We start from the raw sequence: 133,833 nt of genomic DNA on the forward strand, positions 1-133,833 counted from the left end.
GTAAGATGCTGTAGGAAAAAAAGATAGTCTCTCTCACACCCTATTAGAATTTAGGAACTGGAAGCTTGACACATTTTGATTTGCACTAAGAAAAGTAACAGCAAGATAACATCTAGCATGTTTGAGCAGTTTGGGAAGATGCAGTAAATACATAGATTTTTAGACTTTGGTCAGACATGACAATTTGGAACCATAAGTACTGTTCAGGTTTTTGAAGCTGAAGGTTTTGACTTTCATGTCCCATTGTTGGTAAGATACTGCTTTATGACAGACAATGTGTTAGAAAAGGCAACACTGAGATACATGTGGGGACTACAGGGACACAGAGAGAAGCATAATCAGGCCAAGTGTGAGAACTTGTCTCTCTTTCTGGAGTGATGAATGGGATCACAGCCCTTGTTACAGGATAGGCTCAAGGTTCTGAAGTCAATGTCCCAAAAGTTATCACAATTCAGCCTGAGAAAAAGTTGAGAGACATCACTCAGGTGCTCCTACCCTGGCCCAACAGACGAAGCAGACCAATGTAGTTAGTTCCTTTGTCTGCTGTTACCATTTCTAGCACTTTCCAAGAAAAGAACATGTCCCACTGGTGCTCATTTACAGAAACAATAGAAATCACTATAGATTACAATGACAGGATGACCCAGACTACCAAAGAACATAAATACATAGATAAGTAAAACCTAATATCCTCTACCTAATGCTCGCCTTTTGTCAAAACACACATTGCCATATTTTTTCTGAGCTTGCAGCCTCATCCAAGACACTGACTGGGCAAATACAGAATAACATTTAAACTAATAATTTCCTTCAAAGTCATAAATTCTATTAACACTCATGTAAAACGACCAGTAGACAACCAAAATCAGAGCACAGTGTATATCATGGGCTTCCTTGGATAAGCCTGTAAGAATGAGGGCAACATTACAGACAAGATCATTAAAAGCAGAATGCTTTTAATGGTGAACAGCACAACTTGAGTTGCCTATTTGGAAATAAGTTGAGCATGCTGTGATTTACAGAGATCCCAAAATTTGCCTGTTTAGGATTTGTTTTGGTGGTTTGTTATCAGATTTTTTTTTTTTTAATCTAGTAAGAATTTTATTTGATTAGTTATGATAAAATAAAATTTTGGGCTTTTTTAAACTCTGATACTATGTGACTGGGTTTTTTTGTTTGATTATTTCTTTGATTAAGTTTATTCTTTCCTCCAAAATGACAACATCCATACCTTATACTTTACACAGCCTCTCTTGCAACTTAATATTTATAACATTTATATCTTAACCCTTTATGCCAGCAACTGTTGAGCTATCTGTCTACCTTTTACTTGACTGTGTAACGTGCAGCAAGAACAAAGCAGATCCCTGAGGTATTATATGCCCAGGAAAGCAAACAAACAAACAAACAAACAAAATAGTCACAGCCTTTTTGTCAAAGAATTTTCTTTTCCGTAGGTTTCAAGATGCAGAGACTCAGGCATGGATTCCAGAAATGCTTTTATTTGTCACGGGTCTCATTTCACATCTCATGTCATGTGCAATGATTTGTACATTTATTATTTTTTGATTCAAAACTGCCTAAACTCAATCCACTGATGTTCCTCCCTACCACCATATAATTATAGTTTAATACAGATACACAGAGCACATCTGCTGAGCACATTGATGTTCTTCACAGGGACAAAAATGGTTTCTGTGAAGTTAGTGCTCTGCCAGTTTAGTTCTCGGAGCAGAACACCACTGCACATTTAGGACAGGATATCCCCTGGGGACAAGAAGGAGGGAAGAATCAGGTAGTTATTCTGTAGACCAGGTGTGTCATCAAGCTGCATCTCTCACAACAGTTTTACTAGAGACACAAGGTTTCAGAAGACTGCACTGCACCTCCTGAAGGGACCTGGTCCCTGACACTATAACTTTGCACTGTTGAGGCTCAGAACACCACCTTCTTTCTGCTTGATGTGTCACAGTCATCATAGGGAAGACGGCAAAGTTGTGAAAGAGACTCTGAAAAGTACAAATACTTTGGTGGTATGACCTTGCTTATCAGCAGAACTTAGCAGACCGACTGTAACTACCTGATTCTAAATGCCACTTAGATTGCAGTCATTTCCCATTCCTGCTGGTACAACAGTCATGTAAGATTACATTTGCACATAAGGCCTGACATAAGAGAGAACTCCTTGGGGTTTTCTGTCTAAACTACATATGAACTTTGATTAAGCAGGTAAGAATCTTAAATCTAAGCTTCTCTTAAGAGCATACTGGGAAATGGTTGACACAAGGAGACACCAGTAGTGTTACTGTTGCTAATTCATTAGCAAAGCACCAGTGTCTGAGAGTGTCACCGTAAAGCACTTCCTAAAGGCATTTGCACAATGAAAGCACTAGATAGTGTTTTAGAGAGTTTGATTTTCTCCCTGCTCTCAGGAGCTGCTGAATGGCTGCCACTTCAGGAAACTATTCCAAAATAGCTTACTCTTCCATGTAAAGCCAGGCTACCACCAGGACAATTTTCTTCTTTCTGTATTTCTCTTTACTCCTCTTCTTCCTTTTCACTCATCGCTTTACATCTCATATGAAAATCATATTTTGTGTTTTTTTATTATAGACATTACCTTGGAAAACTGCTAGATGGTGCTAGAATATATACATATGCAATACTGTGCCTCTGCAGTGGTTTAGGCTACAATCCTCACGCCTAGATTTAGTCTTCCAATGCAATTGCCTTGTGATTGCTTATTTTGTAAGCCAGAAAGTTGTGTCCCAGGATAGAAGAGTCTTATTGCCTCATACTTGGGACAGGGAGGGGATGGGGAAGTTCACACAAAGACTGAGCTGTAGTCACATCATGACGCAGGTCAAGGAGACAAACAAACCAATATGCTACTCAGTAGGAGTGTGCAGGTCACAATTCTACACACACATAGAGCAACCATGCAGCAGCATGAATTCTGTATTCACAAGTGCAAGCCATCCTGCATAAAAAGAGCATCTTCCAGACACTGTTGTGTTATTTACGAATGCAAATATTCTTGGAAGAAAAAAAAAAAAAAGAGAAGGATACATGAGAAGGGTAAAAAACTGTCCTGGTTTTGTTAAAAACAAGACCGGTTCTCTTTTAGTGATTTTTCTTTCAGTTAAGTTCTTCTAGGTGGCTGTACTTTTCTGAGTTTTAGCCTGCATATTTTTCCTAGGATGCTGTGCTCGGTGCGGATACGAAACCAACGGAATGCTGAAGAAGTTCGTGTTTAGATTTATTACTATGGTAGCTAAGAAAGACTGATAAGTTTTCCCACAGTCTGTTGTGAGAGGGGTGTGTTTGAGGAGGGGTGGATGGAACAGGTGACTAGAACTGACCAACAGAAGTATTCCATCCCATAATCATCATACTCCCTATATAAGAGGGTGATCACGTGGGTCATGCTCTCTTTGACAGTGACCGGCATCTAGAGATAGACCGTGACAAAAACCGTGAAACCGTGACAAAAAAACAAACAAGAAAACAAACCAGAAAAACATCTGCTCCAAAGCAGGTCTACAGAGAAAGATAATTTCTTCAATAGATACCAAATTTGTCTGCGACACATGTTATCACTCTGCTGTTAGTGACTTGGGATTGGTTGTGTGGGGAAGTTTAAACACTATATATCATAAATGTATCTCTTTATAAATGAGAGATGCAGTTAAAAAGAAGGACCATAACATACAGAGGAACACACAGAGTCACTCTGGAGCAATTGAGATTACACAGTACAGAGTTTGTTCATAATCCACTAGAGCTTTTATATTAAAAAACCCAACCAACCAACCAAACAAAAAAAAATAAATCAAAACATTTTAAAATGGCATTAATATACTTGATTCTTAGCACTAACAGTAAGCATGTGGACACTGAGCAAAAAGAAAGCCCAAGCAGACTAAGCCAGCTTTAATTACTGTTAATTGGCAGAGACATTCACATCAGAAATATCACCCTGGCATTTTCCTGTTTACCAGTTGCATATCAAGCTCTGTAACATTTAATCTTCGTAAGTACCTGCCCTTTGCAAACCTTGCTTTCCCTCAACAAATCACCTCCTCCGCTCCCACTGCACAGCAGTTCCTAGTGGCTCCTGCCTGACTAGTCCTCCCCAAAGAAAGAGCTGGGGAGCTCTTCCTGACCCCTATTCCCCTTTCCAGCTTTCCCTTCCTGGGGTCCCATACCAGTGTTGGGGACACCAGCTTCACCCTGACAAACCAGAGCCCTGGGATGCCAGGGCAGCCATGGCCACGTTCCTAGTGCTGGGCACAGTTTCTGGAAAAGCAAGAACATGCCCAGCAGAATTGTGTAACTGTAATTAAAGTGTCCAAGGAGCTGCTGAGACCAAAACAACACATGGACCATCCCAGGAACACACAAGCCACTTCAGGAGATTTAGAGCTACTCTGTTCATAGATAAAGGCAAAATTAGACAAAGTTAGCACCACCCCACTTCAATAAAACTACACTCAATCAGAGCATCAATGACCACATGGTAACTACATTTATCTTTTAGTCTAGCAGCATCTGAGAAGGCTAGTACCTCTTGGTATTCAATTTTGCCAAGCTGCTGTATCCAATAAGTTTTAAGATAAATTGATTTGTCTCCAGCTTCTTATATATGGGAGAATCACACAAATGTAAGATGGTTGTTCAACAGAAAATTTCAGAGCATCAGGTGCCCCTTAAATCTTTCAGAACAAAAATAGGAACAAAAAAGATAAAACTAATTCACTTCTCAGAAATAAGAGTCTTGGTTAGTTGTGCAAGATTAATTCTTTTTCTTCAGAAAAGCCCGTCATCACAGACACCCTACTTCTTCTGCTCTTTCAGACCCATAGGTAATTGGACCTACCCCTAGAAGACTACTAGAAGTCTTAGTTACTCTTCATGCTTCCCAAGACCAAAATCACATGGAACTACCTTCCCTTGTTCTCTCCTTTTCCAACATGCTATTTCTCCACTTCTGAAGAAACCATGTACAATCATGATAAAAAAAAAAAAGCTATTAATAGCTATTTATAGAGGTATTTCAACTTGAGATTTTTAGTAAGGCTGTGTGACATTTCCAAGGAAGATATTCACTGGCATTGGATTTATTTATTTTTTTGTACCTTCAAGATGAAGTAGAAGACAAGATTTTAATTTCCTGGGAGAAACAAATAAAAATTATTGTTGCCCTGGTGCTACTTAGACTGAGATAAGCATTTCTTCTTCACATTAAACATAAAAAAACTGAAAAGGGAGAAAAAGCCTGTAAGATTAGTGCATTTTTTTTCAAAAACACAACTGACACTATGACAATTATTCTGTGTGAAACACCAAATATTTTAATGTTTTTCCTCTGGAAAAAAAAATAAATAAAAATTAAAAATGCTTCTGTTCTAAGAAGTCAAATTGAGGACTCAGGTCTTTATTTTGCAGAACATTCAAGCACATTTGCAGCTACTACTCTTTACCTATAATTGGTTTTGCAGTGATGCTGTGTCAGCCCATACCAAAAAATGTCTATTTCCCATAGCTACTTTTTAGATAAATGGCCGTACCCTGAGAGAGAAGTTCCTTTTAAGCACAGCTGAGAGCACCTAAATACCAATAAAATGTCCAAATTTGGAGAACTACAACCTCTGGACAGTCAACAGAACTTTCCAGAGATGATGAATCCCAGGTCACACAGCCAATGAAATCAGCACTTCATTGTCTTCATATAAGGTTAATTCAGCATTAATGTCAACACGTTCATATTCCACTCTTTTCAGTCAGTTCTGCGTGATACATCACAGAATGTTAGGGATTGGAAGGGACCTCGAAAGATCATCTAGTCCAATATATATATATATATATATATATACCGTTACCTCAACATCAGCTAATCACAACTTTTCTTGCTCCCACACATCTGCACATCCTGTGGCTACTTTTAAAGACCTGGAAAAAAGCGTAAAGTGAAAAATTCATCTTGCCACAGCTGAGTCTCTCTGTCCTGCTCCAGTTTACTCCACCTTTCAGTTACTCTTAGTAAAAGTGTACCACGGGTTAAACTGCAGTACTGGGCTGTAAACACTATGCTTTGCTAGGCTCTACCTTTATGCTCAGGCTCTGCTGGCTCAGAAGGCTACTGCCTTACAGAAGACAAAGTACTTGCTTCATTGCACAGAGCAGCTCTCTCCACAAAGTTCTTCAGAACCCCATCACGAGTTGGGAGATGCTGACTTGCAGGGAGCAGAGAACCAGGTATATGATGTGGCACCAGGAGTCAGTGCTTAAATGGAGCTGCCTTCAAGACTGCTTCTCCCAGAAGTTCTGAAGCTCATCAGAGGCTGGCACAGCACCTACAAAGCAGTAGTTTCCTTGTCTGAACACACACATCAAGAGTCCTGCTGAGTTTGGAACCTTCCTCTTCCCCCATCCCATTTTAAACACCAACTTCCCACTCCCTTTAATGACCATGCAAAGAAACTTTTTTCTCAGGTCACCACCCTCTAAAGCACTAACTTACCACAATGATCCCCTCTCACACACACCACTATTTCCTCTCATGTGAGAAAGGTAAGAGAACTCTTCAATACATAAATTAATTTGACAGTAACCTAGAGAGAGTTTCTTTGCTTGCCTAATGACTATAAAGGGACCTTTTGCACTGGGATTTCACATAATCTAGCTGTTTGCTATTTAAACAAAAAATAAGCCTACAGAGCCTGCCACTACCTCAGACTTTGAGACCCCTTGCAATTAGCCAAGTGATTGTGTTTGAATAGGTGGCTTTCTCCTTCACTGCACTGCTTCTCTCCACTTGGGCACCTTCTACAGGAAAATCATCTTTTGGACATCATGGTTAATGTTCCAGGAATCACTGGATTCTCAAAAACTCAGTATATCAGCCTTACTGCTACTTATACTAAGGGGAGAAGAGAAACAGGCTGTTGCAAAAAAGGGCACTTGTTTAGATACCATTGAGAGCCCTTATGCACGCTGGACAATCTCACATCAGCACTCGTAAGTAAGAGTCAGTTAACCTTTGACTGCTTTAAGGAATCACATTGCATGATTTACTGGATTGCCACTGTAGAAATAATTAATGAAGACAGTGTAGGAAATAATAATTTACACTTGCATGTCTGCAAACCCAAGTTCTCAATATGTTCTACAACTGTTAATGAAAAAATATGCAAAAGACAATGAGTTATGTGTTTAAATATGATTAATGTTGAAGTCCTTCCCAGTACAGAAATGTCATGGGGGAGGATGACACCATCAAAATCAAAGAGAGAAGGGGGAATGTCTGGGGTAACAGAATGCACTCCTCTTGTTTTACAGACATTACCTGCTCAGTTTCACTTTAAACAGGAGCAAAAGGTACTGGGCTGTTATAATTTCATGCAAGCTTGCAAACTTGAGTGTCCTTATAAAAAGAGCAATTATACACACACTTTAAGCACGAAGCAGCACAATAATTAAATGAGTAATTACCTTCTCACTTTTAAGCTGTCATGCAATTAAACTTAATTAAACATTCTCTATACTTCACTAATCTTATACAAACAGAAGGTAAGAAGGGTGTGGTAAAGAAAGGGCATTTGGCATAAGGTTGAGCCTATTATCCTGCCTATGATAAAAAATAACACTGAACAGTCAGCACTAGATTCTCATGTAATTGTCTTCTTCCTAGTCAGAAAATAACCTGGCCTGGGCTAAAGACAAACAATAGACTGAAACAATACCATTTAATTTCATGCAGCATTCTTAAATGTAACTTGGCAAAATGTTCTTCAAAAGAGACAATTTCAAGGAGAGGAAAATACTGGCACTTTAGAGCAGAGGGAATAAAGAATTCCATACAGAAAGGCCATTGCAAACACGAAACAAAACCTTTCACATGAACACAAGTCTGAGGTTTCTTTTTTTTCCCCAGCAGAGGAATATTTGAAGAGACACAGCAGAGAGAAGAGTCAAACTAAGACACAAGCATTTTGTCGACAGAGAGGCAGACAGCTGTGGTCCAAGAACAATCATGAACTTGCTCCTGATCTGGTCTGAAATTCAAATGAGCTTTGCAAGGGTACAGCCCACATACTGCTGCTGATTATTTATTCATTCATCCACAGTCAGTATCATATATACTGTCTCTAGCTGTATGTCATTCTTACACTAAGTGATAAAATTAAGACAAAAATAAATCCTCTCAACAATCAAGAATTCTGTCTTCCATCACTCCCTGAGGCAAAGGTAACAAATAGGTGTATCTAGAACAAAAGCTTGAGCACACTCGGTCTGCAAATAAAATGCTTGTTAATTCCAGGTGTTCTTAGATACTGGCCCATCCTCATAACTACATGTATGTACATGCCTTTTTTTCCCCTTTTTATCTTTCCCAAGTCTTTTCTCTTCTACTGTGTCCTGGTTCCAAGTGCTACAGACACAATTTGAGCACATCTCAGCAAAATGTAGCTGGGAACATCAATTTTGCTGTTTCCCATCCTCATTTCTTCCAGCATCCAAAGCAGTCCCACAGAACTGAAATTTCTAATTAACATTAGCAGAGGGGACTTAAACGTGGTTTAAGCCTATCAGCACAATGATGGGACAAAAGCAGGATGCTCGAAGACAAATACTGTTACCAAACAATGTCAGGTGTCATCATGAAAATGGTAGGGGAAAAAACAACAATACTGAGCAGCATTCCGAAACACTGAGTGTGACTGAGTGTTGAGAGGCTCAAAAAAATGCATGAAAAATTCTGCACTGCACACTCACCCCAGGTCCCCCATGCAAAGATAATTCTTTATTTATTTACCATTGCCTGTCGATAAATCACAAGTGTGGTTAAAATATACCAAGCAAAATTTAAAATTATTCTTTGTTCTCATTCCACCTCGTAGAGCAAATAAAAAAATTATAGTTTGATAAAGTCTAACATACAAATGGTCATCCACATTTGGACAAGAAAAAGCTCATGGAGAACATGAAGCAAATGGTACTACAGTGTGTGCCTCCATCATGAAAATCTAAATAAATATGCAATAGTGAAAGATTTTCATCTGATCCTTATAGGAGCAACTTCAGTTCACAACACAAGGGTATTTTCAAGATATCTGACAGCCAGAGTCTGTTCACAGCATCCCAGTGCAACACAAATACACAAAACCACGAGCATTGCCTGTGCATTTCACAGGTACAACACATTCAAAAAGAGCACTACTAAACCAGACAAGTTACGTTGGGGCAGCAGAGCCCAGAACATCTTTAAAACAACTCCTAACCACACAGGACATATCTCATTTCCAAAGCACCAAATTATTTCCGAATAACACATCCTAACACTGCCACTAAGAAAATCACAAATTTAAAGCAACTGGCAGAAAATGGTTTCTGATCTACCAACCAATAGAACCTTCTGTGGTGTGTTTCTCTCTGGAAGACAGTACTGTTTCTTATCCACTGTAGGACAAAATAAATAAACAAACACCCAGAAAATTGTTGGGGAGCAGCGTTTAGGAAAAGACTGTTACAGCTAGGCTGTGCTTGCTTGCAAACAAGAATGACAGCTCAGGAAACACTGGTTTTGGCTGCTCTGACCCTGCTGTTGTTCCTCTGTGCAGTCAGATGTAGGCAGGGAGCTGACAGGGCCATTCCTGCAGCCCCTTCGCTGCACGGCTGATTTAGAGGCTGAGGACACTGGGTCCAGCCCCAGCTGCTGCACAGCTGCACGGAGCCTGCAGTACCCGCCAGCCTTTGCGGTTTAACCCAACCTGACAAGTTCCAAAGGAAATTTTATTTCTGGTGTGTGACATTGTATCATTTTTGTTAATGGACCAGAGGGCAACAGTCCTCTGTAGCAGACAACGGTTAAGTGCCGTGTGATTTAAATCCAGAATCAGTGACACAGAAGTTGTGATTTCTGCCTTATGATCCACAGCCCCTTTCATACCAACATGTTGAAAAAGAAATCCTTGCAGACCAGAACTCATCCACAACTAATATGCTCTTTGTTATACACGATTTAAGTTCTAGTTTCTAATTACTGGTTTTCACTTTTTTCCCCTTGTTTTGTTTCCACATTTTCTGTTAAATTCAATAATATTACCTTACCTCCTACTGCTGCTTTTTGACACAGATCAGACACAGCTCCTTCCAGCCCCATGAACATGACTATCACCTGCTACTGAGGAACTTTGTTCAGATGGACAGCTTCCATGGAACCTCATCTGCAAGAGCAAAGGAAACAGTCATATTAAACTAACTCACAAATAGGAACCTGAAGACCACACACCTCTGCTCTGCCTCAAGGCAGTGCTGTGGGAAAGCAGGGTCACCTAACCCACTCCATTCTGCACTGCTTCTCAAACCCAGCCCAACTCATTTAAACTTTCTTTCAGCATATTCAGAAAGGAGGTGAGGGACATGGTTTCCACATCTCAATTTCCTTTTTGCAGGGTTTCCGTGATGGTCCTGACATATTTTAAGTAATATTTTAAAGACTAAGATTTTAAGTATTTTAAATAAATTTTAAATATATTAAATACTAAAAAAAATACTAAAAAATACTAAATACTAAACAAAAAAACAAAAAACATCCTTGTTCTAGACTTACAGTATGAAATGAGATGCATGCACAGGCAACATAGGGTTGTGTTTGACGCTCTGGAGGCTGCCACAGGGATGTGTTTAACTCTACTGAGGGTGGCTGCTTTTTGCTGGTAGGGGCTAAAGAAATGCTGAAGAGTCAGCTCAAGGCAAGGAAAAATAATGTTTTGGGAAGCTTCCAACAAAGCTGTAGACAAGCAAGACTCCCTCGTGTCTCTGCGGCCACTGGGATGTTAAGTGACTGTTCTCTCCACCTGCTGTAGGAGTGTGGGCATCTGTGGATGGTGAGTACTCATTAACATCAATTCATTAACTTAGAATTAAGGACATTGTTCATCACAGCAGCATCAAGAATGAGAGAAATCACGAATTAGGCAGCATTTGCACTGATCAAAAAGGCAGGTTTAAGCTGCAAAGAACTGTCCATGGAAGGATTGGCACAGGTCATAGGTCAAAACAGCAGATGGACCCAGGTCTCACACAGCAAAGCAGATTCATTACTGAACCAGGCTCAGTTCTTAATCACTTACAAGAGTAATCTAAAGGTGGTAAGTTTAGTGTATCACAGTCCTAATCCTCTAAGGCAGCCACTCCACAGTTAAGAATTAAATTCAAGGGAATGATCCAAAATGCTGTTAAGGCTTTTATTCAGTTGGCAGCTTTTCACAACCTAAAACTAATCAGCAAGCCTGGATCCCTGAACGTAATTTGGTCAGTTTAGTTTACAGAAACACAACCCAGGGAAAACACAGAGCATTAGTCGAGGACTAGTAAAACCACCTCTGGAAAAGGGAAAGCAGACCCATGCATCTGAAACCATTTCAGGGATGTGTCTGACAATGCCCAGATATGCTGTCAGCCCAGACACGCGGTTCAGCCACGACAATGGTGGCAGCAGCTAAAAGTGTGGTGACAGGTACCTCCTACACTGGAGAATAGCTAAGTTATCCTATAGTCAGTATCTTGCACCACATTCAGGACTAAATAGCAGAGGCAAAGAAGCATATGCATGCAGCTCACATGGAAATCTAGTTATACCTTGTTGTTCCACAGGGTGATGCAGTGATAACAGCCAAACTGTAAAGCCCTGCCCTTGGGTTTGCTTGGATGCTCAGCTCTAAGTCCCTCAACTCCCTCTCATGTAGACTGAATTACAATTTGTTCTTGTGAATGGCACAGCATATATCAGTAGTTTGCTGCTAAGGGGTGATTAGTTGAATACTAAAAACAAACATTTCCTGCTTCAACATTTTAACCTTGTTCAGGCATATTAAGTTGACACAGTGTTAAATCTCTATCTTGCTTGATTGTATCCACAAGTCAAGCTATGCGGAATCTAAGAACAGCAACACCAGGTTATTTCTTTCAAGAAATGGGCATGATTGATAGACTGAAAAAAGCCACTATCTCCAGTCTTAGCATTCTTTATAAAAGTCCTCCTCATGATTTCAGGATGGCAACAAATATACCATGTACTCCACTGGTAATAAATCTGAAAAGGTCTGAGCAGTTGTCCAGAAATACTGCTAGCTTTATACATGGTAGTAACTAAAGTGTTTCAACATCTCCTCCCCTAATTGTCCCCATCTTTGAGATGACATAACATCTTAAGTCCATCGAGTTCTGTGAAGTCCATGAACAGAATGAAATATATACACAAAAAATATACCATCCAGTAAGCTAGAATAAGCTTCTAGCACTTGTTTTCACTCCAGGACTGAGAACAATAACAAAATCAAATGCAGACATCACTGGAAGTACCCAAGTATTCAAAATTCACAGGGAAATCAGTGAGTAGCTTTCAGAGATGGGGAGGTCATACAGTGTCAATCTCAAGATTTGAGCTGCTGAAATGGAACTGACCACTGATGGATCACACAAAAATATGAAAAGATTCATAATATCAAACACATGGAAAATACTGTAAACATTTACTAACACTTTGCAGACTGCTTTAATTACCTTATGTTGATAAGTACACCTCACACCGGTTTAACTTAGATTGCAATCAAGATGTTGAAACCAGCCTCTGAAATGGACATCTATTAACTCTTTCTGTAGTCTAATTAGGATTGCAAAACAAAGCATACATCACAATGTAATGTAAGTCTCAGTCAGCTAAAAGAAATAGTTGGCTCAAAATGAGATGGCATTACTTTTTTTTGACCAACTAGGAGAAAAACCCAACAGGAAGCATTTCAAACTAGAATTTTAAGGTAACTCTTTTAAAAACACTTAGCAAATTAAAATATTTAGAGAGACAAATTCTTCAGTGAAGTCATCTGTCTTACTTGACCCTTCCACATAAAATCCTAGTGGATCTATTCAAGTGCTGCTGCAATCAAGTTACCCCATTCTAGTGAGGTACCGAGTTAGCCTGTAAATGTCCTTCCCCTAGAAAACTTATTTTCCAAGACAGAGTCTCTTTTCCATTTGTCCAGTAGCTGGAGTCTCTCTGATTTGTGTTTGGCTAAGACAATTTTCAGTTAGAAAACCAAGCTGAAAGCAAATCCATATTCATTTGTTTTCAAAAGTGGAGATCAAAGCCCAACAAGTAGTTGCTGCAACTACATCTACCCGAATAAAACTTGTGTCACACTATCTCTTCCCACACCAACTGCACCGATGCTGGCCCTTTCAAATTTGCTGCTTTCAGCAGCACAATGACTGATGGCCATGCTAATACTTTAGTGCCACAGAGGTGCTTAAGGAAAAGCTCAGTAGACAGGCAGTTTTTGTACTAAACACAGTCACAGCTGTACCTACTGCGCACAGGGACAATCCTGGAACACCACATACCTGGAATTTAACTTCCCTTGACCTTTCCAGGTTTTCAAGTTCAGGATTTAGCTGCTTGGCTCCATTAGGAACAGCAGGAAGTGAGCAGTTAAACTCTCTAAAGAGGCTTTGAAAGCTACTTGTGAAATGTTCCAGTGTCTCTACAATTCAGTGACTGGTGGGAGGGGAGGCTGGGGAATGGGGGAGCAGTTGGAGCAGGGAAAGGGACAGGAGGAATGCATGAGGTCTGGCTGATGACACAAATATAGAAACACAAAAAAGACCTTGAGGAAGAGTCTGGCAGCTCCCCTTCACGCTTCACTACACAGAGCCCTATTTTTCTGCTCAGCTTCCCAGATGTGGGAAAAGGTACTGAAACTTCCAGAACTGCAGTTTATTCTGTTCTTCAAAGACAGACTAATTCGGGTTTTCTGCCAGCCCTGTTCCCGCTGCACCATGCATCTTTATGCTTGGCCTGTGAAACTGCCTAAGCATCTGCCAAAGCAGAGTGTATCCTCCAAACATCTCTGGCAGCAAAACAGCAGCTGGAAGTCCTGCATTTGTGTCTTGGCTAAGACCATTCTGGGATCTTCCTCCACAGGGTCAGTTAAGAGCAGGGAGGAATGTCTTCCAACACAACACCTCTTAAATCCCAGTGAGGTGACACGCCATTTTAACAGCGTTATAATCTCAGATACAAATCAGCCTGTACACTCTTGGACAATGCCTGTGCTCTTCCTCTACTGTCTTGGAGCATCATTTGTCTTTGGTTGGTACAGCTCAATTATTTTCTTAACCTGTTTATAGATCAATTCCCCTGATTGATGGTGACTTTTGGATGCTGGTAATGAACTTTGAAAATTCACATGGAAAGACAGATTCAGGTCCATTGTTACAGAAGCAGGTTCCCAGAAAGATCCTAACAGAGACCCCACCATGGCCACTCTTGCAAGGATGGTCAGTTACTCCTGCAGTTGTTCAAGGACCTGCTGGTGGGGCCAGTAATGTTTCCAAACAACACAGTAACAATTTGAATGAGCAAGCTACAGGTCCTACAGACATGAGAATGTGTTTGTCTCTGTTGCAAGAAGGGAAGAAAATCACCAAAATATACAAAATGTGACACAATTTTCACTGTCTTTCATAGCAAAAAAAAAAAAAAAAAAAAAAATCTTAAGAGTTTTTTTACAGTGATTTCTAGTTCAGCCATGAGCGGAAGGAAACAGACATCTCTTCAATGGAAGAGAAGTTCTGGAATAAGGACTCCACACAGTTTTTCTGCCAAATTTGCCAGCAGGACTGTAGCAGGTGTTTGAAAGCAAATAAACACTCCGAGGCACCACAGACACTATAGACCTGTAGAGGCAATTTAATCAGGGCAGCAACAGCTTAAAATACATCTGCATTTCTGAATCAAATGGCAAGATTTCTGTCTAAATGAAGGTCAGTGGGACAGGGATCAACACAAACTGCTAACGGCGACAAGTCTGGCCTCCTCTGAATTAACTAGTTCAAAGTAATCCAGTCCAGCTGAAGAAGACAGAAGAGACTTTCCAGATCACAGACAGAAAGAGGCCTGATGGAACACATTCTCCAACAGAGAATGCCTGTCTGTAAAAGACATACATAGATCATTAATAGTAACCTTAAAAACCATTTTCACTTCAATGCTTTTATCACAAAAAAGAAAACACTTGTGTGTGTGTTTTGTTTGGTTTGTTGTTGTTGTTGTGGTTTTTATTTAGAGATCTAAGCCCTAAGCAGCATTGCCTCAATAAATACACAAAACACCAATTTGGCCCTAATAGTGCTGGTACAGATGTTGCTGATCAGAACCTATTTATACAAGTTTTTATTAAATTCAACCTGTGCAACTAAAAGCAAATCCCTGTTTCAACAGTAATAAACAGAAATCACATCCCGCTGCCACACAATTACCAGCCAGCACAACACGTGCAGTGACAGACCAAGCCTGTTTACGGGGCAGTCTGAGGATTTGCTGCTGTACCTCAACAAGTGCACCTGGCTCAGTTGTAGATACAGGGTGATTCCCCCCATCACTTCCCCAGGTATCAGACAACAGTAATTTCCCTTCTTGGTGCAGTGGGCTACTCATAAAGAAATGGAAGGTGTAGGGCACTTGTAAGCTACATTTGATCTCTCTCCAGAATTATTATCGCACAGCCTTTTCTGCAAAAGTCAACGAGGAGCAGGATCTGGAATTTCTGTCCCCAGAGCTGACTGGTCACAGCAGCTGTTCCTCCCAGTTCACAGCTCTTACAGATATTACGAAACAAGGAACAACACAATGACTACACGGGCAACAAACTGTGGCAGCTTCCTAATTCTGAGTGCTTTGCGCTGCAGTCTTAACAGGGGGAGGAAGCTTCTGGGTGTATTTTAAGCATTATTTTAGAAGGCTTTTCTCACCGCCTAGGAAATACATATGTGTATTTAAATGAAGGATTCCCTCCCCTCCACAAACACATAGGTCCTTGCATCACTGGAGGAACAACCTCAGATATTTACAGGTGTAAATTAAAGATATAGTATCATTCAACATACTTAATGAGTTCAGGTTTATCTCCCTCTGGGTTAGACACGGAGAGTATGTCTAACACAGCTGCAAAGCCTCACTGGCCTTTCCTAGGGTCATGTAAAGCTCTGACCTATGTAAGCTGTAAAAGGAAACTGGCTGCTTCGCTGTGTAAAGCTTCACCATCCAAACAGAGTTAAATTGACAGGTTCCAGTTGACTTCCCCCCACAGTCTAAATTAATTACAAGGTCTTTTAATTACTACATGCACATGAGGGGCGGAAACAACTTAGCTGCTCCTCCAAGATTTAATTACTGAGCTCACACCAACAGTGACCCAGCTTGGCCCAGTGCAGCAGGAGCTACTTGATCTCACTCATTTTGTTGATGAGAAGGAAAATCTTTGCAACCTTCTGGATGAGCAATGTCCGTACTGATTCTCTCTGCCCCACTTTTCAGATTCTTTCCTTGTAAGTCCCGCAAAAGGTAGGGTACAATGCTCAAAAGACTCTCAAATGACTCATGTAGAAGCCTGACTTCCAACAGCACACTTTTGCCCTCCTGAAATACACCCATGGATGGTGTCCCAAGTGGACTCGGGCATGAACAGAGACAAGGATGGCAGCTCAGCACCTTCAAACTGCTTCTAGGTGGGAGGGTGGCAGGCAGGAACCCCTGCCATGTCCACATCGCCAGCTACAGGTGGTCAGGCCCAGAGCCCTGGGGTAGAATTAGTAGCCCTGGTGGGTCCAGCTGCCCTGACTCAACACACAGCCTGCAGAACTGCTAAACAATGGAGAAGGGGCACCAACTCAGTCCATATCAAACATAGCAGGGCAGCCAGAAACAATGCAAATAATTTAATTTTCATCTTTACAGCATGTTCTTGCACACCCTGCTCTCAGCAAGACCAGACAGCAGTAACAACCCCCAGACAAATAGCAGACAATGATAGGGATTGAAAAAGTAAGCCAAGGCTGCTCAGCCCCTCTGAGCACTGCACCAAGTCCAGCTGCAGTTCTGTTGAGAAACGACTGCTCTGCAAACATTCCAAATGAGCTGCAGGTAGCAGCTTTATGGGTCTCAAACTGCAACACGATAAACAGCATGTACAGAAGCCACTACAGTCTGTCAGGAAAGATATTAAGACCTTCTCATAGACGAACTTCAGCAAACACTTCGTCAGCCTGAATTTACAATCTGATCCTTCACTTCTGTGCTCCAGAAGTGACCAGCCCTGGGCTTCTTCATACCAGCTGTGCTCATTCCTGAATGTGGCTTTCAGAAAAGGCAGGAGGGAACTCACCTGAACACCAGCTCAAAACTCTTGGTTGCTGTTTTTCTTACTGTTTTCTATTAATTGTTTCAAAAACAAACAAACAAACAAAAAATGTTAGCCTCCTCCATAGGAGAGGTGAAGAACCAGCAATAAAGGTTGTTAAAAGAATAATTTGGAGCTGTGAGCAGAGATCAATAAATAAATTGGAAATCTGTTCAGTCACCACCTCCCAGAGCTGAGGAGAATTAAAAACCAATTAAAAAACACACATCTGTCTCCCAGTCATTCAAATGGGAAGCGAAGGAAAATCATAGGGCAAAATTTGTCAAGAGAAAGCAGATCTTCCTGGACCACCTTTTGTTGCTGATCATACAGCAATTATCTGAGAAATAAAATAACCCAAAAGTCACTATATTATAAACCATTGGTTCTGTTTTAAAAAAGCTAGAGACCCCCCTTCTTCATTGATCATCTCAGCACAGTTTAGCATTTGATTCATGAAGCTGTGTCTCAGGTTGCCAAGAACAGAGCTGCTCCTTAATTAATAATAATGAGCACAAGCTCAGGAGCCTCACATTTCTCAGACCCCAAAGGAGCACCAGCTGCAGCAGGAATCTCAGGGGGCAATTTTTATTCAGCCAGAAGAACAAAGAGATTAGTAAGAGATAGTGTTTACAGAAGATGCATTAATCATCTTTCCTATTCATCCACAATATCACCAGCTTCCTCAAAAATATCACGTTTTTGGGTTTTAGCAAAGCATTTGGTACCACAGCCCATGAAACTACCTGAAAATGATTGCATCTGTAAGTTTAACCACCACAACTTGGTAATACATGATCAGACAGTAGTGAGCAAGTTCACTGTAGCTGAGAAATAACACGCATTTGTTTTTCTGCAGCAGAATCTTCTGGAAAGAAAGGAAAAATGAGGCAATTGCATGAACAAACAATGTGATAAAAAACATTTACACAAAAGAAGTGAAAGTCCATTGAACACATTAGGCAGGAATCATTCCATCTTAGGACACTCAACACCAACTATGTTGCATACACCAGATCACTTGTTCGCAGAATTAAATACACTAAAGAGCAGGTGGCTGATGCTGGGTCAGGATTTTGTCTCCAGCTCCATGCACCATACACCAGCAAAAACTGCAAGTCTGTCACTGAGTCGGACATATGGAAGTCTGCTTGGCTCGAAGTGCTGGCATCCAAGCAGGGACAAGTAGCATCTTTCGATCAGGACACTCATGTTGGTGAGCTGTTCAAGACTCCAAAAGGTCCTATATTTAGTTGGTGGTGAAATAAATGCAAATGTCACCTGAACAATCAATGTTGTTAAAAGTGAAAGGAAACTGAAGTGGCTTCCATGGAGTATCTGAGGCACCAGGACAAGAAAGTGAGAACCATTTTCTTTTTCAAAACTGAGCAACTTTTTTTTTAATTGGGAAAGTAACAGCCATTTTAAAGTGCCAAGAAACTTTTTGTATGTTTCAAACCCCACATGAATGACACCCACATACAGTAATACACACTGCTAATCCTTTCAAGAACTTGGTTGTCTTAGCCTGCTTCCACTCCAGGTGCTTTACTTCAAAAAACCTCTGTGCAAAGTGCCACACACCTTGAAACCATGGACCTGCAGCAGCTCACCCAGGAGTGCCCAGAACAACCAGCAGCCATTTGTTTACAGCCCTTTTGAGGTGTATTTTTCCCCTCCCTTCTCCTGAGAGCCCCGAGACCTCTGACTCTTGGCCTCAGAGGTGCCCCAGTGTACTGCCAGGTTGGCTCACACACAAGATGTCACCAGCCCAGCACAAGGGAAGAAGCACAAGTTCTACTGACCCACCAGGAAGCCCGGGAGGTAAAACCCCAGGGATCACTGACATCTCCGGATTGCCTTGGGCAAAGCCACCACCTCTGCAAAGCATCAGCCCACAGACCACAAAAAAAAAAAGAAGTCATAGAAGCATAAAATTAAGAGAGATCCCTGGGTTGTGCGTGTTCCTGTAATCCCTGGCACAGGCATTGCTGGTCACACTCAGCATCATCAGGTCAGTCATGGCAGGTGGCTGTTGCAACCAACAGAAAGCCAAAACACTAGCATACATCCAACCTAAACTTAACAGCTGCTGAAGAGGCAAATAAGAAAGTCTGTAGGATATTCAACACCTCAGCAAATGGCCAGAGATTTCCACATATCTTCCGTGATGGTAGGAAGGAATCTTAGCTTTGTGCAGGAAAAACCCCACAACAACAAAAGAACCCAATGATACCATAAAACTAAACAAACAAAACATGTGTGAATAAACAGTCCATTCTTGGAAATGATCTTTTTGACCCATGGTGATTACCTTCCAAAAAAAAAAAAAAAAAAAAGGGAGGAAAAGGGGAGAGGGGAGAGGGGAGAGGGGAGAGGGGAGAGGGGAGAGGGGAGAGGGGAGAGGAGCACAGCTCTACACACAGGTGTCAACAGGTGTCTATCAGCTGCTGTTGGGTTCGGGGCTGTGTGTTTCCAACCTGGCTCACTCAGGGTTCCCACCATGGCAGCAGGTGCAGCTGCTCAGAACACAGGCAAGAGCCAGGGGTGTGAGGAGAGATCACATCTCTAATAGAGCAAATTAAAGGAAGAAAACAGAGGTGGAATCCTTTAAAAAAGCTGCAGCTTTGAAGAGACTTCTAAACAGGTGACTTAAAATGAATTCAGACAGGTGTGTGTTTGTCCACAAAACAACCCAAACCCCAAAGCTGAGGAGAATTAATTATTCCCATACCTTCAATAGCACAGAGGTCAACAATATGCCTTTAGACAGCAAGAAAACATCTCTGAGGAGCAGACTTGGGACTGGAAAGTGATTTCCTTTGTTCCACTAGCAGGAGGTTAATTCATTGTCAGTCTGCACTCTGCGGCTGAAAGGCTTGTGTCCTCTGTAGTTACGTGATGAAAAGACAAGCTCAGTAATGCCCATGGGTCACTATGGAAGAGGTGAACAAGGAAGTAGTTACCAATAATCAAACAAATAAGTGCCAAGAACAAATGTCATCTAGGACTGACAGAAAAAGCAGGTAAAACGATGTGGAGATCAAAAGTTGAGTTAAGAAAATTGTCTGTAGATAGCTTTAAAAAAAAGAGGAAGGTAAAAGATTCAGAATGCTTCAAGTTACTGGGCTGATATACATAATTAAAAATAAAATGAATCCACATAAGTAAACAGCTAGGGAGACTGTGGAGATGCATGGCAGGCGAGAGCTTAAGTATGTGTATGAAAACATCCTAGAGGAAAAAATAGACAAAGGATTAAATGGGTATGGTCACATTTTCAGGCCTACAGAATCCCAGCTGTTTCACTGCTCTGTTCTCCCAACTTGGACAGGGCAGATCAGGCCTGTAGTGGAACTGGAGATGTCAGAGGAGAAGCAACAACCTTCTGGAAATGGGGTCAAGATACTTCAGCAGATAGAACTGAATCTTTTTTTCCAGACCCTACACTAGTACCACTTTGAGTACGACTCAGCTGGCAAGAGAAAAAAATATTCAAATGCATCTTCCAGTGTCCCATTTTCTCTTTTGTTAAAAAATACACACGTATACACATATAGTGATGTTCCATCTTGGCTAGGTACCATCTGTATCCACATACCTCCTTTAGAACTTCAAAATGAATTGCCATTGCTAGCTCTGCTCTGTTGTCCGTGATTTGCTTTGCAAGAGCAGAAGAGGAAAACAGAGCAAAACAAGAGGAACATACATGCTGGAACATCAAGTGATTAACAGGTGCCTAAACTAGCACCAACCTGAGCTGATTTATTTTTTCAGCCACCGCGCGTTGCCATTTAGATGGGACAGGCATAGTTATTAGCATAATTGTTCTGCTTCTGGTCTCAAAGTTCCTGCAGGCTCAGGCAGGTCTGCGCTGGGTGCTGCTGTGTGGCAAATGTGCTGATTGTACAGCCGGTCCTTCCTCCCTGAGATGTTACCAGATGTGACGTTCCAGCTTTCTCACACAGCTTCAGTGATGCAGCTTCCTCCAGCCTGCAACAGCTCCTGCCACACCTTCTGTGATGGCATCAGCCACCACGACCTGCCTGGTCTTCATACTGAAGTGGTACATACCAACAATGACTCCTGGCGTCTGTGGAACAGAGAAAAAAAGCCTGCGTTACTCAAAAGAAAGACCAAAAAACTCCCTCTGCTGGCTTCAGCCTGAAAAAAATGCATTATTCTTCAGTAATGGTGCAAAGCACTGTTATCACTACTATTCTGAGATCACACAGACCTAGCAGTTGAAATCATGTTTGCTGAGTACCACGTTGTATTTCTACAGAGTTTACACACAAAGTATAACACCCCGATTGCTTACTGTTAAAATGAACGTAAATTGTCATTTAAGAGTGATCCATTTACTATCAGTCAAAATATGAATACCCGTCCAGGAAAAATTTTCTGAATAAGCACTAAAAAGCAAAAGTTGTATGAGAATGTGGTGACGGGCAAACATAGACTCAATTTACTTGAAGTTTCAAAGGGAAATTTTCGCACAGTTGTATTTCAGGAGTCACCAAGCATCTTTTCCCTTGTGTACCACAACAGAATTGCTAGAAAAAGTGGTTGAGTCCAAAGTTTCCCTGAGCTACAAATCAAACAAGCAAGTCACAACACAAAGCCCCAGGCCTAATACATAACTAATTTAATTACCTGAAAAATTGCTTGCTTGTATCTACACTAATTCAGGGCAGTAATGTGTAATTCATATATTCTTCTAACTTTAATTCATACTCGTTCTACTTGTAGAAATGTTATCTTTAAACTAATATGATCACAACAGGCCTAATGTTTCATAAAAATAAAACCTGAATAACAAATTTTTGTCACCAAGTTTGTTCCACATTAAATATACAGGATGTAAGTGCATTCTCAGTGCAAAGCAAATTAAACCAAGTTCTCAAATACATTCAAATATAAAATCCACCGCCTCCCCTGCAGAATGGCAGGTTTACTGCAGCAGGGCTGCTCATTGCTATCACCTCCACATATCGAAGTGTAGATCCTAACAAATCAACAGGCGAGCAACACTGCTGGGAAATGAAATATGGTACCGTAAGCACGTAACACAAGCAATAGTTTCCACTGCTGAAGGTCTGAGGAGGAAATGTTACCTATTGGATACTAAATTCAAGGAACCTTAGGAGTAACAAGATATAACAAAAGTATGCTCAAGAAACCAGGCTTATTTAACATGCACTGGAAACTGAGAACCCAATAACAATAGTTATTTCTGATTATTTCATCTACGCTATACACCGTAAAGTTTATGTACAATTGGACAGGAAAAAAAATAACACAAAACAAAAACCACACCCCTGAAAACAAGCAAACAAAAACCTCCAACAAACAAAATCCCCACAAACAAAACCAAGACAAACAATACACATCTGTTCTCCCTGAGTAGTTTTCCAAGTGACCACCAGCCCAGCAAACCCTTGCAGCACAGTGAACACCTCTGCCCAGGCAGGGAGCATGTTCTCTGCAGGGTATGTTTGTGCACTGGAAGAGCACTTAAACATTTCTACAAGGGCCTGGAGTTGCAAACACATTTGCACATTTAGTCTTTATCTCCTATATCCCTTGTGGATTTCCAACCCAAGCAGTCTGTGAGCTAAGTGATAAACACAGCTGGAACAAGACAAGCCCATCACAGAGTCCAAGCAGGGGAAGCAACTATATTATCCCAGTTCAAGCCATACAGATGCTTCATCTGTATGGTTATCATGTCTGTTTTACTTCCCCCACCCCCAAACAGATGATTGCTTCTTCCAACTAAGCAAGGTTGCTCCTGCTCACTGTAAAGAATAAATCAGTATTGCTTAGTTTGGGGCCAGCACACGAAAGTAAGCAGGACAGGCTGAAGAGACGGATAGTCTGTGTGCTAGTCGAAAAGACACAGCCCCACCTATGCCTAAGAAGGTGTTTGAACATGTACAGAAACGATATATACAGAAATATGAGCGTGCAGCTTGCGGCTGCTTGCATTGCAGCGCCCTCTGCTGCACACACAGCGACAGCCCGGCCGTGTGCGGTGAGAACACGAGTTCTCGTATTGAGACAGGTAAAAATGAGTTCTTTTTTAAACTGATCTAAAAAGGGAAAGGGAATGGAAGTATTTTCCCATGGGATTTTACCCAGAAAAATCATGTCATCTTGCTTGCTTTTATCCACCTGCTTTCTCTGCATTTACAATTAAAATAACACTTAATTCTTGTCCTTTTCTGTCAGTAGAGCTCTAAGTGCTTTCCCAAGAAAGCACATACTATTAGACCTTGTTATTTGCTCTGCAGACACTGACTAAAACACGTTCCCTAAGGCCTGTGCAACTGGTCTTCAATTTAAAGCAGTAAGCACTATGTAGAGGCACATGTTGTTATTGCAACAGCTGGAAAGCCCATCTATAACATTTATCCTGTGACCATTAGCACATTTCTAATGTCCTTCCCCCCCCAATTTCTCTGTTTAGTTTGTACCCCCACTAGTCACATTCCAGGATAAGGCTGTGTTCTGTATCAGCAGTGTAAGAGATGCAACACTGTACTATGAAATAACCCCCATGACCCTTTTTCTCCTTTAAAATAAATAAATTTGCATGAAGTCAAAAAATATTATATAACAGAATAACAACTATCAAGGATAATCCCTTGAGAAAATTAACACCTTCAAAGCAGCTCAAAAATAAATGTTATTAGAAGTCTCTTTAAAGGATATACCTATTTTGCATATATAAATACAAAATACAAATGCGCAGTATTTTTTCAGTACCCTGCATGTCCCAGAAATGCCACACACAGGGCTTTCAACAGCCAGTAATATAATGTACACACACAGGTTATAACTAACTCTTTTGAAGTAAGAAATTCAATGCCAGCATAAAACGCACAGGAGTATCATTAGCAGAGAGCTTGTGTATCATTAAGCTTCCCCACGTGGTAATATCAAATCTGCAACAGCTTATAAACATATGGTTTGAACATCATAGACTTTCTAGAAACATAAGTTCGGATCCTGGCAGGATCAACTCAGCTTGACAACCGTCTGCTGCGTGTCTTACAGCAATAGCTGCTTCAGTGCTCCTGTTTGATGCGACATCTCATGCAAAGGGCTCTCGCCTGTGACCAGGAGCTTCTAGGTTGCTACTGGAGTACAAAAAAATAGCACAGCAACAACCTACAGAAATTACAGAGCAGAACTTGAGAGGGTTTATAAACCAGGACTCAGCCCAGAGCTGCCTGTAGTGGTCTGAGAAACACAGAGGCCGGTTGCTCAAATCACTTCGCTGAAGATGAGTGGGATTAAAAGAAAGTATCCTACAGACTGCCAACTTTTTGTACAAGCATAACGTACACCTCTGGGATCCTCCAGGAAGACCAGGACACAGTTCCTACTGCACCATGATACTGCCAGTGTTCCCTTTGGGATACATATTCCCATCAGAACTTCCTCACAGGCCTCCAGAGACCTTGTCTGCTCTGCTGCATGTAACTCAGAGGGAACTGTTCCCTCCCATTTGTGCTTAAAGAATTCTTGCAAGTAACTGCTGTGGAATCTTAAGAAGATGGAAATTCACTGAATCTGGTAGTAATATAATAGTTCAAATATAGTCTATGAAACTTTAAGAATTATTGTTATTATTATTATTATTTTAAAAACACATAGCTCAGGTTTTTAAAGACTTCTAAGCAGGCAAATGCAGGGAGATTAATGTCATGTTCAAAAAAATAAAAAAATTTGTTTCCACAATATATTTTTTATCATGCTGCCAGCACAGAATCTTGTAAGTCTTGACTTGGTTAATACTGGTATTATTCTAATTTTATATATGAGGAAACTAAGGCACACAGATTGTAAGTAGCATGGGATAATTAGTGGAGTTTGTCAAACTGAATAGTAATTAAAATGGAATAAAGAACTGCAGGAATCACTGGACTTTTATACTACTAAGCACTGCAATCTATCAGACTAAGTGATCCAAGTCTTTAAATGCTCCTCAGTTTTATGTGCATATGCTTCTGATGTAGCTAAATTTATGGTATTTACCATCACCTAGACTTACTACTGGGTGTGCCCAAAAGCCATTATATACTGATGATCATAAGGAAATTAGGGACATTTATACAAGCTGATTTTCAAGGATGCCTCTCTTTCTAGCTGTAGCACCCAAAATAATGATGTATGAGGCCTCTTCAGAATAAAATCCAAACAACTGTTTTGATTGGAGAAGTATTAAGAGAATCACATTCCATCAGAATGTAAAGATCAACTGAAATCTGAAAGTTTATCCCAAATTGCTGTATTTCTGTTTTCTGACAAAACAAACAAAAAAGCAAAGTAAATGTAGGAGTGTCCCATCTCCACAGCTGCTTTTAAGTGCCTGCCCATCAGGGCTATTCCAGAGGCTTGCTTTGTAATAGGCTTTAAAAAAACAGCATCTGTCACAAAACACAGTCAGCAACTGAAGTGATTTTTCCACAGGCGATGATGGAGGGAAGTATCTTATTTAGAGAGCTTTGAAGTTTTCAGATTTTGCTCTGTTTTAGAATAACTAAATTCAAAATAATTCTTAAAACAGAGTTTCTGGTCTGCTGTGTAAGGCAATTACTTCTGCCTTTAGCTTTATATTAAGAACTCTCACTGTATTGAGTGAGGATTTTGAACAAGCACACAGAACCACCCCAGGTTTTGTACTAGACTCGAGGACTCTGCCTGTGGGTTCACAGGAGACAACTCAATCCCAACAGAAATCCCCCCTCTTACCTTTCACACCAACTGATTAACATTAAATACTTGAATAACTCAGTTTTAGAGCTGTGGCGCATACGTTCAATGTCCTCTGCTAAAAGCCAATTCTCATTTGAAACAGCAGCTAATACTGATATCCTGGGGAAAGCAGCAACTGCACCAACCCGGCTGATGTCATGTGTGCTTCAGTATTAACTGGTCTAACTAGTTCAGCTGCATCCAGTCACGCTGATACAAATCAGCCATTCCTGTACAAGAAAAGGTGCCAAGGTTGTTGAGTCTGGGTTGCAGAAGGTTGGAAGTGTCAGAAATTTCTCGTCGTCATCTAACACTTTCTCCTCACAGGCAATATATTGTCTGATGACGGAAAAGCAGATCTCTTCCAGTGTCAGGACAGCATCTCTCTCGGTCCCATCAGCAGGACGTGGCCCATCACTGCCACAAGGCCTCTGCCTCTGGAAGGGCGAGGGCAGAGAGGCCAGGGAAGCTGCCAATGGATCAGTATTTACACTGTCATTGCAGCAGCTGTGTAACGTCTGATGATGACAATGACAGGATTAGACATAATTGTAACGTGGTCTCATCCACCAAGTAACACAGAGCACACCGACCCAGCGCACTACCAGGGCAGGACTTTTTGGGCCTCAGGTGAGGAAAGCACCTAAAACGTGTTTGAACTTGGAAACGCTATGCAGGGGTTTCTCCCACCTCCAAAACCTGTGAAAGTCTTCAAAGACCATCTTGAAGCTTAAAGTAAGACCTTAGGTTAAGGATTATAAGTCTCAGTGTGCAGCATTTTTCAACTGTTCTTGCCTCAAACCACAGGATTCTCCCTTTACCAATCCCTAAATTCTGATGGAAATTTCCAACTTGAACTTCCATCTACAGAAACAGGTCAGATGAAATTAGTGGAGATTTCCTTTTCTCTCAAGAAGAATAAACCACTCAAACTAAGGGTAAAATGCTGACATACAATTAGAAGCTTTTAACGAGTGTTTACATGTATGCATACATCGTATTCATTTTGGACACCTGTGGGGAAATAACTTTCTCAAAGTAATCTCTTATGATAATAATTTTAACCAGTTAATTACATAAGAAGACTGTGAAATACTTTTCTCTCCTCAGCTGTGCACTACAGGTGAAATAAGATACCTTTGGAAACCAGCCCCATCAGCCCTTATCTGGAAGCAACACATTAAAGTGTTTAGCTTTTTTGTGTCTTTTTTTCGCCCCTTTTTTCTTAAAGTCCCATGCTAAAGCCTGCAATTCTGTTGGAGAAAGATAATTCCATAGGAAAACACTGCAAGCATAAGCATAATCTCCCACTCCCCCAAAATTTCCTGTCTACAGTCCTATAATTCTGGACAGTCAATGACTTCAAAAAACATGCAAGTGAAGAGTCAGGAGAAACAGATACTTATTAGGACTTTTATTTTTATTCACTAGAGCAACATTGAGGAAGTTTTTACATACAGGTTTTTAGATCAACTTTACAAGCAAATTCCAATATACAGTATTTACTCTGACCTGGGTAAAAAACAAAAACAACAAAGCAGATAGTAAGGGTACCTCTTGTCTTAGCTAGTATTAAATTTAAAGATTTCGCCGACACTGGAATTATATTGTTTTTATTGTGGTGCTTTTACAATTAAGTAGGCAGTGAGCAGCTTTACCACAACAGCGACTGAATTTCCTTGGTAGCATAGTTGTAAGATTACTATACGGAGACCTGCCGCCAGGATTACGTATCAAATCTGCTCTGCTCAGAAAAAGCCACTATAATGAGAAAGGAATAGCTACGGAAACCCAATTCAAGAATGGATTTCCATTGGTATGGCAAGAAAATGTCCACATTGAGAAGACCATGTGCTGTGCAAAACCAGAAATATCTCCCCCCCAACATGCAACCTACCCAAATATGACACTTTAGAATGTGCATATGGTAGTGACATGCAAAGTAAATAATGCTAGCGGTATTCAGTTTTCTAGCATCGTTGCAACAAACCAGCGTTTAGATCAAGGATGAAATGAATTTCACTGACCTACGATGCAGTCTGGTTGCTATGTCTAGTTTCACTGCTATGAGATTTAAAGTTGAGGAATCCACATTTTTTTGGAACTATATGAAAAATTCAGTACCGTTTTGGATTTTCAGGGCCTTTGTGATTATTTTGAGAAAGTTTAAGAATAATCTTGCACTTCATTTCTCATACAAAAACATATGCCAGGAACATTATTCTTTAAGGGCTGTGCGAGACCTGGGGAAGTTTTGCCACGGGCCTTGATTGGCAGGAGGAAGCGAGAGCTTCAGGGAAGGGAAAGGGAATAATCTGGCTGCATCATCAGTGTTAAAATTCCACGGTTAAGTTAAAGTCATTGCACAACAAAAACTCAGTACACTAGATAAATATTTTTAAACGTGCTAGAGTGCATATCGATCCTGTGATAGTGATATGAAGATACCTTGGAAACAGCAACACTAGCACGGAAATTAGTTTCAGACAAAAGCCACACACAGTAGGAGGCATTTAGATTATTTTAGGCACAACTCCAAGCAATAAAGCTCATTTAAAGTGCAATTCTGTTTTTTTTTTTTCTTTTGTGTTTACTCACTTTTTAAAATGCGAAATTGCCTCTGTACACACATACTGAACAGTAGTTTAATACTTTTGTGAATATTGCACAAAAGAATGAGAAATCAAACCAAAAGAAATTGGCAATAAACCAGTTCTAGCAACCTAATAAAAAAAAAACCCTGAAGATATCAAATCTTTTAATTTACACATTTTGGATAACCTGCACCAATACTGACAATATATCTGCACCTTCCATAAGGCAGGTATGTTGCCTAAAAATACATACTTAATCCCATTTGACAAGCTCTACACAGTGCCCTCTTATCCATCTCCCACCAAACTCTGTCCTGCACTGAAGTGAAGCTTCAAACTTCACCTCACCACCTCTCTTCCAGTTGCCCATCTACTCCTGACAGGCTTTGCTCGTACTCTGGACTTACTATACATGCAACAGAGCCTTCCCTGGTCAAGTCTGAAGAGTAGTTGTCTTTAGAGGGATGCAAGGTTAGCAGCTGAACCCAAATACAAGTCAGGCTAGCATCTGTCTTATCTGGCATCAAATCCTGCTGTCTCCAGCTCAAAGTCTCACTATTCTGTCAGAACAAAATGTGGGAAATGCTATAACAAAGAATATAATCTACTTATACTCCTTTAACACGGGGTGGGGGAGGGAAAGCAAAAGCAAACAGAATAAATATATTTTTGATCTCATAGAGAAAAAGAAAAAAACAACTATATTTTATTTTATGAAAAACCTGATCATCTCTTTGCTTCATTCCTTAATTTTCAGTAATGGTGCAGATAGATATCTATTCTTTTAAATGTAAACATAAAACATTTAACATCACTAAATGAGGCTGGTGATACCTCCAGAATAAGAAGCAAAAGAAGTCATGGTGAAACATCTCCGTCAATAGCATTAAGCAAAAATAAAATAAAAATAAAAATCACCTTTTCACGCAAAATCACATACAACTAAAAATAAAATCAGCTTCTCTTTGAGGAAAGTAAACTTCAAAAAACACCACCTTCCAAAGAAATCTATATGGACCAGAAAGTGAAACAGGAATCTCATCATTCCCTCAGCAGTTTTTAAACTCCTGAGAAACAGTTAGCTGCCAGGAGGTAGTTTTGGGGTATCTAAAGAGTAAGTTTTATTTTCTTATCAGAAGCAAATGCCTACACTGAAGCTCATCTAATTCAATGCTTTTCAAGGAAAGTAATTTTTTTTTTCCCAGAGAGTAATTGTTATGTTACCTTTAGTTGTAGTTATTTTGAACCTGTATCAACTGTAACAATTAATGCTGCCCTGGTTACTACTCGCTTACATTGTCTTCGCCCCTGTTGACAAGAAGCCCTGCAGGTCTCTCATTTCAGATTGATAGAAGCAGTTCTGATAGAATCTCCCCATTACCGATTTTCCCCCAAGCTTTTCATTCTTCCACTTCATTGTCAGTTAAAAGAATTTACAGTGTGATAAAGCCAAAAACTTTCTTGGATATTAACAATGTAATGAGTAACTCAGTTGAGATGACATTTTTTTCTTCTCCCACCCAACTAAGTATCCATCAGGATAGCCCTAGTTAAAGAGCTTATACTACAGAAGTTGATTATTGAACTTATTTATGAAATGTCTATACCTACTCACCTTAATTTTCTCAAAGAAAATACTGTAATATGTCCATGTCCTATAGCCAAAAGCCTAGAACAAACTAACTGTTACTGTGTTTCATTTTACTGACACTAGATGCTGTTCAGGAACAGCCTTCTGTTGCCGATTTTAAAACCTATTCAATAACAGAAAAAAAAAAAAACACAAAAAAACCCAAACCCCAATAGGTAACATCCAAGAGACAGTGATGGGAAAGAAGGGAAGAACTGGAGATGGGACATAACGTTAAGTTTCTGGAAAGCTTCGCTAGATGTGCATATATTTAACTTACAGCACACGTGTCATGGTCCCATAGCTGCACCATGATGGGCATATATTTCCAGACCAATTTCAGAAAAAATAGTTCTCCTAGAGAGCAGAATTTTTTTCTTTTTTGCTTTATTTCCCCCCAAAGATCCTTCCCAGTTATCATGCATTTCTTTAGAAATTACACAAAAAATTACAAAAAAACCCCAAAACAAAATACACATCTCTGAAAAACTCTTAAGAGTACCAGCTCTGGATTAGGATATAATAGGATTGCTCAAAGCACATATGTGGGGTTAATATTTTCTTTTTTTAAATAGTTGCATTTTTAATACAAGTTTTATTCAGTAAAATAGTTTCAAATCCTTACATATATGGCAAGGTTTGTGCAAAATTTCAAGTCAGGTACTTCAGAGTCTTTCAATTTTAAACAGAAATTAATAAATACAAGTAGTACAATTAAAAAATATTAATTAAAATGCATGTTGTGCAACCTCAACATAGGTGTTATGGACCCCGTATTCCCAGAGGCTCCCTACTTACCGGTTCCTAAGAGCCTGTATTGGAAGGTTTTGCACAAGCATCCTTAGCACTGCGTTTCAAGAATCTACCCAGTAACGTGTCTATTCAACACAATAAAAACATACCACAATCTTTTAACAAATGATGATGCTTAAGAGAGAAGATTCATTTCACCCTGTGAAATCTGCTTATTGTCTGTGAACAGTGAAAAGGAGATAAATAAAGAACAGAGCATCTTCAGATTACAGCAAAACAAAACAACGCAACCCACCCAACCCATCAGATTAAATAACATTAAATATGTCAGTTTTGAGATTAAGATAAATACAAGGATTTTTGCATAGGCCTCTGGAATACAGAGTCAGAATTATGGCCAGTAGAACATCTGCCAGTAAGTTTAATTCTCCACCACTCTAACCTAACAAGTACTCAGAACCAAGAATTTAAACTTCATAGTAATTTCATTGTCTAATAACTCAAATAAATGGAGGTAAGAAATTACTTCTACCATCCTGAAATACACAGTGCAGCATTCTCATATTTGTGGCCACCACATACATCAGTATTTGCTTCATTACCAAGACCACTGGGCAACACAATCTTTAATACAGACCTACAATATAATAAAACACTCTCAAGAGAAGCTGCACAGCTCATAACATAAGCCTCAGAACATAACAGGATGGAGAACGCAAACACGGAAGAAAGATGCTACTTTAAATATTCACTCCGGATTTGCAGGCTGTAGATAAAGCAATCTCAAATGCAGTCAGTACATAGGAGCAGTTTAATGTATGGCATAATTCCACGAGATGTAGGTACGTTCTCAATGCGTCTTTGGTTTAGGGAGGCGGGAATGCCGATTCGAGGGCAAACTACCCCCAGAAAGCAAACCGGTATTCTGTGTTTGCACGTTTTCCTTTCTCTGCACTGGTGGCTTTGGGATGTTTGTCTTCAAACAGGTGTTTTGAGGCTCTGCAGATACTGGTATGGATTTCTGACTGCTCATTTGCTTGGATTTAACAAAGGACATAGTTGGTGGGCGAAGTTTAGACATTTTCTGACTCTGTTTACCGTTTAGGTTATCCTGACCAGATGTTGGCTGTAGCTGAGTCAAACTACTTGATGGTAGAAGCTCACATTCCTTGGAAGCAGCAGAATGATTTGCAGATCGTGTGAGAACGGCCATTGTCGGAGGCACTAAAGCATTTGGGGGCTTTGCAATTCTTAAAGTCTTTGGCCGAGAAGCCTGGTTTGTGAATGAGGGTTGACCTTTCACAGTTAACTCAGTCTGCACCTCTCTAGCATCAGCTCGCATAGAGGTCTGGAAAGAGAAACGAGATGGTAACGTGCCTTCTTCATTACCAGCCACCTCTCCAGGGTCTTCAGTATTTTTATTTTTCAAATTTTCCAAATATGATGCATTCTCATCTTTTATGTTTAACTGTATGCTCATTAAAGAGTTTACATCATTCAGGCTATTTCTGAGAGAGACATTTGCAGCATTCTGATTCTGATGATTGCTATTTTCATGCTGACCATGTTTAGAATATTCACTGTGGGCCTCGATATGTGGCGTTTTTATTAGTTTTCCCTGGGCGAGGTCTGTGGAACTGGGAAGGCTGCGGGAAGGCTGTAGTACTTGAGGCTGTTAAAGAGAAAAGAATACAACAATATATTAGGCAAAGAAAACACCAGATGACATTCTGAATCCAATGTGCACTGACTAGATGCTTGATAAGGGCTGTTTATCTGGGTTTTTTAAATCAAAACTTTGACTTTGGCAAAACAAGATGGTTCATGAGACATGTACAAATGCAACTTGTAACTTAAGAGGAAAAAATTACACCATCACTGAAATACACAACAACATAAAGACAAAAAAGAAACCAATTAGCTTAAAAAAGAAATATGAAAAAGGCATGGTTGATGGTTTCACCTAAATCTGCAGGACAGCACCACATGTACTGATCAATTCTGACTCAAGTACTTAATAAACAAATGCAATGGCTATCAGACCGTATAAACCTTTTAATTTCTACTCGCTGAACACTCAAGGTAACTATCCCAAATCTTCTGTCAGTGCTCTATACTGTACAGGCAGGAATGGAATTTAATGGACCACATGAATTTACAGTGAATTTTCCTTGCCTTACTGAGGTCAGAAAATTTGATACAGGTTTTTTGTATTAGGTGACTGACTAGACATAGGTAACTGTTTTATCTTGAATGGATTTCAAACGGGCTGACAAAGAAACCACCTTCCTAGTGTTACAGAGTACATGTGAAACTAGAGATCACATACTACTACACTGATAACTGAGGGATAAAGACTACCTAATGAAGATTTACTTCTTATCAGAAGATACACTCTAATCAGACACGTATCAGACATGAGACTTGCCAGTACCTCTTCAGAGTCATTTCTATTTTCTCTTTGCTCTTCCCTGTAAAAAGACTTCAAAGATTAATGTGTGCGCTAGGTTCACAAACACATCTTAGACCTGCAACTTGTATACAGATCTTGGAAGAAATATTAAAAATGCTGAAATTCATGACAAAACCCCAAACCTATTAAAATTTCAACTATAGTTTTCACAAGTTTCACATTTGGATGACTTTCTCATCATCTTTACAAAAGAGTGGAACAGACCTACCACAAGCTAGTCTTGTCCCTGAACTACTTGAACTCCTACCATTTGATTTCACATAGGTAGTAAACAGGCTTATAATATTTGTTTACTAGAGAAATATAGTCAGTAAAAATGAAGCAATGATCGCCTTTAAGGGATTTGACTAAAAATATTACTTCAGTCACTCTCTTGAATTATTTACAACTTCCAAATGAGAAAGCCAATTACTTGTCTGGTCTTCTTCATTCTTCTTAGAATGGGCAGAAAGAAAGTAACAATAGTTTGTGTGAGCCACAGGCCTGTTACATTGCTAGGACAACAGCATATCCTGGGATTCTGTAAGCTTTTCACCTTTTCCCTGACAGGGAAAACTGAATCCCCAAAATTCCACATCAAGAGGAAAAAAAAAAAAGTAATGAGAGAAATCTTTAATGGTTATGAGAGAAATACCAAGGCTTCTCAATTTAATTTTGCTTTATTAGCATTTTTTCCTTTTAGACTACACCAGTTCCACCTGTAAGCAAAGACAACATCTGAGCTGGCCCAGTGACATCAGCAAGTGATACAGGGAATGCACAAACATGTTGAACAGTAGAAATACATCTGCTTTGGAAAGAGGGAGGGGGAGAAGAAAAAAAGCCTTCAAAATGGTGTCAAACAAGTATCATCAAAACATTATGCCTTATGTGACCAAAACTAGCTTAACTTTGTGAGTCCTTCCTAACCAAGCAGTCCTACAGGAAGGAAATACTACATGTAAGAATTCAACATATTAAGAGAGTTACAGCTTAAAAAATTAATCCTCCAGATATTTTGGTCATTTTTCACTGTTTATGTAATGGGTTACAGAAGTCATTATCCTTCCAGCTTAGGAGCTGACAGATAGGTGTTAGCCACAATGATTTATTGATGTCAGACCCCACCTGCAAAAACAAAACTGCTACAAATGAGTCTAGAAAATCAAGCACTATGTACCCGATTCCCATAAAAATACTTCAACAAATAATTCAAATTTCCTAATCCTAAGTGCAATAAAAAATTAGTACATTTATAGCAAACAATACTGTGTCAAATTCTAATGTGCAAAAGTAATTGTCAGAAAGATTTTCTCCCTCACCTACAAAAGGCTTCCAAGATGCCAGACTTTAAAAATGCTCAGATATATCTTGTCTGAGCATTACAAATCCTAACTTTATGTTAAATAATTCTGATTATAATAATCAGAAAAATGAAAAATTTGTAAGGTACAGAAGAAACTAAATTTGTATGAGAAGTTGAGTTAAATACAAAACTATCTGAGATATGGCCAAAAAAAAGCAAGCTTTGGATATTAAGTTCTTTTGACAAAAACTAGGTAATATTTGAGCTTTTCCATTTGGACAATTTTGCATTTTTACATATAAAAATAGCCAAATACATGTTTTCTTCATTATCCTTCACAATCTGAAGAGGTCTAAGCAGAGGTCTAAGCAGCTTAATATCCAGAAAGGTGCCAGTTCAAAGGCAGAAAACAGCTACATGCTCAGAATTAGGAGGATACTAAAGCTCTGGTATCATCTTTGCTAAGTTGTTTTAAATACTGTGCTGCTTTCAAACTATTTCCACTTAGTTCAAGTCTGTCCAATTACTGCAACTATATATTTTAATATCTACAAATTCCTACATGCATTAACATTCAAGATGACACTGAAGGCAAAAACAACACCACTTCCAAAATATGCAAGTAACAGTTCACAAGTTATCTAATACTGAAAACTGCATTATCTTCAGCCATAGCTTACATCTTTGCTTTATACAGAAGTTTTCCTTTTACTAGGGAAGTCTTAATAAACTATGACCATGTTGTTAGTCAAAAAAAGCCCCACCAACAAAACACCAGCCAGTAGAAGGACTTGGTGAATTCCATCATAAGAACGAGGGGTAATAGAAGACAAAGAATGATTCTGCCATCTAGACATAGTATTTTATTTCATGGAAGTCTTAGAAAAAGTCATCGGCATTGCTTTGAGTGCATTTTGGATAATATTTTGGTGTGCAACAGGCTATAACTTAGTGTTGACTGTCATGCTAACCAGGCTTCTATTGTTGTCCCATAAAGAAAATATTCAGGTGAACAAACACCTGCATTCCTTTGGCATGCTCCTACAATGTAAAGTTCGGCTCTAAAACACTTAGAGTACAATGTAACTAAAGAAAATTAGTTCTCCTCAAATTGAAGATACATTAGACAAAACTGTGCACACGTTTTGCACAAAAAGACTTTTTTGTGGCAACAAGAGCTTCGAAGACTTGCATGTACTGATGCACCAATCAAAGTTACTAAATTACAGTCCCTACCGCACTAGCTTAAGAGATTTTTCTCTTATATATCTAAAGTAAAACTGTTACATCATCCAGAGAAAAATGACAACACATTCATGAAGACAATTACCATTACTACACAGTTCTTGAACCCCTGGGGTTGCATTAGCTTTGTGTCAGAAAACTGAGACAAGTATGTTATACTGATAAAGAAGTTAAATCAATGTGGTCAGACAGTGATATTCACTGCAGTATCACTACTTCAAAATTCTCTTCAGTTTTGCTTTGGTATTCTGTATCTCTCACCACAATTCCCATCTCAATTTCCTATAAAGTACCTCTGCAGAATTAAATAAAGGCATTTTCTCCCTGCAGTATTTTGGGAAATGAGGGCGGTGAAGCAATGAGAACTCTGAGAACTGCATGCACATCTCCAGTAGACATGCATCATGCATAGGGCAAAAAAACAACAAGGAAAATGCATGAGGAGATGAGAAGAAATCTGAAGTTGTACTGTACCACGCTTTATCACAGAAGTAATGGACTAACTTCTCAACTCCTTGCCAATGGCATAATGGGAAAGCAGAGACAAGAAAAAGACAAGGACAATGATGTCAGAGGACCAAGATGAAACAGTGAGCAATTGCCGTGACAGAACTGCAACTTTTAACCATTTAAATTGCAATTACCATGTCGCCCATTGGTTTTTAATCCAGCTTCCAGAAACAGAAGTAGCAACAGTGTTTAAGTAAAGCAGTACCAAAAATATTTATGGCAAGACCTGCATGGAATACCTTTGCTCTTATAACTTCAAGTCTTTCAAAAAAGTCAACATCTTACACTTCAAATACTGTTTAGAGCTCTAACTAGAATTTGTGTATATTATCACATCTGTATGCATCAAAAATATTTGCATCCAGGCATATACATGTTAGATATCTAACAAGGAACAACAATGTCACATGATACACTGCATTATATATTTCGCCCATGTTGCCCATACTGTTGAATAACCCATCTTCCTAGCAAACCGCTCACAAGCTTGAGAAGCCAAACGACCACAGGTTCTTTCTGGAGGGGGGTGGGGAGAAGGATACAAACTCTGCTAAGTCAGTTTTTCATTCTCTGATGGGTTCTGACATCCCTTATCTCACTGCCATGGCACAGGATAAACTGTCATATCACACGTCTGCAATTGATGACACAGCCTTACTGAATGGCTACACTGGAAAGTTCATTTTTTACCTCTGGAAAACACCCAGATTTCACACCTTAAGTGTGCAGCATTTGCCAATACCTTAATTTAGGATTTTTTTTCCCCCTCTCCTTTTTAGCTAGCTATATTATATTTCAACAGTAGGAAATAGGATTCCACAGTATGAAGTATGACTTCAAATAACAATACAAAACAACCACAATTTTTTTTTTAACCCACCATTCACCACAGCATGAGGGTAGTAAAATAATTGGTAATATGGCATAGTATCTTTTTCTGCATAGTCTGTAGAGAAAGCCCAACTTAAAGAAAAACACTGTCTTTCTCAAGGAAAAATTACTGAGAGCAATGTATAACTACATCAAGGCAGGCATTTCATCCCTGAATACAGATACTTGTCTGTTTGAACATGTATGTCCACATGTAAAATTAAGTTTTGTTTGCTAATATACTCTCAGTTAGGTACAAGAGACATTTCTCTTGTAGTCCAATCTGCAACTACCCCGCTTGGGCTAAGGGAGCTTTTCTTAAAAGACATTTCTTCATATAACTGAATACACATTTCCCATGGAAAAAATAGATGTATAAAAAGGACAGCAATGTGACAATTTCAGGATATTTTTAATAATTTGTCATTCTTAACGTGTCATAGAACTTTCAAGACAATATTCTGAATAAACTTGGTTCTGCTAACGCAAACACTTGGTACACCCTACAGAGAACCTGAATCAGTCAATAAAAGTTTGGAAACATTTCGCAGTGTTAAGCAACATACCCCTGTTTACAAAAAAAAAATGCATAAAAAAAGCAACACATGCACCTGATTTATAGTCAATGTGCATAGAGCAGCTTTCTTGCTGGTGACAAAAGCTATGTGTCATTTGCTGGAATTGCTTACATTACCTTTATTTGTAATGCCTACATTACAAGTCTAAATACTTTTTTCATGTAGTGCACAGTAGGCAGAGATGCGAACAACTGCAATGGTTGAGTAACAAAACAGTTCCATGTGCACATCTCTGTGGAGAAGCACCAGGGGCCTTGAAAAAGTGATGTAATATTCTTGTATTACAACAAGAGTTCATAATTGCCTTATTGACAACGTGTATCCTCAATGCTGTGTTTCTAGAGCTGCATCATTAAAGCTCCAGAATACAAATGCAAAAATTTTAAGCAAGTTTGATATGTCAAATTATATGCTATAGCCTAGAGAAAAATAAAGGACTATTACATAAGAGTTGAGTTCAGGACACATATGGGAGTTATAGGAATAAAAGTATTAAAAAGTAATTATCATTAAAAGTGGAAAACATACATCCAGTTCTAAAATGTCTTCACAAAGTGCAGTGATATGGTAAGTTCATGAGGCAAATTACACAGTAGGTATATGACCACTGTAACTGGTGCTGATAGAGAAGAACTCTAAGCATATTATGGTATTGTAATATTACACAGCAGGGATATATTACCTGTCCTCTACAGCAGCAGTAAAATTACATTGCAGTAGATAAGCAGTGAAATATGAACAGTTTACAGATTTATATCCTCATAATCTACAGTGATTGTAACTGATCTCTGTATCCATCAGCTACCAACAACACAGTGAAGAAACCTGCAGTATTCACCAGTGCAGATGATATTTTAGGTTCAGTATCCAGAAGTTAGAGAATAAATGCTTAAATTCCAAGATCTCGCAGAAAACATAGGCAAACAAAAACTGAGAATACTTCATGTTCCCACCACCTTCTCTGTATTATCATAGAAGAAACCAACATTAACTTTAAGGCTGTTCTGTTCTCGGTGGCATCACCCAGCTTACCACTTGCCTCAAACCCCATGTTTGGCATTCTGTACAAGCACAAAAAACAACAGACCTAAAACCACTGAACTGTGGGAAGAGGTAATGTGGGGAAAGAAGGATGCTAGTGATAACTGCACTACTGTTCTACTTTATGGGACTCTTCACACAGTGATAAGTCATTGATTTTGCAAGAGTGTCAGTGAAAGCATCCAAGAAACCTCCTAGTTTATACTGCACTTTTACTCTTGGTATATATCTTTTCATCAAACCTGAGAATTAAAGGCTAGGAACACTCAGTTATAGGAAACTTTTTTCCCTAGGCAGTAGGTTAATTGTAGTTAAGGTTAATTACTCAAGTGCCAGTATTAATCTACCTTATTTACTTTACTAATAATTCATAGAATTTAACGTATGAGATGTATACTAAAAAAATCCAGCCTGCTTTAGTAATGGAAGTTTGCTACGGAATCCCTGAATAAGAAGCTGCTGCCGCTAGTGGAGGAATGAGGTGGAGGCTCAAGAAAACTGTAAAGGATTAGCAAAGTTTTCTTCTTCAGTCAAGCAGTCAGTGTGAATTGTGTCACATCACATCTGGCAGCTCAGACACCATCCTCCCATTTGGACTGCCTGATCAGTGAGTCTCCAAAAATGTGACATTGTATGCTCCTCAGGTCTAAAATATATTTTTTTCCTTTCTTAAACTCAGATTCTCTGCTGATAGGACAGCAAAATAGCCAGGCTGTGCTACTGCTGGCACTCTCCCCAGAAACAGAAGACAGGATGATCCATCAGCTTTAGGGGTTCTATGTTCATTTCACACACACAGAGTCCCACATCAAACATGAGCAGAAAATGAAGCGTTGCATAGAGAAAAGCCTATGAAACAGGCTGTGCATTCCTGATGAGTTGTTTAAATGAACATTGTCACAGAAACGTCAAGAGAGTATTTGAAACACAATGTACAAAATACTTTACACAACAGTTTCTTTTTCTAGTAATTGAAATAAATTGGGATTATCACAAACTGAAATATCTGTAAGCTTAGTTTTCCAAGGTGCAGCTTACTTTTCAGATTTCCATTAGCCCTGGAAATCTTACTTTGTTTCCATAATTTTACTTTTATCCTTTATTTCTTGTCCAAATACACTCTTGGGCTTTGCTAGGCAAACACACTGTAATTCTGTAATTACAGTACATTTTAAAAATATAACTTTAGCTTTACAAACTAGTTATATTTATTTGAACAATTATCTGTTTATAACGCAATACCAAAGCACAAAATAAGACTTACCATTTCTCTATGTCTATGTAAGCATACAGTTTTAAAATCAGCAATTGTCTTTTGTTTTGCAGATCCAAGCCAAGAGAACAAATGCAGCTCATACCAGCCCACATTGTAGCTAGCACAAGGAACATTAATAAATCATGCAAGTTTTGCAACAGCCACTTCAGTGTATTAGAAGCCTTTTTACAACAAATACTGAGAGGGGAAAAAAAATTAGTTTCAGGGAAGCCATTCTGAAAAGTCAAAACTTCTCGTGAGAGGCAATGAAACCAACACTTTCTGACCAGCATTTTTATGTACATCCACAACATGTTTATGTAAATACATCCACGTATGCACGCATGCAGACTTATGAGCAAACAAAACACATACACAAACAGGACTGTATATTACAGCCATGAAAAAGGAAGGGAAAATGCAGCAAGCAAGATTTATGTTAAGACAAGACTGGACACAAGGGCCTACTCGGGTTTGCCTGAAGAACTGCTGAAGTAAATCAGCATTTAATAACTGTTATAAAGCTATAGGTTGTAGCTGCTCATACGCTGGCTGAAGGAAGCGCGTTGGTTAGCCACGGACTATTGTGGATGCCTGGAAATCTGCCTGACGGAGGAGGATACTAGGACATGAAGGGTGCGTGCAAAGGGGAAGCTGCTACGGGAGGACGGTGAGGGAGATGAGTGAGAGGTACAGACTCACTCTGTCTGCGGTGCGGTGGAACAGTCCGAGGGATGCCCTGGAATGAGCCCTGCCAGGGAGAGAAGGAGGGAGCAGAATACGCACCCTGTGCAGAAAGAGAGAGGGGGAGAAGTATAATAAAAAAAGAGAACAGGGAAAAAACAAAACAAAACAAAACAAAAAAAAAAAAAAAAAAACACAAAACAAAAACCCAAAAAACAAGACAGCAAAAAGCCACACCGTTCTTTTTTCCCCCAGAAAGGTATAATTGTATTTCCCAGTTGTTCTACTTTGTAAAAGCAAACACAACATGCTACTGAAGCCCAGAGAAAAAACAACATTGTGATGCTCTAAATTAGTCAGAAATCTTACAAAATACCTCAATTTTTATTCAGTATATATATGCACACATTTCTTTTAAAGATGTTTTTAAGGGAAAAGTATGGTAGCAGAGCTTTTCACATAAAAATACCTACTAAAAATCGTAGCTTTACAGCTTTCAAAAATGTTTTTAAATGCCTCAGCAAGCAGTAAGTTGCTTGGTATTCATCTACTGGAGAACCAGTCAGCTTCTGTTTACAACAAAAAACTTCTAATGCACAGAAACAGATTTTCTAGCAAATCCTGGTACTTTAGACTCTATTTCACTCATATCTGACAGCATGACTAAATGTGAAAGAGGAGAGGTGACATGACTTGCACTTTGCTCTTGCAGTTGAGCCTTCAGAGCACAGTGCACATCAGTGCCAGGCAGGGTTCGCCTGTCCCATGTTTCAGACGACCACAAAGTAACACATTGTGGTTGCTCCATTCGTAAAACAATAAACTAATTTTATGCAGGCCATCATTTTCTCTATATCTTTGCCTTTAAAAGAAAACTATCCAAGCTGGAACTACCCTCTTGAATTACATAATCTTGATTTGCTTTTTCAGCGAGACAGGTTTCAGTCTTTCCATTCCCTTCACCATTTAGCAGCTGAAAACTTCTGCTTTTGTGAGTTCTGGAATATTAATGCCAACAGTAAGGACTGTCGTTGCCTCCTGGTTACTGGCAGATACCAACAGCAACCAGTCGTAGCTACACTTCCAGACAGCAGGCTGAATAAACATCTATATCAAAGGAAGCAGGAACAGTTTGCCCCTCCTGTCCAGTTTCTCTGCTGACATATTTGCTGCAGATCACACTGCCAGGGCTGGGCAAGCAAAGTAGTATTCTATTTCCATACTAGTTTTAAAAGACTGTTAAGCATCACATTATTTCTATAAATAAAGATTCTGCTTTTATTTATCCTGGCAGAATTTTAAACCCTTTTCTGACCTTCCAGTTATTCAAATCTAGTTAGATCTCATCCACCACTCTCCCAAGTTTCAGTACTGCTAAGATGTAACTTCATAATACTTGTATAGTCAAGACTTAGAACTTGCTGGCAAGAACATTTTTAAACTAGAACAGGAAACAAAGACAACAATCTGATAAGACTTCTTTATTCTTCTTCAGAAGCTGAGATAGAACAATTACTGGAGCAAAATCCAAGGAAAAAATGAAAGTTCATTAACCTGATTATCTCTAGATGGAGATACTGATTACCTGACATGATCTTACAGTTCTCCATCAGCAGCCATTAACATCAATACAATTTATAGACTGCTGCATGAAAGAACAGTGCTGGCTTCAGACAGGCAATATTACAAAATAATATGTTGCATTAGCTGAGTAGGTATTAAATAGATAAATACTCCTGGGAATAAAATTAATCAATCCATGATTGATTAGACATTAACAAATGCTTTGGATTTTCACAGCACTGTACAGAAGAACGCTTCATTTTCCAGGCTTGTTCACCTTCCATCCTAAATTGTGTCAGAGTGGTAGAGCAAAAATAAAAAATTATTTCCTTTTTCTACACATAAATAGTAAAAAAGACAGTATCATCAGGCATACGTCTCATCTTGTGGAGACTTGAGTTAGCAATGGGCTTTTTCCAGACTTCTTTGAAATATTTAATGCAATTAATTAAGAAGGGGGGTGTAAATTTTATATCGTCTCCCTTCCTCTCTCTAAAAAGAGAGATTAAGACAAGAACTTGCAGAAGAGCAGTCTCCAGAGTTTACACTGCTCCATGCAGGCAAGCGTCAAATAAGTATCAGATTTCTTACTTAATAAATAAAATCATAACAAGCATTGTTTAATTGTACATCAAATAAGGTAATTAAAATTAACACAATTTGAACTAAGCAAGGACCAGGGAATACATCACTGAGAACTTATTAAGATGGGTCTTATGAATTACACTGATTTTACAAATAAAGGTCGCATCTATCCCATAGATACAGCACATTAACAGAAGTATCTGCAGATATGCCTGGCTTATGTAAGGATGACTTATTTTAATAGCATTTTACAAAACTCCAGTAAATTTACAAAGCCTTTTTTCTTTAAACAACAACTCACATTCATCCCCTTCTATTAGTCAAATGTGTGCTGAAGTTCCCAAGAAATCCAAAGAACAGGAAAAAAGAAACATGCACTAATAAGCACGTATCCTCAGATTATGGTACATATTCAAAATACACTGTAAGTGTGGCAGTTTCCTACTAAATATATGGAAGAAAAACCTGAATCACAATTTATTTTATGCTTGATTATTAAATGTCTATAAAACCCAAAAGCAAACAATGCTAGAATTTAAAGATAAGAACATTACTTACCTCAGCTTCTATTAAAACAAACAAAAAACTCTACTAAAAATAAACCAAATAAACCCAGCCATACACACAAAAAAAAATTTGATGGGATTCTTCTGGGTTCTGAAGCCTCGTCTGATGCAAGTTGTTCCACTTGAACTTTAATGTGACACAGCAGTCAGAAAACAGCTCCTCCATGCACCTGTTATGTGTATCCAGCCACTAAACTTAAATCCCATTCTTATTTCCCAGATACTGGAATTGTGAAACAGCAAAAGCATCCCAAAAGACAAGTGATTTCAAATTTTAAACACTAGGCAAAACAGGAGACTCAGGAGTGGAAAATTAAGAGCGGCTGAATTAAAGAAGTGTACAAAGCAGAACATAGTGAAGAACATTTTTCAGAGATCCTGGCAAATTGTACAACGGCTGCTGAACACTTTATGAAGTTCTGACCCTAATTGCACCACGAAACCTGTTTGTTTTAAAGGCTTCTAAGAAGATTTTAAGGCTAGAATTTTCCATTGCTATAAAGAGACCTCAACACTACAATAAGCAATCAGATGAACAAAAGCAATTGCTTCTGCCAGAAAACAACAAGAGAAATATTTAAGCTATTGTCACATAGCAATTTTAGGCCAACAGCCAAATAGTCCAGCTCTTTTCTCAGGAATACCCCAATATCCAAAACTGCTACGGCATTCAGAAAAGTCTTTTCTGCTGCAGAAACACAAATACAGGAAAGACCCAGAGTTTTTGCTGTGTCTCACCCAGCATTGCCAGGTGTCTCATACAAACTCAGAGCTCCACATCAAAAGCAAACCTAGAATGACATTCTTCAAGTATCAACGCAAACAAGATGTTTTTGCAGCAGTGTCTCCTTGCCAGACTAACACCTGGATAAGAGATTACAAATAAGCAGTTCCAACATGCAATAATCTTTTTGGAAGTGTTCAGGTAAAAAAGAACCAAACCCAAAACAAACCCCAAAAGTCTTAAATGCTGGTTTACACTAAACCAACAAGAATTTCCTGTGAAATGTTTAAAGGAATGCTCTTCCATGCATGTGCCCATGTGTTATACACTGTTACTGTAACAGAGCAAAAAACATGCACAACACAACAACCTAGTCCAGATGTCGTTCTTTCTCAGCAAGAATCTACATTTCATGGATCAGCAAGTGAACACCAAAGTATTGGACAGCAAGAGAAACCTGGGCTGAACATGAGGATAAATACTAATATAGTGACTAGACTTCGAAACCTGGGAGTTTAAATTTAAAGCTTATATATGCTTTGACTATGCAACTATAAGAGTACGGTGGAAGGAGATACTCAAAGACATAGTACAGGAAGACAGCCCAAGTATTAAGAAGGTTCATCAAAATAACCAATGTGAAAGGCTTTGGAATGACAAACTGGAACAATACTCCAATGGAACACAAAGAATATCTCTCAGTGCAGAAGCAGAGATGTAGCAAAGAATAAGAATAGGCATGCTCCTAGGAAAACTGAGTTTATTGTCATTTTGCCAGAGACAGGAATTAATTTGTACACCTATTTAGGAAGCAAAAAATCATTCTCATCACTCTGTACTATTCTGAGACTACGGAGAAAAATCAGCTTTTACTGTATACTACCTACTGTTGCAAGGCATGGAAGCACACCCATGAACTCGGAGGAGCTGTGTTATCCTAAGGAACTGGACCTCAGGGGCCACAATCCTTTACAGACAACTTTGTCCCTATTCAGATTTTGTAGTTTCCTTGCTTGCCTTTTACTCCTTAGCATCTGCAAACAACCTTTCCAGTCTGAGAAGCCAAATGGCAACATAAACTTGACATCTAATCTCTTTACTCTCAATCTTTAAAAAATGTCGGTATTTAGAATTACAGAACCAATATGGCAAAGCCTGTGAGACAACTGTGGCAGCGGATGCTCACGTTTTTATTTTTTTTAAGCTTTGTCCATCATCATTAATTTCTTCAGGTAATTTTATGTTCAATAGCTCCTTCCAAGTTGGTGTTTTGGGTATTTTTTTTCCCCCATGATAGTTAAATGATAGGCATAAGTTAACTGCAAGTGAACACAGTATAAGATCTACGAGAAATCCTTCTAGAAATGTCATGGAATACTCTGCCAGTGCGTACGTGTACAAACCTTTATCCTGAGGATGGCTAACCAAAAATAACGTTTCCCTCTAAATTATCATTGTTCGTACAAACAGTTTAATGCAGTTTTGAGCACACTGTCACAACACTGCTTGCAACAACCACCACGTAGCATGCAAGGTGGCCAAGTAACAGGTTAATTCTTAACAAGCTCAATTTTCAAAACACTCGTTTTCAGCCACTAGGTTGTATTACATGGAGTACTATGTTCCAAGGATTAACCTAACGTTACATAACTTCCATTTATGTACATATTTACCTTTAAATAGGAAAAACCTCTAAAAGTACTTCCAGAAACTATGTGCGGTCCCTAAAGAGAATAACCCCAGACAAGTTTATACTTTGACATCAAGACATCAATTTTTTTAAAAATATCTGGTAATAAAGAAACAGACACAAATGTGATTTTCTAAAAAGAATGTTTAAAGATATTCACTTGCCTGTTTACTGGGAGAACTAAGAAGTGATGAGAAACACTAGCTGTTTCAAATGGACAGTAGAACTGCAATAAATTACTGTGATTCATACAGCCTTTAATTAAAAAGTGAAATCTTTTAATAACCGATTTCCCCTCTCGCTTTTTCCTAGTTTATTCTATCATCTGTTCTTTACAAAACACTACATTAACAGTGTTGGTTAAGCACATTTCTGGAAGCCTTTAAAGTATTTCTTGAAACAATAAATTCTTGTGTGTTCCTAGACTGTTTTTTATGCTTCTTGAATCAATACTGTATCAGGTCTGCTAGAATTTGTAAACTATCAGAATAATCTTGGAAGTTATGATACTCTAAAGTAACTTCCTGATATTCACCATCATTTAAAGTTACTTACATGTCAAAACTTTAAGGAAAAAATAAACTAGTTGAAAATTCATCAACTTTGATAACTATTAACAAGCTTAAAGAAGCAAGAAACTTATGACTCCAAGCAGATGTACTCTTACTGCCAAGATTTCAATTACTATTTGGTTTTTTTAAAAGCATAGCCTACATAAAAATCTTCATTTCATAAACATTAACTACATTTCATAAGTCATACCACATTTAGGATTAATAAATGTGATTTCTCCCAGCCTGTGCTCTCAGTTCAAGATAATTATATTAAACTGAACAGGAATGTTACTAAAGCCCAACATTATTTTCTGTAAGAGGTTTTCTTTAGTGAGAATGCATTTTACTCAGGTGTCTCCTGCTATTTCCATTTATTGTACTCCTGCCTCAAGAAAATAAAGCCAATTGTCTCTCCTTCCTATGGTAAGTGACAGTTTATGTCACTGGGTTCCAGATCAACAACGATTTCATGCCAAGGCCTTTTGAACATTTATACCTCTATTAAGCCATGCCAGGAAACATATCAATGCCCTTTAAGAAATCCCACATTAAGGAGCTCCTATCAATTTATAATGAGATGTTTATAATTTCTAATGAGATGTTTATAATGCACATGTAATGAGCATACACCTACACACATATGTATGTGTACCATATACATATGTATATATATCCACACACATACACACACCCAACCATGAATACAGGAGAAGATACAGCAGGGAAACTTAAAAACAAAACAAAACAACACAACAATAACAACAAAAGCACACCATATTTTCCCTTAACTCAAATTTCCTCAGGACAAAAAAGTTTTGTTTTTAACAAAGCTACTAAATAATTTAGAAGAAATATCCTTCAACCTGACCGAGCCAGACAATTGGGCTAAATGACTTTTACCTGAGATAAAAATCCCCATTCACTATCTTCTCCAATGGCTTTGTCCTATCAATTAATACCACGGATTGCTTGAACAAAAGCTTCTGTAGTTTGCAACTAACTTTCAATAGTTACTAATCTGATTCTGAATTTGTGGAAAATGATATTAAAAAAAAAGAACACTGAAACAATAGCCACTAACCCAGTAACAGTGTAACGCACAAAAATATCAAATGAAGATCACCAGGATAAGAAACTAAAACTTGGAAAACAAAAACAATACAAGGGCTCAAAAGCTACAACGTAACAGGAAAAGAGGAACAAATGAGATAAACATCAAACATCTTACACATACTTTCTGGAACAGAGGTGTCAGATCAAACTAAAGGTGACTTAATGTTAAGTTCTCTATACATAGGTTCATATCAGACAGGAAACCGTCGGATAGCTTCATCTCAACAGGACAAGGGTGTTTGCTACCACCTGGTGAACACACGGTGGGGTTGTATTTCTATCCTAGCACTACTACTTTAGAAGGACAGCAGGAGTGATCTATCTTTACTTACAATCTTACATTAAGTAACTTCAGGCAGGGTAAAAACAAACAAAAAACATCTAACCCTTTAATGTTTTAAAGAAATCTCTTAAGATTCTCAAGCTAGAGCACAAGCTTCAAGAACCAAAGACTATTTGCTGACGACTGACAAAAACCTTGCTCACCATTCAAAAATAATTCCTTACCATATATGATATCAAATGTTGTCCCACCTCCATCTTTATTATTCTATTAGTATTCCATGAAGAACGCCAAGTTATGAATAATGGAAGCAAATGTGATCCATGCAACAACATATGGGAATGACAATGTCCTTTGTCAAAGTGATTTTCACCCAATAATTTTTCTAATGAGTCAAGTTCTTCAAATAAATGATTAATAAAAATATTAACTTTTGTTTTTACACTTATGGACTGAAGCTTAGAATATGCTGTAGCTTTTCCTCCACAAATGTGAGCACAACAATGATGATAATTTAACCAGAAAAAAACAACAACAACAAAATATACAGCTACCTATGACTTTAAAATCAAGATATAGGAAAATATCTTATATATTATTAGATATACAGCTTGGGTTGACTGTAATTTAAATAGTGCATAGGGTGATTATTTTAATAAGAGATTTATAAAGTTTAATTACTTATTTTAAAAGAAAGGTTTGTAACAAATATTTATTTAAAAGGCTTGCAAAAGAATGCAAGAAATGCAGCGGAAGAAGGACGCCGCTCTCATACAGCACAGAACCTCTCACACGATGCCAACTGGTATAACAGCAAATGTCATAAGCTTGGGGAATGAAATGCAGAAAGTCACATCCAAGAAGGAATGGCACATTTTACTCACAGAACTCCTCCTCCAGGAGGTTTGCGTAAATTTGTCAGCATACAAGCACGCTGTCCCTTTAGGTTTTTGGCTGTCTTTCTGGCAGTTACATTTAGTGGCCTTAATCATCCCAAAAAAAAGAGAAAGAGAAAGGAGAATTAGTTAGAAAATAACTAAGATGCTTGAAAAGCACAGTCAAGATCCAGTATTCAAACATCACGTATTACTTGGAAATGCAGCATAATATGATTAAAATGTAAAAACTAGTCTTTACAGTGATGCACAACTACAAATATACCACAAAATACATTTAGAAATAATTTAGAACAAATTTTGACTTTTTGAAAGGGTTTTTGATTCACCTAGATTTCTGAAGCGCCACATTCTTTAAGCCACCTTTCAATAATTATTAATAAAAGTTTTAGCCATCCTTACAGCAGAGCTCCTTAGCTGTGACGAAGTTTTCAGATACTACGGTAATTAGGTATATCGCCTACCAGGAAGGAGTGATTTCATTAGAGTCACGCAAGACTGTCTCCAGACATGATAAATAAATATGGTGTGCATCCCTTGGCATTTCACCTACCCTACTTTTAATATCTTGCTGTGGCTTGAAAACATGGGGCTCTTTTACAAGAATTGTCACAGCAGGTGAGTTTACCACAACCAAATGCAGAGACAGGCATGGCAAAATCCGAAGTTCACTTAGAACAAGAGCTAAAAGCGAAAAGGCATATGATATTTTTGTTTGTATGTGTCTGCCTCAACCTGATTCATTATAAGAGTGCCCCCATAACTTGTATTTATGTGGCCAATTTAATCTTACTATTCAAAATTGTTTAGTTTTAAAAAAGAATCAACCTTGAATATTACCTCACTTGGCCTTAAATTCTGTGGTGGAAATCTTTGTTGAAGTAATGGACAGTAGGGAAAAGGAGAGGGGAGAAAAACAAAACTTCAAGCAGAATGATAGGCCTGATACTTGTTAATTTTTATCACAGTTTAAGCATAAAGTGCCTTATCTTTGCTCATTGCTATTTCTGAACAGCTTCTACCATTGTATATTTAAAGCGTTTGTTTTGGAAATGAAATATATCTAACAATCATATAAAAATCTTTGCTTAGTGTCACACATACAAATTATGAGTCACCTACAGAATTAAAGGTCCCAGGTGTACAGCTGAACACACACTAGAATGTGTAGAATTGGTCTGCTAACCAAAACGTTACAGACTCCATGAGACAGGTGGGTCTGAACAGAACCCAAATCTGCCTTGGCTATAATGAAAGTATAGCAAAAAGTTAGACCTCTAGTCCTCCTAAAGCCCTCATAAGAATTACCTATTGAAGTTACACTCTGCAGTGCATACTTTAAATACCATTAAACATTTAGTGTAATGCTTACAAGTTGATGCTCTAATTGGTTGATTGTTTCATCCTTCTTCTTCAGTTCATCTTTAAGCTGCCTGATCTCATTCAGCAGATCGTCCATCTGCAATGGGACAGTTAACAATAACAGGTTTTCTGTAAGTTCTACGCAATCTAAATCAACACTTCTGCAGGACATTATATCAGATGTTCACAGAGGACTGACAGTAACATCAATACGTGGTTTCCTCCCCTTATTCACATGGTGAGATGGGCTGTAACTTGACTAGAAGTCTCTTTAAAAGACAGTTGAGCCAATCCACTAAATTTTCAGGCTATGTGTGTCCTGGTTTTGTTAAAAAACAAGTTTCTCTTTTAGTGAATTTGCCTGTCAGCTAAAGCCTTCATATTAGCTGCATCTTCCTAGAGAACTAGATACATGTTTTGGTAAACATAGCAATGGAATGCAAGGTTATTGATAAGCATAGATGGACATCTTGCAAGAGGGGCAATGAGAAACTGGTGACCAAGAAACTGACCAACTGTGTATAACACTCCATTCACGTGAATACTTCATATAAAAGTGGGAGATCATGAGGATCTCGTCCCTTTTTTCTCTTTTGCTTATGGCCGACATTAGGAGAGGACCTTGCTAGTCGTCCCTGCGAACTGAGGCCTAATGAGAGACTGAATCCAGCTCCAGCTGGCTGCAGAGTCCAATCCAGGACTTCGGGTGCTGGCTCTGCTCTTGCTGAGACTTTCAAGACTGGTTTTGTATATTTTGTATTATTTTCTCTATTTTTTATTAGTAGCATTAGTAAAACACTTTTAATGTTTCCAACTCTCTTCTCTCTGTCCTTCTTTTCTTCCCGATCACCTGTCCTGAGTGGGAAGGGGGGAGAGGGAAGGGCAACAGGGGGAAGCGGGGGGAGAGGAGGTCAACAATACATCTACCAGGGTTTGATTGTCACCCCGCAATCAAAACCCTCGACAGTAAGTAAATCAGCTACATTTTTGGTGCAGTAATTCATCTGTTATACTAGTGAATGGCATCTTGAAGATGAACACCCCTAGCCAAATACTATCTATATACTTCTTTATACAACAACGCAAAACACTAAAGGTTAAAGACTAAATGAACGTATCATTAACATAAAATAAGAGAAACAAAAAAAGAAAATCATTTAGAAACATAAGCACAACTATGTTTACTGAATGCAGCAGCACAACTGATTTGAATACATCCTACTAAAAACTAAAGACTTTACGCAAAGCTCAGAGACTAAAAAAATTGTGGTAAATATCCAAGAATGATTAAAAAATTTTTTTTTTCTTCATCATAACTTAATTTTAACACATTTTATAACTGTGCCATTATATCCAGGCCATAAATTAAGGGGCACACTTCCATTTAGTAGCATACATCCACTATTTCAGTTTCACTGCAGATGTTATTAGTTACTGTTTTAGGACAACACCCAGACTGATTTGCTGGGCAGTTTTTCAAACCACATGACAGCATCAGGTAAAGAAGTGACAATTCAATATGTCAGTTTAACCCAGCAATTTTTGTTATTAAGTTAAAAAGTGTTACTTTTTCCTCTAGGAATTAAGTCTAAGATTTTGAGGGAGGTGATTGATTGTAGAATGACAAGCACCACAAATGCAGCAGTCAGCAATTAAAGAAAAAAGAAGGGCTAAACTTTAATAATGTAGAAAGCAGGGCTGCTAAAGAGTGATGCATATGGATCTACAGCTTTGGCAGACCTCGTAACGCCTGAAACCACAACATGGACAGATGACTTTCAAACTGGAATAAGACTGTAAGCGTTCTTGCCTTTCAAGAAGTGTTTCTAATTTCATTATATCTTCAGCAAGTGTTGTTCCCCTACCATCAGTGCAGGATTAGTCATCCTTCTGTATTGATTTTACAATAAGAGCCTCAAGCAATGCTATAAAACCTTAGCACTGTAGAAAGCACAACATTTCAAGTCTGTGACCATAAAAGATGATCCTTTTTGGAATATCCAATGCGACTGCTTCTTCCTTTAATACCCGTTCTAAACCAATAAACACATATTTGACTTTGTGGGGTTCACATTGTTTTCCAGTTAGGTCTGCAATACTTGCATTATCTCAGGGAAAACTTACTTTAGATGAAGGAATTTTAAACTAAAGTCAACAATAAATGTAATGAAAGATGAAGGGAATAAGTATGGTGTGATTACACTTCAAAGCAAAAATTGTCTTGTTAAATTCTAACACTAATCTAGCAGGCAGAGTATCTTTGAAAGAAGTTACTCTTCAGCTGTTAATTCCCACTACTGTTACAAATACCAAAAAAAAGTTATTTTAATTATTTAAACTGTGTTAGCATTTGTAAGTATGTATTTTAATAGCTCAAAGCTTTCCATTTTCACAAAACTAAGAAGATAATGTATATAAACACTTGCTAGGTTTATTTCAATAGATCACTTGCTAGGTTGCATTTAAATAGATCCAAGAAGCAAGAAGCAGTATTTCACAGTGACACAGAACTCTGTGCTTTTTTAAACACAAACAGGTTTGTATCTCTTATTCTGTAGAGTAAATCAGTGTCATTTACCTTAAAAGGTGACTCAGCTTCTTGTGGTTCTGGACTTGATGGAACTGAGAGTGCAATGTCCTGGAGTGACACATTTTCATCGTTCTATTAAAGAATAAAAACAAGAACAAAAGCTCAAACTACTTGTTGAAACAACTCCTTTGCAAACTCACTTTTAAAGGTGGAAACAAATCATCCCTCTGGGGAACCTGTTACAAAGTTTGACCTTTCTCACTGGGAATTTTCCTTTTTTTTCTTCCCCCCAACAGGAAAGCCTCCACTGCTGCAGCATGTGTGTAGTGCCCAAACAAGGGCCATGAACAGCCTCCCTCTCCTCACAAAGCTGACAGAACAGCTGCAGCTACGGCCAAGTGTGTTGACTTGGCACAAAAATCTGGCAAGAAACAGCCATTGTGTTCAAATATATTGTATCCTATGATTCTATATCAGGTGATGCTATGTGATCTTAAAAGCTTCATTTCCATCAGTATCCATTCAAATACTATGTCTGAGCAATATCAAAATATAGAACCAACATAGTTCAGCTAGGAATTCTTAACTAAAAAAAAAAAAAGTAACATTTGCTACTGGACAGACTAATACAAAATTAATTCACAGCCATCAGAACTTAATATCAATGGTAAAAACTGGATCCACACAAGAGTGTTCATTCTCCTACAACGACAGCCATGAATTCTGAAATTAAGCACCACAGGAAGAAACAGAAACAACCAAAGTTGCCAAAAGATGATTGCCTGGTTATGTTCTGAAGCACTTCACACCCTCACAACAAAAGCACAGGCAGCTCTGAAGCTGTGGTGCTCAATCCTGAAAAGGTTCAGTAGGTTACAGACCCAAGGCACAAACTGAACAAGTGATGGTGAATTCTTGGGACACATTCTCACGTTGGCACCATCATGCTGTGTCCAACCCATGAGAGCCACAAAACTAAAGTATAATGAAAGTACAGGTATTTTACAGCTATGGAAGATCATAACCCCCGTTTCTTTGATGTAAAAAGATTTTTCCAACTCTTTTCTGTCCATCTTCTCCATCTGCTACTTTCTTAAATAAATCAATGAATCTTCTACCTTATTCTCCTTTATTTATGAGGGTTCTTAGAGGGGAGATTCTTTACCCAGTGACCTCACTGCCTAAACTTTCATTTACAGAATATAAAAGCAGCATATTCCAAAACCTGACCAAAAACAATCTGAGACTGAGTCAGCAATTCCCTAAAACCACAAGAATAAAACTGCAGCTCGAATACTAAAAATCAACTAAGGGAAAAAATGCACAATAGACCTATTTACGTTCTTTATGTCTATAAGGTATCTCCTTTGCTTTTTAATCTGGATGAAGCATTTCTTATACATTTTTAACTAAACTGCAAAGAAACACCAATGAGATTGTCTGGAAGCAAAAAAAAAAAAGGAGCAAGAAATTAAAATTGAAGAAATGTTGGCAATTACATTTTTACTTCTTCCTATAGTCACCATTACCTGGAGGCAAAATAAGCACAACTATCACCAAGCTGAAAAGATAAAAATAGTAAGAACTATCACACAAATCCAAATTGCTTTTACCATACTACAGACAGCTAAATTTAATTACCATCACTTAGATGTCATCTTGCAGGTTTGGTTTCTTTAAAAACTTCTCGGCTTTATTTTTTTTTCCTAAAGACTATTAATTGTGAGTGCAGTCACATTTCAAGGCTTCTGACTCCTCACCAAATCAAACATTTCAGCTTCCACCATCCAACACACAGTTGAACTCAATTCACAAGTAGCTGCTTGACCCTTCTGGGCAAATCACCAGCAAGTAACAGGCTGATGAGGGAACAGCTTATAGTCTGTTATGAACAAGTGTTAATACAGTGTTTTGAAATCATTTGCACAGTAATTTCACAAAGAAACAGCCAATTTAATCCAAAATATTTCTAAAATGCTAGGGGAAATTAGCAGCAATTAGAATTATAGAATCATTTACAGATTAACAGGTTATATTTCATATTTACCCTGTATTCTACATTTAAAATAAGAAATGGTGAACTGTTAAACAACTATTAAAGCAAATACACACACTCAGAAGAAAAGGTGTATCAGTCACAGTTATAACTGTGAGGGAGTAATCATGGGAATGGAAAAAAAACAACACACAAGACAAACTATTTCAAGCAAAAGTATCTTGCATGGCTTTTAAGCTCTGATACCTTTGATATACCTTCTATTCCCACTAAAATGCATGCAAGTGGAGAAATAAAAAAAGAATCTACAACAGCAGATTAAGACATAATTGCAAGGAAAGCCAGTGTGCCACATATTCTCTGGTGCTTTAAAGGAAGTACTCCAGCCTGTGCTATACCCGACCAATATCAGCTAGCAAAGCAAGAACTAAGGTCACTTGCATCAATTCCCTTACCAGTGTCTGAATTATCATAATAAATATAATGAACACAGAGCAAGTGAAAAAAAAATATCAGTTCTAACACTATCAGTGGAAACTTAAGGATTCTATTGTGAATGTATACTAGGTTTAATCTATAAACCTTTTCTTCTTTTGCTTTTCTTTCTTGCTTATCATAATGCTAAAATGAGATGGGGGGGGAAACAGATCAGTAGAATAAGGCTATCCATGCAAAAAAAAAATTTATAATTGGAAAAAAACCAACAGAATTGGCAAAACAAATGCAATTGGTTATACCCATATGCTGGTTTTGGTAGCCTAGAAATTATGTGATAAGATATCACCACACTTTGGAAACTGAGAGAACATATACTTTTTATCTTTAGGTAAAATTACAATAAACTTTTTAAAGGTATCATCACATTGCAATAGGCAATATAAAAAGCTGTTACCTGTTGGTTATCACCTGACTAACAGTTTTACAACAGTGGAATACACTATTTATTCTACTGCAAGCATGTCTTCAGAGCAGTTGTGCTAATCTTGTGCCAAATGTAAAACATGCTTGCAAAACCAAGAACTCTGGATAGGTTTGTTAGCCATATCAAACCCAAATGTTTATCAAGTGCACTGAAAAATAAGTTGCACTTATAAATATAAGCAGCAAACATTTTAATCTAATTTCCTCAGCAGAAGAATGCGCTTGAAAAAAACAACAGTATTAAAAGGAAAAAATAGTTGCTAATCTTTGTAACTATTTCCTAAATTTAAAACATCGCAACAAACATCTCAAACCTCATACATTCTGCCCTTCCTAGAACAGTTATTTTTAAACATTACTGGCAGTTTAGGCATGAAAATAACCTGCAGTATGTAAAGTGACAGAGGGCTTATGTGGCAGACATAACATAAGTTATGCAGGGATAGTCTTCAGTAGTTTTCAGTTTTCAACTCAATCACTTACATACACTTCATCTTTTGGCCAGCTTGGGGTGGTCCCTCTGTCATAAACTGACTTACCCACATGCCTCAGGATATGTTTCAAAGTGGCTTATAAAATTCCAGCAAAGCTGGAGTCAGAAACCATTAGAAAATACCCAGCAAGACTCAGAAAATCATCTTAAATTTACTAATAGCTACATAAAGGGAACAGGTGGTTGCAAGGAGTGGGAGGGGGAAGAAATCAACACAAAAATTCCCTTCAAACATTAGAATACTCAAAGACTACAAGGTTGCTCTGATAAAAAGCTTTAGACTAACTTTTTGAAGACCCATGTGAAGAGATACAATTCACCATCACACTAACATTTCAGCATTTATCAGCATGGTGCCTATACACCAAATCCGGAGGAATGTCTAAAGCTTTACAACTGTGATATCAAAGTAGCCTGAGTTCATGCTGAATACTATTCCAGCTTCATATAGCTTTTCAAAGGGTATCTGCTGAGAAAAGCAATACCAATTTATTATTCTACAAACCAGCTGATTTTTTTTGTTTCAGAATTAACTCAGTGAGAGTTACATATCCAAATTTTTAAGTGCGCATGTAGGTAAAATATTTAACAACCCTTTCTCCCCTGAGTGTTAACACTGTCATGCACCTTGTTCCACTGGATAATTTTCTACATGTCAAACACTTTTACATACCCGTGTTACAGTCTAAATTGAAGCACTTTATTATATTCCTAAGTCTGCATCTGTCATTTTTAGTATGCCTGAAGAAGAGGAGCTGGAGGTTATGGGAATAACCCTCCATTGTGGCTGTCACAGGTACACCACAGTTCACCCAAACAACCACAAAGTGAAACCTGCATTTTTGAGTGGCTGGACTTAACAGGCTCTCATACCAATATTTTACAAGTGTGAAATCTTTAGTATGAATGACACACAAACCCTGGTGCTCACTTTACATTACAAATTCACCAAAGAATTAACTTGCTGCTTTTGGTAAACAGAATACTAAACATTGATTTTTATTTAGTGACACTTCTTCAAAAATAATCATCTGTACCAAATACAAGTATTTAGTGAAGAATGGCCTAATAAACCTTTTAACCTACTGTGCTGATTATTCACAGCAGCAGTTTACCTGCTATATATTGTTTGGCTGAGAGCACTGCTGTATTTCTGTTTATCAACAGTTCAGCAGCTCAAAAATGCCACATTTGCTTGTTTTTGCTCCTATCCTCTAAACAGTTACCTGTTCTCATTTTAAATGCCTCTGTTTTAAAAATTAAAATCCAAAACCAAACAAACAAAAAAAATCACAACCAAAAGAAAAGTCAAGCTCTGTGACTAAACACATCATAATAGTCCCTGGAAGATATTTCAACATTGTAAGCATGTATCTTCTCTACAGCACACAGATGGTGCAGTGTTCTCACTGCCTATCCTTTCCATCTTCCATTTTCCCCTTGCTTTCTCTGGGAGATATTACTTGTGGGCTTCAGTTTAAAGCACTTGAAAACTAAAGAAAAATTGTAGAACTTCTAGAATAACAGAAGAGATAAATGGTATTCTCTCTCAGAAGAAATCTCCCATATTGTCTCCAAGACAGCAGTTGTTTTTACTATACTGGCATATTTTAAATTCTTCTTTTCCAAAAATCAACCCATTAGAAGCAAATGCATTTTCAGCAGTTCTCTTACAGCAAAACCTGCCTTTTAACATGGAGGATTTCAAAAAAATACACTATTAATTGTGTACTACCAATTTCACGTTGAGAATTCTTTCCACATTCTGGCACCTATAGTTCATTAATATGTTGAAAAATGCTAAATGTTTCTAAAGTTTATCAAGGTTTATTAAAACAGGTGCTATTTACCTGCTGACTGCTTGGCATTTTGAGTGTGGTTTCATTCAAATATTGCAACAAACAAGTGTCATGCAGCTTCCACTTCCTCCAGTCAAACAGTTACAATGATAGCCCAACAGCTAACTAAATGTTTAAACTTAAAGTTTGCCAATTTTATTTGCTATTGTTCTTTGATTTCTTTGTTTCTGTTTTTTTCCAAGTACAGTTAAGTCACTAAGAGGAACTATTTTGTGGCTAAGAAAAAAAACAAGTAACAATTGTAGGTGCAGTTTACACAACTTCATACATGACACAAGAAAACCTTTCTATTTAATGAATTAAATCATTTTCTTCCTTGTCCTCAGGCTTCTTGTAAAAGATAAATATATCTGACAGATCTCATCAGATGCAAAAAGAAAAGAATACATTGAATATGTACTTCAAAGGTATGCAAGTGACTTACTAATCTAAAGCCTCAGCAAAAAACACATTGGTGCATTTAACAATTTTGCACTACAGACATTTTTTCATTCATACCTCTTCACACAAATAGCCCAGTCATATCTGGTAAGTTACAATGAAGATTTGTGCTCACAAAATAGAATTTATTTTCCATTCACAAAAGGTAAGCCAAAAGGAACATTCTGTATAAAACTTGTCTCCCTCAGATAAAAGGGCTTCACAGATCTCGGAGTTCTGTGAACCGCTTCATGTTTCAGTCCTCCTTGAAATATCAGTAAGTGCTTATCTGAGACAAGCCAGGGTGGTTCTGAATCACTGCTGCCAGTCTCCAGAGGAAACTACAACAGAGAATGCACAATCCTTGCCTAGATCAAAGGCACCAGGCCATCAGAAATAGTACAATTCTTGTTTAAATGAGGATATTCTAACATATTAGCCTTGCAGCCTCAACCTAAAGTAGCAAGTTTGAGAAACTGAGGAGGAGAAAGAAATTTTTGAGATCAGAATAAAACTTATTTACTATTAAGCATGAAAATGAAGTACCTTAGTCAGCATTTTAAAGGCATTAACATTTAAATGTCAATTATTACTAGAGTTACACATCCAAAGCATTTCCTTCTTAAAGTTAGTGCTCCAGTTAGGCATTAAGAACATTCACCAGTAGTTCAACATCTCCCTGTAAATAATTACAACTGCATTTAGTGCAAGAAGAATGTACATTTTTCACTTCAGATGACCCAGTATAACATTATTGCAAAAGCAAAGAATATTTACTACAGCGAACATTCTAAAGAACTCTGCACGAGATGGACTCCTGTTCCTGATTTCACTGTTGGAAGACACAGAAAGCTGGCAGTACATGGGGAACAGCAGACAGCACGGCTACTGTACTGCTGGCAGTGTTATCCTGTTCACACCTCCAGAGGAGGCCACACTACTCAAATAGCTACTTAGTTTTCCAAGCAGAACTGGGAACGCAACACCCAACCCATGCTGTTGCAGCTATGCTGCTAGTAATGTTCAAGATAACTTCTATATGGTTATGTGAGCTACAGTCACAGCAATGAATCCAGTATAGCACATCATGCCTCCTTAGGAATAAGCCAGGTATACACACTCATTACATGAGTATGAGTATGCTCTACACTAAGTCACACTACAGTTGATTAGATACTTGTATAAAATTGAATTTAATTACCATACCTTACTACCCTACTATAACTGTTCCTGTGGGACCTCATGCCTAAAACCTGACTACAGTCACCTTTCTATCTATCCATATTAAATAACTTTGCTTTAAAGTCATAGAAAAAGGTAACACTTATACATTTAAATGTATAATATAGGTGAAGCAAATGTAAGAACTTCTGCTTCCTTTACTAAAGCTAGTGTTTGAAAAAGAGCTAACTTGCATCTTGCTTTTTAACAATTTGTAAGTGGCCTGACACAGAATCCAGACTGAGATCAAGTCCTAGTTCAGGGTTCAGACTAGTAAAGTTCATGTAATTGTTTTCTAAATTACATTTCTGTTCTTCACAGTAAGAAAAAAAAATAATTCCAATATTTTTATTCATTTCTGTTATTATAAAGCTCAATATATTCAGGAAAACTTTAACACTTAAAAATAATGAAACAAGTTTCATAAAAGTTTTACTCTAATTATTTAGTAAATAAGGGTAGTAAAGGTCTGAAGTTTTCCCCTCTGCATCAGCTTAATTTACTTTCACATTACTATTCATATTGTTTAATTAAAAGGGTGGATAACACAGGAGAGTAGAAAATAAACATTCAGAAGTACAGTGTTAAGTTTTGGAAGCAGCGAATCAAAACAGAGGGTGGTTGGATCAGGAACATACAGAGCAGTATGCGTGACACTTTGAAGGGAAGAATAATACTTATTACAAAACGCGCTATTACAGGGAGGAAGATCAAGATTTTAGCGAGAGAAGCAGCAAATTTTAAAGAACATGTTAGGAGTAACTGTTTCTTCTATAAGTTCTTTTCAAGAAACTTAATCAGAGCTATTTGAGGCAAGGATTATATTCTGTAGCATTTTAGAGAAGTCTATCTAGTATAAACTAGATCAAGATTTAAAACACAGTATTCTGCAAGGCCACACGCTACTTGGCTATAACGCAGACACCTTTACACAATGAACTACACATACACAGATTATCTATCTAGTTGCTTAATTATCCTTATGTTAAAGGCATTAAAAGCTCTGGATAAAAATTTCTCTGCTATCTCATGTACTAATTGCACGCTTGAGGCTGTTGGGCGGCACAGTTCTGCAGTCCGCTACTCAGACATTAGGCTCTAAAAACACATTTTCCCTTTCTGACACCACATTGTTTTTGATACAATTGTATTTCTGATTTTGTCAGTGCAAAAACACCTCCAGGATTCTCAGTTACCATAGGAAGCAAACGATCACATTTCTAAAAGGCACAGTCACACCCTGGAATTAGCCTCAAGGTTAATTCGCTTTTTGTTTTGTTGTATTTTGTTTTAGTGTCTTATTTTTAGGGCAAACTTATTTCCATTAAATTATCCTGTTAGAAAAGAACAGCACTAAATCCAGTATGAGAGAGAACATCATAAAAATACTTTCCAATGCTAATCTGTATATGCCTCCAAAGAAAGTCTGATAGGCTTTTAAGGTAGCAAAGGCATTTTTGTAGCTGAGATCCCATACTGCTGCTGAGTCATCCAGCATTTACCAGCTCCCACAATTTGCCAAGTTTCAGGGTGAAACGAAAATACTCTTTAAAAGCTTACGGCAATTCAGTGATTTCATACACTAGAAAGGTTAGATTTGAGCACTTCCAATAGACGTGACCCAGCAGGATTTGCTAGGCTTCTTGTCAAAACACACAGCAAACATAAATAGAATGAGGAAAACAAAGCCTTAATAAAAAGCTCTTAGCACTGACTTGCTGAATACAAGGTTGATCAATGGGATTGATTTCAATATTATTTTTAATATTTTGGTTTTTACTCCCAGCTTTTTAGGATCTTAAGAAAAAAGCTTGTCTTCACATCCACTGCTTTTTTTGTTTGTTTTTTTTTTTTTTTAATTTCACATTATTTTCCTCAGAGTAGCATAATAACAATAATTAATATTTTTTCCAGTCTGTAAAATGCCAAAGAAGCAGAACAAGTACTATTTTAAATAGCAATAAAAAGTGCACACTATCTTGAACACTGTAATTCAATGTATAAAGGAAATGACAATAATCTAACACAGCCAAACAGAACATCAGCCCATCTGGGCTTACTCTCCAACATGCTTTACTGCTTTTGTTCCATTTAAACAGCTCACCTGGTGCAGTAATCTCTTCAGTTTCAACAACTGAGTTTTTACAGCTGTGCAGTCTTGGACCATGTGCCGGAGGGTCATTTCATCAAGCATCACAGTATTCTCCGTTAAGCCCACCAGCTGTCTAGGACCCTGGTAAAAATTTGGTGCTCCATATGTTTCCAAGTGGCCAACAGGAGACTCTAGGTAGTTTGATCCCCTAAAAGATCCAAACAAACAAACAAATCCACCAAAGCAAAACAAAATTAAAACCAAACCAAAAAAATACATTGATGATAAACTAGAGCTAGAAGAGCATTTAGTAAGAGAGAAAGTTTTAGGTAACATGGGGTATATGCTGTGGCATAGAGCAGAAAATAAATAAATCAAAGGCAATGCTATTTCACTTAAATGTTGGGCTTTCCTTCCCACTTGCATAAATCTCTCGCACACTAACTACAGTACCCTAAAACAGATGCTCATTGGGATTTCTAGAAAATCTGTCATTCAAGCTAGCCTATAAGAACTATAGGATTACATTTAAAAACAAAAGAATAAGTAAAAAGCTGTCCAAACTTACAAAGTGCAAGTAATAAGATAGTGTAATGTTTTTCCATGGAACACCTATAGTAATTTAGTCAAGCATTTATAATACCGTATAAACACAAGTAACAAATTTTACAAACTGTGACAGAAACAGGTTTTGAAAGGAAATTGTTATAAATCTCAGTGATGCTCCCACTCAGACACGCTATTTATAGATAGACAACTATTCTGAAAATGCCTTGTACTCAGTATCACTTGAGATCCTGTAGTGACAAAAGAGATTTCTCATCACAATATTTCAATCATTTGGGAGAAGACAGACAAGTCCTTTACCTGTTCAAATCATTTTTACCATGGATGTAGTGATCAGTATGGCCAAGATGATAGTGATCCTGTGCATTCCATCGCTGTTGTGGTGCTCTTTTCCAGAATCCTTCCTGATGTTGCCTAGCATTTCTGTCTTGTCTGTCATAACGGCTCATATTTTCACATTCCTCTACAGAGAACATAAAGGAAAAATAAAAATTATAAAGTCTGTTCCTAAGACCTTGTAAATAGAACATTTACTATGTGCTGGTAACTGATCCAAACAAGTATGCACTTTAGAACTGTCAAGCAGACTTCTGTAATGATGTCACATTTTTACCAGCATATAAACTTGTTACAAGAATAAGAGTAACCTGTAGCAGAAACTACAGAATTCAGCCTTAACAGTATTTCTGGTTTAAGTAGAAAACTATTTGGAGGAGAAACAGCTATGGGGAAAGTAACACTTCCCTGTCCTTCCTAGTGGCAGTGAACTTTAAAAAGTTCAAACAGATAAACACAGAAAGACGACATTTTAGAAAAAGGCCAGTACTTTGTTCCAAAACAGAACAGTTTCATTACTTAAAATACACGTCTGTCTCATCCTATTAAACTTGTTTGTTTTTTTCACTTGAGAAACATTTAATCTTTATTTACCTAGACAACAAGCATGATTTAAAAACAAGTAAACAAAATCTCTTCAAAACGCTAACCTCTGCAAAGCAAAGCAGATTCCACAAACTTCTTAAGGGAACAAAAGCTATATTTGGCAACAGCTTGTAAACCGCTAGAAACAAAGCCAAAACAACTGCTGTCCGTGCAGTCAGACACAACAAAAAAAACAGTCAGAAACTGCTGTTCTGCCGTGGCACTTTCTCCTTCACTTACCCAAGGAGTTTTTCTTCACATTGTCAGTCCTTTACTAGGAGAGGAACTCTACACAGGAGAACATTGTTTGACTCTGCCCACTCAGCCCTAGTTGCGCACCAGCCGCTCGCACTCGGGCCTTCCTTCCTGCTCAGCTCAGCCTGCGTGGGGCTGGGAAGCCAGCCCAGATTTTACCCTGTGGCTTCAAACTGCCGCCCTCTCTCCCTGCATACTTGTTGAGCTAGAACTGCTTCTATTCATAGCGTCACAGTGGCACCCCAGACTCCAAAGTGAAACCAGGAGAGTTTCCGGAGACCTGGAAAGTCTTCAGAGGCTGACGTCAGTAGAGTCACATGTAATTACAAAAAAAGTGTTGGCAAGAAGTGTTGTTAAATATTATTATAATAAACACTCATATCTCCAATCCAGTTTTGATCACCTAGTTCAGTAACCAAAAAAAACCCACAAAAAAAAAGGGTAAATAAACTTGTTAAAGTAAAGTAACAGGAGATTTATTTTCCTTTAGAAGCATCCTTCTACATAACACGTGAAAATTCAAGTGGGCCTATTCAAAATAATCCCTCAATAAGTTTATAAATAATTTTATTATGATGATTTTCAGCTTTGCAAAATGAAATTGAGACACCGAGTAAAGACGCATGGCTACTAACAAAGAATAAATTTTACTTTTTTAGGTGGTCATGTTTACTTCAGGGAAAGCCTGGCAGTGGCTTTTGACTTCTTCTTTAATTCTTCTGTTTGCTAAAAATGTATTGATTTCCAGATACTAAGCAATTATAGCAGAGATACCCAGTGTATGCCACACTTACCTGATATGGGAACCAAACTTTTAAAAAAAATGCCTAAAATAATGTTAGTTAGCTAATATTGATCTCAAATTTTAAGTTCCTCCTCCTGAATCAGCAGTTTACACAGCAGATTGTCAAAGTCAAAAAACATATTCCAGCTACACAAACATTGATACTTAGCTCTGGAAGTGGAAGTAGATTTAAGTTTATTGTATTAATGCAATTAGGAAAGCAGTGAATTAAAAACTTTATTTCACTTGTGTCTAGATTAAATGGTAAACATCAACTTTTTATATTTTCGTGGCAAACACTCACCTTTAAAATGAATATATTTTAAACAGTTTTTAATTTAATAATTTGAAATTGAATTACTGATGCAGATGCAGGACTTGTTTAATAAACATGGAAACTTAAATTAATCTACCCTTTAAAATTGCTTCTTAGTTTTCCCCAATAGAACTAGAATTACCGTTATTGAAAAAATATTCACACAGAATCACACAGAATCACACAGAATGTTAGGGATTGGAAGGGACTAAAGATCATCTAGTCCAATCCCCCTGCCAGAGCAGGAACACTTAGATGGGGCTACACAGGAAGGTGTCCAGGCAGGTTTTTAATGTCTCCTGAGTAGGAGACTCCACAACCCCCCTGGGCAGCTGGTTCCAGTGCTCTGTCACCCTCACTGAGAAGATGTTTCTTCTCAAATTTAAGTGGAACCTCTTTTGTTCCAATTTGAACCCATTACCCCTTGTCCTACCGTTGGTTGTCACCGAGAAGAGCCTGGCTCCATCACCGTGACACTCACCCTTTATATATTTGTAAACATGAATAAGGTCACTTCTCAGTCTCCTCTTCTCCAAACTAAAGAGCCCCAGCTCCTCATAAGGGAGGTGCTCCACTCCCTTAATCATCTTCGTTGCCCTGCACTGAACTCTCTCCAGCAGTTCCCTTCTTGGCCACAAGGGCACAGTGCTGGCTCATGGTCATGGCTCATTGCCTAGGCTTGGATTGTTATCCATTCTGGAAATCTAAAAATGTAAAAAATAAGAACTATACGCCTATCTGGGCCGAAGAGTTGAATACTAGCACCATTGTCAATAAGTGCCTTTCACACAAGTACTTCGGAAATCTTATTCTGAGACATAAAACATGAAGTACTGCACTTTCTACGTGCACACTGTTAAAACACATTGTGCCACCACAGTGGTAGATGGAAAGCTATGTATTTATTTACTGCTAATCTGGCTTTATAGCTAACTTACAAGCAACAGTCTTCACCCAGAGAATTCAAAGGTACTCTCAAAAAAAGTGTATTTCTCCAAGCTGGAGCAGGCAGCTGAGCAGTACACAAAATAAGGAAAACCTTTTTGCTTTCAGTGCCTGTTTGTACAGGGCAGGACACTACACTGCTCCACATCCAACCTTTATGTTCATTTGAAGATTTATCAGCCTCCACTGAACTTGGAGGTAAAGCTAATACCCGTATTCACATGGCAGTGACAATTCTTACAACAGGAATGACCACAAGCAAATGCCTTTGAACTTTTCCAGGCCAGGATTTGAGAAAGTATGGCAATTATTTGCCTTACCTAGTTCATTCTAGTCTGGATTTGTATTATTTTAGTAGCATCTACATACCACTATCCTCCCTGTGAAAAGTTTGCGGGCATCCTCACTGACAACAAGAAAAAATACACTTCAAATCTTAAGACTTCTGTGACCCTGAATTCTAGAAAATATATTAGGAGATACTGTCGTTTCATAGAAGAAAACTATTACCTCAAAAATAATTACACTGTCATTCACCAAAGCTGAAAAAAAATGTTCGGATATTTTCAAATATAGATAAAGCATGAGACTGAAGGACTAATTTGAAATTTATTCTACTAAAATAACTTTAAAAAACTAACAGTGTCCAGCAAGGTTGTATTCTTATAAAAGGCAGTTAACTTCTAAATTCAAAATCCTTCAAATGTGAGATTTGTATTAGGGGAACAAAAATGTCACATCACCTACATTTCAGAAAAGCAAGAGTTTTTACTTAAAGGAAAAACAATTTAAGGAGTGCTTTGGTTTATTAAAGCAGAAGTCAGAACAACACAACTCAAAAATTTCTGAAGCCCATAATGCAGTTTCACAATAACATTGCTGGGCCAATTTACTGACCTTTGTCATGAGGCGAGTCCTCAGGCAGGTCAACATCAAGCATGAGATCATCATCTTCAAGATCACATGAATCAAGATTGTTCAAGATATCCTGTAAGAAAGAAAATGGGAGATACAGATGTTTTCACAATATTTCATTTATCCTACTGTCATAAGTTTATTTCAAAGCTTTGTTCCATTGTACTGTACAGATATCCAACATTATCAGCAGCTTCCTCTCTTTAGAGGTTGAGATCAACCTTACCTGAGACGACGTGTACCTCGTGATCACAACACAAAGTAAGCCTAGGGAAACTGTTCATGGTTATACAGCTCTAACTCTTGAGCTCTGTTTTCACATTTACCACAAAAAAGCACAACAGCTTTAATGCCCATGAACAGACTCAAGCACTTCACATCTGCCTCTTTTCTAAGAGTAGAAATGCAGATATTTCTTCTGTTTGACAGCTACACCTAAAGATGGTTCTCATGGGACCAATACTGAAAAAAATTACCCAATATTAATTGTTTTACTAATTATTTCTCAATGGATAATAAAGTGATCATTAAATACTTAACTGAACACTTACACACAGACTACCAATACACTGCAAAACAATATTAATTTCGAAAGCTATCCCTTTGCTGGCTCCCATTTATTATATTCGCTTTGTCAGATGTGTAAGTGAAAAGAACACTAACAGGCATTTGCTTAAACTGTTGCTCCAACTGTTTTTCAGCAGTCTTCCTATAGTGTTCACTAAGGACCACTGTAATACAAACGGTGGAAAGAGCCAAGTATATTTTAATTTTTTTTGGTGACAAAACATTACAGGTTCTACTTTTCTGCAGGGGAAGTTATTTATTTACTTAGGAGGGAGAAGATGAGGTTAAAATAGTTAATATGCACTTTGTAAAACATGAGCAATATAAAAGAAAGATGAAATACTTGAGACAGAATCACCTGCTTTTGTTATATTTCAAAGTCTTACCTGAATTATTTTGTTTGCATATAGAATTCAAAGTATTTACAGGAAAGAAAAAGAAAATATACATATCAGGGCACTGTGAATAATAATAAAATAATAATAAAAAAAAAAACAAACAAAACAACAACAATGGAAAAGCTTCCCAGAAAAATAGAAGCAATAGAAGCCATTTAAAGGAAACATGGATTCAACATTTAGAAGAACAAACTGCTTGTATATATTTACTTCTTTTTGTTCCCATTAATTTACATTTTCCCAGGAACTAGAAGATTTTTAACTAAAACCTATTTTTAAACCTATTCTGCAAAATGTAGGTGTGTTTGAGATGCAGCTTTGGCTATTTAATTGATAAATTGTTTCTATGCCATGCTTTGATCTTTCAAATTAATATGATCAAGCATTATTTTCTTCTATTGCAGGAATCTTAATGAGCATGACAAAAGTTACAAACAGTGACCACAAACATATAAGAAAGTTGAAAAAGTTTTGAAATCGCTGTGCAAAAGCATTAAAAAAAAGCACAATATAAAAACATAGTATGCCGGAGTATTAACAAATAAACTTAGATAAGCCAATTTACTATCTTTGTATCAGAACTTCAGAAGTTTAATGATGTCAGAGAAGGTCTCCATTTGAGATGCCAAACATACTTTTTTGTCAGCAGCACATCTCATTATGCTTCCCTAATTATTCATCCCTGCAGCACTGAGGCAGCTCCATGCTACCAAACACAACTGGAAATATGAAACCTTTGTAATCCCTGGGACAGGTGGGAATTTGCTTGGAGCACTTCCCAGTGCCATCTACCGGGGAAACATACATGTCAGCAGTGTCATCCTGAAACAGCTAAAGCACAGGCTTCATCAACACGTTATTACATATAAAACCTATATTTAAAGGCTTCCATTTTTGTTCTTACTACTGTATAATGACCTGAAGTTAACTACGTGGCAGCAGTTGTGTTAATAATGTGTGCTTAACAGTGCCCATCATCTGGGCAAGAAGCTCAAACACAGAACAAAATAAATACTTCAAAAGTACATCAGGTCCAACCCTACAGAATACTACATATTTCAACAATTAATAAAAGTTACAGTAAGAGAAGTATCCTATTTTATTCATATAGCCGAAAAGAAAAATGCATATTAAAAGGGCCATGTAACTTCACAAGGCCTAGTTAGCACTAGATTTTCAAGGTGGTACAATCTAGAAAGAGATTTGGGACAGTGAAATCCTAAGTCAAACTGGAGTTCTGCCCCCAAGCTCTCCCTCCAGAAAGGTTTTCAAGTGAGCACCGGCAGCAGCACTTTGTTCTCCTACTGCAGCGAACCAGGAGAACCATTAGGTGAGAAACGGATGATCTGTGACTACTGGTGTAAGAACTGAATGAGAACCCCAACAGCAGGGAACCCTCGTATTGCATAAGGAGATGGGAGACTCTTTTAAAGGGAGAGGCAAAGTTAAGGCTGGTGAACTATTACACCACATTTAGCAAGGTCACGCCAATGTTGTGCAATGTTGTTCTTTCTATAGTGATTGTACTTTGCTCTTACCGAAGGTTCACCAAGCACACGCCAACAGCTCATCTACAACAGCTTGGGTTTTCTCCCTCATTTGTAGGAAACAGAGTCCAGAATCTCTTTCTCAAGAAGGATAAGAATACTAAGTTCTTAAGACCAATGCTTTGAAAACAGGGGTACTGTAGAGCAAGTACTTTTGTTGAAACTGAACAAGTTTAAAGCTCAGGATAAATTCATGTCCATCACAATGAACTGCAGTAGCAAAACATTCTTTTTAAAAAGTGCAGTTCCTAAAAATTCCTCATGCTACGTATATCATAAGCTCTCTCTCGCACTGAGGAGCAGTATTTTTCAGTCCACCAATTTAAGTTCAGTGTAGCTTCCTACTGAAACACAGGCATGAGGCCCGATTCTCAGCATTCCCATTTCTTGAGCTAAGTATATAATGCAACTAAAAATTAATTACAATGTGTCCAAATTAGAAGAAGGATAGATGTCAACACTTCCTCCCTATTAAACATAAAATATGTGGACCAATGAAAGCTTATGACACAATTACACTGGGTTTATATGATTTGTTGTGTTTTAATATTTGAAATGTGAAGAAATTGTTCTATTTTGCATCTGAAACTGATTCATGTCTATAGTGTCAAAATGCATTACAAGTCTGATGCTTTACTAAAGCATACTTTTGCAAATAAATTCTAGATGTGCTTTACGCTCTGAAGACCTAGCAGCTTTAGATGCATGGAACTCCACAGATATTTTCATACTTGTTTTCTATGCTGCATCTCTTCTGGTGAGATGTTAAAAACTGAAGATTTCAGGGTTTCCATTGTAAAAAATAATAATAAGAAGAAGAAGAAGAACAAAAAAAAAAAAAGGATGAAAAACAGGCCACAGAAAAAAGGTTGAACAAGCAGACAATAAGCATGAGTAAAGGGAGAGAACCATGGAAGAATCATAAGAAGTGAAGAGTTCAAGGGCAGTACAGAAATTAACAAAGCATCATTTCAGGTACATGAAGAATTAAAAAAGGAAGTAGTTTAAAAAAAAAATAATAATAAAAAAATAAACACCACCAAACACTAAACAGACTGGGTAAATCAGCCATCTGGAGGGCAGCTGAAAGATAACTGCAAAAGTCAAATACAATTCAAGGCTGACAGCAGAGGGAGACTTCCAGGGCCTTTTTTCAATGCTATTTTCAACATTTGATAACACCCCAGAAAGAGACAGCGATAAAGAAACAGAAATGCAATACAAGTCTCCAAAAAGGCAACATTGAATAAGAACTGAATAGAATTGTTAAGCGAGGCAGAAAACAGAAGACGGGCACCCACTGTGCACTGTAGGGCCGAAGAGAAAACCCCACTGTAAACAAAGGCAGAAGAAACCACACAGGGAAGAGAAAGGATAGAACTCTGCAGAATACCAAGGCTAGGCCAAGAAGAGAGTTGTTTTGAACGTTGTACATTGCAAGTCACATTAAAGATAACTAAGCCAAACATCCAAACCAGTAATTCATCATTTTGTTTGTGCTCAGTAACAGAATGTTGCTGTGACAACGAATGCAACAAGAACTTTTTTCTGAAAATCCAAAACATTATATGTTTAACTATTAGATATAACTATCCTAAATAAAGATTTAGTGTTCTTGAAAACAGTTGTATAGAGGTATTGCGTGTTCTACCTAGGTTTATTGAAAGAAGATAGGAAATAATTGTTAGGTTATTAACCACTGTATCTCAAGAAGCAGCTATCCCTGCTGCCTTTTTATTGTAATTATAAAATCAGACAGACTGTGTAAGAAATCTGAAATTCAATAGCAAGATGAAGGGAGAGAAAGAAGAAAGTGAGAAATATTAAATGTTCTGTTGTTCACCAATTCCTAAACAACATCCCTTTCCAGACAGATAGCACAGGTTAAAACTCACAGCCCCCAGCCCCATTCCTTGGCTGCCACTTAGCCCTGGTAACGAATCTGCAAAAAAGAAACTGAACAGGGTGGGGAAGCGCTTTGACCATATTTCTGCAGAATTCCAGCAAAATTTAAGAATGTTTTCTAATTGTTTAATTTTTCAATAGGCAAATCCTCTCAAGTAGGAAGTTTTGTTTTCCTATTGAGCACAATAATGGAAAGCCAGCAGCAGCAAGCACAACCAGTACCACAGAAGCAGCAGAGGCTGGGGGAAAGCAGTCCTTGCTGCTCACTGCTGCCAGCCACCCTTCAGAAGTAGTCTATTCATACCAAGAGTTCAGCGTTACTTTTACAGTTTACCTTCAAATAATGGAGCTCTGCACACTATAAACCAATATGGAATTGCTACAGATACTCTTAACTAGCGTAAATAATTGTGAATTATTCTCACTCCACTGACTTGCACTTGCATGAATAGTGTGAGGCAGAGCTGAAAGGCAAATAGGGAGGCTTTGAATACTCCCAGGCAAGAAAAGAACCAAACCATAACCTCAAAATTCAGAGGAACGCCATGGGCAGGGCTGCCAACCAGGTGATCAGTTAAGTTTCACAGAATCACAGAATGTTAGGGATTGGAAGGGACCTCAAAAGATCATCTAGTCCAATCCCCCTGCAGGAGCAGGAACACCTGGATGAGGTTACACAGCAGTAAGTTTTAATTACAACCTAGCTAGATTTTTGGGGTAATCTGAATATGACTTATTACACAACACTAATGTGTTCTATTCTTGCATAATCAGTTTAATATACTTGTTTCTAATTAAAACCAAAACAATCCTCAAATACCCCCTAACTATTTTCAAGGAATTCTATTTTGACCAATCTCAATATGAACTAACAACACAGGAAATATCCTGTCACTTACTCGTGCTGTTGCAAAAGTATATTCTCACTACATCACCCTGACACATTTCAACAGGTGTGAACCAAGAACATAGAAACACTGAAATGCTGTTTACTCAGAAGCACCTCATAAGTGGAAAAATGATGCTTTGTTAAATTGCCAGTCTCACAAAGGACGACAGCTAGAGTTACGAGGCCACATCAGATTGTAGTTGGTATCAATATGGCCTGAATGCAATGTTAAGTGTTCCTGAAAAGAAATTAAAGTGCATCCATACTTTGAAATGTGGGGACAGTAAGACTGAAATTGGGTGTGCACGTTTCATCCAGAGAGACTAAAGCTGTGTGTGCTACAAAAACAATTGATTGCATCATGTATAAGACACTCCTCTTCTCCATTTCAAAAATGGTCAAAACCCATATAAGATTACTCAGTAAGAGCTGCAGTGCCACCTATAGAAAAGTTTAGGAAAAGCATTTAATATCTGTTGATCCCAAGGATGATAACAGCTTAAAAGACTAAGAATACAACAGCAGGATGGAAATTAAAAACAAGTGAATTTTGCCCTAACACTATCAATTACTCATCATCTAATTACCTGAATTGTTATTCAGCTACACTGCTTCTGCTCGGCCCAGCCTGATGCCACGGGAACTCCACAACCACCTGTCTGCTTTGGAGATATCCCTGGAAATATTAATTCCAAGGGGTAGTCAGGCTGGTATTAGCTCAAGCGCTCAAAATTCTTAAATCTCTTATCAACTGGATTTTGACACAGAGATATTAACTGCTTTTACCCTCATCACACTGGAGGACAGAAACCGCATAATTCTATCACATATCTCCCAGCAATCAAAACGTCTGATGTGCTGACTAATCACAGTAATTAATCTCAACACCTTCAGTTCTATTTTTTTAACCTGTCTTTATACTCAGTGCCTGCAGAGAAAATAAAAAATATGGAACAAAAGCTTACATTAACCTACCTAGGAACATAATTCTTCAGAAATAATGGAGAGTTGTAACAGAAATTCCTCTGCATCTTTAGATTAAAAATGATCAGTGTTTAATCTTTAGGCTAAAGAAAGCAAATATCATGCTTTCTACCAAAACCAACAAGCACAGTGGAAAACAAAACAAAAAACACACACACACACCAAAAAACCCCCCACCACAACAACTAAAAAGCACAACACTATATGGCAATTCAACAAACATTTCAGAGCTACAATTTCCCCTCAAAACCCAAGCTGACTGCAAATGCATTTCTGCCTGGTAAAAATAAAAGATGTATTATTGATGCTTCACCCATTTAAGACAAAAATTCACACTACAGTGAGCACTGTAGTTCTAGAACAGCACTAACAGGATAAAAGCCAAAATGGGTGGAAAAAACATGACTTTCTAGATTCATCAGTAAGTTATGCTTACAATCTCCTCCTTTCTCCACTTCATCAAAAAAAAAAATGGATGAATGCACTTTCTAGGTTAAGTCCTCTCTAAAAACTATTTACTTTCAACAAAGGAAGAAATAAACCAAAATAGCGAACAAAAATATCAAAAGCTTCTAATGTACCTCTGCATCACAGGGCTTACAACAGCATCTGTCAATCAGAACACTGATTATCTATTTCTACACACACACACAAATTAATGCATAGAGCTCACATATATCAAAACCCTAAATATATAGTCCAAAAATATTGGTCCGTAGTATTTTTCATTTGATAAATTACACTGTATCAAAAATACCTACACTTAAAATGTATCAAGGACAAAGTTTTAAAACTTCCTTTTTTCCTGGCATGTGTGTGCATGTGTCTGGGGAAAAGGATGTTTTTGTAGTGGCCTATATTAAAATTTGTTGTCCCCTACAAATATCCATGAAGCCACAAAGCTCATACCGGAAAAGTCTCAAACTGCTTTTCTAAGCTGGTCACAAGTTACCATGAAAAAGTTAATAACCATTTCTAAACTCTTAAGCACTACATCTCAATATCATAATTAAAGACAGAATGCAAACCAAACCACAAGCAGCTAAAAATACATCGAGAATTTGTATATAGTTTCATATAAAAATGTACTTACATCTCTACTGTTCTACTCTTGGGTTACAGAAGACAACCCTACTAAAACTACAAATCAGTCTGAGTAGGTGCCACAAACCTGTCTAAGTCCAAACCTGCTATCTGCATTACTGAAGTGGCATTGGTGACAGACACACCTAAAATACATGAAGCATGACACATGGATGACACCAAATTCTTTTTGTTAGAAGTTCTGATTGCAAGTATCACATTAATAAAATCTGAGCTGCTCAACTAAAATGTCTGTTCAGATAAAGGAATACGGACAGTGAAAAGCGATGAAGGACATACAGACAATATTTTCCTCTCACCCACAAAATCCCAAGGTTGGTTCCCAGACCTCAACCAAGGGTCATAGCACTGCAATAACCCTCCATCTGTCCTTCAGACTGAATGATGTTTCTTGCAGATCAGTTAGAAGTTTAACAATACGAAAAAGGTTGTGACACATCTTGTGTATCACATTTGAGACAAACAAAGCATCTTGGTACAGTGAGCTAGAGTCAGATATCTACCTTGAAGATTCTATACTTGAATAAACTGTGAAATGAAAAAAGTCATGTCAAAAGGGTCTGATATCTATAAAGCATAGAAACAAGATGATGGAAGTCAGACAGTTGATAGCCATTTTCTTGCTTTTTCACTCCATGGTTTAGAGACTGGTAGGAGATATGTAACCTACCATTTGCAGAATTTAGTTATTTTATTCTCTGTGAGCACTACCATGAGATGGCATAAGGGCAGACCTGTTCTGTCCTAACTTGAGAGTAAGCAAAAAAAATGTATGTAAACAGCCTAATCAGAATGTCACCTGTCTAGGCACAGGAGCTCCCAAACAAGAAGTTTCAAAAAACCATCAACTACAGAGGAAAGAGGAAACAACTATCAAGTAAACAAATACATTCTGTTTTTAAAATATACTTAATAAGGAATAAACTCAAAACATTGTAATTATGCAAGTTATGCACATAAATACATACTATGCTGTTCATTTCTGAAGATTCATAGCTTCCACATGGATGGACGCTTCCAATAGGTTCCAGCCCTTCTTCATCCCACATGTACGTGCCATCAGAGCTGTCAGATGGAGAAAGCTCAAAAGAGGACCCAGCTCTGTAATTCATCTCTGGAGAAATCACATTCTCGGTAGTATGCTTTGTGCTTTCACTGTTGTCATCCACTGCTTAAAAAAAAAGTAGGAATAGTTAAGATTCCAAAATCAATCCAATATTCCAAAAATAAATATTAAGATGTGTATTATTGGTCCATTAACTTTCATGAAATGGTAATGTAACAGAAATATCTGAAAGCATTCTACAGTATTGTTCACTCATCCTAGGGGGGAAAAAGGCCTAAGGTGACTTGGTAGCTACAACCAAGTAACCTTCCAACCTACATCTCTGCTGGCCTTTTACACTGCACTAATTCACCCATCATGAAAGCTACTTTCTAAAATTCTGTATCTTCTTGACATATTAGAAGGTGGGTGCAAAAGTATATCCTTTGGATCCAATCTTTCAACTGTGACTTCTCTCCCAACGTGTATACTATGAGAAGCTCAGAGAAAATGTGGCTTTTAAAGACATCTTCTGTCTCTTCCACTAATTTTTAAAGAATTAATATAGCATGCATCAGGAAAAACAAACAAAATCAGTGACAGTCCTATTTATAATTTGGCTGATTTAATTAGACACCCTACACTTATTCCCACTGCTTAGAAGCAGTTACAGCTGTTATTTGCCTACGGAGGCAGAAGGGGTGGGGGAAGAGAAATTTTGTTAAAAGATCACCAGTCCAGAGTTATGAATGCCAAAGCAAGGATATAAGGAATCCCACAACCATACCACAACCGTGGTCAAAGGAGGTATCATTCACTCTTATCCCCAAGAAAAAGAGCTCTTCAAAGCCACGCTAGGGAAAAGTAACTATCAGGCAGAAAAAGCACTGAAAACAAACAAAGAAACAAACAAACACACACACAACAACAGGCCAGCATAGAGCTAAGTTCCATTCTGAAACAATTCACAAGCAATGGGCAATTGTAAAAGACAACTTAAGACAACTTAATTACAGTTATGAAATCTTGATTTAGTACCTGTTTCAAACAGAACATAATAAAGTATTTACCAGACACATTTATATCAAGCCAGTCGTCAGCATTACGGCACGATCCTCCACTTTCCTTGAGAGAGGTGAATGGTTCAATCGACGTTATACTCCCATGCTCTAGTTCTTGAAGGCAACTCTCCTTTTGCTGTATTTCTATGGTTCTGCTTGGGTCTTCTATATCTATGAAATCATCACTGAAATCTTCACTCAAATCATTTTTTTCAGAGGATGACAAAGAAGATATAGATATTTCATCTCCGTCATCACTCATACACATGGCTTTTGACCCATGTTTTCCCACACTTTCATGCAGCCCCTCATCAGATTCTGTTCTGTGAGCATTGCTCTCTATAATACTGTTTTTCTCAATTGCTCTATTAATATTTGTTGAAATTTCAGAGTTGTCCACGATGCATGTGTCAGGAGTTGTACTTTTGCTGCCACCCACAATGATATTTCCAGCAAACCGCTGCCTGGCAGGCTTCAGCAGAGAAGGACGACTTAATCTGTATCCAAAGGAAGGTGCTGACCCAGATCCATTTGACAGCGGGGGCTTCTTTGAAGAAGGAGCTGACATACCAGAGTAGGGCCTGGTAAATCCAAACTTCATAGGTTCATTTCCATTGGGTACATCCAACTGACGTGCATTTCTTGACAACAAAGTCGGCCTCTGAGATGTCCGGGCAGCTACATTTTGACTATGATAAGGCCTTGTAAGATCCACAGCTTTGTTGAAGGAATGTGACCTGGTTAAAGATGCAGTGGGAACGAAAGAATTCTGAATGGAATGTGAAAAACTTTGTGATCTTACCATTTTTTCACAGGAAAAAGCCTTGCTATTGTCTGTCGATTGTGCCAGGCTTTCTCCTGAACTTGTCCTTGTGGCACTGGAATTAGCTCTAGGTCTCTGCAAACCCACCACTGGCCTATTTCCATAAAATCCATTTAAATGTGATTTTGGAGCACTGAGTCCGGAATATGAGGTCCTTCCTGACAGGGTACCTTTGGCGAATTTTGCTGAACTAGAGAGTCCAGGCAAAGACTTTGGGTTTAATTCCTCTGTAGAAGACACAAACATATTGGTTTGCTTTGCTGCTTTTGATGCAACTGAAGCAGTACTGTTCAAACCCACCCTGAGCACATTGCTACCCAATGCTCCTTGAGATTGCGAATACTTCTCAGAATCATTTAATTTTTCGTTACAGTTATGTTTAGAGTTGGTCTCTCTCCCATTTTGATCATGAAGTTGATATTTATTTGATTTTTTCCAGTTGAAGGAAAAGGAAGACATGCTAACAGTGCCATTGTGCTTGCCAAAATTTTTGCCACCATTATTCCCTGCTAAGCTGACAGCCGTCCCATTTGACATAGGTTGCAAAACACTTCCTAAAGTTTTTGTTCCATATTTCGGTAGCCTGGAAGTCAAGGATGTCCTGATTTGATTTTTTTCTTCCATGAGCTATTGGGTACATTGGTCCTTAAACAGTGCTTGAATCTAAAGTAAATTAAAGAAAAAAAGTATTAGACCTGAATCAACCACACATGAAACAACATAATTTTCTGTACATTCACATGCATGTTTACTACATTTCTGTGCCTAATTATACCATGGTGATATAACAGGTAACCCATACAAATGATGTAAACTCTAGAGAAATACCTGTCACCAGCAGTTATTTGGCAGTAATGTGTTATTCAGGTCACACCTACCTCTTGCAATTTTCATTCTCTAGATAAAATGCTTTTTATTTTCTTCTTTTTGAAATCTATAAAACAAGCTTAAAAAGAGGGGTTTTTTTTCCTATTAACCTTTTTTGAGCAAACTGAATTTTTCACCATGTTACAGTTATTACATATTTAAGACTTCATATTTTTAAAATCTCACAAATAAAACAGAGCACAAACTTTTGGTCAGCAATGTAAAACTGGAAAAACTATAATGTAAAATCTGACTAAAAGTTAATTCTTTTTCAGTTTCCCCAATGTCTATGTTATGAGATACAAAATAATCACTAATCATCCACCTTCACCATAGCTTTTTTTTTCCCTAGATCTTACTGATATCCCCAGTTCAAGATAAGCATTCCTGGTGATTTTTGCCTCCATCTTCTTGTTCACGTAGGAGACTTGAGGTACAGGGAAACAGTTGCATAAAGTCAGTGTTAGTAAGTAAATTCAAAAGTTTTACTTTTGTGCAGTGACACATGAACACATAACTCAAGTTACAAAAGTATGAAATAAAAAGATAATTACAGCATTCATGCATTCCCTTGTATCTTGAATTTCACTCCCATCCACCTAATGTGGAATACAGTGAGTCCACTACAGTCCTTAGTGAAGATTTGTTGTGTCTTGACTTATGTCATGTCGGTCTATTTTATATCATACTTACTTTACTAAGCCATATCTGCTTTACAGACATATCTTTGCCTCAAAAATTTTTACCTTGAGAATTCCAGTCTCCTTCCTTTGATATACTGCTTTTTGTTCCTTCCACACTCATCTACATACCCATCCTACTATTTGGACAACTATGTCTGTATCACCCTTCTGTACAGCGCTTAGTCTGTTGCTTTGCCTGGCTATACAATATGAACAACTTGTCTAAATGCTATTATTACAGACTTGCAATTCAGACAATAAGGCCTTGAGAAGTCTTCAAGTTTCAATGTTGTATTGTAAGACAAGTTCAATTCTGGTGTTAAATTCTGTATTTGCAAGACCCGGTTTCTGATTTTTCAAGACAGTTGTAAAACAATATTTTGCTTTTGCTAGCCTGGATTTTATATTTTAGTCAGTTCCACCCGCTGGTCTTACGATGGTGTAAAGACACAGTATTTCAGTCTTCCACATGTTATTCCCTGAAACTATAATCTGTGTTTCTCATTTCACAAACCTACACACAGCTGGCACTGTGGTAATCATTATGAGAATTAACACACAATAAGTACCATTATACTTATTCAAGGTACAGAAAATACCTTGTGTAACCACAGCAAGCACTACCTTAAAGTGAGTCACTCCGCAGGCTGCAAGACCTCACTAAGAAACACTTAAAGATAAAATCAAAGTGCCATTAAATTCATGCTAACTGAACAACCCTTAGGATTTTGTAAATCAATAGGATGCCCCACAGCTGTACTTCTGGAAGTAGACCTACATGAGAAAGATACAAAGAGAAACATGCTCAGAGACATGGCTCTTAACATAGTGAAAATATCAGAGTCCACATCCTGCAACTGGTAGAGGGCATTACCATTTAGAAACACACAAATCCAGAGTTTTAAAATACTGAGTGAATTCTTGGACATAAGCCCTCACCCAGGCATACAAAGCAGCACACCAGGATTTCTCCCCCACCCCAGCAACAGCAAAACATTTAACTCATTATGTATAATAAACACCTGTATGTGGATTTAGGTGTTTCATGTTAGACTTGTCTCAAAAACACCATGACCAACATTATCTACTAAGAAAAGCATTCACAGCACCTCATTCAGGTGTCTGTACCCATATAAAAAAACTTGCCTACAGTGTACCTGCACACTTTGCAAATGAAAAAATCATTATGCTTTAACATAAATGTCAAAGATATATACATTATGTCAAATATGTATAGCAAAAGCAATAAAGTACACCTTTTTTAAAAAAATAACTTCATGCATAACAAATGGCCTTTAACATAATGATGAATTCATTCACAGCAACTATCATAGAATGTCCTTGGTTGGAAGGGACCCACAAGGATCATTGAATCCAACTCCTGTCCTTGCATATGACAACCCCACAGTTCACACCATGTGTCCAAGGGTGTCATCCAGTCTCTTCTTGAACACTGCCGGGCTTAAGTATCATACTACAGATGCATCAAAAGATACCCCAACTCTAGCAAAAAAGCTCAAGTCTTGTAAAGAAATCTTCCAAATTCAAAAAGTTAAATTAAAAAAGTTAGATTAAGCTGCTAATTTAACTTCCACACTTTATAGACAATTCCCTTTTCACATCTGTCTACCATCTCTTAGGTGACTGCAAAATTTAAATGAGGCCATTTAATTAGATTACTTTAATCTTCCATGAAGTGCTGCAAATTAAACTTGAAAAGAAGACCTTTCAGTTCTCTAGCAAGGGTGCTTGCTCATTTATCCTTAATTAGGGAAAGACAAAACATTATCCCCAAGAAAACTGTACTGATTGCTTAAAACACTTCAGATAATTAAATTAAAAGATAAGCAATACTTGTCCACATTTTATTAGCTACATGACTAACTACTGCATCACATTTTTAAATCTAAGTTGCATTTGTTTCATTGAAATGTATTTTAAAAACACCTCAAAACTTAACAGTAACATGTATGGCAGATGTTACTTTTCCCAGAAAATGGGAAATTTTCTTATTACATTCTCTTAAACATCCTCATCTTGACATGTATTTATTACAAGAAATTAGACTAACAATGAAATTCCCTTATGAGGAAGCACAGTACTTGCAAATTATGGTACGATTTCTGCATCCCACAGAACTCAAGTTCAATACAATTTAAGTCCTATTCTGCTGTATTATGAAGAAATTTGAAGTAGTTTTAGACTTCAGCAGCCTATGGACTTTGAAAACAGACATTTAGTCAAACAAGTCTTATATGCTTTGCCTTGGGAAATATATTATCTAGTGCACACAAGCTTAATCGGGAATTAAGCTAATTAAAAAGAACCTAGTCTTATACAATGATCCAGGGAAAAGGAGCTAAAACTTACAGACTTGCTCTGAAGTATGATCTGAACTGAAAAGCTGCTACATCCTTCCCTTCAAGGATACTCAAGATCCTGGTGATAAGCAAAAGGATATTCATTCTCACTTTCCTTTGTGCTTTCTAGGTGGGATTATTTACACTTTAACAAGACTCCCCAATGTTAGTTTCAACTAGTAAAGACAACATTCACTTTTACTTCATTCACTGTCTGTTTCAACAACACCAGGAAGGCATTTTCCTATACATTACCTCCTCAGCACAGTTTTGTTTTGCATCCGAGACCCCACCCTATGTGCTGTGGAATAATTACTACAGCAGCAGACAGCTCAAAGTTCATACATCTCAATGTCTGGGCACTTTAGGATGTTGCAATCCCTATGACCCATGACATCAGAGAGCTAACAGTATTTTCAAGTTCCAAACAGATTACTATGAGTGGGACCAAATTCTCCTTCTATTGCCACAGCAGTGTGAAATAAAAAGCTGCCACATTAAACATATCTGGTGACAGACGAGCAATTCTGCACAACTATTGCTATGCCAACAGCTTCAGATGTATGTTTCATTATTCTTGTAAATTTTAAGACCACCTAAACAGAAATACTAAGTATCTAACTTAAAACGCTTTTCCTAAAGTAACTTAACAGTGTGAAGAATTTTTTTAACTGAGGTAAAGACAAACATATTTGTGTAAGAGGATTGTGCTGGAAAACCAGGAGGGTCACCACATCCTTGCTGCTTTTGGATTGCAAAAATTGTACTTTCCTGTAGGCCTGCAAGAAGCTGGCAGCTACAGCAGTACACAAGCTTCCTTACCTACCCAGAAACACTACATCCATTAGTGCCCATATACCAGCAAACACTAACTACGAATCAGCCAATTTTTTTGGTATTTGGTGTGGACAGACTGACAGAACAACTGCTATGAAGCTCTGTGAATAAATGAATTATTCTTTTTTCTGCCATCATGCACTGGATGTTACTGAAGGCAATGAAGTTTAATGAACACATTTGCCAAGCCAGACATTATACTCCTATTATTTGCCTTTCTCAGAGGGTCTAAGAATTAAGATACTATCTAATCTACTTGTTTGGCTCAGTGACTGGTGATCTGAAGCAGCAGTTAACCAACATTCATACATATTTATCTTGCCAACTTCATGGTACTAGAATTTCCAGAGACCTTCATTCTTTTTCCTAGAAAACAAAAGCACATTTCTAGTACACTAGCAGCACGGACAGGAAGGTAAGAACATTATCTCCTCTAGTGAAAAGCTTACTTGGGCACAGGATTACATTTGGGCAAAGGACTGTTACAACTGCTGCCCAAGCAGTGCAGGGAATGAGTGACACCTGCCCTTGGGAACTGAAGAGTAAGTGGCAGCCAGCAGACAGCTTCAGGCAGACGCAATCTACTGCCCTAAGTAACAACTACATCCTGTTTTCTGCGCCACTCATATAGCAGGAGAGGCCTGATGAAATCTGAGACTTAAGACCAGTTCTTCAGGGTGCTATGGACATGATTCAAGGTAGTTGCACCTAACTTCCCACTGGTTTTCATGATAATTAAGATGTTGTCCACACAAAAAAAAAGATACCAACTAATCAATTTGGAAAAAGATTGTAGTTTAATTATCATCTGCTGAATCAAGACATATCAGATGGCCTTTGGGAATCTAATTGCACATGTATTTCAACTCTGTCAACTGTGTGTGGGTCATAAAAACAACCTCTGTACAACTCTGGGTCTTAGCACCACGACTTCTATCTATAGCATTTCTTTTTCTCTTCAGGACACACAGAATGCAGATCTTTTCTCCACTGATCCATGGTGAAACTTAAAAGAACTATTTTTCTTAAAAATGTAATTAAAAATGCATTAGGACAGTTAAATGAAAATATCTTATTTCCATGAGCATATGGAGGTATTGAATGACATAAGGGAAAAATAAATCAGGGAGGCCACTGAAACAGATGCAGAAAAAGGCTGCTTCAGCAAGTAGTAGGAATACTGCAAAATGGGTAGCATGCCTGAAAGTCAATTTTAAGCTTTAAGAGGGGCATGGAAGCTTAACAGCAAACACCTCCTCTGAGCAGAACAAGCCCTGAAGTATTAAAGATGATGAATCCTGATAAAACTGTGCATGTTGTATGAATTAAATTGGATCAGAATACAACTAGAAATCCTGATGGCTCTGAGATTGAGTTTCTGAGTATTTACAACTGTCACATATTCTTTTCTGTTATTTAGCCTGCACAGATGGGCTACAGTTCAGTCCAAAAAAAAACCCCACAACAACAAAACCACACTTTCTCTTAACTCCAAGATCCAGTAAGATTTATCAGCTCTGCAGTAAAATCCTCCAAGCCTTCCTTACTTTTGTCTCCAGGGTCTCTGAAACAGTTCTGTTTTTGAATCAATTCTCAATGCTTTATGAAGGCATACATTAATTTTAGTGTCCCTCCACTTCTTATTCCAAAATGCACAGTGATTAATACTGGCATCCTTGGCAATCTGCCTTTTGAAGGTACTGTAGTCATAAAGAAATTCCAAGACACTCAGTGATTATTGTTCTGTTTCTCCAAAACAATTCTGTTCGTCTAAGTTGTGAGATTCTGTTCCCATAGAAAGTTTAGACATAACTTTTTTTTCTATTCTGCCTCTTTCACACTTAGGTATGCTGTTCTACCCATTTGCAAAGTTTGATCAACCACCAAGTAAACCAGTTATCCAAGCTGCTGTTGTGATGAATTTTATGTACCATCAGTCAGAATGCACTAGGTCAAGGAATATGAGCAGAACATGATAATGAACAGAGATAAAAGACAGAACAAGAAAGACATCACTAAGAGATTTGGGCTTCTGTATTTAACATTGAACATTATCTTTAGTTGATACAGCAAAAAGATGTGACATTTTTTGCAATCTTTAAAAACTTTGTTCTTATTCATCAGAATATGTTTTCTTAATGCTTTGTAAGACTAGAGAACACAAGCACTTACTGGAGAAAAATAAATAGAAAAACGCATCTCTATTTTGCAGAAGAAAGCTACCAGAATAATTCAAGAATCAAAAACTCCATTCACATCCCTTAGGGCCACGTTTACACTGAGTATGGGTCACCTCAAGGGAAAAAAAAAAGGGGGTGGGGGGCTAAGTGCCATCTGCCCAGAAATGTGTGCTTTCTAACAGTCTGTCCACTTGTGCTTTGCATATTAGTAAAATAAAGACACTATATATTTTAAACCCTGAATTTTTATATCAAACCTTACCAAAAGGGTGAAACAAACCAGGATTTGAGTCATCATAAAACCCCTAAGATTTTGTTAAAAACAGTCATTTCTCAAATAGGCAAATTTGCCCTGATTTTTGTCATTCTTACATGACTTATAAGAAGGCAGTCAGGGTTCAGATGCTCAGCCAGCTGCAGAAAGGGAACAGCTTCAGGACAAAGAAAAGAAAATGGAAGAAGATATTTGGGGGCAGGGATCTATTACTCCCAATAGGAAAGAATATCAGGACCTGCAAAAATGAAGACATAGACTTGAAACAGTGCACTTTCACATTCCTCTTAAATGTTAATACAGATTATTACAGTTCATTCACAAGTAAGATGTGAAATACAGTGACACTTAGTCTTTTCTGCATTAGAGCTGACAGCCTAACCATTCTCAGGGACAGAGGTCAGCCAGCCATCGGAATAACGCATTGCAGAGGTACAACTCCTCTCTGAAGCTGCCAATCATCTGCTGCATCCTTTTGGAAGAAGTCATTGATTCCCTTCTTCAAAAGGGAATTGCCTTCTTGCCACAACAAAGATAAACATAGGTCTATTCTGATTTTTTCCAAGTTCTGGAAAATGCCTTTAGTAAGAACTAAAGGTGACTTAGACACTGACAGGCATTGGATTTTCCTTAAGTTTGCTTTCATGCACTGTTCCAATCACTCATCCAAATGTAGCAGTTGTACCTTGTTAAATCTGACCTCATGATGTCAAATCCACACCTGCACATATATACACTGTGCACTGCATTTACAACCAACTCTACAAAACACAAGATCCAGAACACAAAAAGGCTTTCACTGGAAATCCAGCAACACGAGGTGCAGCTGACAAAAGCACTACGTAAAATGGTTGAACCCCAAGAACTGCTTCCAGAGCACTGTAAGAGGCAGGCAGGACACACCATAATAAATCAGAAGCAGAAGCAATTTACATAGCCATGACGGATATACCTAGCTCCAATGCAGAAACACTCCTGCTAGAAGAAATTAAATTATGTGGATTACTTCATTTGTTATGTTACACAAGGAACAGCTTTCTGTGAACAGAACCAATTGCACAGATTTAACCTTAGTGCATAAGTCATGCAGACCAAGCTTCTTCACCATGGTAGCTTAACAGCTCTTAAGCTGCCAAAGATTTATTATTCTTAAAATCTTTGTTGGTGAAGAGATACAATGAGTCTTTATTTGCTTCAATTATTTGATGACATAATTCAATTTAAATTGTTATCAAATTTTCAAAGATAAAAAATAAAACCAGGAAAAACAAACTAGAAAGTGACATAGGCTGTCTGCCTTACAGATCCAATGTTCTGCAGCCTAAAGACAAAATCATATGGCTGCAGAGAAGAAAAGAACTAAGCTAACATATCCCTCAAACATTATTTCTCCCCACACACACAGAAGTACTATGACTATAAAGCACATCTACATCTAGATTACTCCCTTGTTCTTGTATCTGGCAAGATTTCTATCCTGGAACATAATCCATAGTTGTGTATATGTATATATTCACGTACATACATATTCAAAAAACTCTGACCTTTCCCATTTGACGTAGATAGCTGCCTTTCAGAAAAGTTTTAAAACTGACATCACTATTTATATCATAAAAGCAAATTAAATTTCATGCTGTAGTTAAGATTGACTGAATAATCTCTAACATCAATCACAGTCTAGAATCCAGGCTTTCTAGAAGTGAAATGGTGGACCTCAATCATTCCTTTCAAAAATTTTGTGATTATGTCAGCAAAGCAACTGATAGCACAAACAGGCCACTGCTTTTGTTGATAGTATTATTCCTTCAGCAACAGCATTTCACATTAGTAATTTCAATATTTCTGAGTTTATTCTTACAAAACAGATTAATCTGTCTGTGAGTTCAGACATAAAAGCAATGTCATTCTGCAAACAAGCCGGAATGACCTGCTGTTGTCTGCCAAATATTTCCACTTAGAGGAGCCTCCTTTTTCCCTCAGAATGATTTATTGTCACCAAATGATTCTTGCACACCACTCCTATCTCTAACTCTATCAAGACAGACTTCACTATTGCTTCAGCAACAAACTGAAGAGTCAGCTTCCAGTTACTGTTTTCTGCTACTTTAGCAATGCACTCTACCTGGAACAGGATTTTCTTGCTGATAAGAACAGGCAGGTTGGAATCCACATGGGACTTTGAAAACAAATGATTACAAATGGAAATAGCCATTTTTAGACTGTCACTTTGTCTATCCTACTCCACTACTTTGTTTAGTCATCCAGTCCATCTTCCTCATTTGAGAACACTGAGCTGTATCGAGCTAAAACCCTCTTACAGTGGTACAAACATTTATTGTTCAATGCATTTTGTATTGATTATATAATAACTAATGACAGAAACAATACTACCCATATGAACCACTGCTGAACAGTTTATGTAGGTATCTTAAGATTAAGCATTCTCATTAGTTTAAATCTGCAGCGAGGCTGTCCTTACCACAAATAAGATCTTATTTTTTCCCCTTCAGCCACACATGCTCATTCTTTCTACTGCTGCCGGAGTAAAAATTCTAGTTATAGGTTAAACTGAATGACAAGCAGAGATAATTCAAGGAGACTGCCTGTAATTCATAGACTCACTTTTACTGAGATATCTTCAGTAAAGCCTGAGGAGGTTCACAGATGATAACTGAGCAAGACTAGACAAGAATAAGCAGAAGGAAGATAAGAAAATAATTCTAGAAATTTCTTTTCTACATATTGCCAATGGTATTTCAATATAGTTTAGTTTTTTCCACATGATCACGACCTTGAGACAAGAACATGTCAAATCAGTGCTACATATTAAAAAAAAAAAATTGCTAATTGCTAATTCAGCCACTGCTGGAATTAAAAAAAAAAAAAAAAAAAAAAAGAGACCAGGAAAGGACTGACCAAAAAAATAAAAAAATAATAAAAAAAAAAAAATCTTTAAAACCTCTCTCGAGAAAGGGTGAAGTCTGGATAGGCTTGAAATATTATATAAATCATGATATTTCTCTGGGTTTGAATCAATGCAATTCAATGTCTTGACTCAATTCTCCAGCTCAGACACACAGTTCCAGCAGTCAATCTTATTTTAAAGGCAGTGAATAAAAAGTCACATTGTCTCCTCTTGTAGCCTTAAAAAAAAAATGCACCAAGATGAACACGGCAAGCACAAAATGTGCCAACTTCCTCAACACTGAACTATTTTCAAGTCATAGGATTTCTCAAATTTGATGTAGTTTGTTTAGGAACCCTGCACAGATCTCTCTTCCGTTATCTTGTCCAACCTGTCCTTGAGCCCCCAAACTTTCTCCATCCATGACTGCCTTGATTAAGGAGTTCCAGAGCCCTACTAATAATTCTTTTAAATGTTACCCCATTGCCTTGCACAGATTCCTGAGAAAAACTATTTGTAAACTCCCTAGATTGCAAGAACTGGCCACTGATATCTGCTCTGCTTGCTACCAAACACACCAGTTATATCAATCAGCTTGTTTCATATCTGTGTGAATTACTTTCATATAGTGAATTACTTATATTCTCTGAAGTTTAACTTCTCTTCAACATCCACCCTTAACCAAAAATACTGCAGCCATATACTGGCACACAAGAGCTTTCAATTCCAAGTTGCTTATTTTTGAACCACATCGTCAACATGTCAATTACTTACTATAGAATTTAATTACATTAGTGCTGGACACCTACAGCTTTTGTGTGTGATTCGATTGCGATAAATCAGTTGCCAATCTTACAACCAAACTCTCTAAAAATACTCCAGTATCAAACAACTTTGCAAGTATATCACAGCACAACAAACATCAACATGTTTTAATCACAGACTGGAAGCCTTCTGTAAGCATTTTAAAGCATGTTTTCTATTTTCTTACGGATTTTCTCATACATGAACACAAACAGTTACATCTAAACTTACCCACCAAGGTCAGTTTTCTACAATGTAGAAGACACAGATACTTGTTATGTCATCATTCATTTGCAACTGACCAAAAAAAAAAAAAATTCTCAAAGAAACTGACATGTAACTTCAGCTACTTAGTGACAGTTTGTCCACAGGATCAGTTTCTCCCACAGAAACTTTTGGAGTTACATAGTTACATCTATGTTTATATTTTACTTGAATTTAAAGTAAGTTGATACATACAATTTGCTTTGTTTACTAAAGATCTCAAATTTAGTTATGGTAAAGTGTTATTTTTATAAACTACCATCTCAGAGAGCTTCCTTGACTGAAAGATTTACAGAGAGGGATTAATGTTTCTTTTGACTCTGTTGACTGATAGACAAGGCTATGCAGAATGAGAGGTTCTGCTCCTTTCTGCAAATCTCCTGCTACTAACAGCAGTAGCTTTGGCCTTGCCAAGTTTACACCTATGCAAGCTTCCCATACTGAGATGATGTTAATATGTCTCTGTGATAATTTCGTCATATAGCATCGGAAAAAACGCATTTAAGTAAAACCTATCTTTAATATGATGCACAAAATGAACATGAGTATCACACACATCACATTGCAGTGAGAATCTCTGTATCTGTCTAGAAGAGATTCTTGAATCTCCAGCTCAAAGTACACAACATATTGATGAGTCAAGAGAACCCTAGATATTCAGTTCTCCCTTGACACATCACTTGTGCTGCATGTGTCACAAGCCATCTGGGCTAATGAGGCTGAAAGCACAGTTCTTTTGCTTCAGGGAATAAATCCACAAATTGTTTGCAATTTAAGGGTTATTCCGGACCTATAACTTGTTTTACCAGCACATAAAAGTAAAATCTTATCAGCCATTTTCCTCTGGCTAAGAAGCCAAGCCTCCTTGCAGCACGAATCTTGCCAACATCAACCATACTTCTGCTTCAATCAAAGCCATTAAAATGCACTCTGCAGAAGACTACCTCAGCTCATGACAGAGTAAGTGCTCATGAAAATCCTAACAATCTGTAGTGAAAAAGGCATTTTACTGAGAACTCGTGACACCAGTTCCCCATGTGACCAGGGATAAGCATCCCCCACTCTGAGAAGACTTTCTTGCTTCAGTTACTATAGGATATTATCAGCAGAACTGCTCCAGCTGAATCCTCCCTTTAGAACAGGGAATAGCTAGTAAGCAAAGTCTGGGTCTCTGCAAATCAAGCCACTTTGATCAAGGAGGAAACAATATTCTCATAATGTCTTCCAAATTGCACCTATTAGATAGAAGTTTAAGCATGAGCTGGGGTATGTGTCCCAGAGGTACGAAGAAACACAAAGACCTACACTGACTAGCTAAACTTCAACTTTGGAATAAATACTTTAATGCTGTTGGGATTTTATTGTAACATACATGTGTTCAGATATCTAGAGATTCACATAAGCTTTTTTTCTTACTTCAACTGAAACACAATACAGGATTTTAAACCTAATTATCAAAAGCGCCATTAGTATTTTCACCTTCTTAGTATCCCTGTTGGCACAGAATTTAACCCTGCCTGAAAGCATCTAATTAAGAAGATGGTGCTGCTGCTTACACTTCCAAATAGTGGCTAAAAGAGATCACCAGAACCACTGCTGCAGCTGTTGCCTTTGCAGAATCTTTTATCCTTTCATCTCTCTTCCATTTTAAAGAGATCTTCACTTTCTAACAATTTTAGGCAAGCAATGTTCATCTGAAGACGAATGCATGATGGCTTTTTCTCTAGAGAGCCAGTGCCAACACCACTTCGTAACTGGTTTATTCCAAATAACCAATCCCTCTTAAAGGATGATCAGGTCCAAAAGTAATAGGTTTTACTCCAGTGAGCTTTTAAATGAACCGTTCCACTAAACAGGATTACTCATTAGTATAATAATACATTAAATGAGATCACTACAATTCAATTTTTCCTATATTCATATATGTTATTCCTTCAGTTCAAAAACACATAGTGCTATAGCGGTTAAAAATACTGAATATAGAAATCTTCTAAACACCAAACATTTCTACTGTTTTAATATCTTTATAATTAAAGGACAATAGTTAGCAGCTTTTGCAGCCCAAACATTGAGACTGCTACAATGGTAAGGCCTAACCGTGAGCGAAGACTAAACTTCGACTTTATAACATTTTTTTTCTACTGAAAGTTGTATATTTATGTAAATCCTTGGTTAACATTTAGGTAGCTGGTTATTACTAATGTTCCATTTGTTACACATTCACCTCTTCAGCTTGGAGGCACTAAATTCAAAATGGGCCCACAGAATTTAGAGTTATGTGATCATTATATACCTGAGAAAAATATCTGCCAAATTTCACTCAGTCTCACCAAAATATGTAAATATTTACTGCCTCACACTAATAAAATGAAGAGTTTTGTATTTTTGACTAGTCCAGAAGAGATATCTTTAAAGTTTCAGAGAATACTTGAAGTGGTTCTCAGTCATAAAATCATAACAAAACAAGATATCAGATCCAACTTCATTTCGCTTTTAACACCTCCATAACAAAAAAAAAAATCTATTCTGCATCAAAGCAACACTCAAAGCCCACAAACACCAGGAACAAACTTACTACAAACTGAATCAGTTACCCTGAAAAGCACTAAACATCTTTACACAACACACCAGATAGAGTACCAGATCTACAATCCTTACCTTAATTTGTTGCCTGGCCACTAACGCTCCGCTACAGCATAAAGTTCCCATTCAGTTTTGCTTTCTTTAACTGAAGACAAACAGCTCAGCTTCCTCCAACTCAAAGTTAAAGGCTGAAGTTGCCCACATTTCATTGTGTGTCAAAGTACATTTGACAGAAAACGATGTTAACAGCGGGCTCTGGATGATGAAAGCAAAGTCTTAGTGTCATTAAAGCAAAACCATCATAATGAACATAACATTCCATTGTTATTATACATGAAACCTGAACAGATTATAGGCTGAAGTAGATATTCCACCATTACTATTTGAACTGTTGTCTTTGAACAATCACATACTGGGTATTTTTGCTGCTTCTTCTTTGGAGCTACAATGAGATCTCTGTGACCAGGGCGCCCAGCAGCTGTTTCTCAATATACCCACAGATGCATCTCAACAAACTGAGAATTAAAAGACACATAAACCACCGCAAAGCGGGGCCGGGCAGAGGCGCAGGCCTGCCGTGCCAGCTTGCCGGTCGCTCCCGAAGCAGCGCGGCTGACTCAGCCCAGCGCCAGCCCCGGACCCCGCGGGCCCGGCCGGCACCTCCGCCAGCGCCCGGGCAGCCGGGGAGGCCGCACCTGTGGCTCGGCCCCGCTGACATTCAGGCCGCTGCAGAGGTGAAGGCTGCGCCCGGCAGGGACACGCAGGGGGCCGCCCCGCCCGCCCGGCCCTCCCCAGCCTCCCGTGGCCTGCGCGGCAGCTGACGCCGCAGCATCATCCCCCGGCCGAGGCGGCGACCCCAGCCCCGCCGGCAGGACCGCGCAGGGCGGAGGCAACAGCCGCTTCCTCCCCGCTGCCGGCAAGGAGACCCCCAGCAGCGCGGGCCACCGCGAGGGGAAAGGGAGGGAAGCGAGAAGGAAAGGGAGGGGAGCGAGGAGATGGCACTCACCGCTACGGGGGCGCAGCCGGCGCTATCACCGGCTCAGGCCGCTCTGCGCCCTCAGGTACCGCCCGCCCCGCCCCGCCCCGTCCCGCGGTGGGAGGGCCGTCGCGCGCAGCCCCCGCCGCGCATGCCCTGGGTAGGGCGCGTGCCGCCTGCCTACGCCCCTCCGCGCCCCTCGGATCACCCTGACGTCACGCGCGCCCGACGGTTGGGTCCCGCCCCGCCCGTGGCGCGTGGGGTCTGTGCGCGCGCGTCACCGGGCCAGCGGCTCTTCGCGTGGTCGCGGATTGAGAGGGGCGGCCGGGAACGGCGGCCGAGCAAGGGGCGCCTTCGCAAGCGGGCCGCCGCCTACCGCCGGGCCCGGGGCCGCACCAGCCTCCTTCGCCCGCCCCGCGCCCGTGACGGGGTCCAGGCTGGCACTGGGTTCCGCCAACGAGATGGCGCCTGCCCGTGCCCGCCGGCGTGGCGGGCTGCAGCGCGGCCTTGGCACTGCATCGCACCGGGCTCTCGAAGCCGTGAGGCCAGCTGGCCACGGCACACAGAATCACAGAATGTTAGAGATTGGAAGGGACCTCGAAAGATCATGTAGTCTAATCCCCCTGCAGGAGCAGGAACACCTGGATGAGGTTATGTCCTCCAGTGTGCCCTAACAATTAGTGAGCCCGTTGATTGATGCAAATAAAAATTTGGTTCTTAAAAGTGTGAGGGAAATAGGCCTGTGAGTGTCATTAGCTCAGAGACATGGAGAGTGCTCCCATGGGAAAGTGGCCTCAAGAGTGTCCTGCCTACATGAAGGGCCTGGAAGGGCTCTTGCGGTCACCAGTGAGATGCACATCCACAGCACACCAGCCTTCCTCCATGTTGCTGCTCACAGGACTTGTGAGTTTAATTTCCTAAAATTTTCTGCCTGGGCCAGGAATCAAAGGCACTAACAGTATCAAAAACTTACACAAGGTGCAGGAAATCATGTACCTGTGGTTTTGTGAGGTGGTTCAGGATTGTTTCACCACCTCAGTATTTATACCCCAATGCTTTTCCTGGCATGCTGCTCTGGGGCTTGTGCTGCTGCATCTCCTGTGGTTTGGGATCTTCACACATCTTACCATCTCAGCATCCATGTCACTGTGCTTCAGCTTCAGATTTTCAAAGTTACATTTTTCTCAGAAGTTTTAACTGCCGCTATTTCTAATTTTTTGTCTGCCTGCTTCACCAGGCCTCTCAGAGGAAGAAAGCTTCAGGCTATGTTCATGTAGAAAGAAAACGCCCTGTAACTGATAAACACCCTGTAATTGATAAGCATCATTTGCCGCAGCCTCTTGACTAGGAGCTGGGCGCACTGCCAGGGTGTAAGACCTGCTCGCAGGTGTCAGCCCAGGCACTGCAAGCACCTTCTCATCTTTGTAGACACAGGGCGTGAAGACTCCAGTACATTTGCCCTATGACCAGCAGAAATGCCTTTTTTAAAAACTAAGGAACAAGAACTGAAGCTTTTTGCCTGAACCTAAATGTAACAGCCACATTAATGCACTTATTTTAGATCAATCTGAGGCATAATTGCTCCCCTGTGGTACAGGAAGGGGAAAAAAAAAAAAAAAACAAACAAAAAAAACAGAGAGAGATTAAATCTCTTGCGCAAAGCTGAAGAGAGATAGCAAAGCCAGGAAATGAACTCAGATTTCCTGAGTCGGGCGTCATTGCTTTAACCACACAGTCATCCTTGCTTTCAGTCATTCTCAGCTTCTGAGCATTACGGTAAACAGCAACTGCGTTAGCATAGATTTGATTTTTCCCTGCTTTGTTCATCAGAACAACTTCACTGTTCCCGGTGAAATTTCCTCTGACTTTCTTCTCCATTTCTTTCCCAAAATTAAAAGAAATTATATTACAGGCTTACTGGGAGGGTAGAATGATATTACAGACTCACTGAGAGAGTCTTAAATTTCCCACTGCCTTTCTGCAGGCACTGGCAACTATTTCTTCAATCCCAATACTCTTAAGCATCGGCTCACAAACCAATTGTGGAGCTTCCATGCTACATCCCTTAAGCAGGGGCTCAAATGCACAGCAAAGAAGGTCAAGAAACGAATAATTCTGTGTCATCACACTTCTCAGCTAGCTCATAGGAGTACGGACCCTTGCTCCAACACAAAGGAGGCACATAAGCTGTGTGTACTGACGTAGGAGTGGTGGTATAACCACTTTTTTAACTCCAGTTCATACTTTTATTATCTGAAAATGGTTAAGAAACCAATCTCTAGAAGAAAACTATATGCATAAAAGAAGAAAGCAACCTAGAGATGTATTAGGACAGATTTGAGGACCTCCACTATCTGTTTACACATTTCCAGAATGGTAATATAGACCCAGGATTAAGATCCAGTCTTTAAGCAGGATTCGTAGATTTTGAAAAACAACTTCAGAAAAGAGAAACATCACATACACAACTGCAGCTGCTGACTGCTTAACCCAAAAGTCCTAACCATCCTACTGACAGTCCACAGACTAAGATCCAGCTATGATTGAGTGCAGTAACTTATCAGCTTGATATTTGATATGTCTTCATCTCGAGGGCTTTACTTTCCATTGATTTTATACTAAATTGATTTATATGGGCTTTATATTACACTGGGAGGTGGGCTAGAAGCTGCTTGTATCCGCTTCACTCGTTGACCTGGCATTGTGCTTCCTCCAAAACCCAGAGACAGCAATGGATAACACTGACCATCTAGATAAGAGATTAAGAGCAGGATGAGCAGATAATGATATTCACACAAATCTTCTCCCAGCCACCAGCAGTTTGCAGGCCATGGACTTTGAGCCAAGCACACTCTTTCCCACAAATTTGCTGAAGTTTGAGCAACTTCAGTGCAGGGAGCCTTGGGGGGGCCTAGTTCTCCTAGTAATAGTTGAACAGGTATTTTGAGTATCCAGCTGTAACCTTGCTGACTTAGTTTCAACCAACCTGCTCATAGTTAATGAGACAGGTGTAAACAAGTAGCCATACAGTATTAACCTTTTGATTATTGTAAATAAGAATATTTTCCAATCAGTATCTGTATCACAGACCAGCTTGAAGGGAAACTTCATTATTTTTTCACTTCAGATTGGTTTATCCTTCATGTATTGAAGCATACTAAAATGCGTGTGTTTCCCTAGCTCTAGTGGAAGCTGAAAGAAGGATTGGTCAAATTTGTCCATGTAACAAAGTTCTACACTCTTTACAAAATCTGAATTTTGTATTTCCCATCCCCTGCATTACAGTGCAGCTGAGTTAGTCTGCTCAAGTTAAAGCCATCCTCAAAGCATGGACAATCTCATCACATCACTCCGTAAAAATCCTCTTTGCCATGATGCCCACAAAAAAAATTAAAAACTCCTTGCTAGGTAGCTAGCTCATGTGCTGTGACTGCTGCTAACTATTCTGTTCACAATGATGTTATTTTTACCTTGTGCATCCACGTTCTGTGGATGTTACTGTATTCAAGTACTTCCTACTGTCCTGGTTTTGTTAAAAAACGAGTTTCTCTTTTAGTGAATTTGCCTGTCAGCTAAAGCCTTCATATTAGCTGCATTTTCCTGGAGAACCAGATACATGTTTTGGTAAACCTAGCAATGGAATGCGAAGTTATTGATAAGCATGGATGGACATCGCATGAGGGGCAACGAGAAACAGGTGACCAAGAAACTGACCAACTGTGTATAACATTCCATTCACTTCATATAAAAGTGGGAGATCATGAGGATCTCGTCCCTTTTTTCTCTTTTGCTTACGGCAAACATTAGGAGAGGACCTTGCTAATCACCCCTGTGAACTGAGGCCTAGTGAGAGACTGAATCCAGCTCCGATTAGCTGCAGAGTCCAATCCAAGACTTCGGGTGCCAGCTCTGCAGTTGCTGAGACTTTCAAGATTAGTTTTGTATATTTTGTATTATTTTCTCTATTCCTATTAGTAGCATTAGTAAAACATTTTTAATTTTTCCAACTCTCTTCTCTCTGTGCTTCTTTTCCTCCTGATCGCCTGTCCTGAGTGGGAAGGGGGGAGAGGGTGGAGCAAAAGGGGGAAGGGGAGGAAGAGAGGAGGTCAACAATACATCTGCCAGGGTTTTATTGTGACCCCGCAATCAAAACCCTCGACACCTACTTACACTGATTTTATATTATCTGCTACATAAACCATATTTTACCTCTTTACATTGTTCCCAGTTCAAAAGGGCTAAGCAGCTAGATGCCACTATTTTTTTCTACATATAAGTCATAATTTATTAATTGCAGGCATTTTACAGAAAACTAGCATGGATTCTCATTATCGTGCAAACATTCAAAAAAAAAAAAAAAAAAAGAAAGCAGAATTTACAATTAGAGAGTAAGTGCTGGGCTTTCAATGAAACACATGGCAGAATGCAAGCAGTTGGATGGGTATGGGTTGAAATTCTCCCTTTCAAAATGTCTCATTCTATAAAATTTACTCATTGACAGGTATCAAAAATTGAACTGTCATCTGTTTTCTTAATTTGTGCCTGTATAAATAGTTCTTTCATTAAGGAATACATATTTTATATTTTCCAAGTTTTAATTTGGCACTAGAGATTCACTGTCTCCAGAATTACCTATTTCATTTTCAATTTCAATTTCTTGTACTTTTGAAACTACACAAGTAACTTTATTTTTGTTCTACTTTAAAAATATGTACTAAAACAAGTATTAAAAGTTGATGAGCTTAGTGCTGAGATAACAAAGAGCAAAACCAATGGGCTAATGTCACATACAAAAATACCTACATGCCTGTGCTTGTATGCATGTACATTTATTATTTTCACGTCTGGTGTCTACAGGTAAGCAAACTTTGTACCATTCAGCAATAAATAATTGTATAAGAATGAAATAATTGATAGGAAATTCTGCTTGGTACAAGCTGACATCTTTACAGTGGTTCACTGTCACTGCATCTTCTTTTGTGTATGTATGGGAAAACATAGAGATGAGCTCAAACTCATTCTGCTGAAATACATTATAACCTAGTCACATTTAAGACTAAGTCCTGTATTTTTCTTAATTGCTTGGAAAATAATCCAAATTATGTACTTGAGCATTTGGTATCTTTTCAGGCATTAGTGATATCTACCACTTTCTAAGTAATATTTGGATAATACTTACAGAGGATACTATTTAGATGAAGAGCTGTTCATTACCAGTTGGCAGCTGCTTTGTTATTTAATTAATTGGATCAGATGTCTCCCTGGGACGTGCAAAGACACCGTTGCTATATTTATGGTTTTGGCAAGTGAGTGACGAACTGACCCTTCTTACCCTTCTCCTTTCAGAAAAGGTTTATTTGGGCTTAAGTTGAGCTCTTCTTTTGAACATTGCTTAAAGAACACTTAAAATCTGCCCAGGATGTCTATTTTTAAAACTCCATCACATGTTACTCTGTGGCCGGCACTGCCGACCTTCAGAGATGCTCAGGATACGTTGTGCTGTCTATTCATGCTGTGAAAAACTGTGACATTACACAGGCCTAAACTACACTTGTTTTTAATATTTTTTTAGCGTAAATGAAGAAACGGGCAGTAGGTTTCCCTCTCTGTCCCTCCCTCTCAAGGCGGGTGTACCAAATGTGAGTTAAACTCATGTGCTTGACGTTGTCCGTTCTGTGCTGCGTCAGTGCTGTGGTAGAAGTGGCCCGGACCAGTTCAGGGAAATCTGAGATTCAAACCCATCTCAGTGATGTTACATTCAGCTGCTGCTGTTGCCTGTTCTTCTAAGAGCTGACCACACATGATGCTTCAAAAGGCTATGTTAGTCTAAATAATTTCGACCTAATTAGGTCTCAATTATTTAAACAGACTAGTTAAACTATTTAAGCGGTCTAGTTAAAGCTGCTTTGTAAAATACTGCCCATTTTTTCCTGCATGTCTTTGTTGACCATATTCCTACAATACACAGCACCTTTACAAACATGGAAAAGCATTTCTAGACAGTGATTAAAATCATATTGCACATTTCTAAAATCCAAATGCTCTTTCATTTCTTTTGAAACATGTGCTCCTCAGTATCTTAACTGTTAAAACAAATTAGTGTATAATATATGTAATTTAAGTCTGATATAGTTTCTTATTTTAATTTGTATTCAGATAGGCTGAATGCCCAAAGGAATACAAATGCCTAATATTTCCATTAAGTCAGTGGGTTTTTTGAAGATTCTGAAACATACATAAAAAGTGTTATTTCAGCTTTATTTACAGGTGTGGAAATTATTTCCTTTTGTGTATATATATATATATATATGTATGTTTATACATATACGTTTATACAGTCCTAAAATTACACTCGGCCCTTTGAAGGCAACCGCGAGGCTGATGTGGCCCCTGGTGAAAATGAGTTTGACATTGAGTAACTGAAAGTATTAAATGAGATTCTTATGCGTACTATAGCAGGCATTAATGATTAAAATATGCCCCCTGATCAATTTAATGATCTACTTAAATAACAGATCACAGGGGCAGGGGGAGGGGGAAATAAAGCCGCACCGAAGAGAGCCAGTGCTGTAGCTGAACTTCATAGACATCTTGGCCACAGGAACCTGAAATGTTGAGGCTACAAATGCTGCTGGAGAGGTGAGGGAGCAGCTCAGGCTTGCACCTGGTAGATGTGGAGCATGTTCTACCTCCCTGAGCCTGATGCATCTCTCAGCCCCTCCTATGTCCCTGCGGGCTGTGACCCACAGGGAGCCCCTGACCAAGCAGACGGTTTATGGAGCAGCTGCACATTGTGCAGGATTGCAGCTGACCAGAGCCCGGCACAGGGGATATGTCCCACTTACTTAGATGAAACGTTAATTCATTCTCATTTATCTCATCCTAGAGAGGATCTTTATAAAAGGAATCACACATTTTCTGAGTCTTGATTCATAGCTGAAGCAGCCTAGAGAATTAAATAAAGTGATATTGTTTCCATTAATATTACTTCAATCATATGGGGTTTTTATATGCAAATAATTAATTTCAATTAACTTAGAGACCTAAAAATACAAAAAGATTGCTCCAGTAGCAAACAGTATTTTCAAAAACAGTTCAGGACTTTAAAAATACTTTTATTCCATGTATATATTTGACCCTAATTTTTCTTGTCTGAACATTTGAAAGCATCAGAAGATAAAAACAATGAGAGCTGAAATTCCACTTTTCAGTGATTAGATTACTTTTTCAATATTAAACGACAATGAAAAACAAAGAGCTCAAATACGTGGATTAAAAAATGCAAATGCTTTTCCTCTTTTGGTGCACATGGCAATAACGTGCACTAAGAGCTGACCTTATCCAAAATTATGTATGTGACCAATCTAACCAGTAGCTCAATAATTAACTGAATGTTTCAGAGCTCGACAGGAACATCGAGGACATTAACACTGTATGCTCAAAATCACAGTGCCCTGGAAAAACCATCAAATATCAGATCAGAAAATATTTTATAAGGATTCTTTTTTATACTTACTCCCTTTCCTTTTTTATCACCTCTAGTTACTCAGGAAAGCAAGGCTTATGTTGCATGTGTGTATAATTGAAAATATATTTATATAAAATGTAACTTTTACATATATATGCCCTGATATGCATGTGTGTGTATAGATGTGTGTGTGTATAAACAAAGGTGTTCTAAGCATTGGGAATCACCTGGGGAATGCAGGTGCATAATTAGATTATTCCTAAATAGCAATCCTGGGCTGTTGGCAATATAATTTACACAGGTCACTGGTGATTGTGCCCAGGTTAGTCCCTCTCCACACAGGCTGGAGGACAAGCTGCCACTCTGCCTTCACTCTTCTTCCTCAACACTGAATCTTCCTACAAATTGTTTTCAAAGTCAGACACGGTTCAGTTGCAATGAGTGTTAAGTGCCTGCTTTCCTGCCAAGTGAGAAAGCTGGATTCTCTCAAAGACAAAATAGAAGTTTTATTCTTTAAGCTGGCGCCTGCCTCTAATTCATGGACTTCTGAAGACATCACCCGGAGAGATTTTGAAATACTGGCAGCAGAGATTCAATCACTGCTCTGCCTATTAAGACACTTAGCAAGGTTCTGCTGTACTTTCAAACCAGGAGATGTTGAAGTTGTTTTACTCTGAGTTAATGATTACTAGCTGTAGATAGCAGCGAGTTTGAAAGAGACTTAACTATTTTAAAAGTGCATGCAATAAATAATAATGAGTATGCTTTAGGTGGTTGTCACAAGGCTCAAGGACAAATTCTAAACAGCATGACTATGGCATTTTAATGGCTAAAAATATGTCTTCAGTCTACACTATGAAGTAGAAAATGCCAGCAGATGAAAAGTTACATGCAAAATTATTAGTCAGTAGAACTGATGCCCTTTCAGTCTCACTATAAAGATACCATTGCGAATTATTTTACACTCTACATCATTTTAAATCAAGGAGCTTCTGGTGCTCTGCAAACCTGAATGTATCCTCAGAATATGTTTGAATAGAGTTAAGGCTACTTATAATTTGTTTTGAATAAAGTGAGGTGCAGAAAGCTGTCAGCATCAAGTTAGCAGGCTCATGGCAGAGAAAAGGCTGGAATCCACAGTTCCACATGGTCAAATCAGTATGTTTAGGACTGAACCATGCAACACCCTGGATGAAACACTATTACATACCAAACTGGTGTAGAGGAAGAAAATAAGTTCCAATACACTGTGTGTAAGAAAGCTTCAACATTAATAACTGCAAGTAATTTAGGAAATATTTGTGGATATTCATCTAAACGTTGGTAGTTAAAAACAGAGGCTCTGAACAGGAGTGCAGAAAAAAGAGGATAACACAAACAAGCTGAAGGATCTGCCTTTACTGAAAATGCAGTTGGAGTGCAGAACCAACTCAAATCATAATGATGGATATAATGAAAGTATTATTAGATTAGCATTTAGAAAATGGTAAACCTACAAAGAACGCACAGATAAGTGGATAAGCTTTTAGGGAATGTCAGGGTGTCTTCTGCCCTGTAATATAATTTTAAACTGTGTATTTAACCGCAAACATTTCTTACCTGTCTGTTGATGGTTTTTATGCCATATTTTTATAATCCGCTGTGATCCTTTTTGAAGAACGGTGTGACACTCTGGCAACATGACTCTGTAAGTTCCAAGGAAAAGTAAGGGAAAATACTTTAGACAATGCAATCAGTGATACAATGAGAGCTGCTGGGTTTGTGTACAGTATCTATGGGTAGAGGAGGAGCTTGGTGAAAGGGGAATGTTCTGAATAATTAATTTACTCAAGTGAGAATGGTCCTACCTGAACAATGGCTTTCCCAGTGCATGCAGTGACATGCATTGTTGTATGTTGTACTGTTTAATTTCTACTGAGGCTCTAGATTCCACTGCTCTGTAAGTGACATACAATGTTGGATAACTTTGCAAGGAATATAATTATCTTCGTGTTCCTCAGAAAGCACTTAAGGAAAAAAGGTTCTCCTTTTTGAGTCAGAATTTCTAATTGTAATTAGCTAAAGACACACTGTGGTATCCAGAGGGAAAAGAGATTTGGAGGCATTTTCATTGTAAAGCAGATACCTTATTAGTCCTGCGAAAATCTTCAAAGATGACAAACCTCATTAATGTAAAAATTCAGCAACTGAAATTCTCTTACTGATTCCAAAATACTTCACAAGAGAGAAATTAGATGGGGAAAAAGTTTTTATGTTAATTTCCTTTAGGACAGAATTCTTTACAGGTATAATCTTTTAAATAAATAACTGTACCCTTCATCCTGGCAGAGGTGGCATGGTAGTCTGCATTTAAACTGATGTATTTCAATATTAAGAGAATAATAGCATGTGCTGCTGATGCATCTAAATCATGAGCAGTATTGCAGACTCTAGCTAAGATAATTGAGCCTTAGTTTTCCCTGGAGTTGTGCTTCTCCTATAGTCCCCGTGTCCTGAAAGTCTTTTGCTTGTAGAAAGCACAGATGCAGCTGCAGATAAGAATAGTAAGCATTGTCTTTCTAGGTGCAGGTGTCCCGGGCTGGTCCAAAGACGGGCAAAATCAGAGGGGAATAAAAGATTAGAAAGAAGGGGGAACAGAAAATACAAAATGAGACAAAAAAAGGTTCTCCAAATCAGGACAAGACAACCCTGTTAGTAAGAGAAGATCAAATCTCATTAAATATTGAAGAGAGAAGTAAAAAAAACAGGCCTGCCATTTTCCCCTGGAGCAATGGAAGCCCCTGCTTTGCACTCGCTTCATGCTACTAATTCCCTTAACTAGGTAGATACACAGGAGCATCTCTGGGGAGACACAATTATGATCTGTAAAAAATTTACACCTGAGGCCAATTTTAAGTACTTAGCTAAATATATAGTTTGCATATTCAGTGAATTAATTAAAATGTATGTATCAGATAGAAACATAATGGTCTTTAGATCTGTTTTCTGAATCAGTTCTTATAGGTACATTTGAATGTCTGTCACTGAATGATCAGGTGCCATTTAATGAGTCATGGAAGTCCATTGTCATTTTAAAGGCAGAAATGCTTGCATGGTAATTTTAGTACATTAGTACCCAAGGTTACTGGCTTTTTAAAAAAAACTTGGGCAAGGATCTGCAGTTCTGTGACACTTTTAAGTTCTGTCTTGCTCCTCCAGGTAAATGTTGTAGATTCACTATCAGCTTGGGTAACATTTTATTTCAAATGTAATTTAAGTGAATTCATTCTATATACATTTTCTGTAGGTTCATGATGGATATGCAAATGTTTACCATCCTCGTATGCTTTTGACTTAAGCACAATGAACCTACAGAACTATTGTTTAAATTAATGTTGTCCCATAAATAAATTTTAAACATTAGGATTTTGGTTAAGGGCATATTGGAAGATATTATCATTTTTCCTGTACCAAATCACTTAGCTGCCTGCTTTTTTCACCAAGTTGTTGCGCAAAAGTTGCACCAAGACTTAATAAAGGGGTCCACAGCTGATGGCAAACGTCATCTCTAACAATAGAAGTTAATTTGGAAGAAAAACAACCCACAGATATATTGATGGATATTTTCAGATCTTTCCATTATTAATAATTCAGCAGAGGATGATTTGGGCCTCTTACAAATTTAGAAAGCTCTGATGATAACGGTACCAGATTAAGAAAACTGAAAACTTGAAAACCAAAATCCTATATTTATACATGACTTAGAAACAGTTTTAAGGAATATATTGCTCTGCCAACATATCTCTCCTCTAAGCTAAGAAATCCTTCCCAGAGGAGAAGACACTTCCTATGGCCTTTTTGCCGGAACTACTAGTGTAACATTCGACTTCATAGAATAAAGAGCCCATGGTCAGAAGACAGGAATATTGATAACCACTGAGAATACCAGTTTTCACTGGAAGTTTGATCACTGAGGACTAGACTAGGACTTAAAATTTCCCCTCTTACTCTTTTAATAGCCATCAGACCGTATTGTCTGTCAGAAATGATACATCATCTTCACTGAGATGTGACCCAGTTGGTGACTGTGAATTCAATCTCACTGTATTCCGTTTACTACTCCTTTGAGATAAAGATCCTATTATCCATTACCTCTGTCTTTGTGGAGCATATGATTTCTTATGAAATTTACTAATTCAGAAGCTAATGATTTGTTTAAAGTTTTATGTTAGATGTTCCTCAGTCAGTGCCAAGAGGGAGTGAAACTAATGCTAAAAGTTCATCAGTGTGTACAGTCAACTGAAAAAATAAAAACAGAGTGGTGAGAATGGGTTTTACAGTTGCTCTGCAACACTGAATTCTATAATTTAATATATACAAGTCAGAATACATTTCCATATTAAAAAGCAGTCAATAGCAGTAGGCTATGTTTCATTAGCATAATAAATTCTGTATTGGTCAGCTTATAAATAAACTGGGACGAAGACTGAGACGAAAGGAATATACTGGAGGTCTTCTGTCCATTTTCTTACTGAAGGGAAAAAAAATCCTTATTACAGGTCTGGTGCTTTCTTGTTTGTACTTAACTTTATAAACCAGATCTATGTTTTAGTTTTATGCTTATTTTTACCATTCATACTCCTGCCTTAATTTTTTGCATTATTTATATATATAAATATATACATTGTGTATATATATATATATATATATCTTGCCAGCTTGTTCTTAGAGGAATGAATGCAAGCAGTCTGTCCCATTGGCTACTCAGAGACTTGGCAAATATACATCATCGCTGAGCCATTTCAGTCATTGCTTTTCACTGCTCTACAGGCCATCAGCTTAGGGAAATATTGAGACAGAGTAAGTCATGTCTTGCTAATGCTGATTTTTTTTAAGTAAAAGAGGAGAGAAGAAAAACAAGGCAGAGAAGGAAAAAGAGGTCTTCCCAGGTTTTGTTTGCTGGTGGAGATGAGACCACAATCTCAGCTATTGCACATTTCTGGCTTATCTAATCACTGTATATCCTTGGATCAGGCCCAGTAACGCTGCAGTGTTGAGGAGGGTGTGGGGGAAGCAGGTGGGCTTCTTCAGATCCCAGGGATACTAAAGATGGCAAAGACGACAGTAAAATTCCTTCCATCCCCCAGCCTTCCTCCACAGCCATTTCCCACACTATTATCTAACGACTTCAAAAAACCATAAGGAGCAGAGTCACCCTCCCATTACCCTGCCTGCTAGTTAGTTCTAATTGCCAGCACATCAATTATGATCCATTAATTTCTGGTTCCATTCCTCCCTTGTTTACCAGACATGTTGTCAACCCAGACTTTGGGTTGTATCAGTAGATGCTTTTGTTTTCATTAGTCCAGTGAGCCTTCCTCTCCACCATCTCTCTCAACAGCCATTGTTGTAGGCAAATAGGACATTTTATGAAATGTCTCTCACTTTAAAATCCAGCTTACAGTTTGGTTCAGCCCAATAGGACCTCAGCAATTACAAGAGAAAATGCAGTATGCGAGTGTCTCCTAAGAACTGATCATTTTTGCTCTGCTTAACTGTTAAAACTAATGCCACAAAAATTCAAATTATCCTGCCCTCTAGACCTGTAATAACATTTAAGCAGGAAAAGTATTATGTGCTGTGTTTGCTTTGACAACTGTGTCACTCCTGAGTGCTCCTGGCACCAAGAGTATTTCCACAATGGCAGTATTGGTTTTATTCACCCACTATGTGCAGCATGTCAAGTAATTCTTTTCTCATTATGCACTAATTAAAAAATAAACATGTAGTATGACAAGTTAGGTTCAAAAATCTCTGAAGGACAGATCTGCATACAGCAAATCAGCCGATACTCTGTGCCCTCAACTATGTCTTACTCCTGTTCTCTTAAATTGCATTCTAGTGGCTGATCAGTTCGTAAAGTAAATGGACAGCTGCAGTAGAGAGCAGAGATTTTAATAGTAGAGTGCTGTGGATATGGCTGACTGCCAAAGAACACATTGTTAAAGCAAGCAGCATAAAATGAAAAATGAAGATATTGGCACTAAGACCTACTGGTAAGAGCTCAGTAAAGGACACATAATCTAAAAGATTTTTTTCCACTAGATTAAATTTAGGACAGGCAGAGCATCCTCGCTTTGGAGAAGCGTTCTGCAGTGGTGGGAACTGTGGTGAGTCTCAAAACAAACAGAAAAGCCACTGTTGGCTGTCCTGGCTGCCGCAACGTTAACAATTTGGTACAATCCTTCTTTATAACACAACTGTTGCAGCTGGACACAACAGCACTCAGATCAGTGCTGAAATCTACTTTATCAGTAATCAATATATATCTTAATGTATGCATTTTATTTGATACTCTATTTTGTATTGTTTCTTGAAGTTGCCTTTTGTCTGAAATGGCTGCAGAAAACAGCAGCGAGGCAAGAGAATAAATTCGGATGCTTCTTCCTCAGCAGCTGCCACCGTTATCGTTATCACCAGTTAACACACATTCCATGTGAAAATGGTTTTGAGAAATTCTGTAGTTAAATGGCTGCGCATTCATAATTCAAGAAACTCCAAACATGATTGCACATCCCTTCCTCTGGGTAGATACATTGTGCTCCAATTTTTACTTACTTATCATCATACTGTTACTCAAATAAGATAATTAATTATTTTTATTGCTGTCCTCTACTATAATGTGGTATAGTCTGTGATGTGTCTTTATTCCCCTCAGTAATTCTGTTGTCACTATGACCCACTGTCTCTTTATTGACTCTGACTTCTTTATGTAAGTTGTGTTTTACTCCACAGAGGCATTTGAATAGTTTGTCAGCATCTACATATCATCCCATTTATTTCTCTGCCTGAGTATTTCTTCCTTTGCAGCACTTTAGGGTTGAAGTAATTATGGAAAAAGCCACAAATTGAGATGGTGAGACTCGTCAATAATGTCTTATAGGACCTGTGAGTTAATATTACAGTATAATCCTAAACATTTTTTTGCTTGTTTGTTAATATGGGGTCTGTCTAGGAGCGTCCCCAGTGGTTCCTGGAGACCACAGCTAAGAACTAGGAGAAGTCTTCTTGACCTGGGGCTGTTCGCAAGCAATGTGCAATCGGAGCTACACATTTCATTATTTGGAATCATTTAGCCAAAACCAAAGGTATGAGATACAGCCTGTGTGTGTGTGCCAGGAAATCTTGTCAGCTCAATGCAGTGAGATTTTCTCTCTCAAAGCGGAGCAGCTCTGAAATGAGTAAGGTGAATCATGAAGAGTGTCCTTTTGTGAAGGTTTATTGTAAAAGCAGGAGCATTACTAACTCTTTCAATGATTTACAAAGTGCATAGGGATTGAGCCTGAACATCTTCAGCACAGGATTCATTATTCATCTGTGTTAATTGAGCACAACTCAGCCTTCCCTGTGTTGCACTGGGCAAAAAGCATCATGTCTGTGATGATCAGCAGAGACAGAGCCAGCGCTGCCATGTGAGGTGGTGAGAAAAAGGAGAGAGAAGGGGAGATGTGCTCACCACGTGAGGGCAAATACCTCTCAGGACCTGGGAGGTTTTGTGCCACATCCAACCATGCCCTCACAGGAGAAGGAGAGCTGTTTCCCTCCCTTGCCTTTTTGTTTTAATCTTCACCCCACCTAAATCCAGAGTATTTACCTGTTGGTTCAAACAATAATTGTTATCTTGTTGGACAGGTTGCAATTTTTAAGCTTCAAGGTGAGGATTTTAATGCAAGATATTTGTCTGGCCCCGCTCCATGTTGTTTTTAGGCGTCAGGAATGAATTACTGCTACAAATAACGGTGCTCTCATACATTTGGGATTAGCAAACTATACAGAAGAGCTTGGAAAACATTACTGATTTGTTTTCAGCAGCTTAATACAGATGAAACCTATGCAAAAAAATAGCCTTTTTCACATAAAACATTTTAACAGGAAAGCATGTGACATTTGTACCATCATCTAATCTCTCTTATGCAAATCATCTCAACAGGGTATGAAATGAAAAATCATGGATTCATTCTCCTAAGTTTCCTCCACAAAAGTTTCAGCTTAGATAACTGTGTCTGACATTCTAATCACGAGTTGTTTAAAAATGCAAGCTGCTGAGATACATAAAAAGATATAACTGCATCTGTCTGGATTTTTTGGGCTTTTCCATACTGGCCATAATTGATTGCAACTGTCCAGTCTCTTTTAGAGCAGTCAGAGATCCTGGGTCAATTTCTTCTTAGAAAATTGCATTGCATTTGCATTATGTTAATACAAGATGAAGAAACAGGCTGAATATAAGAGAAGATTAAAAACTGGCACAGAAAAATCAATCTGACTCTGCTTATGCACACCTTCCTTGTCTTGGGTCGCACCAATCAAGACTGATACAAATACAGATATTAAGCTCGCTTCCATTTTAAGCAGCGTTATTAAAAAGACCTGAAAAGTGGGACAACTTAGCAGCTTAATATCACTCTTAACACAATACAAAGACTAATCTCCGATATCTTTATTCAGGACACTCCTTCTCTGGGTTCTCTGCCAACACTTCCCTCAGCTCTGTCTCAGCACAGGGAGATCTGGGTCCCACAGTGATTTGGGTCACTGGGGCAGCCAGTCCCAGCAATATAATCACCAGGCTGCAAACCACAAACCTTGGAGCCTCCTGGCAAAATCTCAGCTGCTGGCTGCCCCACATTGGGGAGAGAAGAGACCCAGACAGAGTCACATCAATACAGCTGCCCCAGGGCCCCCAAACGAACAGCATTTCTCAGGGATCCTCAGTCTCTGTGAGAAGGCATTTTAAGCATCATTTGTTGCTGGGACCTCTGAACAAAACACCACCACTACTGGTAGTGGAGTGAATGCATTAAAAAAGGTACGACAACAGATTTTTTTTCTCAGGATTGTATGGCATAGGCTAAGCCTAATCAGGGGCTAAGATTGAAGGCTAATATGAATAATCCTAATACCTGCTACACATAATATTGCTGATAAAGTTGAGCTATCAATATGAAAGGCAATTTTAAGGAAAAAAAGTAATCACAGGCATAAATTAATGCAGATGGAGTCAAATATAACAGTAACAACAATAGTGAGTGCAATAAAGAATATCAATTTATTGCATCTTCTAGCGATGAGACTCTCAGAGTAATAAAAGCAATGTACATACTAACTATGGTCGAGGTTAAAGTTAGTGTATTTAACTTTAAGGCTCGTTTCACTTCCTCTGCCTTCTGAAATCCTCTCAAATTTTAAGGCTTCAGTGACATCTGCTGTTGAAGACTTACCTAATTAATTAGTTATAAGTTAACAGATATTCCCTCCAAGTGAATTCTTCTTCCACAGTTTCTGATATTCAATTCTATTTGTAAACTTCCCTAGCACCACAGAAACCCTTTAATCTGATAAGAAGACCTCTGAGACCAAGCTCTTTTGTTGTTCTCTTCATCCAACAAGCTGTTTAATCACTCTTGTTCTTTTTTTTTTTTTAAAGCAACAGAACTTTATGCCTCGTTCCTGCCCTTCCTTCCAATTTTAACAGGTCAAAGTTAAATGAGTGCGTGTTCAACTGCCAATAAAACTATGCCCCATGTGTTCAAATCCATCGGTGGAATACCAGGATGGAGTTTATGATCCAAAAGCAACCACAACAAAAGGCTCTGTGTAAAATGGTCCTGAAACTTTGTAAATTAATGATTCTGTGCTCTCACAATAGCCTTTAAGGAGGACTGGCAGAAAAATGTACACTAAAGATTACCCACAGTAATTAATCTGTGGTTCCCTTCCACGTGTGACTTTGATGCTCTCAAGGGCAAAACAGAAAGGCCAACAGGCTCCTGTCAAGCCCCTAATCTAAGCAGTTCAAGAAAGGCTGAAAGTCTAATTCTTCAGCTCAAAGCAGAGACAGAAGAATTCAGAATTAAACTCGTATTGCTCAGTTGACACCAGCAGTTATGTCATATGGCAATTACTGTCCTGGATAAAAGCTGTTATGTCAATGTAACTCTCCATTAACAAGGTATGGTCAAGCAGTATGCAGAATACTGCTGGTTACTTGCGTTTCTTAATTCTCAATCTGAGAATAAAAAAAACAACTCTTCACACAGTAAAATTAATGCCCCATGCCTCTGTGGAGTTGAGGCTGCGGAACTGGGGTCCAGAACTTTGCATCCTGGTTCTGCTATAAAATTGCCAGATGAACTTGAGTGAGCCACAAAGTTAAACATTCAAAATTATTTTTCATTTCTGGATGATCAACTTTATACCCCAGATTTTTCTTGCAGACGTGCCTGGTACACCCATAGCAATAATGGAAAAATGGAAGCAGTTAGCATTTAAATGTCTCTTTTTAAACTAAAGCTGTGAGTGAAACATCCCTTCTCTTGAGCATTTTGACCTTGGGTACAGCTGTAGCAAACAGAACCAGTTCCATTTAATGGTGTTTTTTCCCTCACTGGAAGGGATCTAGAGCCAACTTTAGCCACCGTTTGTAGATTCTTAAGAGTTTCTGTACAGCTGCCTGGGCAGGGCAGGGTCCAAGGGTGTGAAAAAGAATTGGCTGATGAAGAGAGATCTCTCTACTAAAAAGAGGTAAGCATCAGCTATCCATAAATTTAAAGAACTAAACTAAGTGGTAATGACTATAAACATGACTATAAACTCAATTTTACCAAATTATTTTAGGAGTACATTGTTGCACAGTGTATAATAAGGAAATAAATAAATAAATAAATAAATAAGCATTTAAAAAAACCCCACCCCTGAATTATCTGTCTTTCCAAAATGTGTTTACAATATAATTTGAAATTGGATACATTATGCACTGTTATATAATTAAATTTTAAAACTGTGGTTGTTGTAAGACTTCTTTGCCAATATTTATTAACTAAAGAAAGTGGCTTTAATATAAAAAGCTTATTATAAGGCTATTTCCATATCTATGGAATCAAAGCCACACAAGTGTTGCACCACTGAGAGTTTTCTCTTGCACAGAATAAGCAGGTTTTGTCCAATTTGCATTTTGGACCTTGTCCCTTCTTTAGTGCTGTATTAGTTGTATTTTTACTTATTTGTATTTCTGTTAGGTTTCTTGAACTATAAAAAAGCAAAAAATTACAGAATTGTCATATTTAGCAGATTTATACGTGCTATTCTTTTACTAGCATATGAACTCTAGTTAGTAATATTCTATTAGTAATATTAGTAAGCCTATTAATAATATTTAATATTCTGGTAAGTCATATTGATTCATTACCTGGGAAATTCTCTTCTGCATTTAGACTTTATGACAAAGTCTTCCTTATCTGATTAATTTTTTCCATTCCAATACAAGTGGGATATGGATAATAATATATACCTCTTTTTAAATTAGATTTCAGGAGAGAGCTAGGTATTTTAATTTTATTTGGAATACTGTGCTAACATTTTGCATAAGCCCTCACTGCACAACTGCAATGCAAACTTGACAGCCAGAAATCCAAAGCTATATTCAAAGCAAGAAGATCTGAATTGATAGATTAAAAGCTACGCAGTTCAACCAGTGTCAGAAGCTGAGAACCGCACGCTGCGAGAGCGCCCTGTCCATGTGCTGCCCATGTCCTGATACTCCAAACTAAGATATAAATTCCTAAAAAACCCACCATATTTCAGCTCATATGAAAGTTTCTTTATAAAATATTTTATAGTAAGTTTAAGACAGGCTTTTATGTATATATATTTCTTGAAATAACTTCCATTAGAAATGAAGGACTTCATCCCTAAGTGAAATATTTTGAAAACAAAAGCTCTGATTATCTCCAAGACCTTGACTGCTAATGGCACATTTTAATAAAAGAAAGTTAAATACACTAAGCTTGACTTGCGAAATCTACTGCAAGACTGTAATGCACTTTAATACTTTCATTTTTTCAGAACCCGGTGGGATTCAAGCTGCGAATACCTAGTGACAGTTCATCGTCACATACTTGATCTTACATTCTCTCACAGCTAGACACAAAAATCCCCAGGCTGCTTTATTTTTTGCTAAAAGATTAGCAGAACTAGAGTGCAAGTAGAACACTACCCCCCAAAAGCTCATTAAGGGGCTAAATACAGAGATGAGTAAAACTTCAAATACCCTGTTTTCCCCAGTCTGTCTTGAATCCTTTCTCTCATTTATCCAGCTGTTTTGGACATGACTTTTCCACCTTTCTGCATCTGCTGTAGTTGATGTGAAAAGCCTCCATTTGCTTTTCCATTACCTTGAAGTTACAATCCAAAACCTAAGCATCTCCTTTTAAATGGCTTAAACACACTTTGAGTCCTTAGACTTGCAAAACTGACCAGAAATACGGGATCAAAGGGGAAGCAAAAATGTTGATACCTGTTCAAGTTCAGACCACCCAAAACAATCAGTCTGAGAAATGAAAACTGGCACATTCAATCAGAATGAACTGTTAGTTCTACTACTTGCAAGTGAATATAAAATAACGCTTAGCTAAAGTTTCCAGCTTACACATTTATGACAATTCTGAGCTTCCTGCCCCATGTTTGCAGATCTCCAAAATGCTGTGTCCTACTCAGGTATTTCCGCTATATTGGAGTGATTTTAGTATAAAAATGTGTAGCTTATAGGTAGCAATTTCTAGGTATCAACCTGAATTGCATCAGAGTGCTGGTAAATATGTTTCAATATCTCTAATTATTATTGTTTCATTCTATGAGATAAATTCAATTTTAGTTTCATTTGAGCTGCATAAGAATCTCAGAAACAGTAAAAACAACAGCCAGGAATGTGGTTGCTTGTTAGCTCTTTGTACTATGATTTGCAAACCTATAGATGTCCCTAAAGTAAGGCTGACCAGGAGAGAGGGTTCATGTTTTAATACATAATCTACAATTCCTAGGCCAGATACGAGCAGTAAGTAGATGTCACCTTGCCACCAGTTCTGCCAGCATGCTAAATTTTTCCCAAACATTACAATGACTTAAATAAGAATTAAAGTGTTTGCCCTCAAGAAGCCCAACTCGCTCCCATTTGCATGAAAAGACCAAAGTTTGAAGCACAACAGTCCTAGAAACACCCTTGAGCACATTTCTTTTAGAGGCTGGAAGGAATAGATGGCTTTTGAACTCTGATGCTATTGGCGCTGTCTGCATGATGAAATACTACATCCTCATTTGCACTGATTGGGGTCAAATCAGCTCTAGCCTTTAATTCACCTTAACCACTGCGTATTTTTTCTAATTAGAATATATGTCATTACCCATTCCTACAGTAATGATAACCTACTCAACTCTAATGAATCAATCCCATCTGCCTTGCTGTGCATATACTCAGCCATTTCACTGCTCAGAATTAAAAGAATTCACCATGGCACACAAGCTGGGAATCAGAAGTGCTGTGCCATGTACTGCAACATAATTTGCACATTTATTCCAGGTTTCACTGTGATTTTCTGCAGAATTTTATTACTCAAAAGATTGCAAGGTCATTCCCCCGAGCACCTTTGACAGCCTGAAGAGCCAAACACAAGATACAAACGCACGGATACTGTGATACTGTTCTCCAGCTGAGAATTGATGGTCTTTTGTGAAGGACAGCGATAAAGGGCACCAAACAGATACATTCCATCTAAACACCACTTTTTAAGCTCCAGTAGGAGTTCATACATTACAGGTCGAATTCTGCTGACTTTGACACCTGGTTTAGATCAGAGGCATCACAGCATCACTCCAACAGGTAACAGATGTGATCCTGGCAGCTACTATAGTGATATTCAGAGCTCTCACAGAGCTGTTGATGTCCTGGAACGCTGGTGCAACAGTTCATTTCATTCTACCAAAGATGCCTTGCAGGCAAGAGAGCCCTGGAAGGCCCACATGCCATGTGTTCAGCTCAAAAACAATTTAGAAACTTCTGCTTATTTAAAGAGGATTTAACTACTGATTCCAGCTCATTCTGTATAGAGATGCATGTTTCACAGGAAAAAGAAGACAACAGCAGTTAGATTACTAACATTGCATCAGGTTTATAAACAGTTTTCACAGGTCTACATTTAAGGGGAGAACAGATTTACCATTTCCACCCCCCCAGTAATCGTGCTCATTCAATCTATTTTACTGCCTTACATTTTTTTCTCTTCATGCTTTTCTTTTTGCTTTCATGCCCAGCTGACTGCTACATTAGTAAGAGAAGGTGTGGAAAAAAAGCTCAGGAACTAAGAAAATTGTTTCAAGATTGCTAGAAACAAGTGTCTGCGATACATGAACTGACCACAACGTGAAGGCTGAGTTCAGCAGGGACGTCAGAGCCCTAATGCAGGGGAGGTCCACTCGCCCCTGCTATTTTGAACTAGAACATCAGCAGCAGCCAGCAGTGACAGAGTTTTAGGGAATGTGGACACCATGACCATGTTTCTTTGACCCAAGCCACTGGCCCTGTATTTGCCCACCTGAAGGGTGGCAAAGGAAGCATACGCATCCTTCAAATAGACGCTTTTAAATTTTTGCTCATAAGTAGTATTTTACTGTCAAACGGTACAGTGGCCATAGCTCAGCAGAGAAGCAACCTGAACTAGAAAAAGGATTCACAGATTGGGAAAATTTAGGCTGGCAAATACTAGTCCTTATGCATTAACTCACAACAGGTCCCAGGTGTCTGGATGAGTTACAATGGAGCTGCACAGAAGTTGCTTAGTTGTGCGTTTCAGCAGTGGCAGAAAAAAAATCTGCTTGGATCAGCCCCATAAGACCCCTATGGGAATATTCTCTTTCCTCACAAGGGTGTTGTTTGACCCACAGCCTAGTTATGCTGGCAGAAAGATTTGATGTCTTAAGACTGGCTGCTTTGAGTTGGCCTGCAATTATACCAGTGGCTGAGAGGGAAGGTTGATTAAATTGTTATATCATTTTGGCTAAAAGCCATTTGTGCGTATTACATATGGCTTAAAAGTAGAAAGAGACATTTGTAGATTTTCAAGCCCAGCATGGTCCACCCTAGATATCTCTATTGTTTCCCAAAGGAAAGGCTTAGGAAAATTTGGCTCAACACGGGAGACATCTTCCGATCAAATTTTTATTGCTAGATTTTGGCAAGAAACTCAAATTTAATTTCCAGATTCAGATACTTACTTCTGGAGCATCATGAACAAAAGCCTTGTTTCTGGATTTCTCCACTGCCAGTCAGTGATCTGATAAAAAATACAGATGCAGCAACAAACCCCAGAGATTTTGTCAGCATAAAAGTGATGCAGAACAGATGGAAATTTGTAATGACATATTCCTTAGCAAGTTCTCAAAGAACTGACACACAAGGGATGAATTTCTCTAGGAAGGGTTGTTAGATCAGTATTGTCCAGTTACTCACTGTCAGTTAGCCTGGAGAGTCTCCTGGATCCCCCAAGCGAAGCGGCACCAAAACCAGAGTATCCCATTAGAATTAGTTACCAAGATAACAGGTTGCTTGCTAGCAGATTGGTATACTGTCTTATTTCTAGTTAGGAATCAGCATGAAGAATAGATGACAACTGCCAGCTTGTACAGAAAAGCAAGATTATGTGCTGTGTATGTGGGGAGCGGTATCAGTTCAGGAGAAGGATGATGAGACGCGGTTGCCTGTGTGCCAGGGAAGCAGACAGAATGGCTGGAAAGGTCAGTTCCAGCCTCATGGTCTCATAGTACAGGCTAGCCTGCTTTGGGTTTGAAATGTCATACTGTTAGCAAGTTTTTGATCGATCGAAGAAAGGATTAAATGGGTGCAACAGTCCATTAGTGCAAGTATTTCATTATTGCATCTGTATGTAAGAGGCAGAAGAGTGGAGAACTGATGAGAGTGCATAAGCAGTTTTCAGTAGGCAACATCAGCACAGGCCTATGGCTTCACAGAAAACTGGTCTAGAAAGGATTTTAGAGGTCATTTAGCAGCTTGGGAATCTCATTGTACATCCCTGTATTTATACTTCTCATATCTCTACATAAAAATCAACCCTTTGGGTAGGGCAGAAATTTTTCTCTTATTGAGTATTTGAGATCATAATTAGGACAAATTCAAGAGGAGAATTACCACATGGTTGCAATACCACCTGAAAAAAAAAATAAATCATGATCTGAGCTTCATATCAACAGCTACAGTAACAGAAATATTAGAAATATTAGAAAAGAAAAAGTGCTTTAGGAGACTCTTTTTCTAGAATGTCTAGATTTCCTTCTTTTTCCCTAGGACTATGCAAAATATGCGAATTCTTGAATAACTTCTCATGAACAAAAATTAAAATAAATGCTTTGCAGCAATGTGTAGTTTCCTCTCTAGATTTTAGTTTAGGAAAATATTATTTCATATGAATTGTTTTAGCAATTATTACATGTAGTATTTCCTCTTGTTTATCAATGGTATTGCACCTGTAGTTTGTTATACTACTACTTCATCTTGACAGACATGTAGATATAATAATGCAAATAATTCTTTGCATTCCTTTACAGACTTGGAGCTTATAACCACTAAACACTTTTCAGTCAATGGGATGCTTGACAGCAATCCCATAGAGTATGGACTAAATCCATTTCAGTCAGTCACTCTTGAGAAAACGCCTCTGGTTGCTTTTGACAAATATTCTGGCACCAGTAACTGAAAAGGCTGATTACAATTTAACCCTCAGGTGGGAATTTGCGTGATATATCGTTTCAAGCTGCCAAAGCAGAAGGGAAATAGCTTTCAGGGTACATCTGACTGGTGTTCCAAACAGGAGATGCTCTAATGTTTTATCTAAAATGTGGCCACTGAGCTACAATTTTCAAATGAGTCTGTGGAGCTAAAACCTAGTAGAACAGGCCTACAAATATTTGCTGAAATTCCTTGCAAAACCAAAGCTTTAGATAACATATGAGGTCAGGAAACCTTCCTGCAAAAGTAAGAAATCTTATCGCAGTTCCTCCCCTGCTAATTTCCAGAGAATTTGCTGTATAGCCTTGAAAAGGAAGAACTATTCCCGTACTATGGAGCAATTACTTCTGGTATAAGCATGAACAAATGTTTCACAAACAAACCCAGGACCACACCGATACAGCAAAGGCTTTTCCTCCCAGCAGCTTCAGGAATATTTCTGACTTTTCCCACAATATCAATTCCAGTAAGACTCTTTATTTTCACACTTTCCTCTTAGTATAGCTGCACATTAAAGGGCAAATTTAGCACAATTTTTTTCTTCCCAGGCCACAGCAATAAATACTTACAGAGGGCATAAACTGTAATTTACAGCAGCATTTGCTTATGCGTGTGAAAACACAGTTTGCATGTACAATGCCAAATTCCCAACTAGTGTGAAGCGTAGCTCCCCTGTGTAAACACTCCTCTGACGGGCAGACCCTTTCTTTGCAGAAAGCCCAAGTTCAAAAGTGTTCTCCCACCCTCAGAGGCAGGGGAGTGTGGCTGAAAAGATGACAAATACTGAAAAATTTGCACTAAGTGCTCACCAAGAAATATTGGGCGAGGACCTGATCTCTCTGGTCATTAAATTACTCCTTAGTACCCGTTTCTCAAGTAGCAGTGGGGTGACATGGTGTTAACATGGGTGATGCAGCAGCCAACCTCACGCCAGTCCTATTGCTGACATGATGTGCTTTTCACTCCCATGAGACAACAACATTTACACATGTGCTAGTGGAAAGACTGATCCCATGTGCTGAATCCCACCATCCAAATCTGTGGTGTTGGCTGCTGGTTGCTCACCATCATCACATCTTTTCCCTGGCAGAAAACTCCTCTCGTATCTCCATGAAAGGGAAAATGTCTCTCCATGTGCTAAAGCAGCACATGGCATCACACCCACGGTGGGTTAACTGAGTGGGCCAGGGAACTGATTTGTCTGCAATGATGTAGCAGAATGATGCATCACAGGATGACACAGCAAAATGAGGAGTCATACCCCGAGGGATCCAGGAGGAATTTTCCTGGTATCTGAGCACCGTAGACAGATGTCTAAAATATATTTTAATGTGCTCATGAGGCTGAAATGGACCTGTGTAAGGGCATCCAGGAAATTCTGCAGCAATAAACAAAATGTTTACCCCACAAGGGATACACAAGTTTAACCTGCAAGCTCTACGAAATTTTCCTTATGTTTAATAAAAGAGACAACAGTTATTGGACCTTGTTGGAAAATTAATCAAACTTATTTTTATTGTCCTTTAATCTCTGATAGCTTTCCTGGCCACAGGCTGAAACACATTCAACTCAACTCCTGCCCAATCCAATTAATAAACCAGTTTATCTGTTCACTCTTTTGTCTGTTGTATATAAATAGCTTGAAAATTCAAGAATCTACCTAAACTTGTATCAGTGAGTTCATCTTTCAGGCATTCACTTCTTACCATCTTCCTAATTATGATGGCAATAAGAACAATCAGAACTGTAATAACAGTCATTTCTTCAAAGCCATTATTCTGTGGCATCTAAAAGTCTCCTTGGCCTCAAACGAGGATGCTCAGGAGGCAGAAAGTCAAGGACACAGCCCCGCTCCAAGGAGCCAGCCAGCTGCACTGAATGTGCGTGTCACAGCCAAGCAGCATGGGCCATTTGTTTTTCTGTCTTAGTAATTTGCTATCAGTCAAGAAGCTTCCGAGCCAGAAGAGAAACAGGCTTCTTGTGCTAATCCTAACAACTGAAATGTATTGTACATGTTACTTTCTTCTTCACACTATGGGGGTTTATTTCTGAGGTACTGTGTTTGGGAAGAACACAGGGTCAACGCCAAAATTTCCTTCTGGCCACATAAAGAAATAGCAAAGAGGGCAGGTGCTGCCTCATAGCCCTGAGAGCTGGGTGCATATCAAATAAACAGTTATTCCATGAAGGTATTCAGCATCTCACACGTTGCTTCCCAAGGGCATTGTGCAACCCTTGAGGGCTGGAGGAGCACAGAGCATTAGTACTGCTTCAGTCTAGGCTGCAAAGCAGATTAATGCTGTAGCTAACCTATTTCTTCCTAGCACTGTTTATTAGTTTAAGCCTGGCTACACGCAGTATGGTGAAAACATTTTGAGGTTGTTTCTGCCCAGATGTATAACAGTTTGTGAGAGTTGCTTGTAAATACCCAAAACCCAAATGTATAAGAGGGGAGAAAAAAAATCCAGGAGAAAAGGAAAAATGAGTTTTAGCAGTTAGCACATGGAAGGCAGTGTGCTGTGCATCTGCTCTTGAGCTGCTGCAATGACATTTGTAGGTAAATTGCCACATCTACATGATGAAGCTGTAATTATCGTTTTGAAGCTTTTTTCTATACAGAATAGAGATTTTCTTCCTTTTATAACTGTCTCAAGCTCTATAAGAGCCTGAAGTAGATCATGTAATTTCTAGCCCAGAAATACTAAACGAACAGCATAACCATTTTTAATTGCATGAATAAAACCAGTTTTATTTTTAAGAACCCCATGCCACAGACTCCTGTTGGTCTGTGCATCTGCCTAACCCAGCTCTGCTTCTTCCCAGCTCATGAGCCTGTTCATGGCAGTACCTGGAGATGCAAGATTAACACTCCCCATTGCATCCAAACCTTTTCCCCTTGTGCACAGGCAGTCTTTAGTGCAGTTTTAAATGCCCATCTGGATCTCAAACAGCAGGAGCCAATGTAGGGCACTCTCATGGACTGCCTTATGTACACGGGAATGCTGCAGAGCTGTTGAAGAAATGCTCCTCTCATCTCGTATTTCTAGTATATTTGCTGAGCTACCGAAGGTTTTGGAGATTTCTGGATGAGTCAGTTGCAAGCACCTCATTGACAGGGATTTTTGCCTCAAGTAACAGGTGATTTGCATCAATAACCTGGCACTATCACGGGCTTCACATGCAGAAGGATGCTAGGATGAATAAATCCTTGGTACACAGATGGCGTGAGCATGCCAAAGGAGTCTCGTAACCTGCACATCCCGAGACAGAGACTGCACCTGCCACAGTGGGGGCAGAACCTGGGCTACGCTTCGTAAACACCTCACACCATGGGCACAGGGGACTCACTGTTGGTGTGGGGAGAATTTTGCCCACAGGAGCGTGGGAAGCCCTGGGGTCAGGCCAAGGTGGCCCAGTAACATCTTAGCGCTGACCACATCCCTAGTTAATCTTACAGTACCCTGACATTATTAAGGCCTGTAACTGACAGGAGCTCTACCTGCTGGTGTGCAGACTTTCAGTCAATCTTCTTCTCAGCCTGGATGACTGGCAGCATGTCCTTGTGTGAGGAGCTGCTGTGGGGCCCCGTGGAGAGCCAAACATCAGCCTTGCCTGGCCCTTCTGCTGGGAAACTCATAGAGGTGGCCGTGCAGCCGCTGCACAGGGAGAACAACATCTGGAGCCCATTCCCGCGTCACTTTCAGGCTACTCATTGAGACACACACACTGATATACTCCTTTACAGCTGGTCTTTTTCCAGCCATTTCTTACAGCTCTGTTGTAATTACAAGTCCTACCCGCGCCTCCTGAAGTCAGCACAAGACTCCCACTGCACTAGTTCCTTTGAAGTGTTTTTTTTCCCATAGTGAATTTAGATTTGAATTAACATTACAAATTTTGTGCTGTATTAATTTCGTCATAAGCTGTTTCACACAGTTGAGTAATTAATTTCAATTCTCAATAAAGGCTTTCATTAAAGTATTGCTATTGTTGAAACCCTATTTTCACAAAAGAATGGGATGTTCTCTGGAAAGATATTGAAACAGTTCCTCAATTTTAGATAAAGTTACAGTGTGATTGAAATTACTCATTATATACTATTCAATTTAAGTTTCATGATGTTTCCAGGCACATATCTAAAATTAAAATGAAGGCTAGCTTTTTTCACAAGCTTATACAGGAACTGCATTGTTTCTAGCTCCTTAGTGGCCTGTTGTTTTGATTTGAATTCACATTCTACATAGATATCTATAAAAAAAAAAGTAAGAAACTGATACATTGGACTTAATAACTCCACATTTTAAAATAAATGGAAAGTAAAGGTGACAACCTACATTTTTTTATTTATACAATACCGCAGCAGCATGAGATTTAATTACTCTGTTGAGTTTTATATAGAATTGAAATATCTTTTGTTCTCTTTTTCTTAGATGCCTACAGGGCACTAACCAGCACTGCAGCATTTTACGCACATGTGTCAGACACTGCAGGAAAACAGCATGTGCTATCCCAGTTCTCCAGGCCCCACATGGGGAAAGGAGCAGGAAGAAGAGGTTGCATGTAAAACCTTTGTGCTTTGAAGTTGTTTTTACAAACCGGGTCATAATCCAGATTCTGCACAGCTAGTACAAACTGGAACCAGCTTGAGGCATCTCGGTATCTTCTCTACTCTTTATATTCACTGAGGTGGCTGAGAAGAGCAGTAGTTCAATGCACTGCCCCCCACCCTCCCTCCTGGATCTTCCACCCTGCCTTAGCAAGTCTGGGCCCAGAGATACCCAGTGTCTTACTGCAGCTCCATGGTGGCTCCTCCATAGCATGGTTTCTGTGCTACTTCCAAATCCTCTACCCAGTACTAGATCAACGAGAGGGAGGCATTAAAACAAACCAACCAACCAACAAACCCACCCTACTCTGACGCATGTATGCTGAGAGCAGGGCTTGACCTCTTCCTGCACACATGGTGCTTGCTTTGTCCAGGCTCTGGAAAACTGGCATTAGTCTACATTATTATTTGACTTCCTGAATTGCTTTTCAGAAGCAATTTTTTTGCTAGAGAAAGAGTGGAACAAGTATTTATTCTGTGAGAACAAACATGATTTTTCTGTCTGTGTTTTTGGGAGGAATAAAAGGGCAGCAGTGAACAGCAAAGCTTCAGACTCAGTAAGCTACTTAAAGCAGCTGTGTTCATACCTCCAGCCAGCAATGTGCTCATTTCAACAGCTGCATGGCATAAATAGAAGCTGCTCACCCTTATCTCTCAGCTTAATACAGGCCTAAGGGCTTTAACCCCTGTAAAAATCCTGTACTGTTCCTTCAGGGGAAAGCAATTGTTTCCTAATTGAAATGCCTCTAACCACATAAACAACAAGGGAAATCACCAGGAGACCTGCTATAACTTCCTCTTGAGTACATACTGAGAGTCCCCAAGGTCTCTGCTGGGGTCTGAACTGAGGGAATCTGACCTGTTTACTTATCCCAGTATGGACATTGTCCAGACTCTAAAAATTATTTAAAAAAAAATACAGTTATTTAACTCAACACTTTGCATATTTCCTGAGCATCCACAATAATATTTCCAGAAGATGCTCTCACAGCCAAGACTCCCATATTTACACTTTCTTATTGCTTTAAGAGCATATCGAAGTCTCCTGCATGCAGTCTGAGGCAGACTTCAGTCCATTAACCACTTGTAAGCCACAGTGGTCTGGCATGTTCCTGCAGTTTGTGAAACTGCTGACTTTGGAAAAACAAGCAATTCAGGTGTCCCTCAGAGCAAGGAGGCGAACAGAAGAGCTTCAGAACAACGTGGCTCACCACAAGGGAAGCACCAAGCAAAAACCAGTTCACGTTGCTAACCAAAGGCAGCACATCGTAAGGACTGCATCACAAAAATGACAGTGCAGGTCAGCAACCCACTGTCTGACCCTTGCTAAACACTGGATTTGCTACACACTATAGCAGCGTGGGATTCCCAGGCAGGGAACTCTGCACCACAGGTTGAAGAATTGCTGCAAGAGGGAGTGATGTGTTCTCTTCAGAAACTGAATTCTCCCACAACTCATAGAAACAGTTAGTGCCAGATTTAGGGTTTGACAAGAAGGGACCTTGACTCGATATTTCAGAAGCAACTGAAACTCCAGCACAAATTGTTTTAGAGAGTCTTTAGCGTTACACTAACAAAGTAATAATCAAAACATTACTTATAACAGATGCTTATTAAAAGTAATAACCAAAATATTCCAGCTGCAAAACAAGTAGTATCTAGAAATGTTTGCCTTCCTTAAACTTACGTTAAATAAAATATTTTAGAAATAAGAAAAACATTTTCTATTTTCAATTTACACTGCCATCTCCTATGTCTCTCAAATCACTTTTCAGGTTTTGCTAAATAAGACATAAATAGTTTATTGGATGCCCAAATTTGTATGAATTGTTTGAGAATTTCCTAGTGGGGTGTACAGAAAATATTAGATGTAAAATGGACAAGTTATTATTGTAGAGTAATTGCCATCTCTTCCTAATGAAGGGAGCTGTTCAACAGCATTCACTGTAATAGAATTTAATTGCGTGTATGAAAAGGGGTGTTAAGTAGCATCTTAAGAGGACAGAGTCTGCAGTGCACCTGACACCACATCTTCAATATAGGAATAAGTCACCCTAATTATATAACACAAAAGTTACAGTCCAAGATAAAGAATTTTATGTGAGGGGAAGTCTTTATTTCCACTATCTGCTGAGTTAATGATATTTCAGAGGATTTAATAACACCCTGCGATCAAAAGTTGAGGCATGAACTGTGAAAGCTTCTTTTAATAGAAAAATCCCAAGGGGCTGTTCATATATTCTGTAAAAACTGATTGTCTTTTTCAAATTGAAAAATCATAGCAGAAATAGATCTTACAAGTATTTCCAGATGCAGTCTTGTAATGAGCATCAACAGCTACTTAGTGTATTATGCTAATTATATTACCCAAATACATGCAAATCATATGAAGGGAGGGGAGTATCCTTAGCTGTCTTTACAGTATCAGGCAATTATCCAATTAGACTAAAAGATGCCTCTAGGCTAATCCCTGCCTAGATGTTCAAGACAGCCAAACATTTTTAGAAATGTTACCGATTGTCTGGAAATGTAACTTAATTGTAAAACTGCCTAAATTTTAAGGCCAGAGCTGGAAGACCTCCCCATGCAGACAGGGTGCCAGAAGTAGCTTTGCCAGCAAGGAGAGCTGATGAAACACAAGTTTCACGAGATTTGTAACAGGATAGCAAGATTTTTACCCTGATATCACTAGTTGAAATCCTATCCAGATGGGAAATGAAAGTCACTAGAGGCCTTGGCAGCTGGCTAAAGGGGTTATATTCTCAGACCAGTTTTAGTGGGTGACGTTGCTGCTTCAGACTCCAGGCGTTGCTGCAGGTGTGAGCATCTGCTTAGAGCAGGAGTTTCTCCTCCATGCACCGCAGCTACATTCTCTAATTACCAGCACACAGCCATTTCAGATACTGAAAAGTGTTTTGCAGTGCATGAAATAGATGGTCCATGCACCTCAGCATGCTAAGCAGCTCCATTTGACTTTTTTCCACATTAGCTCAAGATCTGAAATCTCAGCTGAGTCAAAACCCATTAATTGCTGTCTTTGCCACCATTTGGATTGATTCTAACGGGAGCAGGACGACACCTCCTCATGTTTCAGCTCCCCAGACAGCAGACTAGCTGTGAAGTCTAGTCCAGACTGAGAAAAACCAAGATTGGAGCAGTAGTATCAATTACGGGTCTGTCTGCAATGATGTGTCACCAGACACGATACCATTCCTCCCTTCTCATCCCATGCTCCTGGCACATGAAAGCTTCCAGTGTTGCTGACATACCAGGCATACACCATGGCCCTCAGAGTGCTTTACAATCAATCTTTACTTTTTATGTAGCTGTATTATACTGCACATGAGAATGAATGGCACAGCTGTTAAGATTTGTGGCAGACTTTATAAAGCATGGCTTTATGTTGCTGTTTCCTGAACGTACAGATACGCACACGATTTCTGCTGCAGTATAGAAAGGAGTCATTTTCACTAGCTGTATTAATCCTGAATAAATAATGATGATAATCACCTACTTCAGGCTCAGTTTAGCTTAATTAACCTGCATCTGCTCCCAAGAATCGAAGGCAGAAAAATATTGTTGAAGTGTTAAACAATAGCTACCATTACACTTTCAAGGCATTACACAAAATTGCAGTAATACAGCTCTTACTGATTTTAGAGAGAATCACGTGGCTTAAATGCTATGTAATGCTTTGAAACATGTAGGAATTAGAAGAATCCATCTGACCTGCTCAGGCTGCTGAGCACTCAAGGGCAGTAGTAAACACTTAGCACAAATAACTGAGGCAAAACAGGTTTAAAAATCATTGAAGCTCATAATATGCACTTAAAGACTTGAGTTGTACAGACTTCTCCAGAGAAATGTCTGAAAGATGCAAATAAAACTAAGAAAACTGAACAATTATTTTAGAAAACAGTACAAGTCCATAAGGAGCTATGCCACAACTTCATACATAATACAGCACTACTATTAAGTAATATCTAAATATCACTCAGTGACTCAAGGCCCCAAATCTGAAGTGGGTTTACACACAAGCTAAGCATCTCTGTTTTCAGAGTCAGAAAATGGAATAAAGGTGGTGTTTTCTAAAGCAAGCACTCTGTTTTTACTTTACAGTTTGTTAACCCACCTTTCAAACGAAGGGCTGTTCTATCCCAGGCAATGATACAACAGGGTGTAGAAAATCTTCCCAATTCACATCTTCATGTAGTATCTCCAGGGATGTTATGCTGCAAACAAGCAGTTGTGGCTATAGAGCTTTTTATGGCAAACTCCTCTATTGTTGCTTAGATGTTCATTTTATAAATAGTAGTGAGGTTCATTTTGTTCATTATTCTTGTGTTTTCTAGCTATCAGTTAGAAGGTGTAATGCAGCCAAAAAACATTAAGCCTTTCTTTCTGCCAAAGAATTAAATGTATTACAAAACAAGACACAAGTGCCAGAGGTAAGTGTACGAATACAAAACCAACGAGCAGCATTGCTCACTGTGACAGGCAGCGATCTCAGCACAACAGCAGCATTGTCTAACGCTTAAACATCTTCATTTGTTGTTAAGAGAGAGAACAGTTTGAAAGAAATTCAGATGGAGATTCACATGGACATTGTTACTAGAATTTTTACTAATACTTGTTATAGAAAGCCCAGAGGAACTTAAAAAATCTCTTGTACTGAAAAAAAAGCCCATAACAAGACCTTTGCAGCCAAAGGGATGGTGAAAGTTGTTGTGGCCCAGTCTGAAGTAAGGTTTGATATCTTGCTACAAAGACTTCAGAGGCATCAGACTGTGAAAGCAGTTGAAGGAGAGATCAATAACATCTTGTGCTAGAACAGAAAAGGGTGAAAGATGGGGAGCTCAAAACAGACTTGAGACCAAATCCTTGCCTTGGCATGCCACATGGATCCAGGAAGGTTTGCTAAGGGTGGAGAGGAGCATACTACAGTAATTGAGATGCAAAAGGGTTACAATCTGAGCAGGAGGTTTAGTGTGGATGGAGAGGAGGGACTGTACAGCTGTCATTCAAGGTCAGCTTGTGAAATATAGACCTCTTTTGGACATAAGGACATTTGCAGAGGTCTAGATGATACCCGCACAGCAGGTATCAACCCAAGTCACAGCAGGACAGTGGTGATGCCTGCAGTGGTCAGAAAGAAAAAGCTCGAAAGCTGTGCTAAGGTGGGCAGTGACATGGGGCCAGCAAGGCTGACCCAGACTTGCATTTGGAGGAAGTGTATGATGGGAGAAGGATGAAGTGTGCGCATCAAGGCAGTGGTTACCTGGGGCTTTGCAGGCAAGTTTTCCTACAGCTAAAAGGAAGAAGAAACGGGATCAAAACTCCTGTGATCTTTCCAGCATTTTCTTGGACCATTAGAGAGAGATCTTCCAGCAGATATTGCTAAAGGGCAGATAAAGGGCTGGACAGTGACAGCATCACAGAATGCAAAGGACAGGTTTTGGGAGAAAGACCAAAGGGAGCGATGTGGAAGGCAGCTGGCAGGCCCAAAAGGGTGAAAAGGGTGTGCTTGGTATGAGCTCTGTGGGGTCTGAGAGGCTTTAGCAGCATGAGGAGAATTACTAGAGAAAAAACAGAGCCCCAGGGCCAGGCTGGGAAGAAGGGGACACCAGACAGCAAGGACAGATGATGCTGTGACAGACAGCAGTCACATCACAGCAGTCAGGGGGATGGAGGCAGAAACTGGAGAAGCAGGTGGAGATCATACTCAGGTTTCTAAGGAACATTCTTTCATATTTTGTTACCAGCTAGCAGACACATGTTTCACATTGTCACAGTTGATTTCCAACTTCCCTTACAATGCCTCTTTCACTCCCTTACCACTTCCTGAAAAAAATGTTTATTAGTTGTAAGATTCCACATTTTGTTGCAGCTTGGAGGGTGAAAGGTGCAGAGTACTGAGGCTCAGCAAATGTAGGCAACGCTTGTGGTCCTCCCATGTCCTACCTTTCTGCAGATGCATGCACACATTCATAATCTAACAGGCTCCGTGCACTATTGGTAGTATATTGTTTGACAAATAACATGTAATAGAGGTGGTATCACAAATCATGAGAAGTGACAGGGTCCATTTGGGCTTTGAACATCAGTTCTGCATTTCTGCAGATTTTATTTCAATCTCAGATTGCATTTCCTGGTAAATCCCTGATTATCAGTTTTACTATTTATATTAGCATTAAATGTATAAAACTTGAAGACAAAAAGGTAAATACATTTATATTAAAAATATACCTACAAGGTATCATTGTAATACTAGATGGAAGGAAGGGTTCAGCAGCGCATCCTCCCTGACTAGGGCCTCAAGCACTTGTGTGTTGAAGCAGTGACTAACACAGCGGGGCCATGCCCAGGGCTTACAGAAATAAGCGGTAATAAAGTAGGAAATGAGAAACATGATCTTTATCCCAACCTGTGCAAAAAGCCTGTCTGAAAAGAGGTAGAGCAAGGGGATCTAACACCCTTCCCAAAGCAGGACACACAGCATCTGGCAATGTACACTGGCTGTGACATAAGAGAACGTGAAGTGGCAAGAGGATAAAAATAGTTGGTGAAAATTCCGTGTTAATCTTAGTGGATAAACACTTTATATTGATGCTTTCAAGCACTAGCTTTCAGGATACATTCTTCAAAGTAAATTCTTCTTTTAAATAATGAAATTGTGACTGCTTTTATAGCTTTGTTTTTACTAAAAGCTTAATTATTAGCATTTATTCATTTCTACAAAAAATGCCATCAAGGATTTGAAACAAGATACTTTGATAACTGAATAAAAACAACAGTCATTTACAGGACTGGTAAGTTTTAAATTCAAATGTTTTAATCATAAAACAAAGCAAATTTGCATGGAAAGGCAATTTGAGGATATAAGCATTACTAATTGGTTTTTGGTGTGGTTTTTTTTTTGTCTGTTATAGGCCTCTCGATTATAAGAAGTGCAGCTTTTCTCCTCAATTGTGTGCTCAGCCTGACAGCAAAAGAAAACTTCTTTCAATATTAACCTTTCATTCAGTACCCTCTGCTGGCCAAAAGAAGCACAGACAGGGAATCCAAACCCCAACCTCTCGTAATGAAAAAGATGCTGAAAAACCATCAGTGACCTTCAGCAGAGACGACCTAATCTGTCACAGGGGAGAAAGCTAACAAGCACACTCAACCCAAAGTAGAAAAATCAATACAACGCAATGCAATGCATCTCTCAAAGCCTGAACAGATTTTTCACAATGCAGGAAGTGACACAAGCACTCTCAGATGGATCATCAACTCAGTTCACTTTTCTAGCATTAGCTTTTGTTAAAAATAAAATTGCTGCTTAGTCACCTGGAAGGATCGGTGAAAGCCTTAGGTATTTGTCTGCTGCTTCCTCCTCCTACTCTAAGAATTATGTGTGTGAATCATATCATAACGTGATCTTCCCCTCTTTCTCCCGTTTTACAGCAAAACCTTTAAGCAAGAAATTTTTCAGTAGCTGCTCCATCTGAAGATTTCCTGCCATGAGCTGTCCTGTCTGTAGCTGGAGATACAAAGCACCACAGAGCGGGCAGGCAGCACCTCACTGTCCCCTCAGGCTCTCCTTGTGACCCACAAAAGGTGTCACTCAGAGCCAGCTCAGAGCAGTGCCCGGCTTTGCATGGGGGTGTGCAGCCCAGGACACTCGCTGCTCAGCCTGCCCTGGCCAGGGGGCTGTGACTTGGCTGTGCTCAGGCTGGGGACACACCTGGTTGGCACACAGGGTGACTCAATATGGTAAGTCTGCTCGGGGTTTCGCCATGACAGGAACAGTCACCTCCATGCACAGCTGACTACAGGCAGATGGAACAGTTATCCCTAATCCAGCAGGCCTTAAGGTATCACAAAAATATGATCAAGGTAAACCCTGGGCAATTGCTCTCATCCTGCAATCTGCTCAAAGGTCACTGCTGCTTTCCAGCTCAGGAAGAAGGCTTCCTGCAGCTTGAAATAATCTGCATATCTTGGGCTTTACCGCTCCCTACAAACTGTGAGGATGACTCGCTTGACTTATGAGAGTCATCCACCAAGCAGAGCAGCACATTTATCAGGCTCAGCTCCTGATCCTGGGCTCCAGCACAGCCTCGCTGCTGGCCCTGGCAGACGATGCTGCACAAGCGGCTGCTTTTCTCTTGAAATTACCATCCCGGGCACAAGCAGCTGAAGGCCAAGGCAGCTCTCTCCTGTTGCATTTTCTTTCCTCTTTCAGGAAAAAGCTCTGCAGGTTCACAACAAGCAGCAAAGCTGTTGGACACTCATGTCACATAATGGAAACAAAGAATTCTGAAACGTGTGTGTGCGTACATAGGCCCGCCCCAGGTCAGGATGCGGCGCGTGATCCAAACACCCCGGGGAAACCCATCACTGTGCATCGATACAAAAAAGCTCTGCCTGCTCAGTGATATGACATGCAACTCATTTTTGTCTACAGCTTATAAAAGCAAAACCAGAAACACTTTGCCAAGAGCCAACAGTCAGCACAGACTCAGGAAAAGGAGAAGAGGGAAGTGTCCTAGGGAGATATAACACAAAGAAGACCAGCCTTGCTTCATAACCACATCAGGGAAGCACATTACTGCCAAGCATGTCACACCATGGTCTAGCCCTGTCAGACTGTGGTTTTTAACTATGTCCTCATGATTGGGCTAAAACCCCAAAGATCTGGCTGTGGTTTCATATACAGTCTTGTGAACTGTGCTGTAAATGGTCACAGGACTGGCATTTTGTAACTGAGTCATGACCTTAACAATTGCTCGAGTCCAAAGCAGCCACTGGCTGAACTGGGCTCTTAGGTGGCACCTTGGATAGGTGCTGCCTTCACCAGTACCCACAGGGACCCCGAGCTGCACTGCCCAAGCCAGCAACATACCTGAAACGAGTCTCCATCAGCAGGGGAGAAGCTCCAGCAAGCAGCAAGTTAGAGGTCTTGTCACAGCCTTTGCCAGCTACATATTTATTCTTTTTAACCCTTTATCCCCAAACAACGGAAAGTTTCCTGACCACCACAGGTAACTGTAGCTTTCCAGATCCCATGTGATTCTCCACCAGAAGGATTTCAGTTTTCCCTCCCAGCATGTCTATGCCAGAATTTGGAAGGATAAGGCCCCCAGAGTAAAAGTGCCTCATCTTTCCTGTTTCACCTTGGAGAGTGGCAGGGAAAGAATGCAAAACAGAAAGCAGGTACTGGGCATCACCTGCCTTGAAGTGCCTAAAAAGACTGCCAGCACAAATAAGGTTACAGGAGCTCAAGAAGAGTCAGCCCAGACAAGCAGGTCCCCATCTTTCTGCTACTGCTGTGTACTCAAGGAGGCGAGGACCTTCTGACCAAGCCTGGCTCAGCAGGGCCAACACACCAGATCTCCTCATGCCTTCCGATGGGTTTGCCCCAGGCAGGTCATGGGGACCAGGGGAGTAGACCCGCATTAATCTGGCCAAAACACAGCCAGGGAAGCTGTGATCATCCTTCTCCAGGCTACTTGATCTCTATTTAATAGCTACAGAGCCACTTAAACCCAGAATGATTGCCATCCCCAAATCACATCTGTGCTGTACTCTAGGGCATTCAGGTAAGAAACCAGGTAATAATGAAGTAAAAACAGGAGAGGTGTAGAAAAATATGCTTCCTAACTATAGTTAATCTTCTTGAAAAAAAACCCTGTTTCAATAACGGGTTCATTGTGAGAACTTCTGGAGTTTCTTTCCAGCTCAAGTCCCTGGTTTCTACTGCACCTCCCAGGCTGTTGAAGACCAAACGTGGCAGCAGATAAGAGTGCTCACATGCTCAGGCACGCATTCAGTCCTGTTTTCTGTCCCACATATGCTAGTCACTTGTCTATTGTTTGACCTGTCACACAGAGTTTGCTGAGCAATGCACAACAACATCCAAGTCATTCATTGATCAGTTAACAGTTGTTCTTTACTCTTCCATTGCTTCAATTTTCCTTTCATTCATTGCTTTCATTCTTCCCATTTGCATTATACAGCAATAATAGATTCTACATTTAATTTGCTATTGGAAAGCACCAAAATCTGAAAGCTCCTTGGAATTCTTATTATCTCCATCTTACTTAACCTCAAAAAACACTGTTCCTTGCATATTGTGTAATCTAATCTGGCTCTTAACAAAATCTTGTGGTGCATCATAATTAACACAGCTTTGTGCTGAAATTTAACTAAAAAGCTTTTCATCACTTAGTCTTTTAGCCTGCAGGTAAACCAGGATTTTCCTTTGATCCATAACAGTTCAGTATTTTAATAAACTCTTAAGAGTAGTGTTGGCAACAGAGACTTTTTTGAGATCACAAGCTAAGTGTGCTTTTGTCCAAAGTTTTGTTGGTATACTTGAAGTTCAGCAGATTAAAGAAACATTATTTCCTTTGAAGAAACCATTATCCAACCATGTTTGTAAAAAGACTTTTAAAATATCTGTTTAAGTACTACCACAGCCAAAATACAGAATGTTTGAAGTAATACTTACAGCTCTGAACTTTTCTATTACTGCTGCTTTCTCACATTTTAAAAAATACATAGTATATTCCTAAACTTCCAGTACTACAAAATACTTTGACTATCTAAGTGAATTCCTTCCTTCCTTTTTGGGAATATTGCAGTGGAGAGTCCACACCTCAGAACACAACAGAAACCACAGACGTGGCCAGCAAGAGCTGAAAAACCTTCAACCTTTACACCTTCCCCTGGCATAGCGTGTCGAAGCATTTTTCCACCAAATCTTAAAGTGAAAATCCCCTCCTGTTGAATAACAAACACATCATATCTATAAATTGGGCAGGCAGAAAGTTCAGCTTCCTTTTCCAGATGTGCTTCTCTGTTTTCACTCCTCTTAAATGCAATGCACTTCACTTCCAGGTGTGATACCTGAGGCCAGGGGATGGGAAGGTACATCTCTAGAGAACTCCCCATCTTCTCTGAGTTTGGTCAAAGTCTGAAATAAAGAGCTGATGTGCCGAGTGCTCAGCAGGCAGCAGCAGCTCCTGGAGCTCTGAGCTTAAGGGAAAGTACAACATCAGGGACCCTTCAGCTCCACGTTTCATACTTCCCAGAGGTTCTTACACAGCCACCCAGTCAGGGGAACTAGATTCCAGTTGCCCATCCTGCCAGCACAGTGTAGCAGCTTACAGTTTACAGATTGGATTCTTACCTCACTGGGCAGATTTTTAGGGCAGCTTTGGGGTAGTGTAAGCTACAGTATGAGATATGAAGAATGAGCGGGTGAGTTGCCTGTCAGAGTGGTGACATGCAGGTGCTCCACAGAAGAGCCTGCTAAAAGAACCTGGCTAGTGCTAGCAGGGATAACATTACTGACAAACATTTGCCACGGTCTAATTTAGGCTCACAGTTTATATTACTATTGCTTTCTATACAAACTAAACAGACTTTAGCCACGCTCATTTAAAGCAATTCACAAGTTGTTAGCTATCGTACACTAAATAAGGAAGTTATTTCCAACTTACAGCTCTAGAAGTTTGCTGATCTCTCTAGGTATTTGTATGCCCCTCATTCCTCTGAAACTTGCAGATGCTGCAAACATTAATGACTTTCCTCTGCCACTCCTGGGAGAGGCAAAATGTTTCTGTCAAACAGATGCACTGAGATCAGATTTGCCAAAGGTCATTCAGAGGGACAGTGGAGAACTGAAATATTTTTCAGGCCTTAGCTCAGCCTCAACTAGGCAGCTTTTTAGTCTACGCAAGACAGGACAAACTGAAAGATTAAACCTTCAGAATTACTCCCATCAAACAATACAGCCAAGTCTCATGTTTAGCACAGATGACCTCCCTCTTGGCCCTGTCGAGCCAGACTCACGAACTTTAAGACCAACTTTTCTTTAACACTGGAAAAAACAATATTATATACTTGGCCAAATCTCCATACTGTTAATCTGTTTTAGCCACACAAATTCCAGCCTAGAACTGAGGTCCCTTAAACTCCAATCTCTTCTACACATTTCTGCAGATTAAAAAGCAGGACCAATGTTTTCTAGCAGGTGAGAAGCAGAAAAAGACAACAGAGGAAGGAGTGGGAAAGGAATCAAGGAAACATATATTAAAAAAAGATATATCAATTGAAAATAAAAGTATGAATGGCATAACAATCCTGTGCTTTTCACTTCTGCTGTCTATTTTTCCTCCATTACTTAGTTTCATACCAAACACAATTTCTGTTACCTTCTGCTTCATTCCTGGCACTAGCAAACCTAAGCATTCCTAAATTGAAAGTCAGGCCCTCAGAATTACTTGATTAACTTACAAATCACATAGGTCTTGAAAAAAGCCCCCTGCAGTGTGCCTGTAGAGGTCATTTCTTCACACAGAGCACATGCTCACAAGGAGTTCAGAGTAACAGCCAATACGCTAAATACTATTAAAGAAGAGAAAGAGCTGCTTACTAGCTCTCCTTGGCCCCGATGGACCAGACCAAGGCCAGATATTTAAATCACAATGTACTAGAGAGTTTTGCATTTCAATTCAGCCCTTCTAAGGACAGGCATGCTTACCTATACTAAACCCTTTACTCTGCTTTCTGATCTTCAACTTATTAGGACTTGTTCAGATCATATTTCCTTGCAACCATATGGATTTTTTTTTTTCCTTTACACAGAAGCTGTGAATAAAGCTCATGAGAATTAAAAAGAGAGCCAAAGTTAGCAATACTCTGGTTTTCTTTCAAAAGTAAGCTTACTTTAATTGATATTTAGCTCAGAGGCGTGTTGCAAACACTTGAGGCATTGCAGTGTTCCCACAATTCTTCAAAGAGAGCAAGTCTGTTATTTGCAATCCACTTTCCATCCTCCAAGTCCTGTGACACAGATGGAAACCAGAAGGTTAACCTGGATGAGTGGATCAGCTGTTTGGTAGATGGCTCAGAAACCTGGTACGAGGATTTCACATAAGTAGCAAATCCCTAAAACATTCTGTTAGCACGGGAATCAAACAAATAACCCCTGCTGGGACCCCTAGGTCAACCAAACACACGCTTGGAGTTTCAGTCTACAGGGTAGATTTGTTATACATATATTTAATTATCTTATAGCCAGAAGGCTATAAAATTACCTGGTTGACAAGCTACAGTTAAATCACATACCAGTCCATGGGCTCCCAGAAACCATTTTACATGCCAGCAACACAAAGTAAAGAAAAACCACACGGAACAAGAAAGTTATTTAGTAGCCAGGACACAAGCAGGTTATTAAAATCATGAAGGAGACCTTTAATTACTTGCAGCAGTTGTGGGAAACATTACCAGTTACACCTCTATAATAGATTTGAATCTACAAGTCATCACTGGCAGGCTGTAATCAATCCTGAATTTGTTTTGCAAGCCAGTTCAAAGAAAAGTTTAAACATGGAAACAAATACTGTGTCTTTTCTACGGAAAGAGAGTATTTTTTGTTTCTACCAGCTTCACATTTCCAGCAGATTATCTTAAAAAAAAAAAAGCTTTTAAAATACAGATGCAATCATCAGGCTTGAGAGGTATTACAGAACATGGAACCACGCAAAGGGATTAACTCCTAATATCATCCAGCTGAACAGCATGAGCTCATCTGGGCTT

General features: G+C 38.8%; 1 protein-coding gene across 10 annotated transcripts; it reads right to left on the reverse strand.

The window, feature by feature from the left end:
- Nucleotides 1-27,408: 27,408 nt before the first annotated feature.
- Nucleotides 27,409-100,764, reverse strand: CCSER2 (coiled-coil serine rich protein 2). 10 transcript variants are annotated; one of them, XM_065067797.1, is made up of 13 exons: nucleotides 91,585-91,718; nucleotides 90,654-90,833; nucleotides 76,008-77,484; nucleotides 74,861-75,060; nucleotides 66,481-66,571; nucleotides 62,663-62,825; nucleotides 61,808-62,003; nucleotides 52,842-52,925; nucleotides 50,274-50,360; nucleotides 48,890-48,988; nucleotides 40,946-41,030; nucleotides 36,464-36,503; nucleotides 30,791-32,658 (listed from the first exon to the last, which is right to left on the reverse strand). In XM_065067797.1, exons 3-13 carry the CDS (start codon nucleotides 77,443-77,445, stop codon nucleotides 32,595-32,597), a joined length of 2,547 nt encoding a protein of 848 aa, XP_064923869.1. In that variant the 5' UTR covers nucleotides 77,446-77,484; nucleotides 90,654-90,833; nucleotides 91,585-91,718; the 3' UTR covers nucleotides 30,791-32,594. The 10 variants fall into 10 exon arrangements, with proteins under 10 accessions (XP_064923866.1, XP_064923864.1, XP_064923867.1 ...); XM_065067796.1 differs by having other exon boundaries at nucleotides 74,861-75,063; XM_065067800.1 differs by lacking the exon at nucleotides 36,464-36,503 and having other exon boundaries at nucleotides 28,579-32,658.
- Nucleotides 100,765-133,833: the final 33,069 nt, after the last annotated feature.

The sequence above is a fragment of the Columba livia genome, chromosome 6, assembly GCF_036013475.1.
Source record: "Columba livia isolate bColLiv1 breed racing homer chromosome 6, bColLiv1.pat.W.v2, whole genome shotgun sequence".
Lineage (NCBI taxonomy): Eukaryota > Metazoa > Chordata > Aves > Columbiformes > Columbidae > Columba > Columba livia.

Excerpts from the sequence above, each read along its gene's own strand:
- CCSER2 (XM_065067792.1), bottom strand. The coding sequence starts at position 77,445 with ATGGAAGAAAAAAATCAAATCAGGACATCCTTGACTTCCAGGCTACCG. Across the intron at positions 66,572-74,860 it reads CTTCAGAAATGAACAGCATA|GATATCTTGAACAATCTTGA; the intron begins GTATGTATTTAT and ends TCTTTCTTACAG. Across the intron at positions 62,826-66,480 it reads GGACTCGCCTCATGACAAAG|AGGAATGTGAAAATATGAGC; the intron begins GTCAGTAAATTG and ends TGTTCTCTGTAG.